The following is a 144,179-nucleotide window of genomic DNA, read 5'->3' as shown; positions in this document are numbered from 1 at the left end:
AGATTTAACCATTGTCTCCTCAATTCCATTTAGTAATTCTACTTAGTAACTTGTTTCAAGTTCTGGCCCATAACACATAATAATAATCTGCTATGTGAGAACCACCAAAATCCAAAATTGGGGAGGGTGTAAGAATTCTCCTTCTGACCAAAAATGCATTTCTCTGAATGGTGGAAAACATTCTATTGGTAACAAGGCATATAGCGACATCTCATACAATATACTAAGATAAGGTCGAAATGGATATATGATTTGGGCACAAAGGTTGTTATCTTAAAAAAAATTAGGAGACCATAAGAAAATTTACTTGTTAGGTCTAAGAGTAAGGAAAGAGACCAATCAAGAGAGAGAGAATCAATAGAAATGAGATGTATACTTTTGATGACAAGAAATCAAAAAGTCAAAAAGTCAAAATAATTAAGCAATTAGGAAACTGAGAAAAATTCACAGCAAATTCCATTGATAAAGACCTCATTTTGCAAATAAGAAACTAAGTCAGATTTGTAAAAAAAAAATATATAAGGGCCACTCCCTGATAGGTAATCAAAGGTTATAAACAGTATTAAGTCACTAATAATTAAATAAATGCCAATTAAAATGACTCTGAATTAACACCTCATATCTGTCAAATTGGTTAACCACCAAAAAAAAAATGACAATGCTGGAGGATATTTAGGAAAAAAAAGAGATACACTAATGCATCACTGGGAAATTGTGAACTGATTCAAGAATTCTGTAGAACAATTTGAAAATATGTCCCAAAATTGTAAAACTCTGCATAACTTCTAACCTAGCAATACCCTACTAGATCTGTATCCCAAAGAGATTAAAGGGGAGAAAAAAAAGAAGAAATAAAATAAATTAGATAGATAGATAGAATAGGTAGGCAGGCAGATATGTAGGTCGGTAGATTAAAACAAAAAAACATTTGTAGCAGGCAAGTGTTTGTAGTAGCAAAAAAAATTGAAAATTGAAGGGATATCCATCAACTGGGGAATGACTAAATACATTTTGGTATGTGACTGTGATGGAATACTTCTGTGCTCTAAGAAATGATGAAAGGAATAGTTTCAAAAAGCCTGAGAAGAATTTTATGAAATGAGGCACAAGTAAATAAATGAAACCAGGAGGCCATTACAAAGAGAAATACCAATATTGAAGTGATTATTAATTGCGAAAAAAATAACTACTCTGATTGGTACAATGATCCATAGCAATTTTAAAGTACTTGCATTAAAGATTAAATCACCAGAGAGAAAAAATGATGATTTCTAAGTGCAATTGAAGCACACTTTTTACATTACTCTTCTTTTTTGTGTGGTTGTGTGTGTCTGTGCACGCGCTCGTGTGTGTGTGTGTGTGTGTGTGTGTGTGTGTGTGTGTGTGTGTTTTGCAGCATGGCTAAAATGGTAACCTTATATTTCACATGTATTACTGATACAATATTACTGGCCTGGCCTTCTCAATGAATGAGGCAAGGACAAGGAAAAGGAGAGAATTGGGCTCTCAAAATTTTAAAGAGTTAAGAAAATAACTTATTAAAATGGTATCAAATTTTTTTGAAAAAAAAAATGCACCTGTTGCCTATTTTTCCTAAATAAAATGCCAGCTTTCTATCCACTATGTCATAGTGTCAAGATCAAGTTCAATACATTTGGCTTAAGATTTAAAAAGACCACTCTCTAAAAATTATGAGATGTCTCTTTTCAGATTTTTGTTTTGTTTTGATACCAGATGTCCTCTTGACTTTTCAAAGCTTTTCTACCCTTTCAATTGGGCAATAATTCATGTAATCGTCTGTACCTGTTAACCTAGATACAGATGTTGTCTTCTGATGCCCTTTATCAAATTTGCACTACTCTGACCGGCCACTTGTATTAAATTTGTATTCAATTTCTGTCTATAGCATATTCCTTACGTATATTGTGTATATGCATATATATATATATATATATATGTGTGTGTGTGTGTGTGTATGTATATTTACATGTATATATAAATATGTGTGTATTTGTATATATTTTCTTTTTTGTATTATAATTGCTCTGCCATTTGCATTAATTCATCACATAAAACTCAAAAAGATATTTTTCATAATTCTGTAAATGTGTTTACTTTTCAAAGTCATCAGACCATCCTTTCATTTTTAGGTATAATTTTTGAGTCAACAATAAATAAAAACTTGGTGACTGGTGAACTGAAGCTTTTCAATGACCTCAGATTTTTCAAGTTTTCCCTTTTCAGATTTTAATGGCTGCTTTAATTGATATCTTATTTCATCTAACTTGGGTTTGTGAATGAAATTGTTGCTATTATTGTTTTATTATTTCCTAATGCTATTTGAGAATATGTTGATGTGTAACTTAGAGCTCAGTTTTACCAATGGGGAAAAAATAATGCCCTCACTTACAACTGTTTCCAATTGTGTTTTGATATAGTACTCACATATTATGCAACTATTAACGTCCTCATTTCATTTCATGTGTACTCATGTTTTGCACACTTAAGTGGTAAGTATCATCTATACTGAATCATTCTTAATGGGGCATATGCTGGTATGCCAGACTCATTCCAATGTGATAATAGAACACAAAGGAGAGCAACTTGCTCCATTGTCCTCAGTGTCAACAGATCATTATGACTATTCAGTGCAGAAACAGCTTGCAATGCTATGCTGGCCAAACTATTTCATAGATTCATAGGAGCAATTTCATCACAATGCCTGAGGTGCCAACATAATCAGTGATAGTAGCAAGACCCAATATGAAAAAAAGTATTTTAGTGTTCTTGCCAGACCCCATAGCTGCTTTCTTTTTAGCAGTTTCAAAAACATACACGATCTTTGCAGGATATCACTATGGCTGGGCTTCCCTTATTTTGTCACTGGCATCCCTAGGGCATAATCTCACAACACAAATGATGGATTGGGCTTTGTGAGAAGAATTGTTATCATAATCTTAATCATTATTATTGTAATCATAATTTTCTTTTTATATCTATAATTATGTTATTTATAATATAATATAATATATATATGTGTATGTATATATATATATATGTACATATATATATATGTGTGTGTGTATGTATATATATATATCATAAGTTAGGTCACATTCACATACACTTCACAAAATACAAAGTACTATGGAGTAGACAGAGTAAATATTATTTCAAAAGGGTGTGAGTCTCTTGAGTCAGTCAATCAATTATCATAGCCCACTTAAGGTAAGTGACAAGATGCTACACACTGATACCTTTATCTGGTGAAAACAATCAATCAATCAAGAAGTATGAATAAGAATTAGACATCAATCAATCAATCATAGGCTGCAGATATTTTTTTTAATCTTTGATCAATTTAGAAGTCCTTGAAAGTCACAGGATGAAATGATGGCACACAGAAATGTGTTCAGATTAGCTGAAGAAACTCTTCATGTCATATGGGATTTCTATTACATAGAAACTGGGTTTGCAACCCAGAAATATGCTATCATAAAGGAAATCTGCAACCAGTCCCCTGTGAAGCCTCACATATAAGGGGAAGAAAAAAGCCTTTGCCTTGATCTTCCTCTTTGAGAAACTTGTGAGCAATTAAAAGTATTTCATATTTCTCATCCCCATCTTGAAATAGTTGGTACAGTGGTTGCAATGAGAACAGAGAAAAAACTGCACAAATTCAGGAAATACTGCTGCAAAACTCCACATGGAGTCCAATATAAAAGATATGTTTTATATAATGGGAATCCTAAATAAAGGAGGAAAGAACTTGCAGAAACTGGGAACTTTGAGTTACTCTTTTTGCTTCATGTCTTCAAAGATATAGTTAAATGGTGCAAAAGGGAACCACACCTGGGATCAGGAAGAAAACCCCAAAAGGGGTCTCAAAGATTTAGACATGACTAAAACAAATGATGAACAACTCATATGTGGAGCCCATTTTTCTTTGAAACTGGTATATATTTGTGAGAGAGTTTATCAGGCTTGTTTTGTACTAAATGAAGTTCCATCTACTAAACTATATATATACACACATATATAATCAATCTGACCTAGTTAACCTGGTTAAATCTGAATGACTGAATGACTAATGGATAACAGCAAATAGTCATGGTTGGAAAAGGGTAACGCACTAGTGGAGTATATTTTTATATATCTGTAGATTTGGTGTTTGAAAAAGAAAATGTCTCCATTCCAGCTCTACTCTGGATTTAGAACTCAGAAAGGAAGCAGAGTAGTTTCTGTGAATTGATCCAGGTTTCCATGAGTAAGGGTAGTCACAGAGCATGTTACAACTAATTTTTTCTATGTCATAAAAGCAAGATACAATGAGACTGTCTTGACTATAGTCTCATAGCACATTAATGTTGGAGACAAAATGTAGACACAGATTATCAACTCCATGCCCTGTATTCTTATCTCCAGATGATTTACTACTTATCAATAAGAGAATTTTGTTTACAGCTATTTATATGTTCGTTTGTATTTGTTTATCAGTTATGCAGTCAAAATTGTTCTACTTAAATCTGAGAATTAGCTGTCCTTGAGATGTCATATATATCCTTATATATACATTTAAATTATGGAAAACACTTTCACAAGACAATCTGAAACATTCTATTTTTGTGGATTTTGTCTATTTAACTGGATTTTTAAATGGCTTAGCCATATCTTGAAGAAAAATTCTATTTTAACAGTAGAGCTGTTTGCAAAGTTGTCATGTTACATGCACTCTATGGTACACTGTTCTGTTTAAAATGATCTATAGTCTGTAGTTGAATCACTCCTTTCTCTTCTTAGTTAAAGAAAGTATGACTTAGAAGTATAGAATAAATGCATCATTGGACATTACCAAAACTTAGATTTTCTTTAATTTCCTCTTTGTTTTGGAGCAGGATTTATTTTAAAGAGGGTTGGATTTGGGAAATCATGGTGATTTTAAAAATTAAAAAAAAGATATTAATAAAATATAAGAGAAATAAGTTAATAGTAGAATAATGTAACACATGTCTAGTGTCCCCAGTGGTATCCTCTCAACCTTTTATTCTCTGTTGGATATCATTCTGATGACATTTTACCTAGGTAATGACTTCACAGGTGAAATTGAGCTTTATATGAATTTCCCCAATCTCCTTTAGACTTAACTAGTTTTCACAGCCAGTTCTAAAACCCATGCTATTAAAATGTTCTTGAGAATTGTCTACTTGACAGATGAGACTAGTATATGTAAGCCCTTTCTCTAGATGCAAAATACTAAGTTTAAACTTGTGTGGTTTGCAAATAACTAGGGAACTTCTGAAAACCCTTATTTAATGCACTAAGGTACTCTTTCTGGAGTCCCATTTCCACTCAGGAAACTGATTGGCTTGTTTGTATAAACCAAAGTCATGCATTTTTATGTTCTACTGAATTACAAACATGCAAGGTGGCCTAAAGGCAAATTTTTATTTTATTTTATTTTTAAAAATGTATCACTTCTTTTTTCTTTGTTCTTTAAAAATTCATTTTATAATAAATAAGATTGAAAATGTAGTTTATGAGCAATAAATCTATACAATATTTGTAAAGAAGAAACTAGCGTGGTGTGGGTAATAATGTAACTTTCAGTTCAAGCCCTAAGTCAAAACATAAATACATGTACACACTATATAAATATACAAATCAAAAATGGCTTCTTGAATCTTTGTTAAATATAAAGTATACCAATATTTAATGTAAAGCAGTCCCATTGCTGAGCTCTCTGTAATACTCACATCTATTGGGCATTATAAAAATATCACTTTAAAAATAATTATTATTAAAATGACATGCAAATAAACTTCAATGTTTGCAAAGCACTTTAATATTTAGGAAAAATTTGAATTGGCTCCTTTCAATTCAGTGAATCAATTAACAAGCATTCATTAATTATGTACTATTTTCCAGATTGGGTTTAAGAAGTTGGCATAAAATGATTAAGTTTTAAAAAAAAAGTTTTTTTGTTTTCAAAGAGGTCACCTTCTATGAAGAATAGTTTATGTATACCCCCAAACAGAGAAACATAAGTGCAAAACAGATACTTAAACTTTCTAGACATTATTTTGTTTGTCTTTAAAGTAGTAAGAGAGACAGTCAGATTGTAACGTGAAAGAGAATTGGCCTTGAAGCCAAAAAGAGATAAACATAACTTGCGTCTTTGCAGGTTCTTTCTATGTGACCCTGACACAGTCCCAACTACTCAGTGCTTTCAACAGCCTTTAAAACTAAGTCACAGGAAAGATGCATTGGTAGAGGAATTTTTTTAGGAGCTCCCAATACCAACAAAATCATAGATCCAGTCTCAAATTCCAATAAAGTAGGAATAAAAAAATGTAGGTGCTAGTATGTATTCTCAGGATTATTGGGAGCCTTTTATAAGGTATTTTGCAAATATAAAAGCACTATCACTATGTATATACTATTTGAGAATTTTGTTGCTTATTCCCTGTGTGACTTTGCAAAAGTTTTATTAAGCCAGTAACCACTATTTGTTTATTTGTTTTTTGATTATACATGCATAAAAGCCTTAGAAATGCAAATGCCAATTATATTTATATTTCTCATATCAATTCATTCATCCTTCAATTCAAAGGCGTTCAGAAAGTAACCACTTTTTTCCAGGCACAAAGATGGGGATATAAAGACAAAAGAGTACTTATCTTCAAGGAACTTATAGTCCTACAGGAAAGAAAATATGTTTAAATACAGACATATGTAATATTAATACTAGGTTGACATGTAGGGAAAGTACCATCAAAATATTTTTTGAGGTACATGCTATTAATTTACAGATGAGCAAAATGAGACTTCAATGGCTTGTCCCAAAGTTATACAGCTAGAAAATGATTGAGACAAGATTAAATTGCATTTACTAAGGTCAAGACCAGGATATACCAGGCAGACTTTAGAATAGATGATGGAAAGATGTTTCATTTCATTAAATAAATAGTAAGAATCTATCTTATAATGAGTCAATTAAATTAAATGTCCATTCTATTTGAAATTGTGAACACACACACACACACACACACACACACACACACACACACACACACACACCAAAACATGATAGTTCTTTTTTTGTGATAGAAATTAAAGACAAAGTAAACCTCTACCAGTTTGGGACTATATAAACAAACAATGAATGTAATGATATATTTCTGGGTTTTAAGAAAAGATGAATATAATGAATAGAGTGGACTATGGGAAGACATATAAATTAATGAAAATGAAGTAAGTAAAACAAAGGGAATATAATACACAAGGAATTACTATGAGAATTAAATGGGAAGAACAAGGATATTATGATAATAAAAACTGAATGTTGTAAATGACAAAAACTAAGCCTGGCCCCTAAGAAAATATATATGTAGATATCTCTTCAAGATCATTTGCAGAGATTGGGAAGGTGGGGGGTGAGGAAATTCATAGATTTGGGATGTTGCATATAACATAGCTTTACCCCTGAGTGCTTTAGGAAACTATCAAGATTGTGAGTTGCAAAGGTGATGATTTACTTTGATAAAACACGTTTACCAGTAGTTCTCTAACTAATGAAATCATAGATGTAGCCAAAAATAGATGTAATTTTTAAATATTATGAATAAATGTATATAAACATAAAGACATATATATGTATATACATACACACACATATATATTTGATAAATGTGTATTTAAAAGATACAAAAATACATGAATTTAGAAGAAATACAAATAGTATTCATATTTGTAATACAAACATATGTGTATATATGTATATCTACTTATAAATATTATATGTAATATCATCTATATGAATATTTTATAGCCTAGCTACTAAAACTATGGTTTTATTATTTTATATTTATATTTTATTATTTTATTTGTTATTGAATGTTTTAACTCAATGTAGGGGGTCACAAAATTATGATTAATTATCAATAAATATTTTATTTCTATACTTATTTAATAGACCTATATCCCAGAGGTCACATATAAATTTTTTGGATAAAAATGGGTTACACATGGAAAAAATTAAAAACTTTCTTCTATAAGGTTATATCTAAAAGATCTTATTATACATATATGCACATGTATACATATACATATATACACACTCAAACATTACTCAAATTCATGAATATTCATATTTATTAGATATAAATATATCATATATTCATATAATATATAATTTCCATATTATGTATGTCATATATATATTGGAATTGAATAATGTTTAAGAATTCGGCAGCTCTGCCCCTCCTCCAGAGTCCAATCCTCTCTAATATTGAATTCTAAAACTTTGGTTGCTTAACTTACGTAATGGGAATTGTGTTCATAGCTCACAAAGTCACAAGAGCATTGAAACATTAGTCAACACTTTAAAAGCTCTGTGTAAAGCCATCCTTGTGTGTATTATAATTACCTGCTTAGATCCTTTTATTCGTTCACTTGAGACTAGTTCTAATAATTCCATATTAGTTTATTATACCATATGGAATTTGAATATTATGAAGCTTGTGAGTTATAAAATCTGGGCAAATTTTTCTTGTCCTCCAGATGTGTCTTTTTGGCTATTAAAGACATGTTACCATACATTCAGTACACTATGTGTCCCTGTAAATCTTCCTATTTAGAAATCTTTGCTTTTACATTTGGAAGAACCAACCCCACCCCCAGGAGAGTGAAAAATAACCAATAATTTAGCAGATAATTCATTTAAGATTATTTATCAGTGAAGTTTTGACTTGCCCTTGGCCACACAGCTATTGTTTAAGATGAACAATTTTAACCTAGATTTTTGGGATTCTAATTCTAACTTACTATTCTCATCTGCCCTTCTTCAGTTATGAAAAACAATATCCATTATCTATTATTCTTTTGAAGATCTCAGACAGACAGTTGGCAATTATATTTTTAAATTCATTTCATATCTTAGGATAGAGTTTATTTAAGAATGTATCAAGAGTACCTAGGTACTCTGTTTCTTCTTTTTGAATTTTTTGTGAGCCATTCTGGTTCTTCTTAAGTTCAAAGCACAGTCTCTTGGGCAATTAATAAGAATAATAGAATATCTCAAACTTTTCTCTTTGATTATTTATTATTATACTATTATTGACCCTCTGCAGGGATTTTACATCACCACCACCACCACCACCACAAATCAAGAGAGCTTTAAAATTTACAACTTACAAAGTACTTTATATAAGGTACTTTATATCATTCACCTCTTGCTTTTATCAATATAAAACAAATCACCATGATGTTTTTAAAAGTCCTTACCATTCTTCATGAGCTAGACTTTATTCTCAGTTTTATTGTTCTCTCCCATCCTCCAATAAAGCACTTGGTCCTATAATGTATGGATTTTTTTTTAACTAAATAAACAAATAAGTTCCTTATGTCTTTAGTTTAGTCATTTTAGATAATTTCATCTTTTTAATAATTAATGTTTTGTGTTTTTATGAGAAAATAGTTATTGAAAATTTTTCATCATTTATGAATCCATGTAATCATAACCAATTTCCTCCAAAACCTTTGAAATTTGCATTTTCCAAAGAAAAGGTTTCAAATTCTGAGTTACATTCTTCTAGTCTAATAACATATTTTGAGATGTAATAATCATTTTTTTTCAAGGCTGTTGTCATCTCAAATTCAATAATTAGTGGCACTTATTGGCAAGAATCAGGCCCAAAGTAAGTTTTCCTTCTTGATGAATCTCCCACTTGTTGTAGATTTAAATGAGCACTGAAGAAAAGCATGAAGCTATGAGCTTCCTAATTCTCAATGGAAGGAGAGGGAAAAGAAATAACAGAATAAATGAAGTCTTTGATCACTAATATTTCATACTGCTGATGCACAGTCATGCAGGAACCTGAACTTGCTTTCTGTCTATATGGGCTTGTTTATAATCTTTTTTTTTCTTAATTTGTTTTTTGTTGTTTAATATTTTCTCCAGTTATATTCAAAACTTTTTTCCATTTGTTTCTAAAAATGTTTGAGTTGTAAGTTTTCTCTCTTATCCCCACTCACAATTAAGAAACCACCTGTGAAGTCATGCAAAACATTTCTATAAAAATCAAGTTATGAGAAAATAAAACATATATATCCCATGCCAACAAAAATTAAAAAAAACCTCAAGGAAAATTGTTTAAAGATAGAGACAGAGAAAGGCAGAGAAAAAAGAGAGAATGTTTTTAATTTGTTTCTACTCTGGGTATGGAGAGTATTTTTCATCATAAGTCTTTCAGAGTAGTTGTGGATGATTGTACTACTGAGAATAACAGTCATTCACAACTAGTCATCCCAGGACTTTACTATTATTTTGTATACAGTACATTTCACTTTGCTTGAGTTCATGGATTATTTTCCAGGTTTTTTTTTTCCTCCTGGGAGTATTGTGTTCATCATTTCCCATAGAAAAATAATATGCCATCATAAATACACAGCACAGTTTATTGAGTCATCTGTAATTGATAGGCAATCTCTCAATGTCCTTTTTTTTTTTAACTGAGCAAAGAGCTGCTGTACTCATGCCAATTAGTGGAGTTATTAGGTCAAAGGACATGCATGAATGTATAGCCTTTGGGGCACAGATTATCTTTTGATCATTTATTAATTGGGGGCTGCCTCTGACTTTTTATAAATTTGACTTAGGTTCCTCTATGTTTGTGAAATGAGACCTTATCCAAGAAACTTGATTTTAAATTATTTTTATAAATACTACTGCTAATTGTATTTCCCCCATTTTCCCCATTTATCCTCTCCTTCAATCTTGTCCCTCCTCAAAATATTTTGGTACTGAATACTCTCTTCCCTGATATACCATCACTTTTATCACCCTCCCCCCCTTCTCATATCCCATTCCCCTGTAGAGTAAGATATACAAATCTACTTAAACCCTATTGAGTATGTATGTTATTTCCCTGCAACTCCTTCGTGTTATGATCCACAGCTGTGAAGGCTCTCCCAGAATTGTTATCTGTACCTATTGCAGGGCAGCCTTTGCTGACACAGGTGTTGTGGACTGGGAACGAGATAAACTGGAGGCAGAGGGAAGAGGAGAGAGGTCAGACAACCCAATGGCCTCTCAATCAGAGAGATCAGAGAACAGCAACTGCTTCTCAGTCTCCTTGTATCATCCATTCACAAGAGGAGATCCATTCTGGTTTGGATCTCTAGCAGCCATTGTCAGGTGGCTCCTGTGCATTCCAACAGCTCACCTCTGTATTCCAACACCCTTTTGAGCTTTTCCATGGCTAGGACCCAGTTCTTATTTTTCTTGGAGGTTTTGGGTATAGGAAATTTGACTTTGTTATCTTCTGAATGTGTGTTTTTGTTTTCCTTATCACCATAATAACTTTCAATGGTCAGAAACTTTTTATTGTTATCTGTTCATATTACTTGACATTTAATTTTTTTTTAAAGTAGAACTCTATTTCCAGGGTGGAGGGTGCACTGTCTCAAGCTTCAGGGGTTTTGTGTAGCTGTTTTCAGAGATTCCGTGAGGAACCTGACCACAAGCACTCATTTTCTTTCCTAGAGATATTAGGTAGAGGTTCCCTACCACTACAGATGTAAGATCTAGCATGCTGAATCAACAGAGTTCTGCTTTGTTGATGTTTGAGCCCTGGGATTTGGGGTCCTGCACTGGAACTGCACACTGAACTCCCACTCTCCTGCCATAGACTCTCTTCAGTTACCTTCTGAGTCCTCCCTGGTGTCTTCAGGACCAAGAGTTCTAGATAACTCTAGCATTACTGCTGAATCAGAAGTCCCACTTTGATGGTTTTGAAATCCAGTCAAGGCTGGGCTGAGGCTGGAGCAGTGCTGGTACAGCCTATGCTTTGATTATGCACTAAACCCCCAACCCTGTTTCACAGATCTCTTCCAATGATTTCTCAAATCCTCTTTGATACACCTGAGCTGAGAGATATGGAATCTACCTGTACTGCCACTGACTCAGAGGCCAAGATGGGACTACTCCTGGGTTTGGGGCTGTACCGGCCTGTTCCCGGACTGCACCCTGGATTCCAACCCTGTGTTACAGACCTTTCTTAGTGACCTTCCAATTTTTTCAGCTGGAAAATACGCTTCTCCATCTTTTGGGGTGTTCTGATGCTCTAGAACTTGTCCAGAATCATCTTTAAAGGAACTTGGAGCTGTTTGGGGGAGATTTTATTTAAGCACGTTTCTGTTTTTACTCCACCATCTTGGTTCTGCCCCATCTTTTTTTTTTCTAATGGTAATATCACTTTTGTCTTAGATGATCCTTACCCAAATGATCTCCACCACTTCTGAGTTATTTCTATTTTTGATTCTGTAAATATACCTACAAAAATATACCAGTCCACTCTCACACCCCATTTTCCACTTTATCTACTCTATTTATTTTTCCAGAAACTTTATTTGGTTTAGGATTCTAGTTACTAAGAGTCAAAGATGTCAAATGTCCTGCTCTGACTCATATTGACATCACTTCCCTGTTACCCATATTTTAGACACTTCTAAAGGTATCTGGGACCATGGACTTCTTTCATAGATTCTAATGTGTGTTTCTGAAAATATTAAGTTAAGCATTTTTTCTTTTATATTTATATATATTTTATAAATACTTTTCCTCATTATACTCTTTTAGGTACCTTTAGAAGTTCTTTTTCTTAGATTTTCAGGATTCCAGGAAAATATATTCTTATCAATCCTAGGTAAGTAAATTTTATCATTTGCCAAGTTCCCATCAGTCCTCTTTCTTCAAGTTTTAATAGCTTTAAGCATATGCTGACTTTGGAATATGAGATATTTTAAACCATGATACAAAATATAAATATCCTTGTTAAACACGCTTATCTTGTCTGAACTATTAAATTGTAACCTCTTGGGATGTGGGAAAACTGGGACACTAATACATTGTTGGTGGAGTTGTGAAAGTATCCAACCATTCTGGAGAGCAATTTGGAACTATGCCCAAGTTATCAAACTGTGCATACCCTTTGATCCAGCATTGCTGCTATTGGGCTTATATCCCAAAGAAATACTGAGGAGGGGAAAGGGACCTGTATGTGCCAAAATGTTTGTGGCAGCTCTTTTCGTAGTGGCTAGAAACTGGAAGATGAATGGATGTCCATCAATTGGAGAATGGTTGGGTAAATTGTGGTATATGAAGGTTATAGAATATTATTGCTCTGTAAGAAATGACCAGCAGGAGGAATACAGAGAGGCTTGGAGAGACTTACATCAACTGATGCTGAGTGAAATGAGCAAAACCAGAAGATCACTGTACACTTCAACAACAATACTGTATGAGGATGTATTCTGATGGAAGTGGAAATCTTCAACATAAAGAAGATCCAACTCACTTCCAGTTGATCAATGATGGACAGAAACAACTACACCCAGAGAAGGAACACTGGGAATGGAATGTAAACTGTTAGCACTACTGTCTATCTACCCAGGTTACTTATACCTTCGGAATCTAATACTTAATGTGCAACAAGAAAATGGGATTTATACACATACATTGTATATAGGTTATATTGTAACACATGTAAAATGTATGGGATTACCTGCCATCGGGGGGAGGGAGTGGAGGGAGGGAGGGGATAATTTGGAAAAATGAATACAAGGGATAATGTTATAAAAAATTACTCATGAATATACACTTTCAAAAAAATTTATAAATAAAATTAAAAAAATAAATAAATAAAAATAAATTGTAACCTCTTTTAAGGCAGAAACTGCCTTTTTATTTGTTTTTTGTGTGTGCTTGGTAAATAACAAATCATTAATAAATATTTTTTTCAATCACATATACATTCATTCCATCTATGAAATTCCCACTGTAGCCTGCTTTATTATAACAATATTTGAAATATTATATTCAGATTCAAATTACATGTTTTAGGAATAACTGGAGAATAATCTAGGGAAAAAAAAACATTGTTTAGGGGACATCCAAATTTTGAAAGGACTTCACACACCTCTCAGATTGGCTAAGATGACAGGAAAAGATAATGATGAACACTGAAAGGGATGTGGGAAAACTAGGATACTAATGCATCGTTGGTGGAGTTGTGAACTGATTCAACAATTCTGGAGAACAATTTGGAACTTTGCCCAAAGAACTATCAAACTGTGTATACCCTTTGGTCCAGCATTGTTTCTACTGGGCTTATATCCCAAAGAGATCATAAATGAGGAAAAGGGAATCACATGTACAAAAAATATTTGTGGCAGCAAACATTTGTAGTGAAAGAAACTGGAAACTGAGTGGATGCCCATTTATTGGAGAATGGCTGAATAAATTATGGTATATGAATTCTATCAAAAATTATTGTTCTATAAAAAATGATCAGCAGGATGACTTCAAAGAGGCCTGAAAAGACATACATGAGCTGGTGTTAAGCAAAATAAACAGAACCAAGAGACTATTGTATGCAACAACAAGAATATTATACGAAGATCAATTCTGATGGATGTGGCTCTTTTCAACAATGAGATGATTCAGACCATTTCCTATGGTCTTGTGATGAAAAGATTTCTGTGCCCAGAGAAAGGATTGTGGGAATTGAGTGTGCATTACAACATAGTATTTTTATTCTCTTTGTTGTTGTTTGCTTGCATTTTGTTTTCTATCTTAATTGTTTTCCTTTTTCATTTTTCTTATGCAGTATGATTATTGCAGAAATATGTATAGAAGGATTGCACATGTCTAACATATACTGGATTACTTGCTAACTTGGGGAGTGGGTGGGAGGAAGGAAGAGAAAAATTTGGAACAAGGGTTTACGAGGGGAGGGTGAATATTGAAAATTATCCATGCATATATTTTGAAAATTAAAAGCTTTAATAATAACAAACCAGTACCTCACAAAATTAAAGTAAATTGATTTAAAGATAGTTTTTCCTTCTGAAGAAAAGATTGATTAATTGGTCAATGGACTTGGAGGAAATAGGAGGCAGAAACAAATGGACACTGGCTCTTTCTAAATATTTGGTGAGTTGTAATGTGTAAAAAGGATTAATTAGTTATGTTTTATCAGGCTTTAGAAGAAAAACAATGTACAATAAGTGAATAATGCAGATAGTTCTATTTATTGAGACTTGATTTGAGTGTTGGGGATAAGAGAGATAATTTCTTATTATAACAAGTATCCAAAAATTTCACAGATTTCCTTAGGAGTTGGTGTATAGTAAGGAGACTATTCTATTTCATCCAGCAAAGATGAATGTTCTTTTGCCAGCAACATTATGGAGATGGGGATTAGATAGATATTTCTTGAATTAAGAGACAGGCATATTTCCTTTCAACTCTAAAATTCTGTGTTTTTGATCATAGAAATCACTGTAATTTCAGGAATATTCACTTTGTACCACAATAAGTTCTAAGCAGTAATATTCTTGTTACTTTTGTATCCTTGTGTTACCTAGAAGTGAAGCAACTTTCAATTTACCAGTAAATCAGAAGAACTCATATCCCAATTGGACCCTCTCTTAATATTTCAAAGTCCCCTCAATAACACATTTTGGAGGGAGCCATATTAAAATAAATAAAATCCATTGGAAGTTATTTTTCAATTTTGCTCCTCTTTTCTACTTTGGTTCAAATTGAGTTATGGTGCCAAGACATTTTATTTTTATGTAACTGGAAGTAGGAAACAGCAAATATTTTCTAATAAAGTCAATTCTGGGTGCTCTGAATGTTTTTCAGCCTAATTATTATATTGAAGTTCAACAATGCATGTTTCCCCATCATGAATCAAAATATGAAGCATCAGTTGGGAGCATTGTACAGTGGCGATTTTATGAGCCCTACCATGAGAGAAATGTTAAATTTTCCATTATGGTTGTTTTTCTGGAAAGGGCAGAAGCCAATTACCTCCTACTCAATAACACTTGTGATGGCTTCATGAAAAGAGGTAACTTTTCCTGTGAAAACAGAGCTTTTTCTTATTACAACTGAAATTTTTCTGCACCAGCATTGGCATAGGAAGGTCAAAATTCAGCTTCTACATTTGTCCATTATTGTCTTGCAGATTTCTGGAGACAGCATGGCTTGGAGGGAGATCTAGCAGACTGAAAAAAGCAATAGCAAATAATAATAATGATCTGTCCCCAGTGTGATAACTTTATGTTGTTCTGCATCAATACTATTCAAGCTTCGAAATATAAGTCTGGCAAAATCTACATAAAAGGTGGTACAGGAATATAACAAACATTACTAAATTATAAGAATATATGTTGTGTATATACATGTAGAGATACATATTAGGATGTAGGGTATATTATAGGAAGACTAATACCTCTGAGGGGAAGGCTGCCAAGTCCTTTACAGGATTTCTTTCTACCTTTGGAGTCTACCTGATGTGGCTCCAAGAAGCTATAACATGAACAGTGACCACACTCGTGTAAACCATTTCAGGAGATAAGTTAAACCAGGTTGAGGGTAATCAAGGTGTCTCATAGCCGTAATAAGTTAGGGGGGTATCTATACTCCAAGTCTGTAAAGATTTCCTGGCAGAATGAGTAGATGAGAACAATTTGTTCGAACAACCATGAAGACAAGTGAAGCAGGCCTTGTTCAGTGCTTAGAGCTTGGTTAGATGTAGAAGATACCAAGATCGTCTCCTGCATTCTGACTCTGTTCTGCCACTGGATAGTGATAGATCTTAAAGAGAAAGTGGAACTTTGTGTAACTCTGTCTCACTTAAATTCAATTTACACATGAATCAAAATACATCACTATACATTTTTATCATTTCTACCTTCTAAGTTCTGTGGTGATGGGTGAGTGATGAAGCAACAGGTGTGGATACACTGGGAGCTGTAGCCATAAGCCCACACGTAGGCAGCCTAGACCATCAGCTTTTCTTCTCACTGGAAGCAGTAGTGGGATTCAGCAGCACCTTGGGTATCTGAGCAACCTTTTAAGGACCTTACTGCTCATCTCTATTTGAGAGGAAGGAGCTAGAAAAGATTCTCTAAACATTGTCTGCTTATCCAGCCCTGGCCTGATTACTGTGCCAGGTAGGGAACCCTGAAACACTAAAATGTACCAAACTTTGGCAAAATTGATTCTCCTACATGGTAGACATTAGCATTGGACTACTTAGCATAACATGCCTACACCAGAGAGGGTGCTGTGCTCTATGAGCAAAGAATAAACTTAGAAGAAATGCCAGATGTGCAAAGTTAGAGAAGTCATCAAAATATTCAGAGGGATTATTTATGTCTGTCATGGGGCAGAGCTTTCTGAGCTCATATTGGTCGGATCAGCCACAGATGGACATACTGTCACTCAGTTCCAATTTAGTGATGCCATTTTGCTTCTCTTCTAAATGAAGGACAACAACCAACCAAACAATACTTAAAAGAATTCAGAGGATCATAAGATGATTTAGATGAATTGACATAAGGTGGATTAAGAAGAAGCAGAAAAAATATATAATAATTATATTAAAATAAATAAAAAGTACAATTACAACAAAATAAACAATTCTGTGTAAATAGAAGACTCAATTTCTGCTTAAGATAGGAATTTAGAAAATACAAATTCTCTTTTTTACAATGGTGGAGAAACTATAGGTTTTGATTACCCAATTGACATGTTGTTTTGCTTTTTTTTTTTCCTTTTGTAAAAAGTATGCCTTATTCCTTCAGACATTAGTGGCTTCCCTCTTATAAGTGCTTATTTCTATTTATTCTCTATCATCCATAGATGATAGATAGATAGATAGATAGATAGATAGATAGATAGATTAGTTTTTAAAATGCTGTTTTGGCCATCAGAGTATGAGTTCTTAGAGGGGAAACCTTCCTTCATATTCCCAGTTGAAGGCACAGTCCTTGACACATATTAATTATTTTTTGGTGGAAGAATGGGGCAACCATGGTTAAGTGACTGCCTAGGATCACACAGCTAGTAATGTTCATGGTCACATTTGAACTCAGGTCCTCCTGAGTCCAGGGCTGGTGCTCTATTCCCTATGGCACTTAGTTGCCCCTTAATAAAATGCTTTTTGTTGAATTGGTTGATTTTTAAACAGAAAAGGTAAAGGGATATATTTAGAACTGAAAGTTAAATTATAAACAAATAGAAACAAATTATTTTTAAATTTAGTGATAATCAAATCAGGAGTTCACATATGGCTAGGTCTTTGGATTCGCTCCTTATCATGACACTGGATGCTTTTGTTTTCCCTGACCATTCTGAAGAAAGACACAATAGGTTTGCCAAAGAGAAGTACCAGGAACATCATTTTTCCCCTCCTGAAGATCCACAGACATTTAAGAACAAACTAAAAGAAGCAGATGCTGAGTTAATAGCAGTGCTTAAGCATCCCCTTCCCCTGAATGTTTCAACAGCAGGGGGTCACCTAGTGAAGGCCATGCTTGCAAGGTTATCCCCATCAATCTCTCTCTTTAATCTCCTTGATTATTGGTCCCATACTATTGAGTGAGGTTACAGAGATACACAGTGCCATTTAAAGGGCAGAGAAAAAAACATTAGTGGTAGTGCAGCCACTGGAGAAGATAAATGGAATGGTGGGAGTATGAATGTATTTAGCAAGCAGATTTCAGAATGTAACTCCAAGTTCATCCACCCATCATCAGTCAGCTTTTCTTGCCCTGGGCAATGGACACAGTGTTCATCTGTCAACAAGTAAAGCTTTTCATAAATTCAGTTTCTTTTCTTTGTTATGCTCATTATGTGTGTCCATTTGTGGCTGTTTATTCTATTTATTTCTATTTATTGTCAACAAACAAACAACAACAACAAAAACCAGAACACCTTGCAAACAAGCAAATGTTGGTGTATATCAAAGTGATAGGCGAGTGGTCCTTACCACCCACTGCTTTCTTTGTTTCCCAGTGTTCATTTTAGAGCTGTTAACACCGGGATATTTATTACCTTTGCCAGATGTGAGAAAGCCACCTGTCTTCTCTTATTCTGACTTATAAGAGAACAGTCAAAGATCCAATAAGAGAAAAGAATGATTTTTTTTTCCTCTGGGGGAACTATGAAACATTTGAATTATGCCATTATTTTTGGTAAGTATTGTTGCTATCGAGATTATTCTAGTTTTGGAATGGTCATTTGGGAGATCCAAAAGCTATATAGTTCCTAGACTTACATCAATTCATATATTTGACTGTGTACTAAAGTTGTGTGGTTCTAGAAGGTACCTCTTAAGAAAAGTCTACTCCTTTTCACCCTTTGCTGTATTTCCAAATCCCATGATTCATCATTGTTCTATTTTTTTTTTAGGATATATATGTATGTGTATATATATATATATATATATATATATATATATATATATATATATATGTGTGTGTGTGTGTGTGTGTGTGTGTGTGTGTGTGTGTGTGTGTGTGTACATGCACATACATACATATATTGATATAATTCTCCTAATTCTCTAGGAACATCTGGCATTATTTTAGATTAACTACAAAAACAAGTTCTGGAACTAAAACCTTACTATTTTCTCATTCTATATGCAACTTATATTTTCATGGATTATTGCTAAGAATTAGAGCCACAGGCTATGTCAAGATTTTCCACTACCTGTAAAGAGAAACAATCTGGGGAGACAGGACAAGAGTAGTTTTAGAACTAGAAAACTTTTTGTTGTAATGATTCTTTCTTACACTGCAACCAAGCCAAGAAAAGTCAGCTTTAATTTTGGACATATGCTCTCTATAGACAAAAACAAAATAGAAAAGGTGTGTTGTGCTGGGGAGTTGGGGAGGAGGAACAGAGAGGAGGAGGAGATTTATCCATCTTTTTCATGTGCAAATTTGCTTTTTGCTAACTCTAACACATGTGTTTCAATGCCTACATTGTCATCTTGTTTTTTCTTCCTCTTTTCCAACTGGGCATACAATATGCACCCAACATACCCATAAAAGGTTGACTGCAAAATCACATTTTATAGTCTGCCAAAGGAATGTTAGTATTAAATTGCTTTAGACAGAGAAAGTTTCATTGTGATCAGAACCCACGAGATATAAAAGGACCATAAAGTTTGGGTCATAATGTGGGTTTATAAGCCTGGCTTCTACTTAATTTAAATTATAGTGGCAGTGCAAAAAATTGTGGTTTACCAATAGCACTAGGCCTCAGGCCAAATGCTTTTGTTCCACTGATTGCCTTCAATGCAGGACACTGCTGGAAAGAGTTAACTGCCTTACATAGACATTTCTTGTAACTCATCGTTGGAGAAAATAAAACTTTGTTATCAGACATAGGAACAAGCATTACTGTGGTCTTCTGTAATGAAGCTGTAAGTTTATTTCAGTGATAACTCCATTTCAAGTTTTCCTTTGTTCTTGGATCCATTCCAGCGTCCAAATCTCTGCCTAAAGCTCATGTTCTCTATTTTGCAGTAAAAGGGAGTAGGGCTGGAGAAGGGAGGAGTGGAACATCCTTACTGAAAGTAAAAAATGAAACATGCATTTAGATCTAATCTGAATACACATGTATGCATGTAAGCACATATACATATATGTGTATGCACATAAATATATATATATATATACACATATATAAATTTTAGTTTTCATATTAACAATCGAATCTCCTGCATTGATCATTAATAAGTATAAAGGTGCACATGTTACATATAATATATATATACAAATATATATGTGTATATATATGTGTGTGTGTTATATGTATACGTGTGTATACATATATACACATATGTATAAATAGATATTATTTTATTATACACACAGAACATATACTGGAGAAGAGAATATAACAGATAAATTGTTCTTCTACTTAATTTACTGTTTGGAGTTTTATTCGTATTGGTATTCTTAATTGTATTAATTTTTTTTAAAAAAATTGTATTAATTCTTAATGATAATAATAGCCCTCTAGTTAATTCATATTTATACCATTTTTAAAATTTCTCAAAATGTTTACATAATTAAATAAATATGTGTGCAGTCAGTATATATGTTTATATATATATATATGTATATATATTCCAATATATTCTATAAATTTTATTTTATGCATTGAATATCATTTTTTGAAAATGGATTTATAAGGTACAGGACACTCTCAAAAGGGTTCTAGATTTGAAGAGTCCAGGTTTAAGAAATTCCATAGATACAAATTAAGTGGAAAGGACAGGGAAAGAAAAGGTAAGTAAAATCAGTGATTTATTTACATAGAAAAGCCTCTAGGCAAACTCTCTATATCACTCTAGAGAGGTACATTATTTTAATGAATTGTCTTGGAAATGTCTCTGGGCCACACAATTACTAGTTTCTAATTGAGGCTCAAACAGTATATAAGAGGATGGACATGAACCCAAATCATACAACACTTTGGCAGCAATGTCAGAAAAGATAAAAAAGAAAGAAGCAACATGATTTAATATTTTATTTTCCAAGTGAACATCAAAAAATGTATTTAGGCTTTTTTTTTTTCAACAGCAATCTTTGGATGTCCTATATTATGCTAGAACATTCAGTTGCCTAAGAATAATGCAAATAAACAAAAAGAGAAAAAGAAAGAAAAGTAGAATGACAGAAAAAGAGAAGGGGAAAGATAAGGAGAGAGGGAGAAAGAAGAATAGAAAATAGGAAGGAACATATATTCATCACTTATTATTTTCTTGTTAGAAATAGTTAAATGTTACAGTTTACAAAGTGATTAAATCTAAGTACTTTTACGTAAATGTTTCAATAATGATTTATGTGAAATTATTTCTGAGCATGAATTTAAAATGAAAAAAGCATTTTCCAGATGAGTTACATCCAATTAGTATATACATTGAAAAACATAATCGGGTCAGTTAAATGGCACAGTGGATAGAGCACAAGCCCTGAAGTCAGGAGGACTTGAGTTCAAATCTGGCCTCAGACACTTAACACTTCCTAGCTGTGTGACTTTGGGCAAGTCACTTAACCCCTATTGCCTCAGCAAAAAACAACAACAACAACAACAAACAAACAAACAAACAAAAATCTAATACCAAGTGAGAATGATATAGCAGAAAAGGAAAAATGCAATTGGGTAAATGTGCCTTACCAAGGAAACTTCATTTGACATGGGCATATGGGAAGCCTAACAGATAATAATGATCCCCAACCATGAACTTTGATTGGGTGGTAGTATTAGCAGCAGAAGTAGGAAAAAAAACTATGTGTGATTTCAAATAAGAGATCCATGATTATAAAGACTAGAATTAGAACCACTGGAAGAGGAATGAGAAGAGACAGGAAGGGAAGGGTAGAAATAATCCTGGAAGAAGAAGGTGTCAGAAAAATAGGGAATAAGAGTTTTCTGTGTATTATAACTTATAATTTATATTCCAACTATTTAAGATAAATATCCTTTTGCATTATTTTGCTGTCCTAAGTGAATCATTCTAGTTGGTTAAAATTCACTGAAAAAATAATGAATGGTAGGTTGGAGAAGATGGAATCAAAAAGGTGCTGATTACTTAAAGGCCATTTTCAGGGATCATAGAGTAATCACACTTGATTCAAATCCAATTGCTTCTATATAAAATGTATAATTAGCACCCATTTTCCTTGCGATTCACAAACTCTGATCCCTGAAATATGTCAAAAGTCAAAGGGTTATGCTTTTGTTCCCTTGCTTTTGAAAATCACTAAACAGATATTTGTTAATTATTTCACAACTTTTCTAGGGGTGGAAGGAAATCATTTAAAATTTTCTCAGCTCCCAGGCATGGACAATTGTTTTGTTGTGTTTATTATTTTTCCTATCTTCCACTATCTTATTATGTGTTCTATTTGAAATATTGTTTTTTTGGGAAAAGTTTCTACACATGACTTGAATATATCAAGATCCCTATCACAAAAGACCATTTATTAGGAATATTAGTTAAATATATTTTATATGTATAACATATAATGGATTGGTTGCCATCTAAGGGAAGAGGTGGGGGGAAAGAGGAGAAAACCTGAAACAAAAGAATATGCAAAGATCAATATTAAAAAATTATCTGTGCATATATTTTGAAAATAAAAAGCTTTAAAAAAAGGAAATATTAGTTAAGTGTAATTAAGGGAGTTGATAATAAATGTGCAGTGCAGATATCCAGAAAACTTGAGTACTTGTATATTCATGAAACATTTATTCTAAACTTATATGTCAGCCTATGATAAGGGATGATTAGGTCTTTGGTTGTGCTATCTTTAAAAAAATCTTAAAAATGGGTTAAATGTTTCCATTAAAAACATCTCATATGATTTAATACAGTATTTAGTTCTACATCCTGGTTTAATTTCATTTCAGTGAATTGTATTCTCCTTTGTTTTTTCCTTGGAGTCACATAGTCAATCTTCCTGTACTAGAATGATAGGATAATACTAATCACAGAAACCAGGCTCTATTGTCTAGTTTAATTTCTAGAGTGAGAGATGTGCTGGTTGGTGGTTGTCTGGTTGGTTGTTTGGTGTCTTTCACTCTTGAAGAGGATCAAAATGACATCACTATGTTAGAATTGAGCTATAGTAGGTCCAACTGTGACTGACCAGACCAATATGACCTTAATATGTTGTGACAGATACAATATTCCCTATGAATATTTAAGTTAATTTCCCTAACTTTGCACACCTCATATTTCATCTGAACTAATTCGATTCTGCTTTGCTCATAGAACATAGCACCTTCTCAGATGAGGGCTTGCCATACAGGCCAGTCCTGTTCCAGTGCCTCCCATGTTACATAATTAATTCTAACATTTTAAAGAGACACTTTAAGAAGTATCCTTTTATCATTTTTTCTGACCTTGTGAATAATTGCCCTGTGGGTGCTTTCCATAACATAGTCTTTTTGGCAAGTGTACATTTGACATTTTAACAATGTAGTCAGACCAATGAAGTTATACTTCTTCAGGAGAGTTGGAATACTTAGCAGTTTAGTTACAGGGTCTTAGGTATGCTATATTCTGCATTATTAGTATTTTTCCCATCACTTTTTAATGTCTAATCAATCAACAAAACAACAAATTAATCACTGATTTGTACTGTTTACCAATTTTCAAGGTGTAAATGCTCACATTAAAAATTTAACAGTTGCTTTTCCTGAGCCAATAGTAGCTATTTCCAGCACACCCCTGGGCCGGTTTTCTACTTACAGAATATCACCCCATGAAAACAGCACATGGGAAATTTATAACACTATTGGCAGAACAAAACTGAGTAAAAGGTTACTTTAGACACCATTTGTGGAATCATAGAATCTAATTGCTAGGAAAAACTCTATGAGTAATCTATTCCTACAAAGCTATAATTTTACAGGAGATATATAGTGACATTTCTAAGACAACAAAACTAGATAGCACAGACACAATGCTTGACTTACAATGGAATTTTTTAAATTTAATATTTATTTTTCATATTGTAATATTCAGATGCAATGGCATTTTCATGCTAACAACCATCACCCATTCTAAGAAAAATAAAACATTCTATACAACTTTAGGATATAATACACTAGAATTTAAATTGTAATTGTACCCAGGTTACAAAGAACTAGGGGAGAAGTTATGGTCTTCCAATATTCCTTTCTCTATATGATTATGTCTCTCTTTTACTAAATACAAAATATTGTCTATATAATCTATTCAGAGATGGTGTGTGTGCGTGTGTATGTGTAAATGACTATCATAAAACAATTGCAATTATTGTCTATCAATCAACAGTTATTCGATGACTATTATGTTTTAGGCAGTGTGCTTCTTGTTAGGAATTTCAAAGAGAAAAAAAAATAAACAAAACAAAAAACAATTAGAAATCTTGCCATCAAGAAGCTTATGTTCTACTAGAATCCACATACACACAACTAAATACAATACAAAGGAAACTAAGTAATTCAAGGGAACTAAGAGAAAATCAGGGAAAGCTATTCAGAAGTCTTCTGAACTGAAATCTGAAGGAAGGTAAAGATGAGGTGAGAGTATATTCTGAACAGGGAGAATGACTGTTAAAAGTCAGAGGTGAGTGGTGAAGTGTATAATTCTTGCAAGGACTAATTGTGTCTGAACCAAAACCAACATAAAAAACACTATAGCCAGAAAATAGAATTGCCTATATTCATGATGCCATAAAGGTCCCCAACCCAAAATTCATCCCTAACTGTGAAAAAATGAAACAGTCCCATGGTAAGTAAGGAAATAAAAGTTTCCTAGCCAGGTTTCTTATTGCTTCTGGTTTTAGATTACTTTTTCTGCTGCCGAAACCTGAGGGTCAAAATGGGAACAATTCTTCACAGATCATAACTTTAAATTCACAGTTTTTTTTCAACACTTCCTTCTCTAACTTATTGCTGTAGTTATGGTCTGGCACCATAGGTTAGTTTATTTGCACATGTAAACTTTACTAAAATGAAAGAAATGCAAATTATATTCTGTGCCTTAAAATCATAACTATAACTCTAAGTTAACTCCACCTCAGTCTCAAACATTAAACAATCTCTTCTTTGCCCAATTTTCTGTACTGTTGCCTATAGAAGAAACTTGGGAGAATATCCCTTTTGCCCTAAGAGCAAATTTCAATCTTTAAAAATGAGCAAAAAAAAGAAAAAAGCACTTGAACACTGCTGGTTCTTCTTGCTCCACATTGGGCGCCATATGTTGGGAACACAACCTGACCATAGATGGCTATTATGGAGACATAGAAGAATAGACCTCAAAACCTAAAGACACTAAAAGCAAAACATCTCCAGATGAAGGAAAAAAAGTTTATATAAGTTAGTTATATCATTCTGAAATCATTCTGCAAATCATTTCTTATAGAATAATAATATCCCATAACATTCATATACCATAACTTATTTAGCCATTCTCCAACTGATGGGCATCCACTCATTTTCCAGTTTCTTGCCACTATAAAAAAGGCTGCCATAAGCATTTTTGTACATGTGGGCCCCTTTCCCTCCTTTATGATCTTTTTGGGATATAAGCCCAGTAGATCAAAGGGTATGCACAGTTTGATAGCCCTTTGGGCATAGTTCCAAATTCCTCTCCAAAATGGTTGAATCAGTTCATAACTCCACCAACAACGTATTAGTTTGCCAGTTTTCCCTATATACATATATATATATATATATATATATATATATATATATACATATATATATATATATATATGTTTGTGTGTGTGTGTATGTGTATATATATATATATATATATATATGTATATGTGTGTGTATATATATATATTCCCATATATAACCAAATTATATATGGTTTACAAGTATATACATTCATTTGTTCCCATAGCGCCAATAAATTTATACATTTTAGTTTACTAAAAAAAAAATAAATAAAGGCAAAGGAGGATGAGAAATAGTAGCTAACAACTACATATCTGGGTCAGTAAATATTTAGTAAGTGGATTTTGGTTAAAGGCATAACTGAAATTACACATAGCATCAGATTCTTAATTTCATTCCAAGATGGCAAGGAAAAGAAAAAAAAATCCAGATCGTTCCCTAAAAATAGAGCTTGTGCTTGTCTTCTAGACAGGTGAAGACATTTTGGCTTTAGTTTGAAAAAAGCTGGATACTATGGAAGTTTTGGCTGGCTCTGATCTGAGTAAGAAACAGCACAGAGTCTGATGACTATGATGATGCTAAGGTTTGGGGGACCTAGACTGAGTGACAGATGCTTGAATCCAAATAAGGGATCCAAAGATTGATGATGACACAGCAGATCCAGGTAATCAAAGATGTACACATTGAAAAGATACCAATTCTTAGAGCATATAGTTCTAAATAGGCCTAGGACCATGGGCTAGTGGCCATGTCACTTTGGCTAGGAGCTTTACATGAGCTGTTCTTACTCAGGTTGGTAAATCTAAGTTGGGTGGATATCAGTAAATAGTACTTTGCATAAACAATGACCAACAAGAGTGAACTGGTATTTGTGAGCATTTTTAAGTTGTATAAGATGATTATTCAGTGTGAGTGAAATAATAACATATTAGGTACTGCTATAGCCTCCTAATTAGTCTTCCAATGACAAAATTTTCTTTTTTTATTCTATTGTCCATATACTTTCCAAAGCTTTATTCTTACAATATACTTCCGATTAGATGCTATTTGAGAAGCTATGGTGACTTTGTATTACCTCAAGGTAATACAATAAAATACAAAAATACAAAAAATAATATTTTTTCATGACATGGCCCTGGAATATGTGACTTTTGAAATTTTTCACCTATCATTGCCCTGTACACACTCTCCATTCTAGCCCAAACTGTCTACTTGGCCATTCTCTATTGGGAACACAATATGTAACTTTGCTTTACCTTTGGTAGACCTTTTCTTCTCTTCTTGTGAGAGGATGATGGTGATTCAAGGAGACTGAGAGGCAGTTGCTGTTTTCTGACCTCCTCACTGAGAGGCCGTTTCATTGTCTGACCTCTTCTCTTCCCTCTGCCTCCAATTTATTTTCCCAGTCCAAAAGCAACACCTGTGTCAGTAAAGGCTACTTTACAACACCTTCAGATATTCACAGCTGTGGAGGATCTTGGAGAATTGACCTGCTCCTTACAAGGCACTTAGAAATTGTCCTTAATTCTCCATATAGCATCTTTTGTTTCCAAACTGTTGTGCAAACTGTCTCCTCTGCACAGAATGAACTGATTCCTGACTTCTTTATATCAAAATCACCAATCTCTTCAAGAATAACTTTTAGCACTGCATAAAAACGTTTCTAAATCCTCCCCACTCTAGGAGATACTATTTCTCTGCAACTGTCTTGATAAACTCAAATATTGGAATATTCTCCTCATTCTTCTCCTTTGTTTCTATCCATATGGGGCTCAACAAAGCTTGAAAAAAAATGATCCACCTCTAATGCCTAAATCAGCTACAAATTTAAGCTACATAATCTCAACTGGGCCTCCTCTGTAGGAAGATAATCCTTTTACATCCTTATAAGTAACTTCCCATCACATTCTCCACTGAGGTTTTTCCGAAACATTTCATCAATTTCAAACCTCCCACAGTGTTCCTTTCCTTCGTCCCAGCAAAGTACCGCTTTGTGATGAATAATTGTGGGGAAAATTTTTACCTTCAGTTTTTAAAATGTGAGCTTTTACTTGATGACCTCTTCATTTTCTCCTGGATCTAAATCTATGATCCCATAAAATTCTTGTTGATTAGTTCTTAATTGACAAAATTTAAAAAAAAAGAAAAGAAAGTCAGAAAAATAAAGACAAAACAAAACATATTATTGTTACGTATCCAATAGAGCATCAGGGAGGATAAAAAATATGCAACAATAACTTTCAATTTCAAGAAAGCATCTATAATAATTAATAATATTCAAGACTATCCATCTTTTCTTTGCTTCTTTCTTGAGTATCCCTTTGTTGTCTGCTGAGCACTTTTTCCCTAATTATTTCCCCCCCATCTTCCCTACCTTGTCCGAGCAGGCTACAATAAAGCTTGAATATTCCCTCCTTCATTATTTTTCCAATTACTCCACACATCTTGTTCCACTGCCATAAATCTACTCACCTTCCTATACCCCACATGCTCCTATTCCCTCCTCTCTACTTTCTTTTCATATTGGTTTTGGGATTGAGCAATAATACATGCACATACATATATTCATATAATCACATTCACACACATACACATATCTATATACACAGATACATAAAATTACATACATGCACACACAATACCAACACACATGTATATGTACATATATGTATATATACATATATATGTATATATATATATATGATTTAAACATAGCCATGCATCTAAAACTATTTTAATATGGATTACATATAATATATATTTCTCTCTTGATTGAATCTTTAAGTTTGACTTTGTCTGAAATCAGTGATTTATTATCCTGACTTTTTTTCTAATAAATTTCACTTCTGATCCTTATCATATTTGTGAACATTCTATCCCTGCTAATTCTTATATTCTAATTCTACTTCTTAACTAGTATTGCAATTGCTTAACCTTTCCCCAATCGTATCCCTCATTTATCTTCTCCTCTGCCCTTTCCCTCACTCTATATCCCATTTCCATAAATCTATGCATCTTATCTCACATCACTTAGACACCCATCTGTACCTCAACTTATCCTATACCACCTTTTTCCCTCCTTCATTATTTTTCCAATTAATCTACACATCTTGTTCCACTGCCATAAATCTACTCACCTTCCTATATCCCACATGCTCCTATTCCCTCCTCTTTTCTTTCTTTTTATATTGGTTTTGGGACTGAGCAATAACATTCCTGTGTTTTCTTAATAGGATTTCTTTGAGGTGGTGATTAATGATTTTTTTTTCTATTTCTATTTTAGCCCTATTTTATCACTCTAGCACAATTTTCTTTGATTATTTTTTATATTATTTTATCAAAATTCTTTATTTAGTTACAACTTTCAGGTAATTCAATTATTCCTGTTTTCTCTTCTTGACATGTTCTCCAAATCTGTTGTTTTTCTTATAAGATGTTTCACATTCTGTTCTATTTTTTTCATTCTTTCCATTTTGTTTTGTTAATTCTTCATTTCTTATATCTTCCCTGGCTTCCCCTTGTCTAATTCAAATTTTCAGAGAATTGTTTTCTTCTTTAAGATTCTGTATCCTCTTTTCTAGTTGTCTAACTTTTCTTTATTAAGCTTTTTTTCTTGTATGTTTTTCCTTTTTCTTTTCAGTTTTTCCTTTTTCTTTTCAGTTTTCCCTCAATCTTTTTTATTTGATGTTTTTAAATCTTATTTTTAATTCTTCTATAAATTCTTTCTGGACAGGTAGCCATTTAATATTATTCTTGGGATAGAAGAGGCTCTTTTTTAATCTTCAGTGTCCTCTAAAGATGAACCCTGCTTTTGGATAACTTTTTTTTGGTTGAATTCTTTCATTGCCAATTCATTCTTTTTTTTTTGTTTTGTTTTGTTGTTGTTTTTTGTTTGTTTGTTTGTTTGTTTTTAATGAGAAGTATTCTTGTGATCTTAATGTGGGCTGATGTTGCCTCTAGTTTCACTTCAGCTCCCTCCTCTGACTGGAAAGCACAAATCAAAAGCCCTCATCCCTCACCCCCGCCCTAGGCACACACACACTTCTATAAGTGCTGACAGCCAGCAGTCTCCCTGTCCCACTGTTCCTACACTCCCAGTGTGCTTACTTCCCATTCAGATCCACATCTCTGCAGCACTTTAGATGTCAGCTGAAGTTTCCTCAACCTGCCCAAACTCAGACTCCAGATTTCCCTAACTGCCCAGGAGGTGAAAGTTCCTGTGATTCAGGCTGAGGCTCCCTCAAAATCCAGTTAATTCCAGAGGTCCCTGCTGGCTGTTACTTAGGAACTAGCCTGGAACTGTTTCTACTTCACTCCAGGTAACCCTGTCCTAGAATCCTTCTTCTAATCTTAGATTGTTTTAGGAGGACCTCTGTTCTTCCCCAAGTCTTATTTATTTTTCACCCAACTATGTTCATTCACCCTTATGTATAATTCTATTTTATTTGTAGGGGAAATCTAGTCAGTCTGGAATTTTCTGACTTCCTTCGCCATCTTCCCACAATCCTCCCCCACAGTGGCTTTTTAATGTATGATTTTGCACTATCAAATTGAAATAAATCAGTAGCATGAGAATAATAATCTTTGTACTAAATTCCAAATCCCAAGTCAGGCCACATGGTCTGACAAACCCCTAAAAAGCCTCATTAAAAGTATACTTTTTTTTCTCAAAATGGTCACTGTCCTGGAAAATTTGGATGCATGGTATCATTAGCTAGCTTACAGCTTTGTGAGGTTAATAGCTTTATCATCTATTAATATTTATCAGATCCAAAGTGACAGTCAGTAGAGATCAGCTCCCAGTAGAATAAGATTCTTGCATAATAAATGTGATAAAGGAAAAATGGGTAGAGGGATGTAGAGGTATGGCATTGATTGGAAAGCAAGACCCTTGTCAAAAGCAGTCAAGGTCCCTTAAGATGTATGAAGAGGAAGATGAAGAGAAATCATTGCACTTCACAATTTTATTTAGATTCAGCCTTTTTAGGATTGTTACAAATGTTTTGGTTCTCTCTATCTGTTTACTTCAAGCTACTTAATTTTAAATACAAATATGTTCTGTGGCTTAATTTAGTCATTTAAAAATATTGTTCTGAGTTTTGATTGAAATTGATTCAGAGGGGGGACTTCCGGCCAAGATGGCGGCGTGGAGGCAGACAGCTGCTTGAGCTCCTCGTTTTCTCTCAGAACTTACTTCATGACAAGCCTTTGACTTAATGCTTGATCCAGAAAGAAATGCACAAATAATCACCAAGAGAAGACATCCTTGAAAGTCTCCAGAAAAGGTCTGTGTTTGCTCGGGGGAGGGTCAATCAGACTGGGCGCAGACTGAGGGCAGGCAGCTCACACAGCTCAGACCAGAGGGGGAGGGGTGTGATCTCTGCCTTTTCTGTGAAAGGGCTTTTGCCCCAGTGTGGATGCTCCGTCTTGGGAGCAAGCCAGGAGCAGCGGAGAGGGTGTAAACACAAGAGGTGAAGATTAAAACCCCAGAAAGCCAGCATCTCTCAGAGCCCGGCCACCCCCAACCCCCACCTGGACTGACTCAGTGTGTTCTCAGAGCCTCAGAGTGCAGACTCAGTACAGTCATTGCTGTTCTGTTAGTGGCTCTCTGCTGCCCTACCCCCAGTCTGTAGAGGAAGCCCATTAATACCATCCAGCGTCATCCCCTGCAAAACAGACCAATTGTTTCTCTTGTCAGTTTGTTTTCTTTGATTCCTGCTCTGACAAAATGAACAAAAAATTCAAAAGGGCTCTAACCATTGACAGCTTCTGTGTGGAGAGGGAGCAGACTTCAAATGCTGAGGAGACTAGGAACAGACTGTCCCCAGATGTATCCCCTGGGAGGGATATAAGCTGCTCCTCAATACAAAAGAACCTCATAGAGGAAATCAAAAAGCTCTCACAAGAGAGCTGGAAGAGAAATGGGAAAAGGAAAGGGAAGCTTGGCAAGAGAGCCTGGAGAAGTCATCCCATGCATTCAAAGACGGAGTGGATAAAGAAATCAAATCATTGAGAAACAAGATTAGTGAGCTGGAAAAGGTAAACAACTCCAAGGAAAACAGGATTAGTGAGCTGGAAAAGGTAAACAACTCCAAGGAAAACAGGATTAGTGAGCTGGAAACAGAAATCAGCTCTCTAAAAAATAAAATGGATAAAATGGAAAAAAATTCCATAGAAGATTAAAAACTCAATTGGACAATTACAAAGAGATATAAAAAAGTGAGTGAAGAAAATACATCATTGAAAATTAGACTGGAACAAGTAGAAATGAATGACTCAAGGAGAAACCAAGAGGTAGTCAAGCAAAACCAGAGAAATGAAACACTTGAAAAGAATGTCAAGTACCTTACCAGAAAGACAACAGAGCTGGAAAACAGATCCAGGAGAGACAATTTGAGAATAATCGGACTCCCTGAAAAATGGGAGGAAAAAAAGAGCTTAGACACCATTTTCAAGGAAATTATCAAAGAGAACTGCCCAGACGTTCTGGAAACAGAGGGTAAAATAGACATTGAAAAAATTCATCGATCACCTACTGAAAGGGACCCTAAAATCAAAAAGCCAAGAAATATAGTGGCCAAGTTCAAGAACCATCAGACAAAGGAAAGGATATTGGAAGCTGCTAGAAAAAAGCAATTCAGATATGGAGGATCCACAATAAGGATAACCCAGGATCTAGCAGCGTCCACATTAAAAGAACGAAGGGCCTGGAACATGATATTCCAAAAGGCTAAGGAACTTGGTATGCAGCCAAGAATAACTTACCCAGCAAGAATGAGCATCGTTTTCCAGGGAAGATGATGGACATTTAACGAAATAAATGAATTCCATCTATTTTTGATGAAAAAACCAGACCTACATAAAAGGTTTGATCTTCAAATACAGAACTCAAGAGATTTCTAAAAAGGTAAAAAGAAATCTTGAGAACTGTACTTCTGTCTAAAAAATATGTAAAGAACATATGTACAATTTGTCTTAGAAACTAGAGGTGGAAAGGAAATTATATCATAAAAAAGGGTAAAGTGCCTCATGAAGAGGCAAAGGTAACCTATTATATCTGTGAGAAAGAAAGGAGGGAGATGAACATAGCGTGTATCAATAGACATATTCGATTTATGGTGAAACTTCTTCCACTTCATTGAAAAGTGAAAGGGAAGGAGTAAGCTAAGGGGAAGGGAATACAGTAATTTTGAGGAAAAGGGGTAAAATAAGGGGAGGATCTTTAAGGTGGGGGAGGGATCCTAAAAAGGGAGGGCTGTGAAAAGCAAGTGGTGTTCACCAGTTTAATACTGGATAGGAGGGTAAAAGGGAAGGAAAGGGGAAAAGCATAAGCAGGGGTTAATAGGATGGCAAGCAATATAGAATTAGTCCTTCTAACCATAAATGTGAATGGGGCAAACTGCCTCATAAAGAGGAAGCAGTTAGCAGAATGGATTAAAAGTCAGAATCCTACTATATGTTGTTTACAGGAAACACACCTCAAACAGGGTGAGACATTCAAACTAAAAGTAAAAGGGTGGAGCAGAATCTATTATGCTTCAGGCAAAACCAAAAAAGCAGGAGTAGTCATCCTCATCTCAGATCAAGCAAAAACAAAAATTGATCTAATTAAAAGAGATAAGGAAGGGCATTATATCCTGCTAAAGGGCAGCATCAATAATGAAGCAGTATCAATATTAAACATATATGCACCAAGTGGTGCAGCATCTAAATTCTTAAAAGAGAAATTAAGAGAGCTGCAAGAGGAAATAGATAGCAAAACTATAATAGCGGGAGATCTCAACCTTGCTCTCTCAGAATTAGATAAATCAAACCACAAAATAAATAAGAAAGAAGTCAAAGAGGTAAATAGAATACTAGAAAAGTTTGATGTGATAGATCGTTGGTGAAAGCTAAATGGAGACAGAAAGGAATATATTTCTTCTCAGCAATTCATGGAACCTATACAAAAATTGATCATATACTAGGGCATAAAAACCTCAAAATCAAATGCAGTAAGGAAGAAATAGTAAATGCATCCTTTTCAGACCATAATGCAATCAAAATAACATTTAATAAAAAGCCAGGGGAAAATAGACCAAAAAATAATTGGAAACTAAATAATCTTATACTAAAGAATGATTAGGTAAAACAGCAAATCATAGACATAATTAATAACTTCACCCAAGAAAATGACAATAATGAGACATCATACCAAAATGTGTGGGACACAGCCAAAGCAGTAATAAGGGGAAGTTTTATATCTCTACAGGCCTACTTACATAAAATAGAGAAAGAGAGGGCCAACAAATTGGGCTTACAACTAAAATTGCTAGAAAAGGAACAAATTAAAAACCCCCAGACAAACACAAAACTTGAAATTCAAAAAACAAAAGGTGAGATTAATAAAATTGAAAGTAAAAAAACTATTGAATTAATTAATTAAACTAAGAGTTGGTTTTATGAAAAAACCAACAAAATAAACAAACCCTTAGTAAACCTGATTAAAAAAAGGAAAGAGAAAAAGCAAATTGATAGTCTTGAAAATGAAAAGGGTGAACTCACCACTAATGAAGAGGAAATTAGAACAATAGTTAGGAGCTACTTTGCTCAACTTTATGCCGATAAATTTGATAACTTAAATGAAATGGAAGAATACCTTAAAAAATATAGCTTGCCCAGATTAACAGAGGAAGAAGTAAGTAGTCTAAATAGTCCCATCTCAGAAAAAGAACTAGACCAAGCTATTAACCAACTTCCTAAGAAAAAGTCCCCAGGACCAGATGGATTTACAGCTGAATTCTACCAAACATTTAAAGAACAGCTAACTCCAATGCTATGTAAACTATTTGAAAAAATAGGGATTGAAGGAGTCCTACCAAATTCCTTCTATGACACAGACATGGTACTGATACCTAAACCAGGTAGATCGAAAACTGAGAAAGAAAACTATAGACCAATTTCCTTAATGAATATTGATGCTAAAATCTTAAATAAGATATTAGCAAATAGACTTCAGAAAATCATCCCCAGGATAATACACTATGACCAAGTGGGATTTATACCAGGAATGCAGGGCTGGTTTAATGTTAGGAAAACTATTAGTATAATTGACCATATTAATAATCAAATTAATAAAAAACATATGATCATCTCAATAGATGCAGAAAAAGCATTTGATAAAATCCAACATCCATTCCTACTAAAAACGCTTGAGAGTATAGGAATAAATGGACTATTCCTTAAAATAATAAGGAGCATATATTTAAAACCTTCAGTAAACATCATATGTAATGGTGATAAAATAGAACCTTTCCCTGTAAGATCAGGAGTGAATCAAGGTTGCCCACTATCACCATTACTATTCAATATAGTACTAGAAACTCTTGCCTGGGCAATAAGAGCTGAGAAAGAGATTCAAGGAATTAGAGTAGGAAATGAAGAAATCAAATTGTCACTTTTCGCAGATGACATGATGGTATACTTAGAGAACCCCAAAGACTCTGCTAAAAAGCTATTAGAAATAATTCAGAATTTTAGCAAAGTCGCAGGATACAAAATAAATCCACATAAATCCTCAGGATTTTTATACATTACCAACACAATCCAACAGCAAGAGATACAAAGAGAAATTCCATTCAAAATAACAGTCGATAGTATAAAATATTTGTGAATATATCTACCAAAGGAGAGTCAGGAATTATATGAGCAAAATTACAAAACACTTGCCACAAAAATAAAGTCAGATTTAAATAATTGGAAAGACATTCAGTGTTCTTGGATAGGCCGAGCAAATATAATAAAGATGACAATATTCCCAAAACTAATCTATTTATTTAGTGCTATACCAATCAGACTCCCAAGAAACTATTTTAATAACCTAGAAAAAATAACAACAGAATTCAAATGGAAAAACAAAAGGTCGAGAATTTCAAGGGAAGTAATGAAAAAAAAAAAAATTAAGTGAAGGTGGTCTAGCTGTACCTGATCTAGAACTGTATTATAAAGGAACAGTCACCAAAATCATTTGGTACTGGCTAAGAAATAGACTAGTTGATCAGTGGCATTGGTTAGGTTCACAGGGTAAGATAGTGAATAAACATAGCAATCTAGTGTTTGACAAACCCAAAGATCTCAAATTTGGGGATAAGAATTCATTATTTGACAAAAACTGCTGGGAAAGCTGGAAATTAGTATGGCAGAAACTAGGCATGGACCCACATTTAACACCACATACTAAGATTAGATCAAAATGGGTCCAAGATTTAGGCATAAAGAACGAAATAATAAATAAATTGGAGGAACATGGGATGGTTTACCTCTCAGACTTGTGGAGGAGGAAGGAGTTTGTGTCCAAGGCAGAACTAGAGACCATTATTGATCACAAAATAGAACATTTTGATTGCACCAAATTAAAAAGTTTCTGCACAAAAAAAACTAATGCAAACAAGATTAGAAGGGAAGTAACAAATTGGGAAAAATTTTTTACAGTTAAAGGTTCTGATAAAGGCCTCATCTCCAAAATATACAGAGAATTGACTTTAATTTATAAGAAATCAAGCCATTCTCCAATTGATAAATGGTCAAAGGATATGAACAGACAATTTTCAGATGATGAAATTAAAACTATTTCCACTCATATGAAAGAGTGTTCCAAATCACTATTGATCAGAGAAATGCAAATTAAGACAACTCTGAGATACCACTACACACCTGTCAGATTGGCTAAGATGACAGGAACAAATAATGATGAATGTTGGAGGGGATGTGGGAAAACTGGGACACTGATACATTGTTGGTGGAGTTGTGAAAGAATCCAGACATTCTGGAGAACAATTTGGAACTATCCCCAAAAAAGTTATCAAACTGTGCATACCCTTTGACCCAGCATTGCTGTTATTGGGATTATCTAAAGAGCGGAAAGGGACCTGTATGTGCCAAAATGTTTGTGGCAGCCCTTTTCATAGTGGCTAGAAGCTGGAAGATGAATGGATGTCCATCAGTTGGAGAGTGGTTGGGTAAACTATGGTATATGAATGTTATGGAATATTATTGTTCTATAAGAAATGACCAACAGGAGAAATACAGAGAGGCTTGGAGAGACTTATATCAACTGATGCTGAGTGAATCGAGCAGAACCAGAAGATCATTATACACTTCAAAAATGGTACTGTATGAGGATGTATGCTGATGGAAGTGGATTTCTTCAACATAGGGAAGAGCTAATCCAATTGCAATTGATTAATGATGAACAGAACCAGCTACATCCAGAAAAGGAACACTGGGAAATGAATGTAAACTGTTATTTTTACCTTCTGAATCCAATTCTTCCTATGCAACAAAAAATTCGGTTCTACACACATATATTTAACATATATAAGACTGCTTGCCATCTCGGGGGGGGGGGGGGGTTGGGGGAGGAAGGGAAAAAATCTGAATAGAAGTAAGTGCAAGGGATAATGTTGTAAAAAATTACCCATGCATATGTACTGTCAAAAAATGTTATAATTATAAAATAAAATTAAAATTAAAAATTAAAAATTAAAAATTAAAAAAAATAAAAATATTGTTCTGTGATGTGATTCATAGGTTTCTTCAGACCATCAGTGGATTCATGTCACAAAAAAGCTTAAGAATCCCTGATCTGATAGGATCCACATATTTACAGATTTCGTAAGCACCCAGTAAAGTCTTATCTCTGGCACTACTCCCTATAGTAAGTGATTCTACTTAGTTATAAAGTCATTTTTGAAAAGTCATTTGTTTGATCCTTTATATAATGCTAAAATCTGTCTCTTCAATTTCCAGGAATTGATCCTATTGGACTTGGTCTCTTCCATATGACAGTGCTTCAAATGGTGGAAGACTGCCACTATGTAAAATAATTGGGTCAATTTGGAGAACTTTTAAGTCACTTGCAAGTTATAAATCTATGACCTATAATTATATCCCATATAAATCTTCTCTGCTTCTGGTTTAAACATCTCTAGTTCCTTTGCATGATACCATCATGATCTAGTTCACCTTAGGCATAATATCATTGTCTATATTCTATTCAAAAAGTGATACCTTAATATAAAATCAAAATAACATTTCAAATGTGGGACAAGTAGAGCAAAATACAATGGAACTATATTATCTTTTGCTCTGAATTATTCACCTATAATAACATCTTATCAGTTACTCTGGTTGTCTTGTTTTCTTAACTTATATTGGTGTACAAAAAATCATATGATCTTTTCCCCACATATTGCATTCAGTCATGTTTTACGTATTCTATATGTGTTTGGTGATTTTTCAAGCAAAATGTATGATTTCTCATTTTTGTTTGTTAAATTTATTTTAATGATGTCAAGCATCATTTTCAAATAACAATAAATTATACATATATATATATATATATGTATGTACATATATATATATATATATATATATATATATATGTTAGGATTACTGGGTGAGAACTCAGGTTTTCTGGACGGTTACAAGGTGAGAACTCAGGTTGACTTGATAGAGGGGGCAAAGCTCATTGGCTGGGGTGGTTCTTCCCAGAAGCCCTTGCATTATTCCACGCCCATTCTCTGGGAGAATAAAAAGAGACAGCACTGGGCGCAGAGGGCAGATCGGCCTGGAGAAGGATAAGAGCTGGAGGAGATTCAGAGCCAGGATTCAAGAGAAAGACTCTCTGCATTACATCAGGCTTGACGGAGCTCTCTGCAGGAAGGGAAGTCACTTCTTTGGACAAGAGTTAACAGCAACTGCCTGGAGACAACGGTTCGTTACAGGAAGAAGAATCTGTCTGAGAGATTTGAGTAGACACAGCAGATCTCTTCCCAGAGAGCGATCCGGCAGCTTCTGGAGACGACAGCTCGTTACAATTGGCGTCCACACGTGGGGCAAGGACTTTTACTTATCCTGACAAGAGGAGCTAGACCAGACCTTTGCAATTTGGCGCCCGAACAGGGACAGACACAGTCCTGATTCCAGTGGAAAAGCTTCCGATCTAGATCTCAGTCTCTCTGACCCAGAACCGTGAGTAACGAGGAAACTTTGTTAAAGATTAAGTGAGCGTGCTAATAGATAAATAAGGAACTTAACTTGTTAAGGGCTAAACCAGGAATCTCTTATAGCTGAAATGGGGCAGATGTTAGCTATATTCAATCCCTGGACCTCAGCCGACTCAACCTCAGCCCCAGACGCAACCTCAGCTCCATTCAGGAGTGGTACTATAGAGAGTATAATCAAGATAATTGAGGAGCAGAGTTTACTTGTAACCTGGGTACAGATTGCTAAACTCTTGGCTGCATTAAGACACACATCTCCTTGGTTCTTAGAGGAAGAAAAGATAGATGTAGATAAATGGAAGCTAGTGGGATATGAAATGAAAGAATTTCAAGCAAAAAATGGGCCTCGTTCAATTTCTGCAGAAGTATTTTATATCTACAACATAGTTCAATTAGCCTTAAACTATCAAGCAAGTTGTAGGAGAAGGAAAAGTTCTAAAAATGGACAGAGGAGGAAGTGTGAGGAAAAAAGGAAAGATCAAGATCTTTCCCTAGACCAAGAGGATTTAAATGAGGAATTGTGGTATGATTCTCTTGAAGAAGCTTCAACCCTGCCTAGAGAACAGATTATTGACAGGCCCGCATCAACCCCACCTTCAGAGATGGAGGAAGAAAGAGGGGAAGAGGCAGAAACACAAACAGAATTGCCTGTGAAGAAGCCTAAGCCTATGACAAGATTAGAAAAAGCATTGGTTAAAGCTAAGAGAGAAGGACAGGATATAAGTGATTTTATACATGCATATCCTGTGATTGAAAATATTGATTCTGTAGGTCATAAAATGAGAAGATATGCACCTTTAGATTTGAATAAAATTAAGGATTTGAAAAAAGGTTGTACCCTTTATGGGACTACATCAGCTTATGTCAAAATGTTACTAGATGGTTTGTCTTATGAAGTCCTAACCCCGAATGATTGGAAATCCATAGCAAGGATATGCCTGGAACCTGGAGAAAATTTATTATGGCTTTCGGAATTTCATGAATTATGTAAAATTCAAGTCAGATGCAATTTGGAAATAGGAGTTAACACACAATTCACTTTTGAGCACTTGGCTGGTGAAGGTCGGTATGGAGAGAATTCGGAACAGATTCATTATACCATGACAATATATGAACAAATTGCCAAGGCTGCAATAAAAGCTTGGGGTGTCCTCCCTGGACAGAAAGATCGTGGAGAGGCTTTCACTAAAATAGAGCAAGGTCCCAATGAACCTTTTGCAGATTTTGTGGGACGTTTGCAAACTGCTGTCAAAAGAACTATTGGAGAAAATGCAGCTACAGAAATAATGACCAGACATCTGGCTAAGGAAAATGCCAATGAGATTTGCAAAAGAATTATATGGGGATTAGACAAAGATGCTCCTTTAGAGGAGATCATAAGACGCTGTGCTACAGTGGGCACAAATGCTTTTTACACCCGGACAATGATGAATGTGGAAAGACAGGGTCCCTCCTGGCAAGGGCCTTCTAGAGAAACTCGGCGATGTTTTCAATGTGGAAAAATTGGACATCTAAGAGCTCAGTGTAGATATGGAGATACAGTGAGAAGACAGGGTGAAAGAAGACCTAAAACCCCATGTCCAAAATGCAACAGAGGACTCCATTGGGCATCAGAGTGTAGAATAATTCAGGGAAATGGGATGAGGGGCCCAGGTCCAGGGCCCCAGGCAAAAAAGACTTGGGGCATGATGGCAGCTGATGTTACACCCAAAGAGCCTTTAGAAGGTCAGGACTCTGATTTGATCAACCAGCAGAAAAGCAATCACATGGCAGAAAGGGATTACCTGATAAGTGAGCCAAAAGGCAATCAGATTGCAAAAATGGATTACACTTGGGGAGAATACAGGCCTTTTAAACCAACAGGGCTGTGTCCAGTGCAAACAAATCCAATGTAATTGTCAGATGATGAGAAGAGATTTAGAAAGTGGTAAATAGAAGGGACCAGATAGGTTAACTGCCTGGGGGAGAGGGTTTGCTTGTATTTCTTCAGCAGGAGAAGGAATCAGATGGGTGCCAACGAGTCATATTCGCCTTGTCCATCAGAGAGAGACAGAAAAAGAGAAAGACCTCAAAATAAAGGAGAAGATCTAAGAAACATCTGACACTGAAAGAGCATGGATAATAAGAAGACTGTTAAAGAACTTAAAAACCAGCAGGAATCATTGGACTTCCTCACACAAGATGAGAATAATGGACAATGGACTTATGGACATTTATAAATTTTCAATTTATGATTATGATTATGTTATATACTTCTAGCATGTGTTATGTTACTATGTTACTATGTGCTTATGTAATTTATGTAATTATCTGTAATACTTCCCATATTGATGGATTTATGTTTCAAGGTCATGACTGTCCTATGTTCTAAATCAAAAGAAAGGGGGAGATGTTAGGATTACTGGGTGAGAACTCAGGTTTTCTGGACGGTTACAAGGTGAGAACTCAGGTTGACTTGATAGAGGGGGCAAAGCTCATTGGCTGGGGTGGTTCTTCCCAGAAGCCCTTGCATTATTCCACGCCCATTCTCTGGGAGAATAAAAAGAGACAGCACTGGGCGCAGAGGGCAGATCGGCCTGGAGAAGGATAAGAGCTGGAGGAGATTCAGAGCCAGGATTCAAGAGAAAGACTCTCTGCATTACATCAGGCTTGACGGAGCTCTCTGCAGGAAGGGAAGTCACTTCTTTGGACAAGAGTTAACAGCAACTGCCTGGAGACAACGGTTCGTTACAGGAAGAAGAATCTGTCTGAGAGATTTGAGTAGACACAGCAGATCTCTTCCCAGAGAGCGATCCGGCAGCTTCTGGAGACGACAGCTCGTTACATATATATATATATATATATATATATATATATATGTAACATTTTTCCTCTTTCTGGAACCTATGTCTATCTTCAAATAGTTTAAGATTGCCTTAGCATTTGAGGCTGTTATATTGAGTTTACAATGCAAATGAATAATTTAATCCAGATTAACTTCTGTCTATCTGCTTTTCTCCCATCTTGCATTTATGAAATTGAATTTTTTTCAAAGTGTAAGCTTTTGTACTTGAGTTTAGTAAATTTTTTTCATTAGATTTACCCAATATTCTACCTTGTCAAATGCTTCAGGAATCCTGACTTTGTCTTGAAACACTATATATTCTTACCAACTTTGTGTCATCTACCAATTTATGAGGATTCCATTTATGCCTTTATCTATATCACTGATTAAAAACATGTTCAATTCAGCTTGTTCAAGCATACATCCCTAGGGCATTCTACTTCAAAATTGATATCAATCACAAATGCCTACTCTTTAAACCTGGCTGTTCTACCTATCCTACATCAGTCAATTGTACTATCCTGTAGCCAATATCTTGCTATCTTTTCCACAAAAATAACAAGGGAAACCTCATGAAATACTTGCTAAAATCTAGGTAACTTTATGATTTATAATATTTCTCTGATCTATCCTGCCAAATAAAGGAAATAGTTTGCCTGTCATGACCTTTTTAATCTAGACATTCTTTTTTGTTAATTTCTACTTCCTTTTCCATATGTTCACTAATCATTAGCCTGACTCTTAAAAAATAAAATTTATCCTCCCAAGTTTTACTTTTTTTTAATCAGGAAAATCTTTGTTCTACATTTTCTTAAGGTCTCTTTAGTTCTCTCCATGAGATTTCAAAAATTGCTTAAAATAAACTATCCAAGTTATAAGAGTATGCAGTGATGAAATTAGTGTGGGCCTGGTGACTTGAGTTTAATAATTAGCATAAAGTGGGAATAAGTATCTTTCCATGTTTCAACTCCACATTGGTTATTTTACACTCTCCTTTTCAAAGCAAAGATCATTCTACATGACAGAGAAAACAATAACAATATAACTCCACAGCATCTAGTCTTCTATTCTCTTATGATAACAAAGATCTAGTGGTTAGAAACTTATTTGATTAAAGTAAATCACACAAGTGAATGGAATCGGATTCTCCCAAGACTTGCTAACATTATATTTTATTTTTTAATTGTAATCTATTTTTTCAAATGATTGTAAAAATAATTTTTTATATTCATTTTTGTAACATTTTGTATTTCAAATTTTCCTCTCTCCCTCCTTTACCTCTCCCCTCCCTAAGAGAGCAAATAATCTTATATGTGGTAGCTGCTAACATTTTTTTAAATTTAATTTTTATTTTATTTTATAATTATAATTTGACAGTACATATGCATGGGTAATTTTTTACAACATTATCCCTTGCACTTAATTCTGTTCAGATTTTTTTTTCCCTTCCTCCCCCAACCCCCTCCCCCAGATGGCAGGCAGTCTTATACATGATAAATATATTACAGTATATTCTAGATACAATATATGTGTGTAGAACCGAATTTCTTGTTGCACAGGAAGAATTGGATTCAGAATGTAAAAATAACAGTTTACACTCATTTCCCAGTGTTCCTTTTCTAGATGTAGCTGATTCTGTCCATCATTAATCAATTGGAATTCGATTAGCTCTTCTCTATGTTGAAGATATCCACTTCCATCAGAATACATCCTCTTACAGTATCATTGTTGAAGTGTATAATGATCTTCTGGTTCTGCTCATTTCACTTAGCATCAGTTGATGTAAGTCTCTCCAAGCCTTTCTGTATTTCTCCTGTTGGTCATTTCTTACAGAACAATAATATTCCATAACATTCATATACCATAGTTTACCCAACTATTCTCCAATGGATGGACATCCATTCATCTTCCAGCTTCTAGCCACTATGAAAAGGGCTGCCACAAACATTTTGGCACATACAGGTCCCTTTCCCTTCTTTAGTATTTCCTTGGGGTATAAGCCCACTATAAGGAATAGTCCATTTATTCCTATACTCTCAAGTGTTTTTAGTAGGAATTGATGTTGGATTTTATCAAATGCTTTTTCTGTATCTATTGAGATGATCATATGGTTTTTATTAATTTGATTATTAATATGGTCAATTATACTAATAGTTTTCCTAACATTAAACCAGCCCTGCATTCCTGGTATAAATCCCACTTGGTCATAGTATATTATCCTGGGGATGATTTTCTGAAGTCTATTTGCTAATATCTTATTTAAGATTTTAGCATAAATATTCATTAAAGAAATTGGTCTATAGTTTTCTTTCTCAGTTTTCGATCTACCTGGTTTAGGTATCAGTACCATGTCTGTGTCATAGAAGGAATTTGGTAGGACTCCTTCAATCCTTATTTTTTCAAATAGTTTACATAGCATTGGAGTTAGTTGTTTGGTAGAATTCACATGTAAATCCATCTGGTCCTGGGGACTTTTTCTTAGGAAGTTGGTTAATAGCTTGGTCTAGTTCTTTTTCTGAGATGGGACTATTTAGACTACTTACTTCTTCCTCTGTTAATCTGTACAAGCTATATTTTTGAAGGTATTCTTCCTTTTCATTTAAGTTATCGAATTTATCAGCATAAAGTTGAGCAAAGTAGCCTGAAACATAATAGATTCTGCTCCACCCTTTTACTTTTAGTTTGAATATCTCACCCTGTTTGAGGTGTGTTTCCTGTAAACAACATATAGTAGGATTCTGACTTTTAATCCAGTCTGCTAACTACTTCCTCTTTATGAGGCAGTTTTATGGTTAGAAGGACTAATTCTATATTGCTTGCCATCCTATTAACCCCTGCTTATGCTTTTCCCATTTCCTTCCCTCTTACCCCCCTACCCATTATTAAGCTTGTGAACACCACTTGCTTTTCACAGCCTTCCCTTTTTAGGATCCCTCCCCCACCTTAAAGATCCTCCCCTTATTTTACCCCTTTTCCTCAAAATTTCTGTATTCCCTTCCCCTTAGCTTACCCCTTCCCTTTCACTTTTCAATGAAGTGGAAGAAGTTTCACCATAAATCAGATATGGCTATTGATACACACTATGTTCATCTCCCTCCTTTCTTTCTCTCAGATATAATAGGTTACCTTTGCCTTTTCATGAGATGTAGTACCACCACTTTACCCTTTTTTATGATATAATTTCCTTTCCACCTCTAGTTTCTAAGACAAATTGTACATATGTTCTTTACATATTTTTTAGACAGAAGTATAGTTCTCAAGATTTCTTTTTACCTTTTTAGAAATCTCTTGAGTTCTGTATTTGAAGATCAAACCTTTTATGTAGGTCTGGTTTTTTCATCAAAAATAGATGGAATTCATTTATTTCGTTAAATGTCCATCATCTTCCCTGGAAAACGATGCTCATTCTTGCTGGGTAAGTTATTCTTGGCTGCATACCAAGTTCCTTAGCCTTTTGGAATATCATGTTCCAGGCCCTTCGTTCTTTTAATGTGGACGCTGCTAGATCCTGGGTTATCCTTATTGAGGTTCTTCCATATCTGAATTGCTTTTTTCTAGCAGCTTCCAATATCTTTTCCTTTGTCTGATGGTTCTTGAACTTGGCACTATAGTTCTTGGCTTTTTGATTTTAGGGTCCCTTTCAGTAGGTGATCGATGAATTTTTTCAATGTCTATTTTACCCTCTGTTTCCAGAACGTCTGGACAGTTCTCTTTGATAATTTCCTCGAAAATGGTGTCCAAGTTCTTTTTTTCCTCCCATTTTTCAGGGAGTCCGATTATTCTCAAATTGTCTCTCCTGGATCTGTTTTCCAGCTCTGTTGTCTTTCTGGTAAGGTACTTGACATTCTTTTCAATTGTTTCATTTCTCTGGTTTTGCTTGACTACCTCTTGGTTTCTCCTTGAGTCATTCATTTCTACTTGTTCCAGTCTAATTTTCAATGATGTATTTTCTTCACTCACTTTTTTTATATCTCTTTGTAATTGTCCAATTGAGTTTTTATCTTCTATGGAATTTTTTTCCATTTTATCCATTTTATTTTTTAGAGAGCTGTTTTCTGTTTCCAGCTCACTAATCCTGTTTTCCTTGGAGTTGTTTACCTTTTCCAGTTCACTAATCTTGTTTCTCAATGATTTGATTTCTTTATCTACTCTGTCTTTGAATGCATGGGATGACTTCTCCAGGCTCTCTTGCCAAGCTTCCCTTTCATTTACCCATTTCTCTTCCAGGTCTCTTGTGAGAGCCTTTTTGATGTCCTCTATGAGATTCTTTTGTATTGAGGAGCAGCTCATATCCCTCTTAGGGGATTCATCTGGGGATGGTCTGTTTTTAGTCTCCTCAGTGTTTGAAGTCTGCTCTCTCTCCATACAAAAGCTGTCAATGGTTAGAGCCCTTTTGAATTTTTTGTTCATTTTTTCAGAGTAGGAATTGAAGAAAACACATTGACAAGAGAAACAATTGGTCTGTTTTGTGGGGGATGGAGCTGGATGGTATTAATGGGCTTCCTCTACAGACTGGGGGAAGGGCAGCAGAGAGCCACTAACAGAACAGTGATGACTGTACTGAGTCTGAGCTCTGAGGCTCTGAGAACACACTGAGTTAGTCCAGGTGGGGGTTGGGGGTAGCCTGGTTCTGAGAGATGCTGGCTTTCCCGGGTTTTAATCTTCACCTCTGGTGTTTACACCCTCTCTGCTGCTCCTGGCTTGCTGCCAAGATGGAGTATCCACACTGGAGAAAAAAGTCTTTTTGCAGAAACTGCAGAGATCGTACCCCTCCCCATCTGGTCTGAGCTGTGTGAGCTGCCTGTCTCACTCTGGCTTGCCTGCCCTCAGTCTGCGCCCAGTCTGATTGACCCTCCCCCAAGCAAACACAGACCTTTTCTGGTGACTTTCAAGGATGTCTTCTCTTGGTGATTATTTGTGGATTTCTTTCTGGGTCAAGCATTAAGTCTGAGGCTTGTCAAGAAGTAAGTTCTGTGAGAAAGCAAGGAGCTCAAGCAGTTGTCTGCCTCCACACCACCATCTTGGCCAGAAGTCTCAGCTGCTAACATTTTAAAAGAGAAATTTATTGGTTTAAAAAAAGAACATTCTTGACTGGTGGAGCCAAGATGGCTGAGAAGATACATGTGATTTTGTGAGCTCCCTTCTTCCCTCAATACCAATTAGTTAAATCAGCCTCAAAAATAACGCTGGACTGATAGAAAGCACAAGGACTGGAAGCATGACTTACCAGCTGAAGATAATCTGGAGTTTCAACAGAAAAGGTCTATTCCCAGGGGAGGAAGAAAAAAGGCCAGCACAGACAGGGTGAGGTGCTAGCATACTGCACTGATAGAGCTGGGGAGAACTCTGGGATCATAGAAGCCACTGAGATAGAAGAATCTAGCACAGGCTGTTACCTCTTCTCTGCTTATAAAACAGCAGTTCAGAAGAGAAATCAAGCCACTTTAAAATATAAAGCCAGATATTAGAACAACACCAATCCAGAAGTGATCTAACAGATCTTGGCACTGTCTGTGAAAACCGCCTTCTATTGCCCAGGGCTTCACCTTGGAAAAGTTAAGAGCTTGAACCACGGGGACACAGCCCAAGGCAACAACTAATTCACATAGTGCCTGGCTTGGCTGGAGACTGTGGAACTCAGAAGCAGATGTCCCAGAGAAGCAGAACCTTTGAACTAGGGACCAAGGTTTCTGGGCAGACACTTCCAGTTTGAGCGCAGAGGCTTTTCACATCAGCTGCTGATATCCCTGCCCCATGGGACGCAATGGCTAGGTTTTGTGTCGCCTTTACTGTTCAGACTTAAACCTCAGGGAAGTGTCTAGGACACACAGAGGGGTCCTTCACTGGGCAACCCTCACAGTGCAGCCATATCACCTCTGAGGCATTTCTGGGGAGGGGGTGGGGAACTCTCTCCCAGAGCTATCTTTTAGGTCAGGCACAGGGGCCTTGGCATCCATCCAGTCTGGGAGGAATCTGGTAATGAAATAAATAAATAAACTTCTTACCCCAAGGACAGACCCTAAAAGATTTTTTTTAACCATGATTAAAAAGCTAAAGAGAACTATTGATTCCTTCTACACAGAGAAAGAGTGGGTATCCAACCCCGAGGAAGTTAATAGCAAAGAGTCAGCAGATAACAGCCTAAAGGGGAATGATACCTGCCCCCCATCACATAACTCTCTCCTAGAAGAGACTATTAAAAATTTAAGAGAGTTTGAAGAAAATTGGGGAAAGGAAAGAGAAGCTATGATAGAGAATAACAACGTTCTGAAATTGGAGTTGGAAAAAATAAAGAATTCACAGGAGATGCAGGGAAACAAAATTTATGAATTACAAAAGGTTAAAAAAAATCGCAGGAAAGTAGGATTTCTGAATTGGAAAATTAAAAAATTCTCAAGAAAGGATTTCTGAATTGGAAAAGATAAAAAAGTCTCAAGAAAGTAGAATTTATGAATTGGAAAAAGAAAATAATTCTCTTAAAAAATAATTAGGGAACTGGAAAAAAATTCAATAGAGCAAAATAATTCATTTAAAAATTCAATTGGGCATATACAAAAAGAACTAAACAATGTGAATGAAGAAAATAACTCATTAAAAATCAGGAGGGAACAAATAGAAATGAATGACTCATTGAGAACCCAAGAATCAGTCAAACAAAACAAAGAAAAATGAAAAGCTGGAGAATAATGACAAATACTTACTGGGAAAATCTATAGACCTGGAAAATAGATCTAGGAGAGATAATCTGAGGATCATTGAACTTCCCAAAAACTACGACCAAAACAAGAGCCTAGATTCTATTTTACATGAAATCATCAAAGAGAACTGTCCAGACATAACAGAAACAGAAGAGAAAATAGGCGTTGAAAGAATTCATCGAAATACCTTCTGAAAAAGACCCTAAAAAAAGAACTCCACAGAACATTGTGGCTAAGCTGCAGAATTACCACACAAAGGAAAAAAATATTGCAAGCAGCTAAAAAAAGCAATTCAAATATCAAGGGAACACAATAAGGGTCACTCAAGATCTGGCTGCCTCCACATCAAAGGGCCTAGAACCTGATATTCTGAAAGGCAAAAGATCAAGGATTGCAACCAAGAATAAACTACCCAGCTAAATTTAGCATTTTCTTCCATGGAAGAAGATGTCATTCAACAAAACAGAGGAATTCCATTTGTTTCTAAGAAAAAAACCAGACTTAAACAAAAAAATTTGATCTACATCCGCAAGACTGAAGAGAAACAGGAAAAGGTAAAAAGAACTCTTGAGAACTGTACCTCTGTTGTGGATATATAAAAAGTCTGCATGGATAATTTGATTTTACCGATATAAAAAAGGGGGGAGTAGTAAAGAGAAGGGGGTAGTATTAGAGAAAGGGGAAGGAGTGATAAAAAGAGGGAAATTACATCCTAGGAAGAGGCATAGAAAATATACCATATCTGAGGGAATTTAGACGGGGGAGAAACATTGTGTGAATCTTACTCTCATTAGAATAGGCATAAAGAGTAAATAATTGACATATTTGTTCTTCAGAGAATTTTCTCTCACCTCATTAAAAGGGGTGAGAGGAAAAGGGAAAAGGAAAAGGGGCAATAAGGGAAGGGACTTGGAAGGAAGAGGGAGGGATACTAAAAAGGGGAGGGCTGCGCATCACAAGTGGGGTCTATAAATTAAATATGGGGGAAGGGGTTCGAGGAGATCAAGGGAAACAGCATAATCTGGGGATAATATGATGGCAGGAAATACAGAATTAGTAATTTTAACTGTAAATGTGAATGGGATGAACTCTCCCATCAAATGGAGATGGATAGAAAACTGGATCAAAAGTCAGAACTCCACAATATGTTGTGTACAGGAAACACACTTAAAGCAGGGAGATACATACAGAGTAAAGATAAAATATTGGAGCAGAATCTATTATGGTTCAGGTAAAGCCTAAAAAGCAGGTGTAGCCATCCTTATCTCAGATCAAGCAAAAGCAGAAGTTGATCTAATTAAAAGACATAAGGAAGGAAACTATATCCTGCTAAAAGGTAGCATAAACAATGAAGCCATATCAATACTAAACATATATGCACCAAGTGGTATAGCATCTAACTTTCTAAAGGAAAAGTTAAGAGAGTTTCAAGAAGAAATAGACAGTAAAACTATAATAGTGGGAGATCTCAACCTTGCACTCTCAGATTTAGACAAATCAAACCAAAAAACAAATAAGAAAGAAAGTAAAAAAAGTAAATAGAACATTAGAAAAACTAGGTATGATAGATCTTTGGAGAAAACTGAATTGTGATAGAAAGGATTATACTTTCTTCTCAGCAGTTCATGGATCCTATAAAAAATTGACCATATTTTAGGACATAAAGATCTCAAAATTAAATGCAGGAAGGCAGAAATAATAAATGCCTTCTTCTCAGATCACAATGCAATAAAAGCTACATTCAGTAAGAACTTAGCGGTAAATAGACCAAAAAGTAATTGGAAACTGAATAATTTCATCTTAAAGAATGACTGGGTAAAACAGCAAATTATAGAATCAATTAATAATTTCACCCAACCCCCAACCAAAAATTAAACTCGAAATACAAAAATTAAAAGGAGAAATCAATAAAATTGAAAGTAAAAAAACTATTGAATTAATAAATAAAACCAAGAGTTGGTTTTATGAAAAAGCCAATAAAATAGATAAACCTTTGGTAAATTTGATCAAAAAAAAGAAAGAGGAAAATCAAATTGATAGTCTTACAAATGAAAAGGGGGATCTTTCCACCAATGAAGAGGAAATTAGAGAAATAATAAGGAGTTACTTTGCCCAACTTTATGCCAATAAATTTGATAACTTAAGTGAAATGGATGACTTCCTCCAAAAATATAGGCTCCCTAGATTAACAGAGGAGGAGATAAATTGCTTAAATAGTCCCATTTCAGAAAAAGAAATAGAACAAGCTATTAATCAACTCCCCAGGAAAAAATCCCCAGGGCCAGATGGATTCACATGTGAATTCTACCAAACATTTAAAGAACAATTAGCCCCAATGTTATATAAATTATTTGAAAAAATAGGGGATGAAGGAGTCCTACCAAACTCCTTTTATGACACAGACATGGTACTGATACCTAAACCTGGTAGATCGAAAACTGAGAAAGAAAATTATAGACCAATCTCCTTAATGAATATTGATGCTAAAATCTTAAATAAGATATTAGCAAAAAGACTTCAGAAAATCATCTCCAAGATAATACACTATGATCAAGTAGGATTTATTCCAGGAATGCAGGGCTGGTTTAATATTAGGAAAACTATTAATATAATTGACCATATTAATAATCAAATTAATAAGAACCATATGATCATCTCAATAGATGCAGAAAAAGCATTTGACAAAATCCAACATCCATTCCTACTAAAAACTCTTGAGAGTATAGGAATAAACGGATTATTCCTTAGAATAATCAGGAGTATATATTTAAGACCGTCAGTAAGCATAATATGCAATAGAAATAAACTGCAACCTTTCCCAGTAAGATCAGGAGTGAAACAAGGTTGCCCACTATCACCATTACTATTCAATATAGTACTAGAAACGCTAGCCTCGGCAATAAGAGCCGAGAAAGAGATTCAAGGAATTAGAGTAGGAAATGAGGAAATTAAACTATCACTTTTTGCAGATGACATGATGGTATACTTAGAGAACCCCAAAGACTCTGCTAAAAAGCTATTAGAAATAATTCAAAATTTCAGCAAAGTGGCAGGATACAAAATAAATCCACATAAATCCTCGGCATTTTTATATATCACTAACAAAATGCAACAGCAAGAGATACAAAGAGAAATTCCATTCCAAACAAATGTTGATAGTATAAAATATTTGGGAATCCATCTACCAAAGAAAAGTCAGGAATTATATGAGAAAAATTACAAAACACTTGCCACAAAAATAAAATCAGATTTAAATAATTGGAAAGACATTCAATGCTCTTGGATAGGCCGAGCGAATATAATAAAGATGACAATACTCCCCAAACTAATCTATTTATTTAGTGCTATACCAATCAGACTCCCAAGAAACTATTTTAATGACCTAGAAAAAATAACAACAAAATTCATATGGAAGAATAAAAGGTCAAGAATTGCAAGGGAACTAATGAAAAAAAACTCAGAGGAAGGTGGTCTAAGTGTACCTGATCTAAAGCTATATTATATAGCAGCAGTCACCAAAACCATTTGGTATTGGCTACGAAATAGAACGGTAGATCAGTGGAACAGATTAGATACAAAGGACAAAAAAGGGTACATCTATAGCAATCTAATCTTTGACAAACCCAAAGATTCCAACATTAGGGATAAAAATTCATTATTCGGAAAAAACTGTTGGGAAAACTGGAAATTAGTATGGCAGAAATTAGATATGGATCCACACTTAACACCATATACCAAGATAAGATCAAAATGGGTCCATGATTTAGGCATAAAGAGGGAGATAATAAATAGATTAGAGGAACAGAGGATAATCTACCTCTCAGACTTGTGGAGGAGGAAGGAATTTATGACCAGAGGAGAACTAGAGATCATTATTGATCACAAAATAGAAGATTTTGATTACATCAAACTAAAAAGTTTCTGTACAAATAATACTAATGCAAACAAGATTAGAAGGGAAGTAACAAATTGGGAAAATATTTTTAAAAACAAAGGTTCTGACAAAGGTCTCATTTCCAAAATATATAGAGAACTGACCATAATTTATAAGAAACCAAACCATTCTCCAATTGATAAATGGTCAAAGGATATGAACAGACAATTCTCAGAGGAAGAAATTGAAACTATATCCACTCACATGAAAGAGTGTTCCAAATCACTACTGATCAGAGAAATGCAAATTAAGACCACTCTGAGATACCACTACACACCTGTCAGATTGGCTAAGATGACAGGAACAAATAATGACGAATGTTGGAGGGGATGTGGGGAAATTGGGACACTAATACATTGCTGGTGGAGTTGTGAAAGAATCCAGCCATTCTGGAGAGCAATCTGGAATTATGCCCAAAAAGTTATCAAACTGTGCATACCCTTTGACCCAGCAGCGCTACTACTGGGATTATATCCCAAAGAAATACTAAAGAGCGGAAAGAGACATATATGTGCCAAAATGTTTGTGGCAGCTCTTTTTGTTGTAGCTAGAAACTGGAAGATGAATGGATGTCCATCAGTTGGAGAATGGTTGGGTAAATTGTGGTATATGAAAGTTATGGAATATTATTGCTCAGTAAGAAATGACCAGCAGGAGGAATACAGAGAGGGTTGGAGAGACTTAAATCAACTGATGCTGAGTGAAATGAGCAGAACCAGAAGATCACTGTATACTTCAACAACGATACTGTATGAGGATGTATTCTGATGGAAGTGGAAATCTTCAACATAAAGAAGATCCAACTCACTTCCAGTTGATCAATGATGGACAGAGGTAGATACACCCAGAGAAGAAACACTGGGAGGGGAATGTAAATTGTTAGCACTAATATCTGTCTGCCCAGGTTGCATATACCTTCGGATTCTAATGTTTATTGTGCAACAAGAAAATGATATTCACACACATGTATTGTACTTAGACTATATTGTAACACATGTAAAATGTATGGTATTGCCTGTCGTCGGGGGGAGGGAATAAGGGAGGGGGGGTAATTTGGAAAAATGAATACAAGGGATAATATTATAAAATATATATATATATATAAAAAAAAAAAAAAAAAAAAATAATTTCACCCAAGATAATGACAATGATGAGCCATCATACCAAAATCTGTGGGATGAAGCTAAAGCGGTAATAAGGGGAAATTTTATATCTTTAGAGGCTTATTTGAACAAAATAGAGAAAGAGAAGATTAAAGAATTGGGCCTGCAACTTAAAAGGCTAGAAAAAGACCAAATCAAACCCCCCCAACCAAAAATCAAACTTGAAATACAAAAATTAAAAGGAGAAATCAATAATATTGAAAGTAAAAAAACTATTGAATTAATAAATAAAACCAAAAGTTGGTTTTATAAAAAAGCCAATAAAATAGATAAATTTTTGGTAAATCTGATCAGAAAAAGGAAAGAAGAAAATCAAATTGTTAGTCTTACAAATAAAAAAGGGGATCTTTCCACCAATGAAGAGGAAATTATAGAAATAATAAGGAGTTACTTTACCCAACTTTATGCCAATAAATTTTATAACTTAAGTGAAATGGATATATATATATATATATAGGCTTCCTAGATTAACAGAGGAGGAGATAAATTGCTTAAATAGTCCCATTTCAGAAAAAGAAATAGAACAAGCTATTAATCAACTCCCCAGGAAAAAATCCTCTGGACCAGATGGATTTACATGTGAATTCTACCAAACATTTAAAGAACAATTAGCCTCAATGTTATATGAACTATTTGAAAAAATGGGGGATGAAGGAGTCCTACCAAACTCCTTTTATGACACAGACATGGTATTGATACCTAAACCAGGTCAATCAAAAACCGAAAAAGAAAATTATAGACCAATTTCCTTAATGAATATTGATGCTAAAATCTTAAATAAGATATTAGCAAATAGACTTCAGAAAATCATCCCCAGGATAATACACTATGACCAAGTGGGATTTATACCAGGAATGCAGGGCTGGTTTAATGTTAGGAAAAATATTAGTATAATTGACCATATTAATAATCAAATTAATAAAAACCATATTATCATCTCAATAGATGCAGAAAAAGCATTTGATAAAATGCAACATCCATTCCTACTAAAAACACTTGAGAGTATAGAAATAAATGGACTATTCCTTAGAATAATCAGGAGCGTATATTTACGACCGTCAGTAAGAATAATATGCAACAGAAATAAACTGGAACCTTTTCCAGTAAGATCAGAAGTGACACAAGGTTGACCACTATCCCCATTACTATTCAATATAGTACTAGAAACGCTAGCCTCGGCAATAAGAGCAGAGAAAGAGATTCAAGGAATTAGAGTAGGAAATGAGGAAATCAAACTTTCACTCTTTGCAGATGACATGATGGTATACTTAGAAAACCCCAAAGACTCTGCTAAAAAGTTATTAGAAATAATTCAGAATTTTAGCAAAGTTGCAGGATACAAAATAAATCCACATAAATCCTCAGCATTTTTATGTATCATCAACAAAATGCAACAGCAAGAGATACAAAGAGAAATTCCATTCCAAAGAAATGTTGAGAGTATAAAATATTTGGAAATCCATCTACCAAAGAATAGTCAGGAATTATATGAGAAAAATTACAAAACGCTTGCCACAAAAATAAAGTCAGATTTAAATAATTGCAAAGACATTCTGTGCTCTTGGATAGGCCGAGAGAATATAGTAAAAATGACAATACTCCCGAAACTAATCTATTTAGTGCTATACCAATCAGACTCCCAAGAAACTATTTTAATGGCCTAGAAAAAATAACAACAAAATTCATATGGAAGAATAAAAGGTCAAGAATTGCAAGGGAACTAATGAAAAAACAGTCAGATGAAGGTGGTCTAGGTGTACCTGATCTAAAGCTATATTATATAGCAGCAGTCACCAAAACAATTTGGTATTGCCTAAGAAATAAACCGGTCGATCAGCGGAATAGATTAGATACAAAGGACAAAAAAGGGTACATCTATAGCAATCTAATCTTTGACAAACCCAAAGATACCAACATTAGGGACAATAATTCATTATTTGAAAGAAACTGTTGGGAAAACTGGAAATTAGTATGGCAGAAATTAGATATGTATCCACACTTAACACCATATACCAAGATAAGATCAAAATGGGTCCATAATTTAGGCATAAAGAATGAGATCATAAATAGGTTAGAGGAACAGAGAATAGTCTACCTCTCAGACCTGTGGAGGAGGAAGGATTTTATGACCAGAGGAGAATTAGAGATCATTATTGATCACAAAATAGAAGATTTTGATTTCATCAAACTAAAAAGTTTCTGTACAAACAATACTAATGCAAACAAGATTAGAAGGGAAGTAACAAATTGGGAAAATAGTTTTACAGTTAAAGGTTCTGATAAAGGTCTCATTTCCAAAACGTATAGAGAACTGACCCTAATTTATAAGAAATCAAACCATTCTCCAATTGATAAATGGTCAAGGGATATGAACAGACAATTCTCAGATGATGAAATTGAAACTATATCCACTCATATGCTAGAATGTTCCAAATCACTACTGATCAGAGAAATGCAAATTAAGACAACTCTGAGATACCACTACACACCTGTCAGATTGGCTAAGATGACAGGAACAAATAATGATGAATGTTGGAGGGGATGTGGGAAAACTGGGACACTGATACATTGTTGGTGGAGTTGTGAAAGAATCCAGCCATTCTGGAGAGCAATTTGGAACTATGCCCAAAAAGTTGTCAAACTGTGCATTTGATCCAGCATTGCTGCTATTGGGCTTATATCCCAAAGAAATACTGAGGAGGGGAAAGGGACCTGTATGTGCCAAAATGTTTGTGGCAGCTCTTTTCGTAGTGGCTAGAAACTGGAAGATGAATGGATGTCCATCAGTTGGAGAATGGTTGGGTAAATTATGGTATATGAAGGTTATGGACTTTTTTTGCTCTGTAAGAAATGACCAGCAGGAGGAATACAGAGAAGCTTGGAGAGACTTACATGAACTGATGCTGAGTGAAATGAGCAGAACCAGAAGATCTCTGTACACTTCAATGTTGTATGAAGAGGTATTCTGATGGAAGTGGATATCTTCAACATAAAGAAGACCCAACTCACTTCCAGTTGATCAATGATGGACAGAAACAACTGCACCCAGAGAAGGAACACTGGGAAGTGAATGTAAATTGTTAGCACTACTGTCTATCTACCCAGGTTACTTATACCTTCAGAAGCTAATAATTAATGTGCAACAAGAAAATGGTATTTATACACATATATTGTATCTAGGTTATACTGTAACACATGTAAAATGTATGGGATTGCCTGTCATCAAGGGGAGGGAGTAGAGGAAGGGAGGGGATAATTTGAAAAAATGAATACAAGGGATAATGTTATAAAAAATTACTCATGCATATATACTATCAAAAAATTTTATTAAAAAAAAAGAACATACTTTTCCTTCATAGGGAAGACATGACATAAATATTGGTAATAAATCTCTCTCTCTCTCTCTCTCTCTCTCTCTATATATATATATATATATATATTATATATATATATGTGTGTGTGTGTGTGTGTGTGTATGTTTTACTTATATTTTTTAAATTATGGAATAAAATAAGAAGTTCTATTACATAGTACAATAAAAAGATTATTTCCCACAAAATTACAAATCTATTATGTACAACTTGCTATTCCTTTTAAATGAATAAAGTTATTTTGCATTTTTTTTACTTTTTCACATCCTCCTCTGCCCTAGAGATGAGTACCATTAGTATTTATCAATCCAGTTAACATTTTCCTTCATAAGTCCTTTTAGTTAATTTGAATATCTATAAGTCAAAATTATTTATTTATCAAAAATTGTCCTTAAAACAATATTGTTCTTATGCAACATTATCTTGGTTTTGCTCATTTCAATCATTGTTATTTCATGCAAGTCTTTCCATGTTTTAGTAAGATCATCAATCTCATTATTTCTTATAACACTGGACCAGACTTGAGGCAGCTCTCTGGAGGAAAGAAGTCTCTGCTTTAGGCCAGAGTTGAGGTGGCTCTCTGGAGGAAGAAGAAGTCTCTCCTCTGGACCAGACTCTCTCTTTCTCTCCAGTGCCGCCCTTTTTTATCCTCCCAGAGAATGGGTATGGGATAATGCAAGGGCTTCTGGGGAAAATTATTTCAACCAATGAACTTGCTCCTCCTAAGCATGCAAGCTCCTCCCCAGGAGGTCACAGAAGTAAAACTCCCAGTAAAGCTGGAACTAGAGAATCATCAAGTACTGACTTAGCACTTAGTAAGAACTTATCATCTCATTATCTCATTAGCACTTAGTAAGAAAGTAACAGTATTCCATCACAATCGCATGCCAAAACATGTTCAACCATTCCCCAAATGATGTGGCCTCTGCAATTTCTAGCTTTTTGCTACTACAAAGAGAAATGCTATAAATATTTTAGAACAAATATATTCTTTTCCTTTTTCGCTAGCTATCTTTGGAAAAAGACCTAAAAATGCTATCTCTTGCTCAGCCAATTTAATAGCTCTTTGGGAATAATTTCAAATTGTTCTCCAAAATGGTTTAATCAGTTCACAATTCTCCCAGCAATAATCAGTGTCCCAATTTCACCACAACCTCTATAACATATTCTACTTTTTCCTTTAATCATTTTAACCAATTGACAAGTAAAATGATATCTCAAGGTTAATTTATTTTCCATTTTACTAATCAGTGATGATTTAGTGCACTTTTTCATTTGATCATTTATAAATTGGGAAATGATTCACATTCATTTAGATTTGAGAAAGTTCTTTATATATTTTGAATATTACACTTTTATCTGAGAAACTGTCTATAATCTTTCCCCCCCAAAAAATTTTCTGCTTTCCTTCTGATCTTGGCTATATTTGTTTTACATTTTTTTAATTTGAATTTTGGTATTGTCCTCATAAGGCAAAACTAGGAGCAAAGGCCAGACTTTAAAAAGGCAAATTTTACTTTTATATAGAGAAAACTTCCTAACCACAAAAAGAAATGCCTCAAAAAAAGAATAGGAAACCCCAAAATTCTGCAAGAAGGGGAAAAAAAAACATTTTGTCAGCTTCTGATTTGTCATTAAGCTACCTCATTCTGCAAAATCTTAAGAGTGTCACTATTTTTTGGTTATCCTTTGACTTTTTCACAGTTCTCATTTGTCATAAATCTCCTCAGTAACCAAAGATTTCTCCTACTTTGGTAGTTTACCTCTATTAGTAGGAGGGAAAAGACTAAGAGATGAGTTGAGGCAAAATTAACACAGTAACAATAGAATTTAAAGAAAAATAAGGAAATTAAGGGGTTAGACTGGTCCCTTGGTTAGACTATTGGATTACTCAGTCTAGTACATATTTGTATGAGAAGTCTAGATTTAAGTTCCATAATGGTGGACAGTCTCTTTCATTTTGGTATCTCCTAGAACTTAAACATATTTCTCTACATGGTGAAAGATTCGGATACAATTGATGTGTGTGATTGCAAGAACTAAGCAAATAAAGTGCTGCACATTTTTTCTTCTATCATGATTTTGAAGATTCTGGTCGTCTTCATGGTGGATGATCAAGTATGGTCTAGCTTTTCGATTCCTCTGTCTGGATTAGCATTCATACTTCACAATCCCTTTATACATTTCTTTGTTTTTTTTTCCTCCGATAGATTTTGAGCTGCCTGAGACAAGATATTTTGCCTTCTTTTGTATTTCCAGTGCTTAGCTCAGTGGCTACTAATTATTCACTGGTTCAACCAGAACCTGATGGGCCTTGGATAGGATCATTGAATCATAGCCTCAGAGATAGAAGGGATTGTAGGAATTTTCAAGTCCACCCCCACCAACTATAGATGTGAAAACAGAGGACTATAGAAAATAAATGATTTACCCAATGTCATCTTTTTTCCATATTAGAATCAGAAAAGATATTAGGAATATACAGTTCTATCATGTGATAGGCAAGGAGACCGAGCAGAGAAAAGTGAAATAACTTACCAAGGAAAGTCAGAAAATATTTAATGGAATTGGACTTAGATTCAGGTTTTCAAATTTCAAAGCTAATATTTTTTCCCACTTTACACATAAAATCTAGAAAGCGGGAGAAAATTAAATTTTTTTCAGAAAATCTATTGTGGTGTGTATGAGTGTGTGGGTGTGTGTCTTCCAAAACTGAAAAGTGGAAGGATATAGACCGAAAGGAGCAAATATCAGAATTACAATGTTTGTAGAAATAACAGCAATCCATATGTCAGTTGAGTAATGTGTCATTTCTTCATTGAAAAGAGACTTTAAATGACTTCCTTCAAAGTTCCTTTGTCTCATGAGGATTTTTAGACATTTTTCAGAGACTTTTGAAGATATCTGGATTTCTGGACACTTCCCCATGATAGTTTGCTTTCTGCAACACAGTATAAAATGGAAAATAAGAGATGTACCTCCCTTCAACTCTACCAACAAGGAGAGCTGTCCAAGAGTAGAGGCCTGGTGAGATAATGAGTTCACTATCAATGAACTTGTGAGCACTTATTGGGATACTATAGATGAGTTTATATTTATATATTAGATTATGAAATTAACTTCTGTGATGCTTTCCAACTCAGATTATGTACCAAGAGCCTTTGCTATTATAATACAAATAAAATTAAACAGGATAAAAATAAAAGAGAGAGAAAGAACTCATAAAGGAGTAAACAGTCAATATTTAACAACTGAGAATAGTTAACAGCATCAAATGTTAGAGAGAGAGATCAAGAATCATAAAGATGAGAAAGTAACATCAGATTTTGTAGTTAAAGATATCACTATGGAGACAGGTTTTACTTGACTGATGGTTTGGAATCTTGAGGAAAAAAGGGAAGGTTTGGAACAATTGATGTGGGAAACATGCTAGAAAGTTATTAGAAAAGAGCAAAAAAAATGCCTTAATGCCTTGTAGAAGTAATGACCCGATTAAGATTACAAAGCATAAGTTTAAAGTGAAGCCAGGCAACAAGCATGCATGCATTCATAATGATTATTTATATATATATATATATATATATATATATATATATATATATATATATATATATATATATATATATATATATATGTAGAAGGCAGAGTTGTAGATGGCTGGTGTAATAAGGTTTATTCAGGCTTTCACTTTTTAAAATTTCATTGGGACAGGGTTCAAGAAAGAAAAATGTACAGGGTAGTATAAATTGGGATACATTAATCAAAATAAGGACAGATATTGAACCCAAGGTCATGATCTGGGAGAGAATTGAAGGACAAAAAGATTAGAAATTACTGTAAAGACAATTTTCAGATGAAGAAATTAAAACCATTTCTACTCATATGAAAAGATGCTCTAAATAACTACTGATCAGAGAAATGCAAATTTAAAAAATTCTGAGATATCACTACACATCTCTCAGATTGACTAAAATGACAGGAAAAAACAATAATGAATGTTGAAGGGGATGTGGGAAAACCAGAACAATAATACATTGCTGATGGAGTACTGAAGTGATCTGACCATTCTGGAAAGCAATTTGGAACTACTCGCAAAGGACTATCAAACTGTGCAGACCCTTTGATCCAGCAGTGGTCCTACTGGGCTTGTATCCCAAAGAGATCTTAAAGGAAGGAAAGGGATTCACATGTGCAAAAATGTTTATGGCAGCCCTCTTTGTAGTGGTAAGAAACTGGAAATTGAGTGGATGCCCATCAATTGGAAAATGGCTGAATAAATTATGGTATATGAATGTTATGAAATATTAGTGTTCTATAAGAAGCATTCAGCAGGATGATTTCAGAGAGGTCTGAAGAGATTTTCATGAATTGATAACAAATGAAATGAGCAGAACCAGGAGATCACTGTATATAGCAACAGCAAGATAATAAGATAATCAATTCTTATGTTTATGGCTCTTTTCAACAATGAGGTAATTCAGACCATTCTAATGATCTTGTGATGAAGAGAGCCACCTACACATGGAGAGAGGACTGTGGGAATGGAGTGTGGATCACAACACACCATTTTCACTTTTTTGTTATTGTTTGCTTGAATTTTGTTTTCTTTCTCATTTTTTTTCCTTTTTGATTTGATTTTTCTTATGCAGCAAGGTAATTGTATAAATATGTATGCATATATTGAATTTAACATATATTTTACCATGTTTAACATATATTGGGTTACTTGATATCTAGGGGAAGGAATGTGGAGCAAGAGGGAGATTGAAACAAAAGGTTTTGAAAGGGTTAATGTTGAAAAATTAACCATGCATATCTTTTGAAAATTAAAAAGCTTTAACAAAACAAAGAAAAGAAAAAATTTCCTGGAAGATTTTGTAGAATAAAGAATTCTTTATGTTAAAAAAGTTACTTTAAAAAAATCAATAAGTTTAGGAATAGTGAGACAAAATTAGAAATAGAATGATAGTTGCCTATATTGGAGGCAAGAAATAGCATAATTCTTTATCAACAAAATGAAATATTTAGGTATGGTGGTGAGATTCAGAATATAAAAACCACTATGTGTGACTGCATATGTTTTCTAAAAACTCATACAGTAAGGGAAAGGAACTGAAAGGGGAGGAAGACTGTGGATTAAGTACTAAATTCCTTGACAAAACTGGAAAAATTCTGAAGTTTTAAAATGATGTCTTTTGCTGGGTTTACAAAAATAATTTGTACAAGATTGGCAAGACACAATGAGGTAAAAGTTTGAAAAACCAGGGTTGGGCATTTTGATGGACTGCAAGCTTGATAGGGAATCATCTTTGCAATGTAGTAGACAACTTTGGCCATCATTAAATTCATAATGATAGTCTTCCTGTTAAATTGAATTGACTAGAATCAATTGCCAATAGTTTTTTTTTTTTTTTTTTCCCTCTCAGCAGTTGTCTTATAAATTTAACTTAAGCACTATTTGTGAAAATGCTTCATTTTTATTGGTAGGACTGATACAATCAAAAATAAGGGTTCAGTTTGATTTTTAACCTATTTTTTACTAGTCTGATGGACTGAGGGCTTGATGTACTTGGAATCAGGAAGATATGAGCTCATAGAGCGTCTTTGATCTTTCCTTGTTATTTTCCTCTGAATAATTTACACTTATGTGTCTCAGTTTCCTCATCTGTAAAATAAAGTGATTAGGCCATTGAACTTCACTATTAAGTATTGCTTTAGGTGAATTAACTTGAATCACTGTACATTATTCTGATAAAAAATTATCAGGAACATTGTGTCCATTTCTGGCCATTATAATTTATGGAAGACATTAATAAGCTAGAGAGCATCTAGTAGATGGTGGCCAGAATACTGAAAGGCTTTGAATCTACATTATACAGAAATTGGCTAGAAGAACTAGGAAATAATTAGACTAGTGAAGTGAAGGAAGGAAGAGAATAAGCATTTATAAATGCCACCTTTATATCAAGCTTTGTGCTAAGTTCATCAAAAATATTATCTTATCTCATCCTCACAACCAACCTGGGAGGCAAGTGCCATTGTTATTCTCATTTTACAGTTGAAGCAATAGATTTGAATCAGACCTTCCTGAATCCAGCCCCTGTCTAGCTACCTAAAGGACACTTAGAAGGAGACAATATGGTGTAAAAGAGGGGGTAATGAATTTTAAATAAGTGGGCCTGATTTTTTAACTTATTATCTGTATGACCCTGAAAAAAGTCACAATATCTACAAGCCTCAGTTTTCCAAGTTATAAAAAGAGATAACTGAATTTGATGGCCTCGAAGGTCTCATTTTGGGTCTAAATCTTTGAACTATTGAAAGGGTTCTAATTTTAGAAAAAAAGACTTGCCTTGATTGTCAAGTGAAGGAGGCATGAAAGTATAAAAGTGAAATAACTAGAGATTTTGAAGCTGAAAATTTAATTTCAATGTCAAAAGAAAAACAACTCCCTAAGAACTGGAGCACTTAAATGTGTCCTGAGTTGCTTCTGGAGGATGCTCTTTGTTACAGATATTTCAGCAGAGACTGGATGCCTATTTGTTGCATATTTTGTAATTGGAATTCTTTTTTTTTTCAGGTATGGGTTAGATTTTATGACCATCAAAGTTTCTACTCCCTTACAATTCTGAGATTCTATGAGCATTTTCAAGGCACAAGCTTGAGCATTAGTTTCCATGAAAACGTTCACAGTCTGGATTTGAAACGTACTCTGATAAAGAGGATCATTGCCAATTACCATCCCATATACTTGTTCTAGGGACACCTTTGGTATAGACTAAATTCCCAGAAATTTGAGACCAAGGAAAGATGCTCCTGAAAAAAAGGATAAAGCACAGAAGAAATGTCAAGTGAGCTGGAATAGAGAAGCTTTTGTTTAACGCTGTGTGATCAAAAAGATGGAAACTTTTGCCACAATGAGCCACTGTGCTGGCTAGAGTGAGCATAAGCCCTCTAAATAATGCTTTTTCAGGTTTCAGGCTATCTTAAGTATTGATATATTCTTGAAGAATTTGTGGTCCTTTCATATTTAGGAATAATAATGGTATTTATTCCATTCATACCCCTTTTCCTAAGCAGGCTTGATTCCTTGTTAAAGATATTTTATAAGCATAATACAAACTGAGTCAGTCATTGTGGATTTGGGAAGACTGATTAAAAGCATTTCTGAAATCAGATACACTTCCTCTTTTTTTCTTTTGTCCATCAAAGAGGTAGGGAGTGGGGAATAGGAGAATAAATCTATTTCTTGGACACGTGAAAAATCAGATGAAAGCCTTTTTTTTCTATTTTATTTCTATGCTCAGAATGCATATTCAAGCTATTGAAACTAACACAGCAGTCTAGTTCTTTAGTTAAACCACCAACTACCCATCTGTAGGGGTGAAGAAAACCTATTTTTATGCATTGTGACATTTTTAACTTGTAAAACATTACAAATGTAAGTGGGAGTTCTCACAGTCTGAAGTATTTTTAGAGTTCCATAATCATCTATTCAGAGTTCAGAAGTGGATTTTTTTTCAATATTTTGGCATGTCATGGCCTTTTTTCTGTAATGATTTATGTTTAAAAGATAAATCTCTTTTTTACTGCTTCTCCCAAACTTTCTGGTAAAAATTGCTAGATTAAGACACAGAACATAGGTGTAGACATTCCACTCTGTTGTTTTTTCTCCCTGTTTCTCTCATTCCTTTTATTCTTTTGTATCTTCTTGTATGCCCTAACACATACACACACACAAACACACACATTTTCTTATTGTAATATTTCTGGGGTGGAGAAATTAAAAGAACAACTAAATTTCTATTTGGCATGCCCAGTTTACAATCAGACTAAATTTTTATTTATCTTCCAGTTGGTATTTATGAGCAGTAGTCAATATCAGGCCTATTTTTTCACTAAGCCACAGAATCACTTAGTGGGAAGAGCATTGGGCTCCAAAATCCAATTGAATTCAACAATCAAACAAGCATTTACTAAATATATATTATGCACAAGGCACTGGGAAAACAAAAACAGACATGAAACTGTTCCTGCCCTAAAAGTGGTAGTTTCCTAATGGTGGTACTCAGGCTAGATAAATAAATAAAATAATAAACAAATACAAGCAAATAAATAATGAAATAGATAGGGAGAGAGGCAGAAAGATGGATAAATGGATAGACTGGTGGAGAGAGAGAGAGAGAGAGGAGAGAGAGAGAGAGAGAGAGAGAGAGAGAGAGAGAGAGAGAGAGAGAGAGAGAGAGAGAGAGAGAGAGAGATGGATTGACGTGTGTGTGCATGAAAATAATGAAATTATTTTCAAGCTAGCCACTTTGACATAAGCATTATAGACTCAGAAAATAACTCCCTGTGAAAAGTGGTACCTGAGCTGAGATTTAAAAAGTAATTAGGAATTCTTTACAGCTGAGTTAAGGATGGAGAAAATTCCAGATATGGAGGGCAACTTGAACAAAAAAAAAAAAAAAAAAAAAATGGAGGTGAGAGTTAGAGGATGTTTATGCAAAAACAGCAATTAGGCAATTGGGGCTGGAAGCATAGACAGAATGAAAGAATAGAATATTAGATGAAATTCATCAATGATTTATATAAATCATTTCTGGGTTTCAGATTCTTCATCTATATGGGAAATAAAGAAATTTTGATTTTGTCAGATTCTAAAGTATAACTATAGATAAATCCTGGAAGATAAATGCATATGTACATTAAATGACGACCAAAGTCACCTAGCTTCTTAAAATCAGAGGATGTGAAACTAAATGTTCCTGAGAAAACTCTTAGTATTTTAGCCAATAAATCATGCTTCTTTTTTCCATCTAAAATATTAATTATGTATTTTTTTAAATCTCAGCTCAATAAATATGTAGTTATTTTAACTCAATGATAACATTCTCCAAAAGAAAGCAAAATGGTTAGTATTTTAGGAATTTCAAAATATGTATATGACACATATAATGGATTAAAAATGAGGGGAAATTGGTAGATTAGTATGTCATGGTGATGTGATACCAACTAGTCAGCTGGCTTTTTTTCCTGATTTGACTAGTATGTTATCTAGATTGAGCAAACATCTTTACATTTTGTAAGGACAATTGAACATAAAATATAGCAACTGGAAAAAAACATTGTCCGTAATCCAGAACAACTTCTTATATAATTCAGAAATTTCCTCTATAGATTTCTTGAGAAGTGGTATTGCCCATAAACTGAAGAATTCATGTAAAGGCTAAATGATCACATATTGAGTTTGTTGTAAAGAAGATTTTTGTCCTTTTTGACAACTCTGAAATCCTGAAATCCTGTGGTACTCTGATTTCTGAAAACTGACTGAATTTTTCTAATGTTGTACAATCAATTCTGCACAATAATTGCTCACTAAAATACTTTACTCCAAATGTGAATATCTCTAATTCTTAGGGGGGAAATGTGGTTTATAAATGTTTGGTAATATTATTGCCTAAAAATGGAAAAAAATTGTGGGTGCAATGAATTCCTCTTTTATAATACTCAAAGCAAATCAATTAACTTCTCAGTGTTCTAGGCCCATGTAAAAAGATTTAACCCAATCACTGGCATGGCATGATTCCTTTTGTTTACCTCTTTCTCAAGACATTTTTTGACAGTGATGAATACTTCAAGCATTCACTTCATTAATAAACCTATGCAATATTATTACAACTCAGTGTTGTTCAAAGTGTGCACCGGTGGAAAATTGTTTAAAACGTTAACATATTTTGGCAGCACTTTTTCCTTCTTTTTAAAAAAAATTAACATGATAGACTCAATAGTATTTAGATTCTCTACTATTCTTTAATAATGTGTGAGTATAAATGTATGATCTGCTGCAGAAAATTAACTACCAGTATCAAATTGTTTATTTTATTTTTTTCTTCAAGGATGCCTTCAATATTTATGTAGACCTTTCATAAATATTTTATAGAAATAAAAAAGTCAATTCATATATTTGTGGTTATTGATTTATTCTTACAGGATTATACATTTAAAATTGGTAAGGATTTTAAATAATTCAAGCCCTTCACTTGATGGTTAAGAAACGTGATACCTAATGGAGGGAAGTTTTCTTAGTTCACTTTTGGGAGGAAAGGTAAAAATGATTGGCATTTTAAAGAAATACCACTTTGGAGATATCTTGAAAAGTTATCCATGAATGCCTTTAAAGCTGTTTCTTACAATAACCCATCTCTATATAGGTGGTGAACTTTAGAAAATCTTTATGAATTCGTCTTATATTAAAATGTCATTACTGCTCTCATAGAGAGCACTTGGTACTGAGGTGATAAAATCAAAGCATGAGTTCCCTTATCATTGTCATAGAGAACTGATCCCTATATAAATCTTGGAAGGTCACTTTTATGTAATTCACTGTTTTTCTTCCAAATTTATCTGCAAATGTTTTTGCAATGATCTATCTTAGATATATTTCACATAAATATATTTTTTCATTTATTCCTTTTTGAAGTTTTGTGAGATGATATTGCTCATACCTTCTATCATCTTCCTCCATAATATTTTCAAATAAATTTACTCTGTATATTAATATGGCCTGGGTCTGTCTGCCATGATTCTGGCCTTGGTAAGGAAATAAACCCTTGCAGCCTGAAACAACTATTTAAACCTTTCATAATGGTAACTATTTTGAATTATTTAGGCTTTCTTAGAAACAGTAAAAGAAAAAAGGTATTTTTTTAAATTTTTCCATTGCTGAATTTTTTCAATTAGCACTCTCATAAAAACTACCCAATGTACAATTTCTTCATCTCATGTTTATTTCTTCTTATAAATTAACATTTACTTTGATCTTTGCCCTAGCTAGTCAATGATCTGACTTCACATAGACATGTGATTCTGAAATGATTACTTTGTTTATAGTCTGACTTTTCCTGTCTAAGATCTATTCAATTTTATTTTTTATGATGACATTTGGTGTTCAACATATTCAGGGCCTCCTGACTTCATTACTTGAAATTCATTCATGATGTACAGGTGTGAGACTGCTGGATAATCCAGAAGCCTTTGGCCTCTTTTAAGTCCTAGTGCTAAAGTATATTTTCTGACAGAGTTGTGCACATCTAAGATATGATACATACACACAAATAATTAAGATGAAAAAATATCTGATTTGTACATAAAATAGGTAAAATTTGTCATATGATGCTAAAAATGGATGGGAAAATCATTTAACAATAACTTAAGTCAAGGAAAGATTGATTAAGGAACTGCTATTTCATTTCTTTATTGAAAGATAGGCAGAATTTCATGAATGGAAAAATGAAAGACCATTTATGTCATCAGAAATATTGTTTGCAAAAATATAATGTAAGAAAGAATGAGGCATATGAAAAGAAGAGTACATACAGTAGGTGAAGAGTAGTAGCATAGCATAAAACTACAAAGGCACATGGAATGAAAACTACAGAAGATCTTAAATGCAGAACTGCATCTAAACTGTATAGTCAAGGCAAAAACAAGTCTTGGAATGATTTTGAATAGGGTCATAATATGATGATATTAAGTTTAATCATAAATAATATTAATTTGGCAGAGATATGAAAAACTTTGGAGAAAAAAGGAACAAAGGAAGAGTTAATTCAGTTAGTCAGCTAGTCAATCAAAATTTATTAACCTCATATTATATGCCAGACACTGTGCTAAATGCTGATGAAAAAGGCAAAAAACAATCCCTGCTTTCAAGGAGCTCACAGTTTAAAGAAGTTAATGTGGTAGACAGCTTGCAAACAACTATGTCCAAAATGTTATATGCAGGATAAATTGGAATTAATCAAGAAAGGGAAGATCCTAAAATTAAGAGGGATCACAAAAGTCTAGCCATATAGAAATCATGTTCAGCATTTTTGGTGGGAAGGAATAGAGATTTAAGGCAAGGACACAGGTCTTCAGTCTTATAGTAAACAGGTCTTTCTATTATGTAAGAATGGCATTCTCAATTGAATTCTATCTGTCTATTTATCTAGATGTCTATTTCTTTGTATCTATGTAACTATCTATCTATATCTATAGACTTTTTTTTTAATTAAAGGTCCTCAAGTGAACAGTTTCCCTAGCTACCATGTTTGTTCTAGGACTTTCATTTTGCAGATTAGAATATATAGCATCAGAAAAAAAAAATACAAGCAAACTTTCGTTTCCTTATAACTTACTAATACTGTTTTCTACAATAATCAAATCAACTTTTATTTTCTATACCCTCACCCATTTCCAAATATCTCTAAACAAACCCCTTTAATATCCCAAACCATCATTGTTATTGTGTTTGTTTGAAATCAGTCTGGGACTTTGTATAGGAAAGATAGAAGATGTAGGATATGATAAGATTATTTATTGACTATCTTATTTCATATAAACTGTGAAACTTGGAATCCACCTTGGAGTCAATTTACAGCTAATCAATCCTAAATAGGAAATGTTCCTATAGTATCTCTGATATGTAGTAATCTACCCTCCATTGAAAACCTAAATTAATTGGAAACACATTATTTCTAAATGATTTTTTTCATTTCTTTAAGCTTAGTTTTTCTTTCAAAGAACCTAAACCAATCTCGTTTCAGATTTTTCTAAATGCTTTTTCAGCTCTGCTCTCTGGGGACAAATAGAATGAGTCAATGCCATCTCTTGCATAGCAAACTTTTAAATAATTGAAGCCTGTGCTACACACTTATTCCTCCATTTTGAGATTATTTTTACCCAATCTAAATAACTTTGGTACTGAGCAGTAATCACATGTAATGGAATTGAGATCCCTCACTATTCTGGGCTACTCTAGTATATGTTTTCTATTGTGAATTTAATACTCTAGATATGGTTAGATAGGAAGAGGCTTTTTGAATTGTTTTTTGATCAGGTAAATATATGCTTAAACATTATTTTATTAATTTAAAAATCTTATCTATCTTATTTTTTTTAACAAGTCAAAGCAAGTTTATTGAGCTTGCAAATGAGAGTGACCCTTCTGCTCAAGTAGAGTCAGTCACAACATTTGGTAAAGAAACTCTTATTTATTTATTTTAAACTAATTTTTTTGTTTTTAAATTTTGAGCAATAAATTCTCTATTTCCTTTCCACACCTCATCCACCTACAGAAAAGGGAAATAATATGACATTAATTATACATATGTAACCATGCATATTGTATCTTCATATTAGCTATATAACTAAAAAAGCACAAAAAAAAACAAATAAATAGAGAAAAATTATATTTCAAGTTTAACTAAGTTCATCAGTTCTCTCTATGGAGATAGCATATTTTCATCATGAGTACTTTGGAATAGTATGGCAGAAACTATATACAAACCAATATATACCATGACCTAAGACAAGGTCAAAATGGGTACATTATTTAGACACAAAGGCTGATATCATAAAAAAAATAGGAAAGCAAGAAATAGTTTAATTATCAGATCTATGGAAAAGGAAGAAAATATGACCAAACTGGAGATAGAAAACATTATTAAATGCAAAGTTGTCATTTTTATTATATTAAGTAAATTTAAAAGGTTTTACACAAGCAAAATTAATAAAATTAAAAGGAAATTAGAAATCTTGGAAACATTTTTACAGTAAATATCTCTGAGAAAGGCCTCATTTTAAAAGTATATAAAGAACTTAGTAAAAATTATATGATTATAATTATTTCCCCAATTGACAAATGCTCAAAGAATATGAATGAGCAATTTTCAGATAAAGATATAAAAACTATCTAAAGTCTTATGAAAGATGTTCTAAATCATTATTGATTGGAAAAATACAAATTAAAACAATTCTGAAATACCATCTTCTACTTATCAGATTGGCTAATATGACTAAAACAGAAAGTGATAAATATTGAAGGTAATGTAGGAGAAATTGTGTACTAATACACTTAATGCATTTAATTATGTTGGTATAATTGTCAACTAATATAACTATTAGGGAAAGCAATATAGAACTATGTCTAAATACCAGTTAAATTGTATATAATTTGATACAATTATATCATCAATAGGTCTATATCCCAAAGAGAATATAGAAAAGAAGAAGTGACCTTTATTTACAATAATACTTATAGCAACTCTTTTTGTGATAGAAAATAATTACAAATTGGGGGGATGCCCATCAATTGGAGAGTGCATGAACAAATTGTAGAATATGAAAGTAATGAAATACTAAAATGATATAAGAAATGATGAACAGATATATTTAAAGAAAGCCTGAAAAGACTTAACATGAAATTTTACAAAATGAAGTGGTCAGAAACAGGAGAACATTGTATAGAGTAACAGCAACATCATATGTTGATCAACTATGGATAATGTAGCTCTTCTTAGCAATAAAAAGAGATAAGATGATTCCAAAGGACATAAATGGAAAACACAATTCACATTTGGAGAAAAAACTGATGAAGGCTGAAACCAGATTGAAGCATTCGACTTTGACTTCATTTTGTACTTGTTTTCTCTGTGTCTTCTTTCACAACATTACTAATAGAGAAATATGTTTTACACAATTGTACCTACTATATCAAATTGCTTACAATTTTATGGAGGAGGGAAAGGGAGAAAATTTGCAACTCAATTTTTTAAACAAATGACAAAAAGTATCTTTATATGTAATTAAAAAAATGTAATACAATTTTTAAAAAATCCTCTAGTACATTAAATGTCCATTTTTATTCTGAAGTATTATCTTCAGTTCCTCTGGGTAGGTAATTCATAGTTATAATTTTATTTCCCTTGCTTTCCAGAATATCATATCCCAAACCATTTGTTCCATTAAAGTGAACATTGTTAATTTTTGTGTGAGCTCTACTCTGGCTTCACAATATTTGAATTGTTTATTTCTGCTTGTAATATTTTCCCCTTAACCTATCAATTGAAGAATGGCTGAATAAATTGTGGTATATGAGTATTATGGAATATTATCTTCTGTAAGAAATGACCAACAGGATGATTTCATTCTCATGTAAGGAGAGGCTTACATGAACTGATGTTGAGTGAAATTAGCAGGACCAGAAGATCATTATATACTTCAACAACAATACTATATGATGATCAATTTTGATGGACGTGGCCATTTTCAACAATGAGATGAACCAAATCAGTTCCAATAGAGCAGTAATGAACTGAACAAGCTACACCCAGTTAAAGAACTCTGGGAGATGACTATGAACCACTATATAAAATTCCTAATCCCTTTAATTTTGTCCACCTGCATTTTTGATTTCCTTCACAGGCTAATTGTACACTACTTTAAAGTCCAATTCTTTTTGTACAGCAAAATAACTAGACATGTATACATATATTGTACTTAACTTATACTTTAACATATTTTATATGTATTGGTCAACCTGCCTTCTGGAGGAGGAAGTGGGGAGGAAAGGAGGGGAAAAGTTGGAACAAAAGGTTTTGCCACTGTCAATGCTGAAAAATTACCCATCCATATATCTTGTAAATAAAAAGCTATTTAAAATATATATTTTCCCCTTAACCTGGAAATCAGGGAATTTGGCTCTAATATTCCTTGGAGTTTTTCTTTTATAATCTCTCTCATGAAGTAATTGGGGTATTCTTCCAATATCTCTTTTGTTCTCTGCATCTAAGATATGAAAGTAGCTTTCCTTGCTAAGTTCTTAAAACTATAATGACTAGGCTCTTTTTTTTGGATTATGGCTTTCAGATAATCCAATAATCCTTAAATTATCTATCCTCAATGTATTTTCTACAGCAGTTTTCTCAAAGAAATAGTTCAAATTTTCTTCTCTCTCTCTCTCTCTCTCTCTCTCTCTTTACATTTTGGGAGTTTTGTTTTATTATTGCTTGAAGTTTCATTGAGTCAATTTTTTACACTTGACTAATTCTGTTTTAAAAAATTATTTTATTCCTTGAACATTGTTTCATTTAAGAAAATCTTTTCTTCAGTGATTTTTATGTCTTTTTTGCTATTAAGCCAATTCTGTTTTATTCCTTAGTAAATTAATTTATTTCTAATACATATTGTTTTATGAATCATGTTGGGACAGAAAAATCAGAACAAAAGAGAAAAACCATGGGAGAGATTAAAAAAAAGAAAATCAAATGAACAAAGCATGGGTTGATTTACATCAGGGTTTTTTTTTGTTTGTTTTTTTCTGGATGCAGATGGAATTTTCTATCCAAAATCTATTGGGATTGCTTTGGACCAATGAATCACTGAGAAAAACCAACTTTTTCATAGTTTATCATTGCACTTTCTTGCTGTTATTGTATATAATGTATTCCTGGTTCTGCTTATTTTACTCAGCATCAGTTCATGAAAATCTTTCCAGGGTTTTTTTTTTTTTTAATTAGCTTATTCATCATTTTATAGAACAATAATATTCCATTGCCTTCATATACTATAACTTGTCCAGCCATTCCCCAATTGATGGGCATCTACTCATTTTCCACTTCTTTGCTACCAGAAAAAGAGTTGCTATAAACATTTTTACACATGAGAATATTTTTCCTTCCCTTAATATTTCTTTGGGATACAGATCTAATAATGGCACTGCTGGGTCAAAGGGTACACATAATTAAATAGCCCTTCTGAGTATAGTTCCAAATTGCTCTCCAGAATGGTTGGATTATTTCATAGTGCCACCAACAATGCATTAGTGTCCCAGTTTTCCCACATCACCTTCTATAGAGGGCCACAAACAGTGGTGGAAATCACAATAAGGTATAAGACTCTTGAGTCCAGAGGGATGCTGCTGACAATGTCTGGTTTGGCTCTCATCTCCCCTTGGGGGAATCTCAGCCTTCCTGAGAAGTCAGGGAGGTATGACAACCTGGGTTCTATTTGAATAAGAAGATGCATTTACATGATAATATCAAGGTGTTTATATTTAGCACATGCTCACTGTGCTGTGGTGATGTAATTGCACTAAAGTATTTAAGGCTAAGGGAACTTGAAATAAAAGGACTGCATATTTGATCATCATTGTGGGTTCCTGCCTCATCAGTCCTCTTCTAAGACCAAGGACACGGGCTGGTACCAAAATCCTCCAGAGAGCTAGTCTAGAAGGTTCAACCTCCAATGTTTACAATTATCTTTTCCTGTCATCTTAGCCAATCTGAGAGGTGTGAGGTGATATCTCAGAGTTGTTTTAATATGCATTTCTTGAATCTGTACTGATTTGGAGCATTTTTCATTGAACTTTAATTTTGTCATCTGAAAATTGTCTATTCATATCCTTTGACCATTTATCAATGGAGGAATCATTTGTATTCTTATAGATTTGACATAATTAATTATATATTTTATAAATGAGACCATTATCAGAATATAATGGCTATAAAGATTTTTTCACAGCTTTGTACTCCCCTTTTGTTCTTTTTCCTGCTGGTTTGGTTTATATAAAAACTATTTAATTTAATGTGATCAAAGTTGTTAATTTTGCCTTTAATTCCTCCCTTCTCCACAGATTTACTCTCCTAGTTTGTTTATGGTGTCATCCTTTTTGCCCAAATCATGTACCCATTTTGACTTTATCTTGGTATGGGATGTGAGATGTAAGTCTATGCAGAGTTTCTGACATTATTTTCAAGTTTTTAGACCAATTTTTGTCAAATAGCAATTTTAATTATGGTATTCTTATTCCAGAAGTTGGAGTTTGGGGATTTATCAAATATCAGCTTACTATTGGTCTTGATTATTTTGTCATGTGTATCTAATCTGTTCCACTGCTCTACTACCAAATCGTTTTGGATGACTGCTGTTTTATAATATAGTTTTAAGTTTTGTAATGCTGAGCCACAAATCCTTTGGATTTTTTTCATTAATTATTTTAATATTCTTGACATTTTGTTCTTACAGATGAATTTTGTTATTATTTTTTTTAGTTTTATAAAATAAAATTTAGCAGTTTTATTGATATAGAACTGAAAAAGCAGATCAATTTAGACAGAATTGTCATTTTATTATATTAGCTCGGCCTACCCATGAAAAAATGATATTTTTCAATTGTTTAGATCTGTTTAGATTTATTTGTGTAAGTAGCATTTTGTAATTGTGCTTTGCAGCAGCCACAAGTGGTATTGCTCATTTACAACAGGGTCTCTGCTCCCTCGTGACTGTTGTCAAATTCTCCTCTCTGTCCTGGAAATGTGATACAGAGATACTTATGTTCAATAGGATTTCCAGTCATTGTCAGATGCACTGGATCCTTAAAAACTTCCCTGTAATCTTTTTTTTTCTGAGAATTGTTCTAATTCCCTTACTATATCTTAATTAAGAGCTTTGAAGCTGTGATTGTTTTTGCTATTTTTCTTGCTCCTAATGGCACCTCTAAGGTCTATAACTAGTGGATCTTCTGTGTTTCCTATATAAGCCTCCTGTAGACCTTCAAAGTTACCTTGGAGTGGAAAAAATTTCCTTCTGACCTTTGATTGACTTCGTTATTCCAAAATTTGATTTTAGGCATTACTTTAAACTTGTTTAGAAGAAACTGTCAAAGAATATTCATCTGGATCCTGGCCTGTATACAACATCTTGGCTTCATTATAATTCTATCAGGCTTTAAATAACGTAATTATAATTAGGGCTTTTTTCACTTTTTTTTTTAAATTGAAGCTCTAACAAAGTGGACAGAACATAGTAGGTGTATAATGCTATTGTCTGTCTTTTATCCTCAAAGAGGAGTAATAACATCAGAAGGATGATGTCTTCACTTGGACATGAATATGAGTTTGGCAAAGGTATAAAAAGTCCTTAGAAAATTCCAGGTACTTACTAAAACTTACTGATTTATATTTAAAAGATTTTTTAAGTGAAAGGAAAACAAAAAGTTGATAATCATTTAAAAAATGTGAACAAATAATTCTCAAAAAAAATTCATACTGTTGGCAACCATATAAAATATTGCTCAAAATCAATGATTAGAAGACAAATTCAATTCAAAATGCTAAGATTTTTGTGGGTAACTAGCTGGTACAGTGGATAAAGTACCACTCCTGAAGACAAGAGGACCTGAGTTCAAATCCAGCCTCAGATACCTAATACTTACTAGCTGTGGGACCCTGGGCAATTCACTTAACCCCAATTGCTTCAGCAAAAAAAAAAACAAAAAACAAAACAAAAAAAAAAAAAAAAAACAAAAAAAAAACTAAGATTTCTTTTTAAACCCAGCAAATAGGTAATGTGTCAAAAGATGGATATTGATGATATTGGAAAAACTAAGAAATGATAGGCACATTAATATGCTTTTTGATCCATAATGGAAAAATCCAACAATTCTGGAAAAACAATTTTAATTATGCTAACAAAGTAACTAAAATCTCAATTCTCTTTACCTTTAAATTAATTATTTATGTTTGACTTTTTTTTAAAACTGAGTTTCAAATGTTTTCCCTCTCTCTATCCCCTTCTTCACCCATTGAAAAAACAAGCAAGATGTTGCCAACTAAACATATGAAATTTAACCATATTTCTGTATTAACCATACAGGTTACAAAAGAAAAGAATAATATGAGAGCACAATAAATATGCAAATACATATACTAAATCAACACTCAAACTTCATCAGGTCTTTTTCTGGGATTGGATAGCATTTTTCATCATGAGTCCTTTGGAATTGCCTTTTATTAAGTGGCTAAGTTTTTCACATTTGATCATGTAAGAAAATTTCAATGACTTTTGAACCAGAGATCTCATTGCTAAGTATCTGCCCCAACAAGATCACAGATAAAACGATATTCCCTGAAAATTGTGTATAAAACACATTTTGTGGGAGGAAAGTATTAGAAACAAAGTCTGTACCCAATGATGGGGGAATAAAGAAGTTGTGAGACACAAGTGTAAAATAACACAAATATGCCATAAGAAATAATGAATGAGATGAGAGGAATATGGAAAGTATTACGTGAACTAAGATAGAATGACATAATCAGAACAAAGAAAACAATATGAACAGTTTTAATAATAACAAAAAATATTCTGTAGTTTTAACAACAAAGCCTGATTACAAAAATGAAAAAATGTTCTTTCTTTTTAGCAAAGATAAGGAATTATAGAAGATCATAGAAAATGCATTTGTGGTCTGATTTGGCTTGGTGGTAAGAAGATGTTTTTACCCTAATCGCTTTTTTTCTTTAATTTTTCATTTTTTACTATTGCTAGATAAGACATAAGTAAGAATAATATTGGAATATATAGCTAGACATATATTTTTTTAATGAGGAATTTGTTTAGAGAAGTTCCTTTTTCCCTTTGGAGAACACTCACTTCTCTAAGTTGAGACAGAAATGGCTTATATTTATTTCTAAGATCTCTTCAGAATCAAAGGAAACTTCCAAAATAGACCAGTGGGAGAGTGGTCATGAAGTTTGTGGAAGCTCCTCTTATGGTTGACATTTCCCACAACAGTGCTCTTGAGTTCTGGAATGTCTCAGGGAACACAAATTTTTATAAGGGCTCTCAATCAAATATCTGTTCAGGAGGAAAAGAGGACATTGGTGGTGATGGTGGGGAGGGATTTTTATTTCCATAATTGAGTCTGAGTGTTTCAAAGTGCAGTTGGTTTGATTTTCTTCTTGTGTTCCAGACCACAGGTGTTTCCCATTAAGCTTAGTGAACTGACTTTGGCGGCATCCAGCTGAGCAGTGGGCACAGAATGCCTTCTGTGATCTGCCAATAACTCTTTGTCCTGGCTTTGTTTCTGGAGATTCCACTTGAATCGGTTCAAAAGCTGATAATCTGCTTCATCCCTGAAGATTAACCCCTTTAAAAAAAAGTGAATGTGCTTCCACATAATTGGACAGAATAAAAGAGCTCTCTTAATATCATTGTTAAATTAGAGAATGATTTTTAAAGTGTGATAAAAAGAGGCTTTTGGAAGAACACTCAATATGTAGTACTGCTAGTTAAATGACTTTATCAATTCTCTCAGTATAGGTGGAGAACAACGAAAAGAGTAATAAATCTAAATGGGATAGTGACTAAATACTTATATTATAAAATATGCTGATGGCTGTGCCTGCTCTGGAATATGAAATGAAATGTAAGACACCATTTATCAACACACACACACACACACACACACACACACACACACACACACACACTAATTTGTATTCCCATGGTATACCAGGATGTAATAACTACATTTTCTTATCAGTGGCTTAATGATTGTAGCTTCCTTTTTTAAGGGGGTTATATTGTTTTCATATGATGGAGAATTCGATTTTTAGTGCAAACATTTAAATTCTGCCTCTTCCACTTGTTGTGTGATCTTGGCTAGGATACTAATCGACTTCTCTCTGTGTCAGTTTCATCATTTGAAAAATGAAGGGGATGGAATATATGGTTAAAGTCCATTCCAATTCTCAATGACCCTATAATCCATTTAAATTTTTGATTTTCTTAAAAACTCAGCAAGAATACCACCCTTAAAATAAAGCCTTTCCAAGACACTAAAGGTGCTGCTATTATTTTTTCTCTTATTACCTTATCTTCAAAACTATTTAAACTATTGAAAAAATAAAGTGGTCTGCTTCAGAGTGTTAGAGTGAGATTCTATTGATACCCCTGTTGAATTTTCTGCTCTGACTAGAAACCCCAAAGGTTTTCCCCTTCCAGATTGACTTTTTTTTTTTTCCAGAGTGGGGAAAAGAGACCATTTTTTGTGCCTCAGTTCTTACCTGTCCTTAATCACTGAGTGGGTGTTGTCTCACAAAACTGAGACCTGGAAAAAGACTTTAGGTTAAAAAGGATAAGGTCTCCCATTGCAACCAAGGTCATCTTCAGTCATCAACATTTATATTTTGCCACTGTACCCAGATGGCTCTGAAAAGAATCAGACTGGTGACTTTTCCCAATCCTACCTCACTTAAACCCAATTCACTTGCAAGTCAAGACATTGCCTTTCTGAAGTCATGGTTCCTCTTCAAGAAAGAAGACCAAACAATAACAATCTGAATTTGATTGCTACTGAGGTCTCTAGTCATGTTTGAATTCCATGATTTGATTCTTGTGAGGCTTGATGTCTCAATCTTATTTGTGGATTTGGCAATGAGCTATAATGCAAGAACATTTAAAAGTCAACATATTTTAATAGAGTGATCATTGGGTAATCTAGGTTTGTTGTTTTGTTGCTGTAGTTTGTTTTGTTTTGTTGGGGGGTTGTTTTAATATACTTATATAATCTATCTCTCAGTATATGTTGGTGCTATACATACAGATCTATGAATGCCATCAAATGTTAAGATATTTCCCATTTCAAAAGAAAGGGCAGATCTTCTATATATGACCTAGAGGAAATTGCACCTAGATTAGATCTGGAAGGGATCTTGATATGTGGGTAGACAGAACCATTTCTGTTCCTGACTTCTATATCTTTCAAGCAACACTATATACTGCTAGGAGTGTTACAGAAAATCATCAACTGTGAGAAAGTATTGTTCTGGTAACATGGATTTTACTTTACTTAGTTTAAAGCATTGAAATCCCTATCTGAATTTTACTCATTGATTCATAATAATTTTAGATATTGTTTGTCAATAGATGTAATTTACATTTGGGAGGATGGCATTGATATTATGTGTGATCCCAGTTTTTATTCTGAGGAATTCAAAGGAGGAGGGCTACATGTGCTCAATAAAATGCTGTTCTTTCTTATAAATAACAAGGAGGTGAAAATACAATGAATTTAGAACCTAATTAAAAATGAGGGCTTGTCATTTTGAAGCCAGCTGTTAGCTACTGTATTGTTGTTTAATTTGGCAAATAAAACATGGTTAACAAACATGGTAAAGAGGGAATTAAAACCCAATGCAGGTGAGGAGATAATAAGGAAGCACTGAGCTGCTTTCAATGAGTTAAGGTCTCCCCACAGGGAAGAATCCTATCTCATGGTAAAGGTAGAGTTTGCAGATGTAACTGTAGAATCCTTGGCAGTAATGTGTGAAAAATCACAGAGATCCAGAGGGATGATAGAAGACTAGAAACAATGTTTTCACTTTCAAAAAGGGGAGGTAAAGAAGATGTAAGAAACAGCAGACATACATTTTTTAAAAAATAAACATTATAAGGACACAATTAAGAGAAATTAATTTAGAAACAATAAGTATGCACTTACATGCATTTCTCTCCAGACTTCCTCAACTCTCCCAACCTTTATCTACAGTGCTTAAATAACTTCTTTATACTAGAATATACCATCATTGCATTCAAACATTGCAAGTACATACACACATATTAGTCTCTTTTTCTGATTGTCTAATTCTTATAAGAATCTCTATTTTAAGAAAGGCATGTTAGGGAGTAGCTAAGTGGTCCAGTGGATAGAATACCAGCCCTGAACTCAGGAGGACCTAAGTTCAAAACTGGTCTCAGACACTTAACACTTCTTAGCTGTGTGACCCTGGGCAAGTCACTTAACCCCAATTGCCTCAGGAAAAAAAAAGAAGAAAAAGAAAGGCATGTTAGCCTAATTATTCTTTCATTCCTCTCCAGACTGAACTCTTCACTGATTTTGACTATTTCAACAGAGGTTCTGCCCTATGTACCATCACATCTATTTCCCCTCAACATAATATAGCTCCTCAAAGTCTTTTGGGACCTGGAACATATTAACAACTTAAAATACTTGTCTTGACTTGTTTTGGTTTACAAGACACTAAAGTAAGTTCTATTGATTTCAAAAGAAAAACTATCATTAAAAAAGTAATAGTTCATTTCCTCAGGAAGTTTATGTTCCACTGGCATCTACTTTCAGGTAAATGGAGAAATAAATAAAGAGTAATTTCTTGGTGCAGAGGACCTTGTTGGTAGCCTTAACAACTACCAAATGAGAAGAGATTTCATGTAAGAGACAATACTTTTTAAGAAGAGCTTTGAAGACAGGGTTTCTGAGAAGTAGACATGAAAAAACAGAGCACATACATGGGAGACTGCGTATGAGAAAGGATGAAGGCAGGAGAGGAAATATTCTGAATTGGGAAAAGCAAGTTTATATTCAATTTAGCATTCTCATGGAAAAATAATGTGGGAAAAAGTCTGGAAATAGTCAGGTTATTATAATCTTTACACTAGGTCTCCCTGTTTCATCCATCTTGATAATAGGTCCAAAAATGATTAGGGCCAGTTCTTAAACATGCTCAATTTTTGACATTGACTAGTTGAATCCTGTTTAGGTAAATAAATGACCCTGTGCTCGTGGGGCTTACCATATTGATGGTGAACTCAGTGAGGATGCTTATCCATCTTTAGCCCATTGAATTTCACAATTCCCTAATTCAAACTATCCACTGACAGCCTTGTAAAAAGCAAAAATTACAAGTGTGTGTCACCATACCTGGCCTGAAGTTGGATATAATAGAAGTCATCCATGATTTATTCAAGAGGCAAAGAGCCTCTCAGCTACTTGAATGAGAATCAAATGGCCAAAACCTGTGCTTTAGCGATATCATTTTGAAAGTTATCTTTTTGGAATAAAGGGAGACTAGAAGCAGGAAGTGAAAACAAGAGGTGAAAGATGAAGAACTAAATTATTTTGGTGGCCCTGTGGGGGAAAAAACATGATGGATGTTATGAAAGTTGTAATGATGAGTCTTGGAAAATAGTTGGTTAAAGAGAATATGGGTAGGTGAAGATGGAATTGGAGCTATTTAGGCTGGATAAAATAAAATGGAGGTGAGGAGAATGCCAGTGTTCTTAAAGTTGCAAACATATGTTCTTATGAGACAGCTAGGAGACAAAGTAGATAGAGTACTGAACCTAGAGTTGAAAAGACCTGGGAAAGTCACTTAACTGTCTGCCTCAGTTTCTTTAATGGAAATAATATCAATTCAGGGTGGGGGGAGAAGGATTTATGTTGATCTGAAGGACAATCTTAATGTTGTATATGGCAATGGTGAGAGAGAGGTGAGTCTGGTCATTGTTGTGGAATAGTAAAGTGAAGGAAAAGGTGAAAGGGATGAGAGGGGAACTGAAGAGAGGGAAAGAGCATATTATACACCTACAATGTGCTAGCTCTATGCTAAGACTTAACAAATAGCTCATTTGATCAAGAAAAACAGTGAAGGAAAAAAACCTGGAATTTAACCAAACATTAATTGCTAAAGAAAGCTTCTGAAATCCTGAATCAACCATCTAGTAGCTGCTGTTCTTACAACCTTAAAATAACTGATTCCATCTCTGTTAGAGAACTTGGTATATATCCATTAACCTAATTAACTCCCAAACCTAGTAATTAACTGACCCATGAAGGCACAGGCCATTGAATAAATGAACTTTTCAAGATAAAAATCTCATTGATTTATCCTGAGCAATTCCATCATTTTGAAGTGCACCCATATCTTGAATTTTGCATGAAGTTATGTGAATTATACAATTAGGCAATATGCATTTAGCTACAAGTCAACAGACTGCAGATTGGGCTGCCAATTAGGGCCGCCTGTTGACTACCACTTAAGTGAAATATGATGTGGAGGGGAAAAGATGATCTCATCAAGTCTGCATCAGCCTTTGGGCTAACAGGTTCAAGTCTATATCCAGTGGGCAATTAAACCACAGAAAACTAGACAGGGTATACCTGGGTCACTGACCTCTGTGGCAAGCAGCAGTGTGTATATTCACTTCTCAGCTGACAGGAAACACAGTGATTTACAAAGCTTTGGGAGGGATGTGTGTGTGTGAGTGTGTGTGTGTGTGTGTGTGTGTGTGTGTGTGTGTGTGTGTGTGTGTGTCTGTACTCAGGCTGTTTCATGATTCCCAGAAAAGAATGCCCAGGTGAAGCTACAAACATGCACCTCTTGATTCATATGTTTAGTGGAATAATGTGATGATAAACCTGGTTAGAGAAAGGGTTAATTCTTCAAGTCCTACTTTAAATTATTATCCGACAATGCAAGAATCTCTGGAGTGTCCAAAATATTTTCTCATTCTTTAATGGAAAGAATATAAAAGTCACCTAGAAAAGAGAACTGGCTAATTTCTTATATACAACCTGCCTAGTGCCTCTTTCAACATTATTTTTAGGGAAAGTTTGGATCGGATAGAAAACTGTCAAAGTTTAATTAAGGTCCATTGGTATATGTTGGCAGAGGCAGGTGGCATAGGGGATAGAATGTTGAACTTGTTATGAAGAAGATCCAGATTTAAATCCCATCATTGGCATTTGCGAGTTGTATCATTCTGGGCAAGTTTCTTCTTTATTATAGTAGGGAGAGAATTTACTCTGGAGTCAAAGAAAAAAATTAAAATCCCACTTTTATTGCTTTTTAGCTATGTAATATTGCTTAATCAATAAAAACTTTAGTTTCCTTATCTCTAAAATAGCAAAAGAGCAGACTCACTTGCTGTATATTAGCAGAGAGATGGCCATCAAGGTTTTTAAGATTCTAGATCTATAAGACTGTTAACTTAAATTTTCGTCTTGTTTTTGTTTCTTTATAAATCCAAGCATGTCGATTAATTATTTAAAAGTTCAATGTTCTCTTTTGTAAAATGATCAAATAATAATACCCATCTAACAAGGTCATTCTAAGGAAGAAGTGAGCACTTTACAAACCTTAAATAACTATGTCGATGTGAAATATTATCATAGAAAGAATTTTTGTTCATTTATCCATTAACTGGGAATAATAAAATTTTCTACCTTCAAAGGATGAGCATGAAACATGTGTCAGAATGTAAGCACTGTACTTATCTATCTTTTGTCCTTATTAGTATAGTGATGCAAGCAAGTGAACTGCAAACCTTGGATCATCCCTTCAAAATGAATTTAGTTTCTGCTGTTGTTCAGGCATTTCAGTCATGTTATTACTCTTCATTAGTCTTCATTACTATTTCAGTCATTACTCTTCATACTCCTAAATTGGAGTTTTCTTGGCACAAATTACTAGAGAGACGATCATTTCCTTCTCTAGCTCCTTTTACAAATAAGGAACTAAGCCAGAGTTAAATGACTAGCTCAAGCTCACACAGCTAGAGTCTGAGGCCATATAAAAACTAAGAAGATGAGTCTTCTTGCCTCCAGACCCAGCACTCTATCCATAGTTCCACCTAGATGCCCTTTAGAAATTTAGTTACACACTAATTCAGGACTCCTGATGGACAAAATACAATTCATTGGGAACATATGTTGCTTCCCAATGTCATCCCATGTGGCATAGATGAAAATAGTGACTCCATCTACTTGAGTCCAGGACAGTACTTGAAGTTGCTTTTGTCCTCCAACTGGAATCTTAATTCAGCAGTTGGGTGATTCAAGTACATAAATTGAAAGAGTCATGTGTTAAAAATTACTATCTGGGTTATCATGAGTTAGTATTTTATTGTCTTTCAGCCTTAAATTCTGCATCTATAAAATTTATAATAACAGTACTTACCTCAAAGGGCTCCTGTGAGGTCAAATTAGATGATACAAAGGATTTTGCAAACCTTAAAATGTTAAATAAACACTCACTATTAATGTTATCATCTTACAGCAAATGATGCATGAAAGATTATCTGTTTGGTGGAAAAAATACTATTTAAATGGGAAATACCTCATGGCTCCATTAGCATAGGATTCCAAGTTTGCTTTGGAGAGAGCAGTTAATTACTTTGGCACCATTTTTTTGGGGGGGGCTGAGGCAATTGGGGTTAAATGACTTGCCCAACTAGGAAGTATTAAATGCCTGAGGTCTGATTTGAACTAGAGTCCTCCTGATTTCATGGCTGGTGTTCAATCTAGGTGTGCAATCTAGCTGCACTTATGGCACCACTAATAAAGATTAGAGATGCCTAAATAGAATTATTTAGAAAATTATACAATTGTCACTCAAAAATTTATCTAATTGTCTTTTATGATTTTGGCCTCATCTCTTTTTAAAAATAGCATTTTATTATAGTTTTTAATATTCACCTACACAAAACCTTTTGTTCTAAATTTTTCTCCCTTTCCTCCTCCTTCCCCCACTCCCCAACACAGCAAGCAATTCAATATAGATTTAACATGTTCAGTTCTTCTAAATAAATTTCTGTGTTCATCATGCTGCACAGGAAAAAAATCAGATCAAAAAACAAAACAAAAAAAAAACACAAGAAAGAAAAGAAAAGAAAGATGAAAATACTATCCTTTTATCCCCATTCAGTCTTCATTGTTCTCTTTCTGGATATGGATGCACTTTTCATCACAAGTCTGTTAGTATTGTCTTGAATCACCTCATTGTTAAAAATAAAAAGCCAAGTTCATCACAGTTGATCATCACATAATCTGGTTGTTACTGTGTTCAGTGGTTCTATTTCACTTAATCATTAATTAAAGCATCAGTTTGTATAACACTTTCCAGGCTTTTCTGAATTATCCTGGTCCTCATTTCTTATAAGACAGGTATATTACAATATATTAATATATCATTACTTAGCCATTCCCAGCTGATGAGCATTCACTCAATTTCTAGCTCAAAAAGGACTGTTATAATTTTGCACATGTGTCTTTTTCCATCTTCTGTGACCCAATGGAGACACTGCAGTTTTATAGCCTTTTAGGCATAGTTCCAAATTGTTCTCTGGAATGGTTGAATCATTGCACAACTCCACCAACGATGCATTAGTGTACAAGTTTTCCCATATCACCTCCAAATTTTGTCATTATCTTTTCCTGTCATTTTAACCAATATAACCAATAAAGTAGTACTTCAGAGTTGTCTTAATTTGCATGTCTCTAATCAACAGTGATTTAAAGCATTATTTCTTTGTGACTAGAAGTGCTTTTAATTTCCCCATCTATAAATTGTCATTTCATATCCTTTGACTATTTATCAATTGGGAAATGGTTTGTTTTCTTATAAATTTGAGTCCATTCTCTATATATTTTTAGAAATGATGGCTTCTTATCTTTTAAATTTATCATCTGGAGGCAGGGGAGGAATGGAGTATTAGAGTTTGAAGAAGGCTGGATTTGGATCCTATCTCTGAAGTTTAGCATCACAGATTTAGAAGGGAGATCAGAGAATACTGCTAATCTAACACTTCAATATGGAAATGAGGAACAGGAGAAATTTAAAAGGGAAATTCTAACCCAAAGAAATCACAAGGGATAAAGAGTTGAAATTCAGACCAAGTTCTTTTGATTGATAGATAGATAGATAGATAGATAGATAGATAGATAGATAGATAGATATGTGTCTGTCTATATATATATATATATATATATATATATATATATATATATATATATATATATATATATAATGTTTTCTCTTGTCTCTTTACCATGTCTATCACTAATCACTTTACATCTCTATCACTTTACACCTCCGAAAAATGGGAATAATAATATCAACAATATCTGAAAAAATTGAGAATTTCTTGTTTATAAGAATCAATGTACCTAGTACATTACTGGATACAGAGCTGGCATTTAATAACTGGTGATATGAATACAATCCTAAGCTTATAATCAGGAAGATCTGGACATACATCTAGTTTTAGAGACTTGTTATCCATATAACACTGGACAACTCACTCTACATCTGTCTGCCTCAATCTCCTCAACTATAAAATGGGAATAATAGTAATAGTGACCTATTAGATTGGCTTTTAAAATCAAATGAGATGACATTTATAAAAGATTTAGCACAAAGCCTAGCACATAATAGATGCTTTATAAATGTTTGTTCCAATCCCTTCCCCTTCCCTTTAATTTCATTGATAATGTGCAGATTAAAAACTTGAAAATTCAAATAAAGTTCAGCTATTGTACATGGAAAATCATATATCCATTTATCAGTGATCAAAAACATTTATTTAATTCCTTTTGCTAAGTACTGAGGAGGAAAGGCAAAAAGAGAGACCAGTTCTAGTTTTTAGTGAGATTGCCTTACATTGACGGGAATAATATAAACAGAGACAAGTAACACTAAAATTTATATAAGTAAAAACAAGATAAAATTCAGTTTAGGGGTGAGGAGAAAGGCACTGATAAGTGGGATGATAAGGTGGTGCTTTGGCTGAACTTTGTCTAGGGATTCCTCTGATGCAAGGAGTGTATCAGATCAGAGCTTCTGAAAATTTTTTTCACTCATGAGTGCTTTTCACCTGAAAAATGTTTATGTGATCCTAGGTATATAAGTATATAAAAGAGGTATACAAATCAAGCATTTAATAATAATAAATCATAATTTTGTGATCCTCACAGTCACTTATGCAATACCATATAATGTTGTATTATTGGGAGCCACCTAACAGTGGATGCTGGAGATCCAACCTAGACCTGCAGAATGGATCTTGTTATGTGAGATGATGATACAAGGAGAGTGAGAGGCTGTTGCATTGTCTGACCTTTCTCCTCTTTCCTCTGACTCCAATTTATCTCATTCCCAGTATGTAACACCTGTGTTAGCAAAGACTGCCTTGCAATTCTTTCAGATGTTATGATTCACAGCTGTGGAGGCTCTAGGAGAATTGACCTGTCCCTTAACAATTTAAGGTCCCTAACCACAGTTTAAGAAGCTAGATAGGGGCAGTTTGTGTAGAGTCAGGAACTAGGAGATGATATGGCTATGTGAAGAACAGGGAGGTCATTTTATCTGTAAGAGGAATATTTGAAGGGGATTTATGTGTGACAGGATTGGAAAGACATGTGGGAGTCATTTTCAAGGGCTTTCAAAGCCAAATGTATATTAAGTTTTCTGGACAATAGGAGTTGTTTTTTAGTAGTAATCAGACTGAGCTTTAGCTAGATGACTTGGGCAACTATGAGGTGAATGGGATAGGGAGGAGAGGACCTTGAGGTAAAGTAACCTAGTGGGTATCTATTGTAATCATCCAAGTAAGAGGGAGTGATGTCCTGAACCAAGATGGTGGCAATTTAAATAGGGAGAAAGGGAAAGATGGGAGATATTGTGGAGACAAAATCATTACAATTGGCAAATAATTGTTGATATGTCATTAGGGACAGGGAGGAATTGAGTATAATGTGAAAGTTGTTAAATGGGGTGAATCAATAGTAATAGGGACATTTGAAAGAGGGATGGATTGGAAGGAATAGATAAAGATTTCAGTTTCAGACATATGATGTTTGAAATACTTACAGTTCATCCAACTGTAAATATCCAAGAAACCATTAGTGATGGCAGAAAAGAGGTAAGGAGGACACTGATATTGGATAGATGGTTCTGGAAGATATCTGCATAAATAGAATCCTTGAGAACTGCTAAGGAAACCAAGAAAAAAGGAGGAAGAGAAAAAAGGAGGTCTGTAAGGTAGCCTACTTGATAGACTACTTAGAAATAGAATCAGACTGAAGAATCCAAATCCTCTCTCCACCATTTACTAGATTGTGATTATCTTTTTTTTTCTTTAATAATAGCTTTTGATTTTCCAAATATATGCAAAGATAGTTTTCAGCATTCACCCATACAAAACTTTGTTTCAAAATTTTTCTCCTTTTTTCTTCCCTCCTCCCTAGATAGCAAGTAATCCAATATGTGTCAAATATATTGAATTCTCATATATATATATATATATATATATATATATATATATATATATATATATATATATATATATATATTTCTACAATTATCATGTTATATAAGAAAAATCAGGTCAAAAGGGGAAAAAATGAGAAAGACAACAAAAAGCAAGCAAACAACAATAAAAAGGTAAAAATACTATGCTGTGATACACATTCGGTCCCCATAATTCTTTCTCTGGGCGCATATGGCTCTCTCCATAACAAGTCTGTTTGAATTGTCCTGTTGAATTGCTGTTGAGAAGAGCCAAAATTGATCATCATATAAATTTGTTGATGTTGTGCACAATGTTCTCCTGGTTCTACTCTTGTCACTCAGCATCAGTTCATGTTAAGTCTCTCCAGGCCTCTCTAAAATCATCCTGCTCCTCATTTCTTATAGAACAATAATATTCCATAACATTCATATACCGTAATTTATTCAGCCATTTTCCAACTGATGGGCATCCACTCAGTTTCCAGATCCTGGCCACTACAAAAAGGGCCTCCACAAACATTTTTGTACATGTGGGTCCTTTTGGGATACAGGCCTAGTAGAGACACTGTTGGATCAAAGGGTATGCACAGTTTTTTAGCCTTTTGAGTGTAGTTCCATAGTGCTCTCCAGAATGGTTGGATCAGTTCAAAGCTCCACCAATAATGTTTTAGTGTTCCAGTTTTCCCGCATTCCTCCAAGATTTATCATTATCTTTTCCTGTCATCTTAGCCAAACTGAAAGGTATGTAGTAGTACCTCAGAATTGTCTTAATTTGCATTTCTCTGATTAGTAGTGATTTAAAGCATTTTTTTTCATATGACTAGAAATTATTTTAATTTATTCATCTGAAAATTGTTTATATCTTTTGACCACCTATCAATTGGAGGATGGCTTGTATTATTATAAATTTGAGTTAATTCTCTATATACTTTAAAAATGAGGACTTTATCAGAGGGCTTATTAGATGTAAAAAATAAAAAAAAAATATCCACTTTACTGTTTCTCTTCTAATCTTGTCTATCCTGCTTTTGTTTGTATCAAAACTTTTTAACTTAATATAATCAAACTTATCCATTTTGGATTTTGAAATATACTTCCCAGGATCCCTATACTGGGATCTGGTAAATATCCTGTGATCTTCCAGCCCTTTTTATTTGTACCTTTATAAATGTTGACCTTGCCCTCTGAGACATTTCCTTTCCTGGCTAAAGTGTTCTAATTTTTACAAGCAGATTAGCCTGTGTGTCACAAGGCAGTGAACAAAGGAAAAACACAGATCTGTAATGATTCTTGTTCCCTAAGAGGGGCCTGAAATTAACTACTCATTTCACTACACAGTAGGGACTCAATAAATGCTTGTTAAATAAATGAAGGAATGTTTAGTCAATCCGGTGTTTAAAAGAATGGGAAGTGAGGAGTGCTGGATTTATACTCAGAAAAATTAGGTTTGATCCCTGGTTCTGGACATTACTAGCCATATGATCACGGGCAAGCCATTCAGCCTCTCAAGGACTCAGTTTCCTTATCTGCAAAATGAAGATGATCTCTCAGGTATATTCCATCTCTGATTGTCTACTGCCATCTGTGATTCCTGCTATGATAGACTCACCATAGAGTTGGGATTTGGAACTTACCTTATTCATGCTTTAGCTTTATTGATATCTATATTTATTGATATCTATATCTATATCTATGTGGTGCCATGATCTGGAGTCAAGAAATTTGAGTCTTATTGAATCCAAATCTAGACTCAGATACTATGTGTGTGACTATGGGCAAGCCATTTAACCTTCTTTGCCTCAATTTTCTCATTTATAAAATGAGCTGAAGAAGAAAAGGGCAAAGTACTGCAGTATTTTTGCCAAGAAAATCCCAAATAGAGTCTTAAAGAATCAGACAGGACTTAAAAATGAATGAACTACAAAATATTCAGTTTGTTTAAATTATGTGTACATATGCATATATTTTTCTCCCCAACTGAACATAATCACATTGAAGAAAGGGGATATTTCATTTTTTTTTATCCTTATAAGACGATGGTCTCAGAAAGTACTAGGTCTAAAGTTTGCACTGATTCCTAGTCTCCCATGCCAGGAATGCCCTCCCTCATTACCTGTGCCTTTTGGAATCTCAAATTCAAGCAAAATCTTGTATACAAAACCTATCATGAACTCCCTAGTGGCCAATGTTTATCTCCATTTTCAATTATCTTATTTATTCTATGCATACAAGAGAAAGCATGGTATTGGAAGCAGGAAGACAGGAGGAAAATCCCTGTCCTTGGCACACAATAGCTGAAAAGAAATTCAGCTACTCTGTAAAAGTAATTTATATTCCCAGGGCTCTCAGTAATTCAGTAAGACTATAAGTTGGAAAGTAAGTGCCAACCTTTATTTGGTAGATGAATTTTCCTTGTCCCCAAATTCTCTAAGCCAATGACATTACAGGTCATATTCCTATTCTTCTTTCCTCCCCACATATGGTCAATTTTTCCCCATATAATGTACACTATTTTTAAGTACATTTGCAGTTAGAAAGAAGAACTTTTTTGAGGGAATTTAACTGATTGTACTTTTGCTTAGGAACCCCAACATCTAGCATAGGGCATGAAACATAAGTAACATTTAATAAATGATAATTAATGAACATATAAGTACTTAACATTGCTTGCTGATTTATAGACAGTATATCCTTATTGATGATTGTGTGTTTTGTGATATTTGGTAGTTTTAGTCATGGCCGACTCTTTATAACCCAGTTTTTGGGGTTTTTTAACAAAGATACTGGGATGTCTTACCATTATCTTCTCAAGCTCATTTTTTATAGATGAAGAACTGAGGCAAACAAGGTTAAGTGACTTGTCCAAGACTACATAAGTATTAAGTGTCTAGTAAATGTCTGAGGCCATATTAATTCATGAAAATGAGTCCTTTTTAATCCAAGTTCAGTGTTCTATTCATTGTGCAATCTGGCTGATAATAATAGTTTCCAGTATTTATCCAGCACTTTACAATTTGCAAATTTTATTTCAAGTATTATCTCACTTTGTTATCACAACAGCTCTCAGAAGTAGGTGCTGTTATTATCCCCTTTTCACAGAAGAAGAAAGTAAAGTAAATTATGTTGAGTTTTATTTGTCCAGAGTAACAATAAAATTTTAGGAGGTAGGATTCCAATTCAGATCCCATTGACTCTACAGCTAGCACTTCCTTACCTCTAAGATGTTTCTTTGGTTTGATTGGTGTGGTAGTTAATAATATTTCAATTCTTGTCCTGATATTTATAATAAACTTCAACTAATAAGCCAGCCAAATCATTATTCTCAATTGTCGGTCATATTATTCAAAATAAGGCACATTCAAAAGCATCTAATTTACTATTCTTGGTCTTGTACCAATACTTTTCCATTCTAAGGTCAGAGACTTCATTCTTCCTTTCCCATCACACAAGTTCTGGGATACAGACTTTTTTGCCTTCTGCTCACTTGGAGGAGGGCTTCTTTTTTCATCCATTTGATTATTCATCACCAGAAGATGAATGCTAAAGTGACACTTGCTTGTGCTCTTCTAGATCAAATTCTTTCCACAGCTGTTACCTAAATTTCCTCTACAGATTTTATTAAAATACAGGAAAATGGAATCTGGGTTAAACGGGACCTAGGAGTGACCTTACACAGAATGGAAATCAAAACCATTTCCCTGTTTTTTGTGACTGGTTTTCAACCACTGCTTAACAAGTTACATCAAGATATGCTTTTCCTGCTCCCTGCAGAATGTCTTGGTGTCAAAAATGATGAAAATAGTATAAGGGTAAAAGAATACAGAAGCTTACTTGCAGTATTTATTTATGGCTCAACACATGTTTCTCTTACTTTTGTTTTGTAAATCTTATAGATTTAAAATAAACTCCTAGTTGGAGATGAGAGGTTGTAGCACTATATCTATAAATAATGCAGCTTACAAAATGCAAATGTTTTCTATAGTTCAATGTTTCAAGATTTTTTTTTGCAGGTCTGTTGGGAGAAAGTGGTTTTGTACATTTCCTTTATGATTTTTTTTATCCCAGTGAATTACTTCTAAAGAAAATATTTATAAATTGAACTTCATATGTCTGATTTGCAAAAGAAATACACTAAATACTAAGTTACAAGAAGATTGTGCAAAAAATAAGAGAAGGGTGTGTGTGCAAAGCTTACAATTTGCTTTAGACTTGCAACTCTTACAATATAATGGGGTTGGTAATATAGTAACTTTTTAACAATTCTGATCACTTTAAAATTTGGATTTAAACTGCTGTAATTTAATCACATCCATATAGCATCTTTCACTTAAAGTCTTTTGGGAGAATTCTCAGAGAAATGCTTTATCTTGAGCTTGGATACATCAAATATCTTATAAATCACCTAGTGTAAAAGTATGCTCAAATACCTAGGCTTATAAATACTCAAAGCAACTGATTTCATCAATGTGAGGAATTCTCTTACTTTACAAATTTCTATCCCTTGATGAAATTCCAGAGAAATCAGAGAGACTTAATAATAGTTAATCAAGAATCATGGATGAAAAATAGTTTGCCCAGTGTTATACCTGGAGTGGTTAGGGGGTACAGTAGTTAGGGCACTGGGATTGAATTCAAGAAGACTTATCTTCATAAATTTGAATCTAGCCTTAGATACATACCACCTATGTGACTCTGGAAAAATCGCTTAACTCTGTTCACCTCAGTTTCCTCATCTGTAAAATGAATTGAAAAAGGAAATGGCAAACTACTCTAGTGTCTTTGCCAAGAAAACCCCAAATGGGCCAATAGAGATTTGGGTGCTTTATACCTAGGGCGAGTTAGGGATAAATTTGAATTCAGGCCATCCTTATGCCAAAAACAGCAATCTATTAAATGTACCAAGCTGGCAATTTCCTCCAAACAGCATGAACTGGCAAGGAAGCACATAAATAGGCTTGGGTTCAGATGAATTTCTAATGATTTCTATGTGTGTCAGAGATTTTAAACTTCCACAGGAAAGGCATGGAAAGGAGAAGAGGCAAGCAGGAGGAAGAGGAAAATAGAGAGAATGGGGAGGAAAACAGAAGAGAGACAGGACAGGAGACAAGAAGAGATGACATAAAAGAAGACAAAAATATATGGATTCTGGGAAAATGGTAGAGTAGGTCAGTAAATTTCAAGCTCTCCAGATTTCCCCCAAAACAGAACAAATTAGTTCTTCAGGGTTAACCCAGACAAGAAGACTTGGAGCAGAACAGGAATCTTTCTGGGACAACCCATGAAGAACTGAAGAAAGCCCCCCAGACTAGGAATTAGTGTGAAGCCAGCTAACTCCATAGAAACACCTTATGGGGACCCCTAGAGCAAGCTAGTTTGGCTGGAGCCTCCATGAGAACCACAGAGTCTTCCACCTCTCTGGACATGTACACATATATTGCATTTAATTTATACTTTAATCTGCCATCTCGGGGAGGGGGGTGGGGGGAAGGAGGGGAAAAATTGGAACAAAAGGCTTGGCAATTGTTAGTGCTCTAAAATTACCCCTGCATATCTCTTGTAAATAAAAAAGATATTTTAAAAAAAAATCAGCAAAGAAGAAAGAAGCCAACCATATAAACTTACTAGGGAAACAGGGAAGACCAAGGTTCATCTTTATAGGAGGACATTGAAGTAAAAAAAAAAAAAAAAAAAAAAGCTTTTTCTAACCCAAAGAATAATGTAAAATGGCTTCCTGTCCAGAGAGAATATAGAATACTCAAAAAATTTAAAAATCAAATGAGAGACATTGAGAAAAAATTTAAAAATAAATAAAAACAAAAGCCATTCAAGAAAAATAGGATTATGTAAAATAAATTTATCAAAATAAAAAGGGGAATTCAGAATCCAAAAGACAAAAATAACTCTTTGAAAATTAGAATTGGACAAGGGGAAGATGGTGAAACTAAGCAAGAAATAACAAAACAGATCATAAAGAATAAAAAAAAAAAGTAATATATGAAACATAAGAAAAATGACAGATCTGGAGAATAGCTCAAGAGAAAGAACACAAAAATAATTGGACTATCAGAAAGGCATGATAAAAACAGAACCTTGACACAATAATGTAAAAAATAACCCAAGAAAATTGTCCTGGAGTGATAGAACATGAAGGGAAATTAGAAAAATAAAAATCCACCAATCATCACCTCAAAAAGATCCTTTGTGGAAAATATATAGGAATATTATTGCCCAATTTTGAAACTCCTAGATCAAAGAGAAAATTTTGCAAGAAACAACAAAAAAAATTCAAATATTCTGAAGCTACACTGTAGCTGTAATGTACACTGTATCTGTACAGAACTTAGCAGCAGCTACAAAAAAAAAACAAAAAAAACAAAAAAAAACAAAACCCACAGGTCCTGGAATCACATATACTTACAATCAAAAGATGTAGGCCTGCAGAAACTGGAAACTGAGTTGATGCCCATCAATTGGAGAATGGCTGAATAAATTATGGTATATGAAGTTTATGGAATATTATTGCTTTGTTAGAAATGACCAGCAGGAGGAATATAGAGAGGCTTGGAGAGACTTGCATGAATTGATGCTGAGTGAAATGAGCAGAACCAGGTGATCATTATATGCTTCAACAACAATACTGTATGATGATCAATTCTGAAGGACGTGGCCCTCTTCAACAATGAGATGAACCAAATCAGTTCCAATAGAGCAATAATGAACTGAATAAGCTACAGAACCCCCTGGGAGCTGACTGTGAAACACTACATAGGATTCCCAATCCCTCTAATTTTGTCCACCTGCATTTTGGATTTCCTTCACAGGCTAATTGTACACTATTTCAAAGTCCAATTCTTTTTGTACAGCAAAATAACTGTTTGGACATGTATACATATATTGTATTTAACTTATACTTTAACATTTTAATATGTATTGGTCAACCTGCCATCTGGGGGAAGGGGTGGAGAGAATGAGGGGAAAAGTTGGAACAAAAGGTTTTGCAATTTTCGATGCTGAAAAATTACCTATGCATATATCTGGTAAATAAAAAGCTATAATAAAAAAGAACTAGGCCTGTAGCCAAAAATATCATATCCAGCAAAATTATCCATAATACTAAATGAGAAAAAAAATGGACATTCAATGAATTTATAGATTTTCAAGACTTTCTATCAACCAAACCCAAACTTGATAGAAAATTTAACACATAAAAGACAACATCAAAGATCATTTTCCAGGAACTTAATATGTATAAACTGTTTCTATTTTTACATGGAATGTATATCATATGTTTAAGATTATCATCTGTAATAGGGTAGCTCATAAGAAAGACTGAGGCAGAATTAAGGTAAAAGTAGTAGTTACATTATACAAATGATGTACAGAAGAAGAATAGACACAGAGGTAATAGAGAGGGGAGGGAGGTTCTGAAAATCTGCTCAACTCAGGAATGGAATAGGCAACACTACATAAGTACCATGAAGGGCATGGCGTCTTCCAAAATCTACAAAGAAATAAGAGAGAAATGGGAGAGGAAACAAAAAGGGGGGGAAGAATAAAAGGGATTCATGGGAGGGATGTTAAGTAATAGCAAGGTAAGTTAAGGAACAGAATTACTATAAAGAGTTAGCAGGGATAGGAGAGATGTGTGTATGTAAGAGGCAAGTGTGTGTGTGTGGGAGGGGTGTGTATACATATATACAGACAGACATGGAACCTTGCTTAACTGTAGCCTGCTTGGAGGAGGGGGGATGAAGTGGGGGGGGGGAAGAAAAGAAAAAAGAGAAGACATAGAGAGGAATAAGAGGAGGAAGGGAAGGAAGAAGAGTACTGGGCTTGGATGGACAATTACAATAGGTTTACTCATGAGAGCCCTAAAATAGCCCAAAGCTGGATTAGAGCAAACTTATTGTAAACAATAACACTCCTTATGTGAATGAAATTTGATGAAGAGTTAATGAAAATTAGACAATATGTAGCAGAATTTTTCCAATGTGAAAAAAGCCGGCAGCAGCATTTTCAGAATATGAAGTTTTCGTATTGACCCAGAGGGGAGACTAATCAAGAGAGAATTGGAATAAATTAAGTAAGAAGGAAAAAGAAAGAGAAATAACAAAAAAAAAATCTTCCTGCTCTTGGCTTTCCAGGTTCATTGGAAGTATTTTCTTTGTGTATATTATGAATGACACAGTTCCAAAAATCAGCTTTTGGACACTTGATAATTTATAATTATTCTGAGGAAGAAAAACATTCATGCAATCACATTGGACTGTATTGTTAGAATAATTAAAATAAGGCAAGTTAAAAATGAGGACTTGATTCACAAATTGAGAATCAAAAGGTATGGATATCATGACTTCTTGGAGAATGTTATTTTCATTCATATAATACAATACAGAGACAATAGAAATATATGGTGCATTTTAGAGACTGTAAACTGATAAAAGAAGTCTGTATTTCTATAATAAGTGTCAATTATGAAACAGTAGTAATATGGGTTGTAAAAGCAGGTGTCTTGGGGGCAGAAAACATCTGGATAAGAGGGGGAAAATTCCATCACTCATGGATGTTTCCAAATATTCTAGTGTTTGATTTTATGTAGATAAGACAGCCAGATGAGTGATGGGCTTTCTGAGATTCCATCTGGTTGTTTGACAAGCCATAGACAGCTAAGATACATCAATCCCTTTGTTTTAACTTTGCATAATTCTTTCTTAGAGATTTAATTTGCACATTCTTTCAATACGTGGATTTAATATTTTTGGTATATTTTCACTGTTTCTTGAGGATAGATCCCACATCTATAAAACAGATTTTCAGTACCAACTAAAGAAAGTTCTATTCAAATTCATTCATTCATTCACTCACTCACCCATTCTATCATGTCAAAATTAAATTCCTACTAAATATGACACAGTTATATGTATATGATAAATATATGATGTCTTTAAATTAAATATCCCTTTCAGTATTATAAATTATGATTTTAGTCTTGTCTAATTTTTGTTTCTCTTTGTTAACGTATAGTCTTCCAAGCTTTTATATATTTCATGTTTAGGACAGGACTCAAGCTGTCCTCCACAAATCCAAATGTGTTTTTCAATTATAGTATAGATTACCCCCAAGTTCACAATGGTTATGCCTATGAAGTGACACCTTTGGCAGATTCTGCCTATCTGTAAATCTTTTTAGAAATTATGGAGTAGGGAGCAGGAAGCTCTCTTCTCTTTCAATCAAAATAGTTATAGGATTAACCGAAGAAATAAAAAAATGGTGATTAGTCCTAGGCATGTTTGAGAAGGGCAGTATCACAAAAGAAAGATAGTAGTCCTTAAGGAAGAAAGTACAAGAGGTAATGATAGGTCCTGCAGATGTAGGTAGTTTAGTGGAGGGGAAGCCCAGCATGAGAAGATATCATCATCACTGGGAAGAAGCAGCAAATTTAGCATCAGAGGCGGAGAACAATGGCAGATGGGAGGAAAAGTAGAATTATAGTTGATCATAGCCTGTTGCTCAGAGACTGAGTTAGGAACAGTATTCTGCTGGGACTTAAGATAAATTGTCTGAAAGTTGGTCTCTTTCTCTCACGCTGGGTCGCATGGGGATAGATGGGGGATTTTGCCCCTTTACCTGTGGGAGATATTTTGTTGTGATTAACTTTGGTATTCTGCACTAATTTAAAGCTTTATAATAGTAAAACTTTCTGGTTCTTAGTGTAAAAAAAAGTAACTATGAATGGGAGCAGAAAGGCAAGGAGAGGTGTAGAGTTTAAGTCATACTTTCATCACGATAATTGTCAGGTATACCAGCACACATTCGTATTTCTCTTTTTCCTCCATAGACTCTGCATTTCAAAATTGCAATCCATCTGTGATTTTATTGATGTGGTATTCTCTTCAATAGTACAGATAATAATGTATACACTTTTTAATTATCTATGAGTCTTGTTTTTCTATAAATATACCACAAGGGATTCATAAAGCAAGCTGTGAATGAATTCTAACAGTATTTACATACCAGTGGAAGGAAGAAGGTAAATAAACATATATTAAGTGCCTACTATATTCCAGGTACTGTGTCAGGCACTTTACAATTACTATCCCATTTGATCCTCCCCAAAATTTCAAGAGATAGATACTATTATTATCCGCATTTTTTTACATTTGACAGAACTGAGAGGAAACAGAAGTTGATTAACTTGCTCAGGGTCATCCAGCTAGCTAATAAGTGTGTGAAGCCCAATTTGAAGTGAGACTTTCATGACTCCAGGTTCATTGGATTCAGAACTCCACTGTAGTGACTTAAGTATCATGTATTACCTGGATTGTCTATCATTCCTTTCTCTTACTATAAACCCATCTTTTATACCCATATATTTCCTGAATAACATCGTTTCTAAACCAACAAGCATTAAATAAGTGCCAAATACTGCCAAAGTGTTTCAAGTACTCTGTTGGCAATACAAAGATAAATTAAACATTTTCTGCTTCAATAAACTAACATCCCAATATGTAATCAATTACTTATATAGGCATATACAAAATCTTTACTGAGTAAAAGGTGACTTTACACAAGAAGATAATATCTCCTAGAAACTACTGGTAGGGAGGGAAAGGGGAGGACAGAGAGTGAAGACCACCCTGTAGATGACGTGCTAAAGCTTAGTCTGGAAGGGGATCCAGGGAATTTGAGAGACAAAGACAAAAAGGAAAATGTTTCATTGGAAATATCTTGTATCCTAGCATTATGCATTTTCCATTGCCCTTTTAGTAACATGAAATTTTCATTTTCCAGAGATTATGGGATCCATAATTTGTAGTCATATAGCAAGAGAGTAGAGGTCATTAAAACACTATGCATTCATAACATCTATTTTTGTGGTAAACATATTGGTATATATAAATTACCACTAGTTTGTGGGAAATAAAAAAGGGAAATAAGAAGCTGCACATTATTTAGGGAATTTGTGCATCAGTCATGCTGTATAAATGTGATGAAATATTATTGTGCTACAAGATAGGATAAATAAATGGGTTTCAAAGGAAACCTGAGAAAACTAACATAAGCTAATGCAACTGAACAAAAATAAAAGAACAATTTATGCAACAACAACAACAACATAAAGAAAAATAACTTTGAAAGATTTAAGAACTACAATCAACAAAGATTTGTCCTAATTCCAGAGCACTGATGAGGAAGCATACTTTGTCTTTTCTGAGAATGCTGATAAACTGAGAGAACAGTCCAAGACATTATTTTTTATATGGTCAATGCTGGATTAGATATATTTGTTACAGAGTTTTTATTTTTCTTATTGTACTGCAAAAAAAGAAGAAGGGAAGGAAAATATATTTTACTTGGGACCTCATTCATTGTCAAGTTGTATTGTCTCTATATGACGTGCTCTGGTGGACCTATTTGATGGGGTGTCCATCCAACAGCATGTCATATTTTAGACAATGAGCAATTTTCATCCTTTTTTTTCCTTTGTGGGTTATTTGGCCAAATTCTTCAAAGCATTTTATTTAGTAGAGAAAAACACAATTTTAAAGATTCTGCTCCAAGAAGATATTTCCCATGCCTGTTAAAATTATTTAAAATTGCTTAAAAGCTATATTAGCATTAAAAACTGACATGTCTTTGATTATTATATCATGACCCATAAAACATATTATATTTTAAACTACTTTAGGGAAGATGCTGTCTTTTGCTTCTTTTTTATATCCCCACTGCTTATCATAGTGCCTGGCATATTCTAGTTGATTAAAAATATTTATTGACTGAATGAATAAAAAAGGGAAAAGCATGCTTTCTGAAAGACATTGTCATTATTATAATAGAAAAACTGCAATATAATCATAGAAAGAAATGAAATGATAGAGAAATAAAGATTTCAGAGAAATGTCTATTAAAATCTATTTCATTTTTTTTTAATCATGACAACATTATGTATATGGCCATACTTTATCTTCTTATTCTTTCAGAGATAACCACAAGCATTCCATTTGGGGTTGTACTGCATTCTTGTGATGTCAGATTTCGGGGTCAGTTAGTATTTCCAGTGGAGACTTCAAATTTCAAGGTTTTTTTTTTTTACAATTTAGATATAACTCACATAATGTTTGCCAAGTCCTAAAAATATGCTTCAAAAATGCCTCAAATCCATTTGGCTTACTAAGATATGAAGCAGTCAAATAACTGAGGTTCATGGGTTCTGTGTACATTATGAAAAGGAAGAATGGGGATTTCACTTTTTTTTTCATTTAATTCTAAACTAATTCTAACAGCTTGATCTTGAACACTAACACTGGGCAGGCTTTTGGTAGACTATTATTTTCTAGTTTCCACAAACATATAAAACAAGCAGAGATATCTGTGTTTAAAAAGATATCTGCCACTGGGGCAAATTCTCATTGTTAACTCTGAGACTTTGATGAATGTGTAATAATGTAACAGGAACCAAGCAATCTATATTCAAGGAACAGAATTAATTACCCCAGGAAGATTTCTAAAAGCAGAAATGGAGATCTCCAAAAAGATCTCTTGTTGAGGCACCTTGCTAAAAAATAGGCTTTCTGTCAAGGAACTGTTCACCCAGTCTATTTTATCTAAATATGGGCAGGCAGAACACTAAAAGAAAATTGCCTCATTAACCTTAAAAGTAGTGAGTCAAAATCGTATGCTTTTGTGTATGTGTGTGTGTGTGTGTATATTTGTGTATGTGTGTATGCATTCATGGGCATGCTATCCTATGTTTTACTTACTCCCAATTGAGCATCAATCACTTGTACCAGAAAAGAACAGGAAATAATTGACATATGAACTTCTCCTTAGTTTTCTTTGTTGGGATAACGGCTGAAGAACTATACCTTGCTTTATTAGAAGTGGTCAGAGAAAGAAATACCTTCCCGAAAACACTGACTGGGAAATGTCTTTCGTAAAGGAAATGATGGCTTACAACTGGCATTCCTCAGGCTAGATGGTTACAGCCAGAAGGCTGGAAAGTGACACTCTCCATACAGATGTTCAATGTAATGCTGGTATTCAGTTTAAGATTGATTTAGACAATGAGAATAGCTTAGTTTTTCCCCACCCCCTACTTCATCAAAAGCCTTAACCTCTGGGTCATGGAGTATTTTAGTTTAACTAGTATTACAGGTGGAAATCAGTTCTTGCTATTCTGATATGAATCCAATGAGCCTGCTTATTAATGTTAGTATTTTTTTTTTGTTTTTAAAAATGCTCATTGCACAAATAGGAAGTGATGAATTATTGAATTATTTTGACAGTTCATGTGCATGGAGAAGACCTTGTACAAAGCAAGAATGTGATATCCTTCTTGTTGTTTCAAAAGCTCTTTAGCAAAAGGCTTGGCCCCATGTCATTAAACAGAATTTGACCCTGACTGGTGCGGGTAGGGGTGTTGTGTAATATATTTGTGATGCATTGCCTTTTAAAAGGGTTGTCAGAGGGTAGTGTGGCTTAATAGAGAAAACACAGGAATTAGATGGAAATTTAAAAAGATAGGAATCATTACTTCACATACTGTGTGACCCTGGGCAAGTTAGTTAACCTCTCTGTGCTTCAATCACTCTATCTACAAGTTTAAATAATTCCTTTCAGAGACATAAAAATATCTACTTCTCACTACTTCACAGAAGTGGAATGGGGATTAATGAGATAAAGTGGGTAATGCAATTTGAACTCTTGTGTGAAAGACAGCACATAAAAAAAGAGTATGTTCTTCTAAATAATGGTTCTTGTGACCTACATGTAAGAACTACAGAGATGTTTGATCTTTTTTGGAATATAACTTCTAAGGGGAAAGAACTTATTTCTCATGTTTCAATCCCAAAAGGTCTAAGACTTAATTATTTCTTAATGAAGACTGGATTTTGAGTTGAACATGGCAAAAAGTTCATTCATGTGACTCATATATACTTGTATCCAAAGTGATTATTATCTTATTCTTTGGGAAGTTAGGTCAACTTGATAAATAATCAAAGCTAACCTTCATGAAATTAATCACTTTCTTATACATAAGATGAATGCTAGAAGGAAAACAACCATGAATGTTAGAAGGAAAACACATCTCAATTTGAAATATTGGTCCTGGTTGCTAGAAGAACAATTAGCAAATTGACGAATTATGACTTTATATGTCCTTATTTCAAAATTATTTTATTACTTACTACATTTATACCTTTACCAGAACATTTAGCAATGAAAATATTTGATGAATTGTTTCTTAGTATGCAATGCAAACATACACATTGTCACAAATGGCTCGATACAGTTTTAAGTTTGAATATTCTATTTTATTTTTAAAAACACTTTACTTGAACCTGTGATTAAAGACATAGAAATATGTGTGTAAACAGAAATACAATGAGTGAACTTTCTAATTCTTTTCTGCAAGAAATATTAACCACTATTCTTCATTTAGCAGGGGCATGTCATTGTAGGTATACTATTCCCTCTACAGAAATATACTGTTGTACTCTATTACCAGAAATGATAAAAAGTTGATTAGATATTTAGGATGGCAGTCTTTGTGAAGCAGGTCATAGGTCATGCAGCTGTTTTTTCTCTAGTTAATGATGCAATAGTTTTTAAACTTCCTTTCTTAACTTAAACTTCATAATATATGTTCTCTGGAAAGTATCATATACTTACTCATAGTTTTGAGGCATTAGGCAAGTTTTAACTCTTATGAACTTCAGTTTTATCATTTAAAAAAAGCATATGGGGCAGCTAGGTGGATAGAGCACCACCCCTGAATTCAGGAGTTCAAATCTGGTCTCAGACACTAAACACTTCCTAGCTGTGTGACCCTGGGCAAGTCACTTAACCCCATCCTCAGGGGAAAAAAAATCATATTACTTGTATTGTTCATTTCTCAGGATTGTTGAGAGACAATTTGAAAACTTAAAAAAGGAATATAGGAATGTAAGGAATCATTATTATAAATTATGTTTTGTGTCATTGTGTAGGATTATAAGTACCATCAATGTGCAAAATGGCAAAATGTAGCAGGGCGGGGAGAGTGGTCTGCAGAAAGTTTGCAATAAGAACTAACTGAACCTAATTATCACTATGCTTAGTAAAATGCTTGGCATATATAGCAGGCATTTAACAAGTATTGGTCAAATGGATGAATTGAGAGAATTTAAAGATCCATTTTGAAATGGAACAGAAACACTAGCATTGCTATAGTAATCAGTTCTCATCAAGAATGACAGTAGTACCAGTAAAAGAAGATGATAGTGTCTCAATAAACTGATGGCCTTTAATGAACAGGAAGAGGAAAACATATGTAACAGTATAAAACAGAATGCCTATGGCCTGACCAAATAGAACCCAGAGGAGATTTCCATTGAAAGTCATACAGTTTCAAAAGCCCAGAAGGACTGATGTTTAAGATATCTGAAGAAAGAGACAATTTTAACTGAATACAAGAAGAGAAAAGGTCACAGTACTATTCCTTCTGTTTCACAAAAAAGTTTTTGAGTGAAAACCAAATACTAACTCATCTCTGGAAAAAAAACTTTAGAAAATAATCTACACATATATTAAAGGTATCTGATGAAAATATGTGAAAAATACTGACTCATCTGTCTACTCATTTCTACAAAAAAAAAACTTTCAAAAATAATCTGTACTTATTAAGTATATCACTGATAAAAAAGTGAGAAAAATACTAAACCTTGTCTACTTAATCACTTCTAGAAAAAAAAAACTTTAGAAAATAATCTACACATTTATTAGTCATTCTTGATGAAAACATGAGAAAAATATTGATGCATCTCTCTACTTACTCATTTCTGAAAAAAAAACTTTAGAAAATAATCTACATATTTTAAGGGTACCCTTGATGAAAATATGAGAAATGAAGAGGAACTTTTTTAAAGATATTTTTCTACTGTTAACCAATTCTCTTTGTCTTCACTTTGGTGTCTTCACTTATGTTCCTCTCTAAAAACTTCCAGCCTTACCAAATATCTAACACTTGTCTATCTGAAGACACACAATGATTTCCGAGATGTCAAAAGTGATAGTCTTTTTTTTTTCAATTTTGTTCCTTCTTGATCTCTTTGCAATATTTGATATTAATGATTACTTTCTTTTTCTGGATACTTTCTTTAAAGGTTAATGATTTAATATTTTATCCTAAAACACAGTCACTTAACTTTATTGTACAGGGGATCTGAAAAAGAAATGATAAGGTAAGATTTTAACTTTGAAAACTCATTTGATTATGTAGAGCATATATTAGAATGGAGAGAAATTTAAGACAGTGTGAATATTTCAGAGGGGATTGAAAATAACCCAAAACAAGACATGATGAAGGCTTGAAATAGGACAGCAGATGGGCTTTTGTCTCACTACTCTCTCCAGGTTCTCTCTCTACTTGTCCTAAAGCTCTACTTTGCTGAATCTTCATCCAGGTCATGCATATTAATTTACTCAGTTTATGCTATTTTGACCTCTCTGCAGTTAATCTATTATTCACTAGGCCTGGCCTATTCTCACAAGACATTTTATTTCTAAACTCTGTAAATTTTAAGCAATCATCCTCCATGTTTGGTACACTCACTCTTCATCCCATCTTTTGGCTTCTCTGGCTCCCTTTAAGTCCCATTTAAAGTCCTCCCTTCTGCTAGAAGTCCTAACTTTTGCTTTCATTCATATATATGTGTGAGTGTGTGTGTATACATATATTTATATACATATTTATTTATATAAACATAATATATACATATATATTTATGTGCATGTTTTATAAATACACATACATGTGTGTATAGGTATATACGTATACAGATATTTATATGTCTGTATATGTATATATATGCATGTAAAGATGGATGTACATAAATATATATCCATGTATACACACGTATGTACAAATAGCATTTACATAACACTTTCATTCTTACATTATTCTATGAGCTTCTTGAGAGCAGTGACTACTTTTGCATATCTTTGTAACCCAAATACTTAGCATAGTACCTGGCACATAGTAAAGTTTGATAAATCCCTGTCGCTTGATGATTAACTGCATGTATCTTTTAAGGTTCTATAAATCTCTTTTTTCTTTCTTCACTCTGCTGCTTGATGATTTCATCTGCTTCTGTGAGTTCAATTATTATTGCTAGACAGATGTTTCTTAGATCTATAAATTTAGCTCTAATCTTTCTGCTGAGTGATAGTCACACATCAAAAACTATTTATTACATATTTCAAACCAATTGTTGCCCAACAGGCATCTCAAACTACCATATACAAAAGAGAGTCTGTGAACTTTTCCTCCAAACCCAGATCTCTTTTGAATCTCCCTATTATTGTCAAGGGGACCCACCCTCATCCCAGTCCACCAGGTTTTCAACGTCAAGTCAATTCTTTTCTCTGACACCCCACACATCCAGTCTCTTCCCCACTTTTGACTTTACTAGCTTGACAACATCTCTTATATTTCTCTTTCAATATACTCACATACCTGAAACCATAGATCAGGCCTTCATCATCCCTTGCTTGGGCTATTTTCGATAGTTTCCTAGTTGGACTTTTTTGCTTCAAGTCTCCCTACTTCAATACATCTTCAACACAATCAGACTGATTTATTTTCATTTAAAAAAAGGTTTGGTCTAATTATGCTTATCTTCCTGACTCATCAATTTGCATGGTCTCCTTATTACTTGAAGACTCAAATGCAAAGTATTTTGTTTGTTATCTTAAGGTCTGGTTCCTTCCCATGTGGGCAGCTAGGCAACACCATAATACAAAAAATACCCAACCTAGAATAAAAAAGACTCATCTTCCTGGCTTCAAATCCAGTCTCACACACTTATCTGCTATGTGCTTCTGGGCAAATCTTTAAACCCATGTGCCTCAGTTTTCTCATTTGTAAAATGTACTGGAGAAGGAAATGGTAAACCACCCTTATCTTTATCCAAACAAACAAAAAACCTTAAGTTGCTTCATGAAAAGTTGGATATGACTAAAAAACAACTGAACAATAATTCTTCCTCTCTTGCCATTCTTCTATTTTACTCACCTCTCTGCACTCTATAATCTGTCCCTATTGGTCTATTTTTTGTCATTCTCACAATACTTCATCTCCAATCTCTGCTCCTTTGTAGTGAGTGTTCCTTATACATGAGATACTCTCCCTGTTACCTCTACTTCTTAGAAGCATTCCACCCAATTTAGCACAAACAATCCCTTCTTCTGCACCCTAAGTCCTATCTCTGGCTTACAAACCCTTCCATCTAGTCTGTAAGAACTATATATGAATCTGTTTATAAACATGCCATCTTTTCCTTTAGAATGACAGTAACTGTTACTGTTTTTGTCTTTCTTCCATTACCAGTGCTTTACACACTACAGGCACATAGGAACAGTATCTTTAATAAATAATTGCTGATTTACTGATCCACTGACTGATCCATGGAAAATAGAGTTATAGTATTGGGTTAGCTCGCTTACCTACCTGTGTGATGGAAATATATACTTTAATTTTTTTTCCACTTCAAAGATTTCCTACATTATTGTTTGTTTAATACACATCATTATTATTTTGCTTTGAGACATTGGATCATGCTGCAAGAGAGTCTGAAGACTCAAATAACTTCATGCAGTTGCATAGACAATTGGATAGACCAGGTCACCAGGAAAGCTGTTGAAACGATCATATTCTGTTAATCTTCATGAAAGTTAGCTTCTCTTATTTTCCATAGATCCCTTCTAGAAATAAGTTTTATCATGTCCATCCTTATGCAAGTAATTTCTACACTCAGCACTTAGCACATTATGTGGCAATAGTACTTCATAAATAGTAATTACTTCATAAATGCTTACTGGTTAACTCATAGGAACATTTAGAACTGAAAGGACTTTAGAAGTCATTAATCCCAGCTCTCTTACGCAATGATAAAGAGACTGAGGACCAAAGAGATCAAGTAGTCAATTAGTGAACACTTGTCAGCTAGTGATTTTTTAAAGCAGTATTATATTTCAGGAGCTGTGCTAAACACTGAAAATATAAGTACAAAGTAGAAAGAAAGCTAGTTCTTGGCCTAACAGAGATTATAGTCTAATAGAGCAAAAAAAATGTAAAGAAAGCTTAAAAATGGGGATAAAAGCAGGGAAGAGGAAGGTATACACCACTGTCACAGGATAGAGAAAATGCAGAATGTAGCCTGGAGAGGAATGAAACATTACTGGCCTGAGTGTTCTCCTTGAATGAAGGCTCTGGTAGCAGCTGTCCAATGATAGGGAGAGAGCACAGGAGCAGAAGGTAATTAAATGTATAAATTTCCAGGCTGGAGTGTAGTAGCAAAAGTCTAGAATAGAGTGATATGCCCAGGGTTATAAAATTAGTAATAAGCTGAGTTAGAACTTATGTCCAAGACTTCCTGGCTTCAAATCCAGTTCTTTATCTAATATGATAAACTGATTGAGTGACCATAGGTTCTTTTTGATGTACTTTGAATAAGGACACTCTGGGAAGTATTACAAAACCACTGCCTGTGCTTTGTGTCTAGCCCTCCTTTGATTACCCAATGGGTCATCAAATCATTAAAAGGTGGACTACTGAGTACTGATCCCTCCTATGCATTTCCTAGTGGTTTTATTGATTACAAGTGGATTGCTATATTCCAAATAATCAGAAATTTGGGGAACTGGAGTAACACATGGCCAATTGAGCTGCCAGTTCATTGCACACTTCCATAAACAGAAAACAAGAGACCACCATGTGACATTTTTTCCCTCTGAGCCCTTCCAATAAATCTCATTTTACTTAATTATAGTAAGTGTTTCATGTAGTTACTTCCTGAAACTCTTAATTTAAACCAGAACAGTGATAGACTTGTTTATCCCTTGATGCAAATATACAATCCAAACAGGAAAACAAGTGGATGAAAAAAGTATATATATATATATATATATATATACTCCAATTACTCATGAATTTGAATAGTAATACCTTCATATATTTATATGTATATATACATAATATATGCATATATTTATATCCATATTTATATATATATATATATAACATATACATATATATTTATATGCATGTTTGTATATACACATACATGTGTGTATAGGTATATACATATACAGATATTTACATGTCTATATATGTATGTATATATATATATATGTGTGTGTATGTAAAGATGGATGTACATAAATATATATCCATGCATACACATGTATCCATTAGCCAACAGGGTACTATGTGTCAGACATGGTAAGTGCTGGGGACTCAACAATCATCCCATCACTCACATTCTAACAGAGCACATAAAACACAAATAACTAAGTACATACGAGGCTTTTCACTGACTTCCTCCATTCCAAGACTGTTCTCTATTCTTATCTTTGCCTTCTGAATTCCCTGTTCTTCAAAACTCAGTTCAAAAACTCAGTTCAAATCCTGTCTTCTGCAGGATGGCTCTCCTGCCCCCCCCCATTCCCCTGTTATTGCCTTCTCCCTGAAATCCTTCCCCATTTTATTTGCACATATCCTACGTATACATTCCTTTTATGGAGTCATCTTCAATTCTGCACAACTCCAGTGGCTCATACTGTCCAGGTAATTTTCTTGGGAAAAATAGTTCAGTGGTTTGCCATTTTCCACTGTAATGAATTAGGGCAGAGATTAACTGACTTCTCCAACTTCACACAACTAGTGTTTGAATTATATTTGAATTCATGTTTTTGTGGCTCCAGACCCAATGCCCTATCCACTGAGTCACCTAGTTCTCTACTAACCAAACAGAGGATGAGTGATTTGCCCAAGATTACAGAGCTAGTAAGTATTTTAGGCCACACTCCTACTCAAATCTTCCTGACCAGACTCAGTGCTCTATCCACTGAGCCATCTAGCTGCCTCGGATGTACTTAGTTATTTGTGTTTTATGTGCTCTGTGAGAATGTGAGTCACTTGATGGGATGATTGTTGAATCCCCAGCACTTACCACCATGTCTGACACATAGTATGCTGTTGGCTAATGGATAATAATGCCATAAGGTATTAGAATTATCCTCATTTCACATATGAAGTTGAGACTCAGATAAGTACCTTCTTTAAGATCACAGAACATGGAAGAAGCAAGAGCCAAAACATGAACCCCAGCTTATTGGCTCTCAGTTCAGTGCTCTTTCTACTACAGCATGTTGTCTCACTAAATATAAAGGCAAGGGAGGCATAGCCAAGGCAGGTTTTACATATTTTATGAATAACGATAAAGGAGATAAATGTAGAAGTCAAACAGGCTCCAAGACTATTCAAGCCAACAGCCATGGAAAACACAGAAAGTCTTGTAGAGCATGAATGAATTAAACAAAGAAAAGAATCTGAATCTTCCCTAACTTCACTAACTTTAACAATATTCTGCATACAAATCCACTTTGGGGTCACATAGGGGTCTATCTATGGGATTGAAGGGGGGGCAAGATAGACTTAGACAAAAGAAACACCCTTATTCTTAAGTATGAAGGGCAAGCCAGGCTTGGAGTCAGAACTATATTCATTCAAGTTCTGTTTTTGACGAGATACTGGCTCTGTGACCCTGAAAAAGTCACAATATTTTGGTACCCTAGAAACTCTAAAAGGCAGAGGAGGACCTGAGTTGTACTGGTAGAGGCAGTTTCCTCATCTGTAAGTTTATTATTCCCAGTGAATCACATATATAATCCCTCTACTAATAATCACTAGCCTAACATAGTGCTTCAAGGTTTACAAAAGAGGGTTATCTATATTAGCTCATTTGATCCTCATAACAACCTGGGTGGGAAAGGGAAGTTAAGAATAGTTAGGTCATTTGCCCAGCATCCTATAACTCGTGACTGAGGAAAGATTTGAACTGATAACATGCTCAATGATCTGCACATAAACACACACACACACACACACACACACACACACTCATATACATATACACACATACTCACAAGAACACAGTTTGTAGAAGACATTCCAAGCGAGTAAGTTTTAAACTACAAAAACCTAAAGTCATAAATATTTCTTTGTTTTAGAACTATTAAAGGTCAGACTGTCATTGAGTATTTTTGGTATACATTATATGTGTGCATATGAACATGTGTATAAACACATATGCTATACCATTATATTTTATATGCGATTTGAGGCACCACAGAGTATGAACACTGATCATTTTTACATTTCAATTTTACATTTCAGTTATGCACTGGCACCTAGTTGAAACTCAATATTATCATCTTTGTGGATATTAGAAGAGGATATAGTAAGCAAGTGGAAAATTTGTGTGGTCTCTAAATGAAATTCCAAAGGGAAAATGACTTTTTCCTTTGTTGTTGTTATTTTGCCTCAGAATTATCTCATTTAGTTAAGAGAAAATTAAAGGCTAAAGAAAATATATGCACATATACAGAAAATCCTTAACTTTGATCTCTGGCAAACTGATAAACAAAATTCAGAGATCAAGGTATATACCATATAGAAAGTAGGTTCAAGTAAAGAATAAAAATGAAATTAAAATCGTCTGGTGACAGAATCATGCCCAGAGGTCGCAAAAGTGGAATAAAGGGAGAGGGCTATGATGAGAATTAGAAAGCATCAAGGAAAAACTTTGCTGACTTCATTATTTATATAAGGCTAGTCCCGCTTGAAAGTCTTTAAAACAGTTGGTACAAGTGGAATAATTCTGGGTCATTTGTAGTCATATAAATTGTCCCTTCCCTCTTTTACCTTGGAATTGTGTTCAGTCATTAAAGTGAACTAGAAAGAAAAATGGTGTAAAAGCCTAAATATCAACATTATAATTCTTCCTAAGTCCTGTTACCCATATGATCCTAAATAAATCATCTATCTGGATCTCCCTCTCCACACTTATGCAAGATAGTTTAAATAAATCACTTCCGAAGTCATTATATACATATATACATACATATATATACATATACATACATATATATACATATACATACATATATACATATATACATATATATATATATATATATATATATATATATATATATATATATATATATATATATATATATATATATATATATATATAGTAATACTCTGTGACTCAAAGTGTAAAAATATGATCTGACCCATACCTAAAATCTACTATTAATTCTCATCCCTTCCTTATATCAAGTCATTACAATTTGTTCCTGTTTAGTCCCTGGATGATGTTCACCATTTTGTATTTATAATCAATGTTTCCAGAAGATCAATAGCAATTTTATTGAGAGTTAATGCCAAGATAGCAGAATATATCCAGCAACTCACCTGAGTTCTTTCAACACACCCCTCAAAATAACTTTAAAATAATTCCTTGTATCAAATTTGGAATGGCAAAGCCAACAAAAGTTCAGAATGAGATTTTTTTCCAGACTAAAACAACTTAGGAAGTTAACATCAATGACATCAGAATGGAGACCTGTCTGGAATCGACAAAGAGCAACAGCTATGGGCCTTGGAGGGAACTGTGACAGAAGCATAAACAGCTTTGGGATTTCATAGCCCAGAGATAATAAGGGAGTCAGAGAATAGGTCACAAAGAGATTACAAAGGACCTATTGCTATCACTGGGTGTAGCTGGCACTGACAACTCTATTGTTTATCCTTAGTTCTGGGTCACATTTCTGAATTGGAAAGGAACACTTGTATTCATTCATAAGGGAGCAAGAGCCCTGGTTCCAAAAGCAGAGTAGAACACTAATGCTTGTAGCTATGAAAAACAGGGAACCAGCAAGAAAAAAGGTAGGAAGGAAAGAAGGAAGAAAGAAATAAGAGGAGAAGTAAAAACAGTAAAAGGAAAAGAAGAAAAGGGAGTGAGGAAAAGTAAATGGAGAGAGATAGAGACTGAGAGAGACAGATGAAAGAAAAGAGGAAAGTAGGAAGAAAAGAAGGAAGGAAGGAAGGAAGGAAGGAAGGAAGGAAGGAAGGAAGGAAGGAAGGAAGGAAGGAAGGAAGGAAGGAAGGAAGGAAGGAAGGAAGGAAGGAATGGAGGGAGGAAGGGAGGGAAGAAGGGAGAGAGAGAGGGAGGAAGGGAGGAAGGGAGGAAGGGAGAGAGAGAGAAGGAAGAGAGGGAGGAGGGGAAGAAGGAAGTAAGCAAAGAAGGAAGGGAGAGAAAGGGAAAGAGAGAAGAAGGAAAGTGAGAGGGAGAGAGAAAAGGTGGGAAAATAAAGAGATAAAAGAAAATTCTCCCCCAATTTATAAATGAGAAAACTAAGAGCAATGAAGAATAAGTTACTTGATCAGGGTCATACCACTAGGAAATGTCTGAGACTATATTTGAACCTAATTTAAGCCTCTATGTACTGTGCCACCTACTAGATAAGAAGGAAGGAGGACTGAAGGAGGGAAAGACTAGGAGGAGAAAGAAGAGGATGGAGTACAGAAAAACAGACTAAAGTTCCAATCTTCATGCCCATTTCAAAAGTGAACTGCTTTCTGAAAATATGAACAGCCAAGAAGTCATCATAGTGACAACAGATAAAATAATAATTTGCAATTTGAATTAGATAGACTGCTCTACAACTATATGTTTCATTAGCTATATATTAACTTCCAGGCAAGCATGCTTCTTTTAGTCCTTTTTAAATTATTTTAAATAACCTTAATGTTTCAGAACAATGAAATTTAACTTATGTGGAAATAACTCCTGAAAGCAACAAGTTAGAGGAAAAAAAAACAAATTTAAAAAAAAATCACAAATTGTAATATAAGAATGAGTTTAAATCTTTCCTTTGATTTCTACGACTCAAGTGATCTTGGGCAAGATGATTTTCATTCCTGAGAGGTAGTTTCCTCATCTGTAAAATCAGGGAGTAGAATGAGATTTTATCTAAGGTCATTTCCATCTCTAAATCTATAGTCTCTTATCCTATAATCTTTATGTTCTGAACAATTTTTTGTACTATGAGTTTTTGTTTACTATTTTATTATATTATACAAGACAAATACAAGTAATTATTACATGTAATACTTAAAGATATGGAATTGCAAGTTTTGCCATTCTACCACCAAATATTTTCACTAGCACAGAAATCTTTACCATCTTTTTGGCCTTTATCAGTTAATTTAAAAATTCGTCCCTTCCTTCCTCTTTCTATAGTTCCCTAAATCTCCTTTCCTATTTCTTTCCCTCAGTCTCCAATTTGTGGATGTCGAGGGAATTTCGATCTACATTTAACCAAAGTCTCTATCTTCTTATTTGAAAAATGCTTATCTAAAGCCTCCATGCAGAACTCTGAGTGACCAACTCATCTAGGATCAAAATGCCTTTATACAAAAAAAAAATATTTTTATACAAAAGCCATTCACATTAAACTAATCAGAGAACCCTAGAAGAGTGTTCATAAAAGTGCATGTGTTTACCCTCAATAAGAAATATAATCCACTGGAGTGTGAGAAGAAAATATTACCAGTATAATGTAGAAGATATTGCAAACCTTGAAATCATGAAGTCGTATATTCTCCTTTGAAATTCATCTGTTACCCTAGATGAATCCCTGAACATCTCATCAACCTAGACCACTCTCTAATATTTTAAGTTACAAAGAAAATGGCAAATTTTATTGGAATTTCCCCATTTAGGAATTTTCCATACTAATTAAATCCTACATCTAAAATCTGTCTATAATAAATATTGATTTTATCTAAAACTTAACTTATTAATTAGTACAGAGCTTGACATTGATATCCTCACTAAGTCGGCACATTATGCAATTATGCTACATATGACACATGAGGTGTCCTAATTAAAGAAATAGGATTTTTACAAAAATAAAGACCTGATAATCATATCCTAAATTCAATTTCAGCATATTATGAATTATTAGATTTTATGTGTGTCCAGTTACATAGATGCCTGGATTATCCTCTTTACTTTTAGTTATAATAATCTTCAAAAATAAGTATCTCATTAAATGATTGCTAGAAAAAGCCATGGACTAAAGATAACACTAATGATGGGAGGCCAACTGAACAATGAAAAAATGACTGATCTCAAATTTCTCCTAGTATGAGCTCTTCTTCATCTACATCAGAGTACAAAAATGATCTGTTCAGATTTAATTAAATAAATGAATGAATGAATGAATGAAAAAATTTTAAGATCTTACTGTGTGCTAAGCACTGGGGATATAAATAAAGACAAGAAAGTCCATTGTCTCAAGGAATTCATATAGTAAAAAGAAAAGTCAACACTTAGAGGAAATTTCACCCCCAAGTCAAATGGAAATACCCAGTGGTCCTTAGAGTACAGTAGAAAAGCAGATGGTAATATGTCATTTTTTTCTTAATGTCATTTCCATTGATAAAATTACATCTGACAAGTTAACTTACAATGGAAATTATCCAAGATTTCTTGAAATGTGATGTTGAGTACAATATCTTTTGTGATAAACCTTATGTTTAATAGATATTGCACCTTAAAAGTCATCATGACAAGCAAGACAGTTAAAAAACATTTGTTGTCAAAAAAAATGTATTCCCCCCAAAAAATTCACCTATCTATATATTTATTTTTCTAACCTCTTTAAAATTCTCAGAAGAAAAATTGAAGAGTATTTTCAAATTATTTGCTAAAAATAAAGAAAATACCTTCTTGTAAGTTTGTTATAACATCTAATTAACATCAAGGAAAAAGGTAATTTTAACCTAATAAAAAACTTACACAATTAAAAATAAAACTTATAAGTGTAGTCAGTGATGAATTTCTTCCTTTTCAATGCAATCTTTGATATGCCCTCTTCAGTTAATCAAGCCACAAAAACCAGTGAAATATATATATGTGTGTGTGTGCGTGTATGTGTGTGTATGTATATGTATATACATAGATAGGTGAGGAATATTCATATGTTTCCTCTCTCATTAGACTGTGAGCTCCCTGAAAACAGGAATATATTTTTTGTTTTTTTTCTATTTTCAGTACTTAGCATAATCCTGACAAATAAGAATCTGATAAATGCTTATTGACTGAGAAAATATTATTATTAATAATATATTGAGTAATGATAAAGAAAAAAGTTCTTGTGTTACTAATAAAATAATTTCCCAAATGATCAATTATATGCTTATTATATAATTATATATAAATGTATATATATTATAAATATAAAATTAAATACATACATTTATTGTCTAATTTTATATTTAGACATGTTAAGACTTCTATTTTGTATATGTGTGATTATATATTAGAGGGATGGTTGTTTTCAACTGATAGGGATACACAAACAAAAAAAATATCAAGACAATTATATGAGAATACAGAAAAGATCTGAAGAAATAAGGATTCTTCAAATGAAATTTCAAATGAAAATTTTCAGTGAAAATTGATCAGTAAACTGATCAGAATCACATTCAGAAGGAAAATATTCACTAGATTTTTTTAAATCTGAAACACTGAAAAGGACTTTGTTTGTAGGGAGTGAACCTAACAGGAATAGACCAAAACCTAGAAGACATGATAGTCAAAATATCTGGATAATAATGAGGGAATATTTACAGTGGAACATGCCGACCATAGTGGTGAAAAGAAGGCTTTGTATGCCTCTAACTTGTATAAATATCTTATTAGTTCCATTTATTCTTGGTATTTATCTAAATTATAATTTATTCTCTCCTTTTTTCCTCTCTCATTAAATAGCAAAATAAGATGTTTTGCTTCTTATTTTTCATTTAATTTTCTTGACATTTTTAATAAATGATTTATTTTCTTCTTTCTCTTCATTATTTATCTCCCCTTTATGTCTATTCTTGACTTTATTTTTTATTAATGGAACTTTTACTTATTTAATATTTTATTTTTATATCTTTGTAGAATTAAAAATTTTAATATACATATTTTGGGTTCTTCTATTATTGTCTTATAAATATCGTTTTCCTAATAATTTTTTCATTGTTCTGGAAATATCTTCCCAAGGACCATGAAACAAATTATAGTATATTAATGCAATAGAATAGTAAACATTATAGAAATAATGTGAAGAATACAAAGAATCATGGAATGATTTATCTGAATGTTTGACTGTATGCAAAGCCAAGAAAATAATATGCATGATAATTATAATAATAAAAAAAGAATAATCACACATGCAAAATCAAAAACATGTTGCAAAATAATAAAGAATAAACATGATGTTAGACAGAGAGACAGAAACACAGAGAAAATGAGAGGAAGGAAGAGGAGGAGAAGGAAGAGGAGGAGGAGGAAAAAGAGGAGGATGAGAAGAAGAACAAGAAGAAGAAGAAGAAGAAGAACAAGAACAAGAACAAGAACAAGAAGAACAAGAACAAGAAGAAGAGGAAGAAGATGAAGAAAGACAGATAGATATTCCCACACCAATCCTTAATAGAAGTGGATGAGTTGCACATTATGCTACATTGTGTAAAGAATGGATGGATAAGTTATGCTACAGAAATGCAATGAGATTCTACTATGCTTAATTATTTATTTTTATTAAAGCTTTTTTTTTATTTTTTAAACATATTCCTAGATAACTTCCAACATTCAATTTCCAAAATTCAAGCAAACAACAATAAAAAGGTGAAAATACTATGTTGTGATCTATTCTCAGTGCTCACACTCCTCTATCTAGGTGCAAATGGCTCTCTCTATCACAAGACCATCACAACTTGTTAGGATTCTTACAAGGTGCTAAGTCACTGGAATAGATAGAGACAGTAATTATCTAATTTAGCATGGTACTTAACAATTCTCTAGTTCAGTAGTGTATTTACTAGAATTCCATGAGATTCACAACTTTTAAGAGAGCATACTTTTAAGGAGCTCCCACAAGCCCAGGGAGTACCCACAAGCCCACTCTTGGAGGCGAAGTCTGATTCCCAAACTCTAGGATATTCAGAGTCCAGAGTCATTCGAGATTCCACCATGGTCCTGGCTGGAGACATTGGGGAAGACGAGGCTGGAGACAAGAGCTCTTGGGAACCAAAGAGAGAGAGAGAGAGAGAGAGACCTCTAAGAAAGCTAGCCGAGCCCCAAGTGAAGGAGACAAGACTTGAAGGAGAAAATAAAGAATCTGGAGATAAGATTTGGAAAGAGACAGTAAAGGACTTTAACTCCTGACTTCATTTTGGGGTGATGAAACTGAACTGAAGCCAAGGATGCCTCCAGAAGCTCCCCAAGAAACCTGTTCCCAGAGAACGATTGTAATTTAGAGAAAAAGAATATTACAGCAACTTGCCCAAATCACCTTGCTTTTGAAAAGATCCATGTCCATCAGAATTGATTGTCACATAATCTTGTTGCTGTGTACAATGTTCTCCTAGTTCTATTCACTTCACTTAGCATCACTTCATGTAAATCACTCCAAGTCCCTCTGAAATCATCCTACAGATTGTTTCTTATAGAACAATAATATTCCATAACATTCATAAATCATACCTTATTCAGCCATTTTCCAATTGATGGATATCTACTTAGTTCCCAGCTTCTTGCTACTACAAAAAGGGCTGCTAAAAACATTTTGCACACATAGGTCCTTTTCCCTTTTATGATCTCTTTGGAACATAGGTCCAGTACAGATACTGCTGGATCAAAGGTTATGCACAGTTTCATAGTCCTTTGGGCATGGTTCCAAATTGCTTTCCAGAATGGTTGGATTAATTCCCAACTCCTCCAACAATGTATTACTTCTGAGCTTTCCCATTTCCCCTCCAACATTCATCAATCATTATCTTGTCCTGTCATCTTAGCCAATCTAAGAGGTATGTAGTGGTATCTCAGAGTTGTAGTAAATTGCATTTCTTTTATAAATAATGATTTAGAGCATTTTATGTAATTTTAACTGGTTTTAATTTCTTCATCTGAAAATTGTTATAGCATTTGATCATTTGTCAATTGGAGAATGTCTTGAATTCTTATAAATTTGAGTCAGTTCACTATATATTTTAGAAATGAGTCCTTTATCAGAACCCTCAGATGTAATTTTTCCCAGTTTATTGCTTCCCTTTTAATCTTATCTGCACTCATTTTGTTTGTACAATTTTTTTTACTTAATATAATCAAAATTATTCATTTTGCATTCTATACTGTTCTTACTTCTTAACATTGTAATGGCCATCTATAACTAAAGGAATAATGATGCAACACATCTCTTACTAATGCTACTCACATCTTGACAGACTGGTGAAAAACTCAGAAAGCACAATGAGATAAATTAGACAGATAGATAGATGTATAGATATAGGTAGATATTTGGATATTGCCAATGAGGAAGGTTGTTTTAATTGATCATACATATTTCTATTATAATGGGTTTTGTTTTTTCTTGTGCTCTCAATTCTGAGTAGGGTGGAGAAGGGAAGTAAATAAAATAGTCTGTGGCTTACTAAAACAAATAAAATATTTGAGTGAGTGAAAGAATGATCAAAGGATCATAGATTCAGAGCTGGAACAAATGTTTTATACTTGATTTATACTCTGCTACACACAGTAAAACTTTGCCCAGTGTCCAAGTACTTACTTAACAAAGCTCTGGAGGCAATGAACCATATGAATATTGATATTTTCATCATAAATGAGACTGGAAAAATTATGGCAGTTTCAGTTAAAATGGAATGATGGCTCCTCTTAAGATATCCTTCAAGAATCAAATGCAGAAATTGGTATAATTATTTTCATCTTATTCCCAAAGGCACCAAAGAATTAAAATTTCACTGGACCATAGACATCTTTCCTTTCTGTGCTTATGATGATTATTAACAAGAGTACCACTATGAAGATGATTAGAGCTAGTAGATCAGAGAAATGCTCTAGAAGTAATTTTTCTAGGTATCCTTTCCCCTCAGGAACTGAGGGCTCCAGGGTTGTAGTTATTTCTAATTCCATGATTCAACCAGCTTCTGAAGATTCTATTAATTTGGGGATTGGATCATTTTAGGTCATTTTGCCCCTTGTAGATGTGTGAGAGTATTGGAATTGTAGTGAAACACACACTTTCAATATCACAGTTCATTTTCAAATCGTACTCTAAAATTCAAAAATCTAGAAAATAAAGTTGCAATTATATTTTTTCTTTCATTGTCTCCCCCCACAGCAATTGAAAGGAACCATTTAATGATTTATAATCTGATATTTCCTTTTAGAGGAAGAACTATGGCTCATCTGTTTAAAATTCCTGTTCTCACTGTTCCTCTAAAAATCTGCTTTTTTTTTCTTTCCAATGTTGCCCTATTTGAATTACTTAAGAGCCCCAGCTGTAAGTGTTTATTAGATATTTAGGACCTGTTTTAATAATTGGCTTTTCATACCCATTCTGGAAAGAGAGGCCAATTGTTTTCTCCAGTCTACATGATTAAATTTAAGCTCTTTATATAGCATTGCTGATTTACTGCTTCCTCCTTCTCCACCTGACTTTTTGGTTCATTCACAAGGCTTTTAAGCCAGGGTGAAAGGCTAATTAATTTACCCTGTTTTTTAAAATTCTACAACTTAGGAAAGTATGAATTCCCAACATAAATGTTAGTCCTTATACATGATTAGACTGTCTATTCTTATCATCTTTCCTCTGTAATATTCTATTTTTGATTAAAATTTATGATTTTATGAAATATTGAGTGTGAGAAGACCTTGGTTCTCCTCTTGCATTGCTACTTTCTAGCCAAGTGGCCATAGGTAAGACTTCTAAGAATTATTTCTTCGCCTGTAAAAAATCATAAGGGAGATTTTTAAAGAGGTCATCCTTTGTGTTTAAAATACTATCAAATATTCCAAACATTGGGTAAAAAAACACCCACCAGAAAACAAAATCAGAATCCAAATAGAAGTTGAGTAAAGAAAATGAAATACACCATTAAATAAGGGACTACTTGTTGAATTTGGCTGAATTTTGAGGGAGTCAGAATTTTGGGGAAAAACATGAATAATGATGTGGCTGATAGTTATTGTTTTCCTTTCATTTTGATTGAATCCTTTACTGTATATTCTCCCATATTTAATAGCCTGTCAAGGGCTTTTGTGTGGGGTCCAGGAATTATATGTGGAATCTTATGCTTATTGACAAATCTGAGTTGTAAATTCAAGATTTTTTGAAGCTGTGGTCCTTCTTTTCTAGTGTGTCTTGTTCAGTCATTTTTCAGTCATGTCTGACTGTAACCCTATTTGGGGTTTTCTTAGCAAATATGTTATAGTCATTTATCATTACTTTTTCCAGAAGAGGAAACTAAGGTCAATAGGATTAAGTAACTTGCTCAGGATCATAAGTGTCTGACATTGTCTTTGAACACAAGACTTCCTGACTTTGAGTCTAGCACTCTATCCAATGCACAATCTAGCTACCCTAGTGCGTCTTGAGTAGGATCAAATAGCATACATCTCCAGTTGAAAAGGACCTCAAAAAGTTATCAAACTGTGCATACCCTTTGACCCAGCAGCGCTACTACTGGGATTATATCCCAAAGAAATACTAAAGAGCGGAAAGAGACATATATGTGCCAAAATGTTTGTGGCAGCTCTTTTTGTTGTAGCTAGAAACTGGAAGATGAATGGATGTCCATCAGTTGGAGAATGGTTGGGTAAATTGTGGTATATGAAAGTTAGGAATATTATTGCTCAGTAAGAAATGACCAGCAGGAGGAATACAGAGAGGGTTGGAGAGACTTAAATCAACTGATGCTGAGTGAAATGAGCAGAACCAGAAGATCACTGTACACTTCAACAACGATACTGTATGAGGATGTATTCTGATGGAAGTGGAAATCTTCAACATAAAGAAGATCCAACTCACTTCCAGTTGATCAATGATGGACAGAGGTAGATACACCCAGAGAAGAAACACTGGGAGGGGAATGTAAATTGTTAGCACTAATATCTGTCTGCCCAGGTTGCATGTACCTTCGGATTCTAATGTTTATTGTGCAACAAGAAAATGATATTCACACACATGTATTGTACTTAGACTATATTGTAACACATGTAAAATGTATGGTATTGCCTGTCGTCGGGGGGAGGGAATAGAGGGAGGGGGGGTAATTTGGAAAAATGAATACAAGGGATAATATTATAAAATATATATATATATATATATATAATTAAAAAAAAATTAAAAAAAAAAAATAAATAAAATTAAAAAAAAGAAAAAAAAAAAAAAAAAAAAAAAAAGAAAAGGACCTCAAAAACATGAAGTGTAACCCCTTTGTTTACAGATAAGGACACTGAAGGCAAGAAGATTTTGTAATTTACCCAAAGTCACACATGTAATAAGCCTGCAAAAGATCTATTAGGTCTACTCTATTCATCTCTTATATCTCCCTATGCCAGGCACACAATGCTTTTAGACTGGTTTTTATTTTCCAAGGAATTTTCATTGAATCATTCTCTTTGGATCTATACTTAATGACACTCATGCTTTGAATCTTCTCTTTTCTTCTACATCCAATAAAAAGGTATTTTTTTAAATTTTAATACATATTACTTTATGAATCAGAGCAAAAGGAAAAAATCATGGAAGAGATAAAAAAACAAAACAAAAAAATCAACATATGATGTGTTGATTTTTAGTAAGTCTCCTTAGTTCTTTTTTCTGGATACAGACAAGCATTTTCTGTCCAAAGTCTATTGGATTGCTTTGAATCACTGAATCACTCAGAATAACCAAACCTTTCAGAGTTTATCATCTCACATTCTTGCTGTTATTGTGTACAACGTATTCCTTGTTCTGCTTATTTTATTCAGCATCAGTTCATGTAAATCTTTCCAGGCCTTTCTAAAATCAGCTTGTTCATATGGAAAATGAGTGTGGATCACAACATAGCATTTCCACTCTTTCTGTTATTGTTTGCTTGCATTTTTGCGTTCTTTTTCAGGTTATTTTTACCTTATTTCTAAATCTGTTTTTTTCTTGTGCAGCAAGATAACTGTATAAATTTGTATACATATATTGTATTTAACATATACTTTAACATATTTAACATGTATTGGTCTACCTGACATCTAGGAGAGGGGATGAGGGGAAGAAGGAGGAAAGTTGGAACAGAAGGTTTTGCAAGGATCAGTGCTGAAAAATTACCCATACATATGTCTTGTAAATAAAAAGCTATAATGGAACAATGATAGTCCATTATCTTCATATACCACAATTTGTTCAGCCATTCTCCAATTGATGGAAATCTACTCATTTTTCAATTCTTTGTTACCATAAAAAGAGCTGCTAAAAACATTTTTGCATATGTGAGACCTTTTCCCTCCTTTATGATTTCCTTGGGATACAGACCTAGGGATAGCACTGCTAGGTCAAATGGTATGCACAGTTTTATAACCCTTTGGTCATAGTTCCATATTGCCCTCCAGAATGTTTGGATCATTTAAGAACTCCACCCACAATTCATTAGTGTCCTAGTTCCCATCCCACATCTCCTCCAACATTTATCATTATCTTTTCCTGTCATCTCAGCCAATCTGAGACATGTGAGGTGGTACATAATTTGCATTTTTTCTAATCAATAGTGATTTAGAGAATTTTTTTTTTCATATAACTATAGCTGGCTTTAATTTTGTCATCTGAAAATTGTCCTTTGACCATTTATCAATTATGGAATGACTTGTATCCTTAGAAATTTAACACTGTCTTTTATGTACTTTAGAAATGAGACCTTTATCAGAAATACTGGCTGTAAAGATTTTTCCCAGCTTTGTACTTCTTTTTTAATCTTGTTTCTGCTGTTTTGTTGTGCAAAATCTTTTTAACTCAATATAATTAAAGTTGTCCATTTTGCCTTTCATACTATTCTCTAGTTCTTATTTGGTTATAAATTCCTCCCTTCTTCAAATTTCTGATAGATAAATTATCCCTTGTTCCCCAAGTTTGTTTATGATATCATCCTTTAAACCTAAATCACGTACCTATTTTGACCTTATTTTGTTCTGGATTGTGAGATGTAGGTCTATGATGAGTTTCTGACATATTATCTTCCGGTTTTCCCAGCATTTTTGTCAAATAGTGAGTTCTTATTCCAGAAGCTGGAGTTTGGGGATTTAACAAATACTAGATTGCTATAGGTATTGATTATTGTGTCATGTGTGTCTAATCTATTACACTGATACATCTATTCTTAGCCAGTTCCAAATGATTTTGATGACTGCTGCTTTATAATATATTTTTAATTTTGGTACTCCTAAGGTACCATCCTTTGTATTTTTTTTTTCATTCATTCACTTGATATTCTTGACCTTTTGTTCTTCCAGATCAATTTTGTTATTATTTTTTCTAGTACATTAAAATAAATTTTTGGCAGTTTGAATGGTATGGCACTGAATAAGGAGACCAATTTAGGCAGAATTGTCATTTAAAGTATATTAGACCAGTCTACTCATGAGCAATTGGTATTTTTCCAATTATTTAGATCTGACTTTATTTGTGGGAGAAGTGTTTTATAATTGTGTGTCTAGACTCCCAAGTATTTTATTTTGTCTAGTTCTTTTAAATGGAATTTCTTTTTCTATCTTTTGCTAATGGGATTTGTCCATAATATTTAGAGATGATTTATGTAGGTTTATTTTAAATCCTGCAACTTTGCTAAATTTGTCATTGTTTTCAGTCGGTTTTTGGATGATTTTCTAGGATTCTCTAAGTACATAATCATATCATTTGTAAAGAATGATGTTTTATTTCCTTATTGCCTATTCTAATTCATTTTGTTTTTATTTCTTTTCTTATTGCTAAAGTCAAAATTTCTAATACAATATTAATAATAGGTGATAGGTGATAATGAGCATCCTTCTTTCATCCTTGATTTTATTAGGAACACGTCCATCTTTTCTCCATTACAAATAATGCTTTACTGTTGGTTTTAAATAGATAATGCCTATTATATTAAGGAAAGCTTCCTTTATCCCTAAACTCTTTAGTATATTTAATAGGAATGGATATTGTATTTTGTCAAAAGTGTTTTCTTCATCTATTGAGATTATCATTATTTCTGTTATTTTTTTTTGTTGTTTTTATTGATGTAGTTGATTATGGTAATCATTTTTTCTGATACTGAACCAGCTCTGCAATCCTGGTGTGTATCCCTGGTGTTAGTATATTATCCTACTGATATATTGCTGTAATCTCTGCTAATATTTTGTTTAAAAATTTTGTATCAATATTCATTAGGGAGATAGATCTGTAAATTTCTTTCTCTGTTTTGGCTCTCTCAGGTTTAGATATCAATACCATATTTGTGTCATGGAAGGAATTTGGCAATATTCCTTCTTTACCTATTTTGCCAAATAGTTTACATAGTATTGGAATTAATTGTTCTTTAAATGCTTGTGGAATTCACTTACAAATCCATTTAACCCTGGAGATTTTTTCTTAGGGAGTTCATTAATGACCTACTTAATTTTTTTTTCTAAAATGGGATTATTTTAGTAATTTATTTCCTCTTCTGTTAAGCTGGGCAATTTAGATTTTTGTAAATATCCATTTCAACTAGATTATCAGACTTGCTGTCATATAGTTGGGCAAAATAGTTCCTAATTATTGTTTTAACTTCTTTGTAATTGGTGGTAAATTCACCATTTTCATGTTTGACACTGTGATTTAGTTATTTTCTTTCTTTTTTCTAATCAAATTAGCCAGTTTTATCTAATTTTTAGTGTTTTTTTTTCACAAAACCTACTCTTAATTTTATTTATTAATTCAATAGCTTTCTTAATTTTAATTTTATTAATCTCTCCCTTGAGTTTCAGAATTTCTAATTTTATATGTAATTGCCAGTTTTAAATGAGTTTTTTCCTAGCTTTTTTTTTTGTTGAATGATCCTCTTTTTTCTCTAATCTTTTCATGTAGCTATTTGGATACATAAATTTCCCCTAAGAACTGCTTTCACTACATCCCACTCAGTTTGATATGTTATCTCATTATTGTCAATTCTCTTGGATGAAATTATGAATTGTTTCTGTGATTTTTTGTTTGACCCACTCATTTTTTAAAATTAGAATATTTAATTTCCAATTGCTTTTTAGTCTCTCTTTCTCTGTCCTTTTATAAAATGTAATTTTAATTGCATTCTGGTCTGAAAAGAAGAATTTACTATTTCTGCCTTTTTGTTTTTGATTGTGAGGTTTTTATTCCCTAATACATGGTCAATTTTTCTGAGGGTTCTATGTGTTGCTCAGAAATATGTGTATTCCTTTCTGTCCCTATTCAAATTTTTCCAGATGTCTATCATATGTAGGTTTTTATGTCAAAATCACACAAAGAATAAGTCTGTAAAAGATTTTAAATCTACTGGGAGTTCCCTTCCAGGGTTAGGTCTACTACTCTAGCCATCTTGTATCCTTTTAAACATGACACTTCCCTATCCCTCTCCATGCAAGGTACACAATGCTTTCAGACTGATCTCTATTTTCCAAGGACCTTTCATTTAATCATTATCCTTGGATCTGTAGTAAATGATACTCATGCCTTAAACCTTTTCTTCACTTTTGCACCCGGTAAAACATTTCTTCTCTGATTCTTTCTCTGGCCCAAGCTTACCTGATAACTAATCTAACAAATTAATACAGGCTAAATAACTAATGGTTTAAAATGACAGATTTTCCCCTCCTATATAGTATTTTAAGATAGAAATTTAGTCCGTATGCCAAAAGGGTTATCAAACTGGGCATTCCCTCTGACTCAGCTTAGTGTTTCTACTGAGCTTATATCCCAAAGAGATCTTAAAGGATCCTCATGTGCAAAAATGTCTGTGGCAGCCCTTTTTGTGGTGGCAAGAAACAGGAAACTGAATGGATGCCCTTGAGTTAGAAAGTGATTGAATAAGTTATGGTATATGAATGTTATGCATTATTATAGTCCTATAAGAAACGATCAGCAGGATAATTTCAGAGAGGTCTGGAGAGACTTATATGAATTGATGCTAAGTGAAATGAGCAGAACCAGGAGATCATTGTGCTTGGTAACAATAAGATTATTTAATGATCAATTCTGATGAATGTGTTTCTTTTCAATAATGAGATGATTCAGGCCAGTTCCAATTATCTTGTGATGAAGAGAGCTATCTACACCCAGACAGAGAACTGTGCAAACTGAGTATGGAGTACAACATCCCTTTTCCACTCTTTTTGTTGTAGTTTGCTTGAATTTTACTTTCTATCTTATTTTTTCCTTTTTGATTTGATTTTTCTTGTGTATCAAGATAATTGTATAAATACATATACCTAAACAAAAAAAAAGAAAGAAACTTAGTTCAATAATATATGATAGAGACATTTCAGAAACTAAGGTAAGAGCATTGTATGGAATATTTGCAGATGATGAGACTTCAGTGCTCCTGAAATAGCTATTCAAACTGTTAGGAGATTAGGATAGAATTAATTCAGTTGCATCTAGACAGTATGATATTTAAAGTCCTTTCCAACCTGACCTTTCTATTCTTCTTATATTTTAATCCCTTTCACTTAATCTATAAGCCAGTTTCCCTGATCCTCTGGAAGTTCTTCACACAGATATTCAATCTTCCTACTCAATACCTTTATAATGGTTAAGTTCCCTCCCTTTGAATTTCCACTTCTTAGCTTTGATGATTTTCTCCATCCATTAGCTCACAACCTAACTTCTTTAGGGCATCTTTCCTTATTTGAATGGTTTCCCTTGGAGATTAGTTCCTACTTAAGTGTACAAGTCTTCTATATACATAATTATTTGCTGATTGACTGGACTATAATAATGCACATTTCTTGAAGTCAAGGGACCATATTTTTGGTTTTTTTGTTGTGTCTCTAGGGATTAGCATAGTACCTGACACATAATAGGTTCTTGATAAACACTCCTTGACTGACAACTGAATGATTGACTGACCTACTGATTTATATAGTAGAAAAAATACTGAGATACAATCAAGAAACTGGAATAATGGTTCACCTTTCTCTTGCTGTGTAACTTTGGGGACTGAGAAGTTGTTATTATACACCTAGCTCATCATTGCCTGCTGTTGTCTTAGGAAATGAAGACATACATTCACCACCCATGATTCAATTGAATGATCACTTCTTTCTTTTTGAACATTTTGCATCTTACAAAGTTCATCTCCAGTGCCAAGTTTACCCAAGACCATTCTTGAATTGCTCCATCTAAATACTTAATATTCTTTCTCTAATGAAATTATTTTATAGATATTTTGCAGTTATATTATGGAGAGACCATTGGTTTTGAAGTCAAGAAGTGAGTTTGAATTTTTCCTGAAACATCAGCTCTGTGATCATTGACAAGTAAATTAATCTGTCTCAAACTCAGTCTCCTCAGCAGTAAAATAGCGCTAATGAAAGTTATCTCACAGGCTTGTGAGAATCGGATGAAATATGTATGTAGTCTTTACAAATATTAAAAGTATTTTATAAATCTTAACTCTTATTTTTATTTGCATATCTATTGTCTTCCCCAAATTGAGGGTGAACTCTTTAAAATCAGAGACTATTTAATTTGTTTTCTTTCTATACTAATTGATGCGTAATATGTACATAATGCATATTTAATATGTGTTTGTTGAATCACTAAATCAACAAGCATTTGTTCAATAACTACTATGTGTCAAGTACTCTCCTTGGTGCTGGGGATTCAAAGACAGAAAAGGAGTCATCTGCACCCATTAAAAGTCTATTTTTTATGGAACTGAATTCTGGAGCCATGCCATTCCTCTTTAAGATAGCTGATAATAGTAAAAAAAAAAATTAAAAAAAAACTTTCCCCCCCCTTCTTATATAGAGTCAAAATTTACCTCTTTGTAACCTGAAGTATTATTTGATTATCACATGCACTTAGAATTCCTATCTTACAATGAATTTCAAATCAAATGTATCTACATTTGTGAAAATTTTTCTGATTCTTCCTCTTGTCCCAGGACTCTTCCAGATGCCAGTGCCTCTTCACAAAACAACTCCTTGGTTTTGTTGTATATAATATAGATGGCACAGTCAATAGAATTCTGGAACTAAAGTCAGAATAGAATGAGTTCTAGTAATTGTTTTTGGTTTTTTCCCTGGGGACCAAACAGAATAATTTTTATTCAGCTTTCACAAGACAGCTTTTCAAATACCTAAAAGACAGTTATCATATTTCCTTCAAGACTTTTCTTCTATAACCTCAACTTTCCCATTTCCCCCAAAGTTCTCTAAATGGAGTTATCTCAAGGCCCTTATTACCCGTCTCTCTCCTCCAGATTGACTCCAATTTAACAATACCCATCTTAAAAAGTGCTGCCCAGAAATTATCATAAGAAGCAACTGAGGTGCAGAAAAGTGCTATGAAAAATGCACCATAGCTACAAGGTATCATTATATAGTCAAGGAAAATATTTCTATCTGACATGAATGTGAAAATACTTAAGTCAAAGATTATGGAAGTGTTTGCATACATATGAGACCCTCTTACCTAACTTGAATGCTGTTGATAAAAACCTACAGAGAGTGCTCTCTGTGCTAATTGAATCATTTCATGACTATTTTAAAGGCTGCTATCAACCATCGCCCTCCAGCAATGCTGTGTATGTTTTTAAAGACTAATAAGGATGAACTGGAAAAAGTGTGCCTGAACACTGAGGTTGCCATTCTCATGCTGATCTGTCACTGGCTTTCACCGGGTTCTGCTTGCTTTTCATCTTATTCAATTATCTAAAATGTGTTTATCTAAGTGTAAATGCACCTGCATGGCACAATTTGATTATTGAACATATGATAATATTGCAAATGTATAATTGCAAACATGCATATGCACAATTAAGAAATTAGCAAAAGTAAATATGATCTCATTCCTGCTAATTCACAGTGATATCCAGCAGCACAACAGGCTAATTTGGGGGGAAGTTAACGATTCTTAAGGCCTCCCACAATGCCCATCCATAAGCATTTGTGTTTTTATTTAATTACCAAAAACCAGACATGGCACTGTGGTAAGCCAGTGGGGAAACAATTCTCTGTGGAAATTAACTGTTGGCCAATTAACTCTTTCTAAGTTTGAGAATGCAGGGAGCCCACCCCTCTCTGGGTTCTTTTATTAAATACTACCTATTTACTTCAATTTCTCCTGCCTATGGCTGTGCATTTAAAGTACTCCCTAATTCAGCACCAAGCTATCTTTCTAAGTTTATACATTACCACCCCTCATGCACTCTACATTTCAGCCAATCAGTCCTACCCAATCAAATTCCATCTCTAGTCTCTCTGCCTTAGCATAATCTGTTTCTTACAACTATAATGTATTTCCTTCTCATCTCTACATTTTAGAATCCTACTTTCTTTCAATATCAGTTCAAATCATCCTTCCATATCAATGAATTCCCAGTTCCTTCTGCTCAGTTGTTAATACTTGCTCAAAAAAAAGTTTCTTTCAATTTATTTAATATTTAAGTAGTATAGCATGTAGAACTTTAGATTTGGAATAAAAAAAAATACAAGTTCAAATTCTGATTGAGTATTATACAAGTTGTATGACTCTGGGCAAATAGCTTAACTTCTTATGGCCTCAGTGTTTTCAACTTCAAAATGGGAGTTATAATAATAGTGCAGTTACTTTAAGAACAAAATGAGTTAATATTTATATTATGTTTTGCAAACTTCTAAGCATTATCCAAATGCTTACTGTTTTTATTATTAACATTTACATTTACCTTTGCTTATATGTATGCATGTTTATTTCCATAGATATAAGGAAAATTTGAATATTGTATCTTCTCAATTTTCTCTGTCTTAGATACTTCACTATCAGAATACTCTCAAATACTATCTTTTTTTTTTTTTTTTGGCTGAGGCAATTGGGATTAAGTGACTTGCCCAAGGTCACACAGCTAGAAAGTGTTAAGTGCCTGATATCAGATTTGAACTCAAGTCTTCCTGACTTCAGGGCTGGTGCTCTATCCACTTCATCACCTAGCTATCTTTGTAAAGAAGTCTTGTTGATCTCTTGTTTCCCCTAGACATTGCTCTCAATCAACATTAAAATTACTTTTTATTACTTTATACATAGTTTATATCTACTTATGTATGCATATCTCCAGTACAATATAAATCCATTAGGGCAGAGATTTCTTTTTTGGTCTTTGAAGCCATAAAACTTTGCATCATCTATACAATAGGCACTGACTGTTTTGTGTATAATTGAATTCTGAGAGTTTTTCTTATGCTGTAAAAGTTAGGAACAAACTAAGAATGACAGGAGACTTCTGGGATACTTTTTGAAGGTCTTTCTAAATAGGATATGCCAGTGACTAAAAAAATTCTTGGGGCCTCTCAATGTAATATGCAATATTCTGAGGAGAGTCAACATGTCCTATGTAAATAAAAGGCAGTAACTTGAGAAAATTTTGTAAGGTCAATACAAGAACTGTCAGGTGTCTGTGTTACTTGCCAGATTCCTATCACAAGACACTCTTCTTTAGAGATGGGAAATCATGAACAAACTCAATTGGTCCATTTGTGATGGCAATTTGATTTGAACTCAATTCTTAGTCTTTAATCCTCCACAGCCAGAGCAAATTATCTGTAGGTTATAAAGGAACTTGAAATTCCTACATGAACTGACATGAAAATTATAAACAGCATCCCAGTTAAAAGATCAAGGAAGGGGACCTAGGACATGATATTTCAATTGTGCTTCCTTCCTGTGTAAAGAACCAATATTTTCTCAATCTTAGTCTTTGTGATTGAATCAGCAGTTATAAAGTATTTGCTGGGTAAAAGACCTTGCCAAAAGTTCTATTTACTAGTATAGTATTTAATCATCAATTTGATTGCAGATATGGCAGACTTTGTTCTATTTGCTAGGTATTCTAAAAATCTGGGTAGAAGTACAATCAGAAATATTACAAGATCAAAAATCTAAAAATAGTAGAGATAAGCCACTTACTTTACAGATGAGGAAAATGAAACAGAGGAATGTTAAATCACACTTCTAATATCACAATAGGTATTATGAATTGCAATTTAAACCCACATCTGCTAAAAGCTCTTCCCACAATACCACAGGAAGAAATTATTCACCTTAGCTGTTCATCCCAGCCCAAGTAAGAATACAGTTCTCAAAGAAAATCACTCTTATAGAATAGAAAGTACTACTTTTGTCCAATTTATCTCGATAAACATCATCACTTAAGTAGTATTTTAGTGTTTATAAATAAAGTATTTTTCATGTTTTTTATCTGATTCTCACATCATCTTCTGTGATACATGCCATTTTCTCTCTATTTTATAGATAAGGACAATGAACCCAAGTGAGTGATTTCTCCAGGATCATACAGCTACTAGGTATGCAGAGCAAGATTTACTCACGTCTTCCTTACTTCATATACAGCACTCTATCCACTCCAACTCCACAGCTGCCCCCATGTTCCTACAATGGGCATCCACTCTTACCCCAATACTGATGATATTATAAATATAGATAAATATATTGGGATCTCCATGTATTGGCAAGAATGATGGATTATTTCCAAATCACTATTGATCAGAGAAATGCAAATTAAGACAACTCTGAGATACCACTACACACCTGTCAGATTGGCGAAGATGACAGGAACAAATAATGATGAATGTTGGAGGGGCTATGGGAAAACTGGGACACTGATCATTGTTGGTGGAGTTGTGAAAGAATCCAACCATTTTGGAGAGCAATCTGGAATTATGCCCAAAAAGTTATCAAACTGTGCATACCCTTTGATCCAGCCGTACTACTACTAGGCTTATATCCCAAGGAAATACTAAAAAAGGGAAAGGGTCCTGTATGTGCCAAAATGTTTGTGGCAGCCCTTTTCATAGTGGCTAGAAACTGGAAAATGAATGGATGTCCATCAATTGGAGAATGGCTGAGTAAATTGTGTTACATGAGTGTTATGTAATATTATTGTTCTGTAAGAAATGACCAGAAGGAGGAATACAGAGAGGCTTGGAGAGACTTACATCAACTGATGCTGAGTGAAATGAGCAGAACCAGAAGATCATTATACACTTCAACAATGATACTGTACGAGGATGTATGCTGATGGAAGTGGATTTCTTCAAGAGCTAATCTAATTCCAGTTGATCAATGATGGACAGAATCAGCTACATCCAGAAAAGGGACACTGGGAAATGAGTGTAAACTGTGAGCATTGTTGTTTTGTTTTGTTTTGTTTTGTTTTGTTTCTCTTCCCAGATTATTTTTACCTTGCGAATACAATCCTTCCTTTGCAACAACAACAACAATTCATTCTGCATATATATATATATTGTACCTAGGATATACTATAAGATATTTCATATGTATGGGAATGCCTGCCATCTAGAGGAGGGGGTGGAGGGAAGGAGGGGAAAAATTCGGAACAGAAGGGAGTACAAGGGATAATGTTGTAAAAGAAAATTTACCTATGCATATGTACTGTCAAAGAAAATGTTATAATTATAAAAATTAATAAAAAACAAAATAAAATAAAAAATAATGATGGATTATGGTTAAAGAGACTATACTATGAATCCCAGGACTGGATATGATTGGCTATATTTTCTTGGCATATCATTTAAATTCACAAAGATTAATGCTTCTCATTTGCTAAAATGGACAAAATAGGAATTGTGTTTCCCACTTAGGGTTTTAAGGAAAATTTTGTAGGTTGTTAATATGTAAAAATAAATAATTATTATGAATATTAATCACTTTGTTTGGAGGAAAAGAAGGAATCACCTCAAATTCTATGGAAGCTTTTCTCATAATAGCCAGTGCCTTGGCATTATAGGACAATAATTCTCAAAATAAATTAAATAGGGCCAAAAGCCACTTTCAAAAAAGAAATGACCGAGAAAACACCAAAGTACATTTGTAAAGGAATTGAGAAATCAGCTAAGTAGTATAGTTCATTATGAATAACTGACTCCACTAAAGGAATAAATATCATTTTCAGGACTAGGGAAGTGTTAATGATGCTCCACTTTGGCACAGTCAGACCATGTCTTCAATATGGCAATCAGATATAATTGCTCATGTTGGGAAGAACATTGATAAACTGGAGAATATTCAGAGGTAGGCAACCATGCTTGTAAAAGATTAGGAATTTAAATCATGTAAGGATGGGGTCAAAAACACTAAGCATATTTAGCCTAGAGAAGAGAAGACTTGGAGAAGTAGAAGACCAATAGCTTTTTTCAAATATATGAAGGACTTTTATAAGGAAAATAAAAGTATTGAACTCATTCAGTTTTCTTCCAGAGGAACAAGAACTCCAAGCTGTAGGAGAAATTCTAGCTCAACAGAGATGGGGGGGAAAAAAAAAAACTTCTAACAGTTAAGTAGCATAACAGATAGAGTGTAGGACTTAAGAACATTAAGACTCAAGTTAAAAACTGCCTCACATATTAAGTAGTTCTGTAATTCTTGAAAATTTCTTAACAATCCTATGCTTTAGTTTCCTCAGCTATAAAATGGGGATTAAAATACACTGTTCTTACAGGTTGCTCTGAAAATGAAATGAGTTAACATATATAGAGAGAGATTTTCTTAAATCTTAAAGTCTTATATAACTTCTACTATTAATGAGGATGATAAAGATAGATGATTGATATTTAGAAAGATAGATGGATGAACTAATAGAGATAAATGTTGATAATCTGTAGACAGAAGAAATATATATATATAGAGAGAGATAAATCAATAGACGAGATTGATAGATGAGATACACATAGACATATCTATAGATAGAGCAACATGTAAATAAATCTATAGAAAGACAGTAAGATATACATAGATATACCGAGAGAGAGAGAGAGAGAGAGAGAGAGAGAGAGAGAGAGAGAGAGAGAGAGAGAGAGAGAGGATGCTTTTGAGAATAGTGGTTCCCCTGGTACTATAGATCTTCTAATTAGAATCCCGGATTTGTTATGAAAGAGATTAACCTTCAGAAATCACCTAGAGTAGGGGCTCTTCAATTTTTTTTTCCTGTAATGGACAATTCTCAGACTGCAGTGAACCCTAACAATTTCGTGTTGGAATATTTTTTAATATTTGAAAGAAAATTTTTAAATGTACATTAGAGTTTGATTAGAATAAGCATTTAATATTTACCCATTCAATTTCACAAATCCTTAAACTGGACTCCTAGGCGGTTGGTAGATCCCAGATTAAAAATTCAGGGGTAAATGAATCCAGAGATTTCTTTCAATAGATGATCTCAAAGGTTCCTTTGAATTCTGAAATTCTAAGATTTTGCATTTCAGTTTTAGAACACTGAATCCCTTTATCCCTACTTACAATTCTTGAAATCCATGGGGGAAAAGGCAATATACTTCATTGCCAGCTTCCTAAAGTCATCTTAAAGAAACCAATAGAGAAGCAAAATTATGATAAACATTTAATGGATATTTATTATAGCTAGCATATCCTTGAAGCTGAAATTTATGGTACAGTAATTTTTAAACACGTTGTATTTAGACTTTATGGCACATTGGGGCCACTTGTATAATCAGTGTGTACAGAATCTTTATGCCCATTTTGTAGGAGCATAATTTTACTATTTGAAATAATTATAGAGGTTTATAATTGCTGTATCTTTGTTTTCATGAAAAAGCATTGGTCATTGCCATGATTCACTGGCAGCTGAGTTCTTCCAGAGGAATGTTACAGTAGCATACAATTAGAACAAAGTTCCTCTGGGAAAAGGCAATCTGTTTGTTGATGATCCCATTTAAAAGAGTGCTTCAAAAAGACAATTGTGGCAAAACCCAGGAGCTGCTTGGACTATCCAGGCTTAATCTAGGGGAAATGTAATGCAGCCAATTCCATGAGAATATGAGGTAGCATAGGTTATTTGGGCATTATCAGGACAGAGTCAAACTGTACCTCTAAGGAAGCAATAGCACACTAGTTCCCTTCTCTGGTTGGAGAGTTAATGAAAGACAGCTGCCTTTCAGGAAATTAACTGCTTTGACCCACCCCCACTCCCAAAGATCATGTTAAAATCATGATTGCAATGTCATCAATCTTAAGGCCCAGGTAACATGATCTGAAAAAAAAGAAGAAAAAGAGCAAAAAAGAAAAAAAAATCAGACTCCCATTAAGCAAATATAGAGGGAACATTAAACATTTAAAAAAAGGACCTGGCTTTGAGGTTAGCTTCACGGCTTAATTACAATCATAGGCAAGCACTCCCTCAATTAGAGTCATGGTATTCTTATCACTAAAATGAACATTAAAATATATATGTGTTTGACCCAAAAATTTCAGAATTTTATGGTTGGAAGAGGTCTCAGCAACCATGTAGTCCAATCTATAGAACAAAAGGAATCCTCTTTTTAGAAATTTCTGCTTTTACATATCTGAAATTATTAGGAAAAGTTTCCTTAGATCAAACCTAAAATGCCTCCTTCAAATTTTGAATTATTGCTCTTAATTCAATTAAGAAACCAATTCAAACAAAGTCTAATCACCTATTCATGTGACAGTTAAAGGTGGCTATCATGTCCTCCTCCAAAATTTTTCTGTTTTGTAAGCTAAACAGTGTATGTGTGCATAACTAAAACAAACAAAAAAATTAATTCAGTGAAGAACTCTATGGACATGTTATACCCTTGGATGAATATCAATACCAAATTGCTTCTTCAGTGCTATATACAAGATTAAATCAGTGGCCTTGTGCTATTCAATTTTTTTTTCTCAATGACTTGGTGAGAATCAGAGATAGCTTACTTATCTAAATTGCCAATGACAAAAGTTAAGAACAATAATTGTCATGTTTTATGACAGAATCATGTTCCAAAAACATCTTGGTATGTTAGGAAAATGGCCACAATCTAATGAGATGAAATTCAAGAGGGAAAATATAAAGTTTGAATGTATATTTGTTAAATCAAATGTATTATCACATTATAATGAAAGAGAAATGCCCCTACAACAGATTACCTGAAAAAGGCTTTGGAGGATTTTAATGGATTGCAAATTTAAGAAGAGTAACCTAATCTATACAGCCCAAAGAGCTTAATTTATTTTTTAATGTCAGGAAAGCAGATATTAGATATGGGATGATATTGGTATAGGATAGTATTGATGGAGAAATTCCTGTAACCTGGCAACTAGCCCCTTACTAATAGTTTCAGAGCAGTCAGGTCAAGTAAAGTGGAATGGGTATATGATACTCACACAACTTATTACATATCAGAGAAAGGATTGGAATCCAGATCTTGCTGTCTCTAAATGATCTATTCTGCTCCTCTGAAGCCTGAGGCTATATTCATAGAGGCATTGGGCTTAACTGTTACCTAGAGATAATACAAATTTCACTGTCATTGAAAACTCTATTCAATTTTCCTACAGTCTACTTTTCCAGACTTATTTCCCATTACTTTATATAATATAGTCAGTGTTCCAGCAAAACAATAACTTTCATCATCCCAACACAATATTCCTTAGCCTGCCATTATACCACTTCAAAATGATCTTCTTCATTTATCAGATGCTTCCCTTCCCATATCTTTTTAACATTATCCCTCACTTTCTTCAAAGGATTTGTGACACTGGCTGTATAAGGACTTTCTTAAGCTCCTTCATAGTGTCTATTGTTCCTATTTCCTAAAATTGTTTTTTTAAGAAAAATTTCATATGCTTCTCTTTGAATATGTTGATTTCTTTCAGGATAGAGTTAAGTTCTTTGAGATCGGGGAATTATTCTCATTTTTTTTCTACATAACCCCACCTTTTGTTGCAATATTTGGCATATGGTAGAAGCTTAATAAATAAATACTTATTAAATAAATGAATGAATTTTGTCCAGAATGAGCATAGTAATAGTTCACCTAAAAAAATAGTACTCTCCCCTGGACTTATGTCTTATATCACCAATTACTTCTGTTTAGCAGAGTATTTGATGTTTCCAAATGTTCCAGTGTTTTCTTAACACATCCCAAACTGAACTCATTATCTTTCTTTCTAAATCTGTCAATTCCCCCCCCTTTTTGAGAAATCTACAATTTAATGATTTGTTTAACATTTGTTTGTTGAAATAATGCTGACTAAGTCCAAATCATTGTTGCCCAAAAACTCATCTGTATTAGTTGTCTTTTAAGCTCTGGAACCAATATTGTTTATATTATATATGTGTAGCTATTGTCAGACTTTGCGATTACAAAGAGTTGCTCTTTTACCTAGAAGGATTGACAAGTTTTCAATTAGTTAAAAATTCAATTTAAGAATTATCATATTCACCACCATTATTGTCATTACTGTTACTAATATAGTTATTCTAGATAACTAGAAAGATGGAGACAAAGATAAAGAATTCAGTCTAACAAAATGTCACAAATTGTTGAATACAGAACCTCATAGAAAATAAGCTAAACTGTCTAATTTCTCATAATCATATGGATTATGAACATCTGTCTCAGAAAAGATTTGTGAAGAGAAAGGCAGAGATATGCTAATAAATTTTAACAGTTTGGCTCTCAAGGAACAACAATTACAACAAAAAGCATGTTCCTCATTTTCTCCATCATTTTATTTAAACCACAAAAATGATAAATCTAGTTCTAATTTGTCACATTTGATAATTTCCAAAGATTGTTCACATTGAAAATTTGATAGGTGCTAGAATTGTAATCCAAAGAGATAAAAGTAAAAGAAAAAGAAAAGGATACATTTATACAAAAATACCTATAGCAGCTCTTTTGTGGTGGCAAAGAAATGGAAACACAAGGAAAAGGATACCCATCAATTAGAGAATGGATGAACAAATTGTGGTACAAGATTGTGATGGAATACTTTTATAGTATAAGAAATGACAAGGGGGATGGTTTTAGAAAAACTTGGAAAGATCTATATAAACTGATGTAATATTAAGTGAGTGGAAACAAAAGAATAATATTCATACTAACACCAATCTTGTAAGAATGATCAACTATGAATGACAACTATTTGTAGCAATACAATAATCAAAAACAGTTCTGAAAGGCTCATGATAAAAATTGCTATTAACTCCCAGATAAAGAATTGATTAAGGCTAGGTGCAAATCAAAGGAAATTTTAAAAAAATACTTTATTTTTCTTGCATCATTCGTGGGAGTGTTTTATTTTTGGGGGTAAAGGTCTCTTCCTTCTCAACATGATTAGTTTGTTTTACATGTCTTCACATGAATAATCTATATAAAATTGTATCTCTTCTCCATGAAGGGGAAAGTTAAGGAGACCATTTGGAACTCAACATTTTAAAAAATGAATATTAAAAATTTACACGTAATCAAAAAAAATTTTAATTAAGTTTTTGTGTCAATACATATATACTTCAGCACACACCTGGAGAATGTTGATATTTCCCTATATATCTTTAATATTTAATCCTAATACATAATTTATTTTGTGTACCTTGTTTTTTTAAATTTTTTGCAATTATATCAAAAGATGTTTTCAATATTCATTTTTGCAAGATTTTGAATGCTAAAGTTTTCTCTTTTCTTTCCCTTTATTTACCTTCTTCAAAGACAGCAAGCAACTTGATATAAGTTATATATGTACAAACATGTTTAACACATTTTCATATTAATTATGTTATGAAAGAAGAATCATAGTAAATGGGGTAAACCACAAAATGAGAGGAAAAAATTTAAAGGGAAATAGTAAACCTAAATCTAGATCAAGATTGCATAGTTTGGGGCAGCTAAGTGGCACAGTGGATAGAGCATCAGCCCTGAAGTCAGGAGAACCTGAGTCTGGCCTCGGACACCTAACACTTTCCTGGCTGTGTGACCCCAATTGCCTCAGCAAAAAAAAAATATATTAATAGCTTTTTCCATCACAAATCTTTTGAAATTTTCTTGGACCACCAAATAGTTGAGAAGAACTAATTTTATCACTATTGATCAACATGGAATGACGGTGTTACTGTGTGCAATATTCTCCTGGTTCTGCTCACTTCACTCATCATCTAAGTATTTCCATGTTTTTTTTAAATCTGCCTGTTCATCATTTATTATAGAAAATAGTATTCTATTACATTTGTGTATTACAACTTACTCAACCATTGCCTAGTTGATAGGCATCCTCTCAGTTTCCAGTTGATGCCACAAAAAGTCAGTGTAAATATGTTTGAATTTGTGGTCTCTTTTCCATTTTATGATCTATTTGGGAGACAAACCTAACAGTGATTAAACCTAGCAGTGCTATTTCTAGATTGAAGGATATGCAAAGTTTGGTTATCCTTTGGGTATAGTTTGAAATAACTCTCCAGTATAATTAGACCAGTTTTGCTGGTCCAATGAATGAAATTTAGGTCAGCCAATCAGAAGTTAAATCATTCACTATGTCTCCATCACTGCAATAAGTGTTAGGAACACAAAAATAAGCAAAAAGAGTTTCTGTCCTCAAAAACATATATTCTAATGTGAAAGACAATATTTTTAAAGCTTAAAAGAATGGGGGGGAAACAAAAGGCAGTGCCTAAGAGAAGTAAAATACAGGAGGAGTATAGCCTAGTGAATCTCTTTTTCATTGAAATCAAAGCTCATCAAAATTACAAAACACTTGCCACAAAAATAAAGTCAGATTTAAATAATTGGAAAGACATTCAGTGCTCTTGGATAGGCCGAGCAAATATAATAAAGATGACAATACTCCACAAACTAATCTATTTATTTAGTGCTATACCAATCAGCACTAAATAAATAGATTAGTTTGGGGAGTATTGTCATCAGACTCCCAAGAAACTATTTTAGTGACATAGAAAAAATAACAACAAAATTCATATGGAAGAACAAAAGGTCAAGAATTTCAAGATAATTAATGAAAAAAAAAGTCAGATGAAGGTGGTCTAGGTGTACCTGATCTAAAGCTATACTATATAGCAGCAGTCACCAAAACCATTTGGTATTGGCTAAGAAATAGACCAGTCGATCAGTGGAACAGATTAGGTACAAAGGACAAAAAAGGGTACAACTATAACAATCTAGTATTTGACAAACCCAAAGATACCAACATTTGGGACAAAAATTCATTATTCGGAAGAAACTGTTGGGAAATCTGGAAATTAGTATGGCAGAAATTAGATATGGAGCCACACTTAACACCATATACCAAGATAAGGTCAAAATGGGTCCATGATTTAGGCATAAAGAATGAGACAATAAATAGATTAGAGGAACAGAGGATAGTTTACCTCTCAGACCTGTGGAGGAGGAAGGAATTTATAACTAGAGAAGAACTAGAGATCATTATTGATCACAAAATGGAAGATTTTTATTACATCAAACTAAAAAGTTTCTGTACAAACAAAACTAATGCAAACAAGATTAGAAGGGAAGTAACAAATTGGGAAAATAGTTTTACAGTTAAAGGCTCTGATAAAGGTCTCATTCCAAAATATATAGAGAACTGACCCTAATTTATAAGAAATCAAACCATTCTCCAATTGATAAATGGTCAAGGGATATGAACAGACAATTCTCAGATGATGAAATTGAAACTATTTCCACTCATATGAAAGAGTGTTCCAAATCACTACTGATCAGAGAAATGCAAATTAAGACAACTCTGAGATACCACTACACACCTGTCAGATTGGCTAAGATGACAGGAAGAAAGATGAATGTTGGAGGGGATTTGGGAAAACTGGGACACTAATACATTGTTGGTGGAGTTGTGAAAGAATCCAGCCATTCTGGAGAGCAATCTGGAATTATTCCCAGAAAGTTATCAAACCGTGCATACCCTTTGACCCAGCATTGCTGCTGGGCTTATATCCCAAAGAAATACTAAAGAGGGGAAAGTGATCTGTATGTGCCAAAATGTTTGTGGCAGTTTTTTTCGTAGTGGCCAGAAACTGGAAGATGAATGGATGTCCATCAGTTGGAGAATGGTTGGGTAAATTATGGTATATGAAGGTTATGGAATATTACTGCTCTGTAAGAAATGACCAGCAGGAGGAATTCAGAAAGGCTTGGATAGACTTACGTGAACTGATGCTGAGTGAAATGAGCAGAACCAGAAGATCACTGTACACTTCAACAACAATACTGTATGAGGATATATTCTGATGGAAGTGGAAATCTTCAACATAAAGAAGATCCAACTCACTTCCAGCTGATCAATGATGGACAGAAACAACGACACCCAGAGAAGGAACCCTGGGAAGTGAATGTAAACTGTTAGCACTACTGTCTATCTACCCAGGTTACTTACACCTTCGGAATCCAATACTTAACGTGCAACAAAAAAATTGGATGTACACACATATATTGTATCTAGGTTATATTGTAACACATGTAAAATGTATGGGATTGCCTGTCATCTAGGGGAGGGAGTAGAGGGAGGGAGGGGGAAATTTAGAGAAATGAATACAAGGGATAATGTTATTTTAAAAATTACTCATGCATATATATTGTCAAAAAAATTATAATTATAAAATTAATAAAAAAGAAGAGAAATAAAAGCACATGCCCCAGTCTTTAAAACTGAACGATGTCCTTCAATCTGAAATCCATTTAGCAAGCTTTGAGCTAAAAACTTGTTATTTTCACAGCTAACCCATTCTATACCCGTTTACTATACCCCCTAAATTCCTCTATTGCTTCTAGATGCTTGGGAGCTAGAATCTGAATCTGAATCTGAAATCTGTGTGCTTGATTAGTAAATATAGTCCTTTTTGATTAAGGGATCCTAGTAATGAGAATACATTTCATAGATATAAAATTTAGAACTTCTTAGGACATAATATGTCATATGCATATGAACATATATCATGGCACTATTAAAATTAACATCCATAATTTACCACTAACAACAAATTACCACTAAAACCAGTTAATGTCATTGTATCTACAAATATCATACAAATCTTGTTTTCTTCAGGTATTATACTGCCATAAGAACACAGACAGGTCTCTTCACCTCTGAGAATTCAGTTTTCTCATTAGGAAAATCAATATAGTCATGTTGATCTACCTCTCTCACAGTATTGCTTTGAGGAAGATATTCTGTCAGCTTTAAATTCTGATAGAATTATGAGTTGTTATGTTTAACTTCATCATTTCCTTATATAGAAGGGATATGGCTTTCTTGTAATTTCATCAAGATGATTTAGAATAATGTTTCTACTTTAGGATGTTCTGGATCTTGGATCAGGTTGCTCTTTTGGCTTCTGAGAATCCTATTCTGTTTTGGCATCAATCATTTCTGTTTTCCTCCTTCTCTCAGTTGAGCATTCTCGCTGTAGATCTGACTGCCCAAAGCTTTTCTCAGTGGAGTAGCATGTTCCATCCTTTGGCTGTCTTTCCCTCCTTCTTACATTTATTATTCTTGTTCAGTCATTTTCAGTTATATACATCTTGACACCATTGGGATTTTCTTGGCAGAGATACTGGGTGGGTTTATCATTATTTGATGAAGAAACTAAGACAACTGAAGTGACTTGTGCAGGGTCATTCAGCTAGAAAATGTCAAGTCAGATTTGCACTCAGGAAGATGATTCTTCTTGATTCTAGGTCTGGTGCTCTATCTACCATGCCATCTATTTAATGGATACAGGAGTTTTTAATTGAGTCTTTAACAGTAATGTCTAGCAAAGAATGAAAGTGTATTTCTTGAATTTTTCTAGAAGTTCAGCTGCATGGTATTTTGGACGAATATGCTACACAAAGCTTTTCTTCCAGGGAATTTTGCTGAAAGGTCTGTGAATTTTTACCCTTTATGTGTTTTGACTCGTTTTCTTAAATCACCAGATGGTTATACAATGTTGGTACTGAGAATGGAGATTTATTAGGTACCAGTTCTGATCTCAATTTCATGTAATCAGAAAACAGAGCAACTATAGTTCTCTGGCTATTATGAGACAAAGTTAGCAGGGGATAGGTGGTCAGTAATTTTCAGGAACACATATAGGATAGAGGGGTAAGATGGAGAGAAGTTCAGTGGGGGTAAGGAAACTACATTAAACAGAAACATTGACTTTCAATCCAGAAGGGTATAATTTTCAAGTAAAATGTCATTAACATTCTAATAGGAGCTTTGAAGCATCAAAAATAAAGAAAATTCCTAAGACGACCTCTTTATCATGTGTATCACATAATGCCCATTTTCTCAGAAAAACAATAACAACAATAAGAACTACAAAAATATTATGGGGAACAGAAACTAGTTTGATGGTGTAAATGCTCTTTAGAGATGATTCCTATTTTGTCATACTTCCAGAGAGGCAATCTGAGCTATTTTTGACTCATCTATATATATTCTATTTTTCATTAACTTTTTGGAATTTTCTGTTTCTATTTCATAACTTCAAACATTTAAATGGAAATATTTATCTCACAGAAAGAATTTCTTGGAAAGACCTTTAACTGGCTGTCTTAACTTTCTGTATGTGATGGAGAAACTTTTTATTCTCTTCTCAGGATAATGGTTTTAAATAAGAAAAATTAAAATGAGATTGCAAACAAAAACAATTACATTGAAATAGAATTATGTGATTTTTTTTAAAGTTCTGGAGCAAAAATTAAGGATTCTTGATGTAGAACACAAATTAAGGTAACAGAAAAAAAAGTTCAATGATTCAGACCTACCTGTGGATAACAGGAATATAACTCACCTTTCATAAATAGGACATTCCAGAATTTACATATATTTATCATAGTCTTTGAGAATCCAGCTATTCCTTTCCAAACTGAACCAT

Source organism: Sminthopsis crassicaudata, chromosome 4 (genome assembly GCF_048593235.1).
Source record: "Sminthopsis crassicaudata isolate SCR6 chromosome 4, ASM4859323v1, whole genome shotgun sequence".
NCBI classification, from domain to species: Eukaryota; Metazoa; Chordata; class Mammalia; order Dasyuromorphia; family Dasyuridae; genus Sminthopsis; species Sminthopsis crassicaudata.
This window is presented reverse-complemented; position numbering follows the sequence as displayed.